The 142152-nt window shown below is 49.7% G+C and overlaps 3 protein-coding genes and 1 long non-coding RNA gene across 8 annotated transcripts; 1 reads left to right on the top strand and 3 right to left on the bottom strand.

Annotated features, from left to right (window-relative positions):
- Positions 1–9237: 9237 nt before the first annotated feature.
- On the bottom strand, positions 9238–16164 carry LOC131740361 (uncharacterized). The gene is made up of 3 exons (XR_010836424.1): positions 15711–16164; positions 10409–10533; positions 9238–9268 (listed from the first exon to the last, which is right to left on the bottom strand). It is a non-coding gene; the product is annotated as an uncharacterized lncRNA (long non-coding RNA).
- A 16677-nt stretch (positions 16165–32841) lies between these two features.
- UBE2V1 (ubiquitin conjugating enzyme E2 V1) lies at positions 32842–66002 on the bottom strand. 5 transcript variants are annotated; one of them, XM_059036089.2, is made up of 5 exons: positions 65897–65999; positions 63765–63941; positions 45847–45995; positions 35630–35755; positions 32842–34361 (listed from the first exon to the last, which is right to left on the bottom strand). In XM_059036089.2, the coding sequence occupies exons 1-5, from the start codon at positions 65985–65987 to the stop codon at positions 34215–34217; spliced, it is 690 nt and encodes a 229-aa protein (XP_058892072.2). In that variant the 5' UTR covers positions 65988–65999; the 3' UTR covers positions 32842–34214. The 5 variants fall into 5 exon arrangements, with proteins under 5 accessions (XP_058892072.2, XP_058892075.2, XP_066868698.1 ...); XM_059036092.2 differs by lacking the exon at positions 35630–35755 and having other exon boundaries at positions 65897–66002; XM_067012597.1 differs by lacking the exons at positions 63765–63941; positions 65897–65999 and adding an exon at positions 63464–63577.
- A 6271-nt stretch (positions 66003–72273) lies between these two features.
- Positions 72274–97058, bottom strand: PEDS1 (plasmanylethanolamine desaturase 1). The gene is made up of 6 exons (XM_059036085.2): positions 96808–97058; positions 88622–88741; positions 79266–79357; positions 77937–78081; positions 76179–76391; positions 72274–73751 (listed from the first exon to the last, which is right to left on the bottom strand). Exons 1-6 carry the CDS (start codon positions 96929–96931, stop codon positions 73630–73632), a joined length of 816 nt encoding a protein of 271 aa, XP_058892068.1. The 5' UTR covers positions 96932–97058; the 3' UTR covers positions 72274–73629.
- A 26283-nt stretch (positions 97059–123341) lies between these two features.
- On the top strand, positions 123342–125392 carry CEBPB (CCAAT enhancer binding protein beta). The gene has a single exon (XM_059036082.2). The coding sequence runs from the start codon at positions 123746–123748 to the stop codon at positions 124781–124783; it is 1038 nt and encodes a 345-aa protein (XP_058892065.1). The 5' UTR covers positions 123342–123745; the 3' UTR covers positions 124784–125392.
- Positions 125393–142152: the final 16760 nt, after the last annotated feature.

Genomic DNA, 142152 nt, shown 5'->3' with positions numbered 1-142152 from the left:
AAAAGTCATTTCTCACCACCACCTCCACCCCACCCATCTCCTGGCATCTGTCAGGCCCCTGATGGATAAAACACCCTGCCAGTGCTTAGGCCCTCCTCTCCATCCTGAGACAGGTGCCAGCTCTGGACGAGTGGCTCTGGGCACCGATGGGTGGCAGGGCCGGTGTCAGAGTTGGCCTACAGAATCCCAGAGCGAGGCAGCTCTCAGCAGGCCAGGGTCATTACGGAAGGCTTCCTGGAGGAGGCAGTGGGGCTGGAAGCTGCTGGCCTGGGAGTCAGACACCTGGGCTCAGACTAGACCCCTACCAGGCCAGTGAATATGTCATCTTGGTCACATCTGTGTTCTCAGCTCCCAGACCAGAGCCTGGTACATAGTAGGCACTCAATAAATTTCTGTAAAATGAAAGAACAGAAAACAATAGCTCGGGACTTCCCTGGCAGTCCAATGGTTAAGAGTCTGTGCTTCCAATGCAGGGGGTGCGGGTTTGATCCCCGGTCAGGGAACTAAGATCCTGCATGCTGCGCGGCGTGGCCAAAAGATTAAAAAAAAAAAAAAAGAAAACAATAGCTGTAGAGAACATTTTCCTTATGTAAGAACTGTGAACAACCCTATGAGGTGTGTGCTATTATAATCTCCCATTTTATATATGAGGAATCAGGCATAGAGCGGTTAAGTCATTTGCCAAAGGTCACACAGCTGTCAAGTGACAACTCAGGGTTCAAACCGAGGCATTTCTGCAAAGCATGGTGCATGTCACTCTTGAAGGGTTCAATGTCTATCTCTCCCATGGGGCTGTGAAGGCCACAAAAGTGAAGCTTGTCTGATCCCTGCTCATTTGTTTTGGCCTGGCACATAGTAGGAGCTCAATAATTATTTGTGGAATAAGTTACAAAAGCCCTGTCTCTTTGAGTCCTCAGACAAGTCACTTCTCTCTGAGCCCCAGTTTTCTCATCTGTGTGATGGGGCAGTTTGGATGCTGGGAATCTGAGTTCTCCCAGGCCCCTGTCTGGGTGGGCAGTGACTGGCCCTGGAGCCTCGCCAACCCTGGATCTCAGGGGTGACCACTCTGATGGTCCAAGACCTGGCAACCCACCCCAGCAGGCAGGTGGAGGAACTGGTTCTCTGGGCCTGAGCCAGGGCTAAGAACCTGCCAGCTCAAAGCAGGACAGGGCCTGAGCTCACAGGTCCAGCTGCCTAGCAGATTTGAGCTTCCACTGGGTTAAGCAATGCCCCACCTCACCCCCAAGGAAGGAGATCAGAGTCCTGTTAAACGGAGCACCTGCTGAGTGCCGAGCCCATCCTCTGAAGCCTGGCCACTGGCCTGGAGAAGTGGGGAGCAGGGCTGTGCCCATTTTACAGATGGGGAAACTGAGCTTCCCAGAGGGCTATCATTTCACCCAAGATCCTAGAACCCAGAACCTCCTGCTCCAGGCTCTTTCCTCTGCCTGACCCTTCTTTTTTTTTAAATTTAATTTAATTTTGGCTGCGTTGGCATGCGGGCTTTCTCTAGTTGCGGCGAGCAGGGGCTACTCTTTGTTGTGGTGCGCGGGCTTCTCATTGCGGTGGCTTCTCTTGTTGCGGAGCATGGGCCCTAGACCGCGCGGGCTTCAGTAGCTGTGGCTCGCAGGCTCCAGGGCGCAGGCTCATTAGTTGTGGCGCACGGGCTTAGTTGCTCCCCGGCATGTGGGATCTTCCCGGACCAGGGATCGAACCCGTGTCCCCTGCATTGGCAGGTGGATTCTTAACCACTGCGCCACCAGGGAAGTCCCCTGACACTTCTTAACTCAGGGAGGGAGGTACAAGAAGGGTCCCCCCAGAGCAGGAGGGGGTCTGATGACCCCACAGTCATCAGGAATGGCAGGCCCCACCCTCTTTAAAGGCCCGGGGTCTTTTTGTAACCACAGGAGCAGCTCAACCTAATTTTCAGATGAGAAAACTGAGGCCCATCTTGTTCTGGGTAGTGAGCGCCGCTTCTCCCCTCGTCTGTCTCCCAGGCCCTGAATGACCCATCTCTCAGACGTCCTCCCTCCTGGTTCCCTCCCCCTCACTCGGGCTCACTGTGCCTCAAACACACCAGTTCCCTCACCTCAGGGCCCTGGCGTTCGGGGGTCCAGCTGCCTGGGACCCACTTTCTCCTCTTCACTTGGCTGCTCTTCCTTTTCTAGGTTTCAGCCCAAAACTCTCCTCTTCAGATCGCCCTGCAGTCGACCTCGCTCTAAAGTCCCTTCCATTTGTCACCCTTATCATGTCTGAATCATCGGGTTGGTTTCTTCCCTTGCTTGTTAATTCTGTCTCCCCACTGGAAGGTCAGCCTCTGAGGGCCGTCCTGTCTGTCTCATTCTGCTCTATCCCCAGACCCAGCCCCGTGCCTGACAAATCCATATCTGCTGAATAAGTGTTTTTCAATGAATTTGGACCTGGCTAAATGCCTGATGCATAGTAGGTTTTCAGCCAAGTTTTTAGCCAAACTGAAAGCAAGTATAGTTTTCAGCTATAGTGACAATAACGGACCAAAGCGGGACAAGTTAGAACAGGAAAAACACACACAGTGGGGTTCTGGTCTTGCTTGCTGTGTGACCTTGGGCAAGTGCCTTGCCCTCTCTGAGTCTGGGCCTTTGTTGTCCCAGCTGGAATAAGGGATGATCACAGATTGTCTCCAGTTTTGCTGGGAAGCCTAGCAAACTCTGTGAAAACTGGAACCAGCCTGCCTTCAGCAGGTGCCCACACGCTCCCCACCCCTGCTCCCTGTGGTTCCCCAGCGGGGAGGGTGAGCGGGGAGGCGGCCTGCCAGAGTGTGTGTGTGCAGAAGGATGGAAAACTCCCACTTGGTGCTCTCTCCTTAGGCCATGGCAGGGGTCCACCTGCCCAAGGTCACAGAGCGCAGTCGGGGAGCCGAGCGGGTGGGGATTGGGCGTCCTGGGGTCTCTTGAGAACAAACCATCCATTGTAGCCTGGTGGGTGTTAGGGGACTTGAAGGGCCTGAATGAGGGTGAGGGGGCAGGGGCAGGTGTGGGGGCAGGTGTCCACTGTCATCTCTCGGCCTCACTCCAGGGGGGCGGGGAGTCTCCCCATGCCCGCCCCAGAACCGGCCTGGCTGGTTGGACATCTGTCCTCTGATGCTTCTGTCAGGAGCCGTCACAGACGTGAGCCAGGCCCAGGGTGAGGTGGGTAGAGGGGGATGGGAGGATGGGGAAGTAGCCCAGCCCTGCTCCTTCAGGCTGGGGACACTGGGCAAGTCACGTCACTTCTCTGAGCCTCTGTTTCCTCATCTGTAAAGCGGGGCTAAAACTCCCCTCTGTGTGCAGCATCTGTGCCTGTGAATCTTCCAGGCACATGTGAGGGGCAGGGGATGGGAGGCTCTGAGAAATGCTTTGGGGCCTCAGGCTGCCCACAGCTCAGCCCCCTAAAACAGTTTATCATTCTTTCACCCAAGAAAATGTTACTGGGCACCTACTGTGGGCCAGAACCATGCTGGGTGCTGGGGACATAGGAGTGAGTGGGACAGATGAGGTCCCTGTCCTGCGGGGGAAGGCAGAAAAGCCATAGGCAAAAGAACGAGCAAGAAAATTTCCAGGGAATTCCCTGGCCGTCCAGGAGTTAGGACTCCACGCTTCCAGTGCAGGGGCTATGGGTTCGATCCCTGGTCAGGGAACTGAGATCATGCAAGCCGCACAGCATGGCCAAAAAAAAAAAAAAAACAAAACAAAAAAACCCCAAACAAAAAACTCCAGACAGTGATACAGGCAATGAAGAATTAAATGAAGGCTGTGTTAGAGGGTGACGGCGTGGGAGCTGCTTTAGACAGGGGTCCGGGAGGCCTCTCTGAGGCAGTGACAGGGAGGGATGGCCTGGAGGAGGAGAAGCACGGGAAGAGCCGGTGGGCTCCAGGTGGCCGGCACCACTGCAAGGGCAAAGGCCCTGAGGTGGGACTGAGAGCTCGTTTTGCGTTTGCAGAGGAACTGCCAGCAGGCCCCTCCGTGAGGGGATCCGGCCTGAGGGGACCCTCCTGCCCTGTTCCCAGGGGCTGAGGCCAAGGGGCAGGGCAAGGGCCAGGCTGGAGGAAATGGGGCCAAGACCCCGGCTGGCAGACTCTCCTGGGACTCCTAATATCCCGAGTGCTGGTGACAAGACCCAGTCCCAGGTGGCAGGGGGTGGGGGCCTGGGCCTCCATAAACAGCCAGGGCTCGTAAAGCTGATCAAAGTAGCGGGCCTGTCCTAGCCCTGACCACTTCCTGCATGGCCCAGAGCAGCCCAGCTTGTGGGAAGCAGCCTCTCAGACTTGCTTTGGGGTCTCTGTGTGGCTAAGTAAGGGCAGGTCCCTGAGCTTGTCCAGGCCTCAGTTTCCCCACTTACCTCACAAGGAGGGGCTGAGTGGAATCTCTGGACAGCCTGTTTCATTCTACATCTTTGACAAGAGCTCAGCTTCTGGAACTGCAGACCTGGGCGTCTGAATCCCAATCCTGCCACTGTGTGACCTCAGGCAGTGACGGCCCCCCCCCCCCCACCTCTGTCCTCAGCTTTCAGCTGGGGTTCATGATAGTATCTACTTCAACATCCTAGAGCATGGAGTTTATCGATGTAATTTGTACTGATAGTTTCTTGCTTATCTAATGGTAATGGCAGCGAGCCTCAGGCATGCCAGTGGAGGAGCCATGTCCCAGGCGGTAGGTCTGACAGAGGTTTGTGGAGCAGAGGGTGAGGGTCTGCGCCCCTCAACTGTTCCTTCTGGGCAGGTCTGGGCAAGGGGTGGCCCCAGAGATAAGGATTTCCAGCTTTTCTGGGCCACAGCCCAAGGCCCTGGGCAGCGCTTCCCAGGCCTCGTGGCCTCCTGGAGCCTGGCCTGGCTCTGGAATCCCGGGGTTCTCACCAGTTCTCTCTGAGGCTGTTTCCTCAGCTGCCAAAGAGGGATGAAAATCCACCTGAGGAAGATTTGAGGTTGAAAACAGACCCAAGATTCTACCATGTCTCCACACCTCCTCTGCTGCCCTTCCGGTCCAGCCCCATCCTCTATTGCAGCGACCTCCTCCGGGCCTCCCTGCATCCCCCCCTCATCCCCCTGGATCCCCCCTTATCCCCCCTTATCCCCCCATCCCCCCTCATTCTCCCCTGCATCCTCCCTCATCCCAATGCCTCCCCCCATCTCCTGGCATCCCCCTTCATTCCCCTGCATATCCCCCCTTATCCACCTATTGTACACTTTCTGCTGGAGACCACATCCTTCCCCTGCTCAGAACCCTCCAGGGCTCCCACTCCACACAGAAAGCCCCCTCACCCCCCCACGCGGCCCACAGGCCCAGCGTGGCCTCCCCTCACCCTCTCCACCTCTCCCCATCGTTCTCATCCAGCCTCACCACATAAAACTACTAAAGCCTGTGTTCAGACTGCCTTTCCCTGCTCTTATCAGCTTCTAACACACTATATAAAATACCAATTTATGTTGTCTGTCTGCCCCAAGAGCATGTCAGCTCCATGAAGGCAGGTTTTTTTTTTTTTTTCTGTTTTGTTCCCAGCTATATCCCCAGTTCCTAAAAAAACGGTTAACAAGTGTTTGTGGAATGCAGGAATGCATCCTTGTCCAGCTCTGGGAGGCAGGCGCTATTGTATTTTGATTTTATGAAGGAGGAAAGTGAAGTTGAGCAAGGCAGGAAGTTGGTGGGTTGCCCAAGATCTCAGACAGCTGGAGTCAGGGTGATAATAATAATAACAGTAAATAATAATAATACAGCTAAGACATATTTGGCTCCTAGTATGTGTCAGGCACTGGGATGTTGGAATAGAAGTGGAAGAAAAGAGCCAGGCACACGGTAAGTGCTTTATATGGGATAACTCTTGGAATCCTCAGTGGGACTCTGTAGTAGGGACTATTAAACCCATTTTACAGATGAGGAAACTGAGGCTAAGAGGGATTAAGTAACAGATCTCTAACAATAATAGCTACCATAGCCCCAGTTTACTGAGCTATGCATCATATCTGGTATCTCTCATCTTTACCACACCTTCTACTGTACTTTACAACAAAGAAGCCAGCTTCTGAGAAGTGATGTAATTTGGCACTGGTTGTAAGATGGTATGAGAGAGTTTGAGCCCGTTTCCCAGGTTCTTCTGCCCCAGGACGTACCTGGTACTGGAAGGTGGAGAGGCCCAAATACAGAAGCCCACTGCGCATTTGGTACCTCAGAGCCAGAGGACCTCTCTGGTGCCTTAGTTTCCCTAAGTCTCTTCAGGGTCTGGGGCTCAGGCTGCCCCCCAGCATGGAACTGGCAGGGGTATTCATTCCTGTTCATAGTTGGGACTCCCGCTTTGCCTAGGGAGGGTCTGAAGAAGTAGTGGCAACTCTACTGTGTGACCTAGGATAAGTTGCTGTGCCTCTCTGAGCTGCCAGCCTCAACTGACTCCATGGAGTCATGGTTTGCTGAGAAGGAGGCTCTGGGAACTACAGATCCAAGGCCGGGCAGCTGGGAGCACCTGCTTCCTGCTTGGAAGGACCAGGAGGAGCAACAGAGCCACCTTCACCCCTGCCCCAGGCCTGTTTCCCTTCCCACCCTGCCCCCTATTAGAGCTCTGCAAGTCCCCAAGAAATGGGGTCCAGCCCTGTCCCCCATCCCATCCTCCACTATTCTGGCTGCCTTTTCTCACTGGGAAAGAGCAGTAAATAATCAGGAGGCCGCATTCTGCAGGCTTCCCAAAGCCGGCATCTGCACCTCTCCTGAATCTGTCTCATTCCACCTTCCCCTGTGGCCTGAAACCGCCCCCTCCCCCCCGCCCCCCCTTCCTGGCATTCAATCCCTGTGATTCAGCCCATGCCATGGCTCTGCCTCTTTTACAAACTGGCAAAGTGAGGTGCAGAGAGGTACCTGGTGTGGTCCTGAGTCCAAGGAAGCTCCTCGTCTTTCCCAGAGGGCCATAGGGATCTTTCCAAAGGCTTCCCCTGTCACACCCTTGCCTGGGGTGATAATGGCTCCGTAGGTGGAGCACACTCTGTGTGTACTGCCCCCTACTTTACAGAAGAGGGAGTTAAGCTTCGGAAGGGCACAGCCTGAGGTCATACAGCCGGGAGGTGGCAGAGTTCTGTGACTACAGAGCGGGAGACTGAGGCCCCGAGAGGGGAAGGACCTTGTCCAAGGTCACGCAGGCCCTGTTAGGGTCTAGATCCCCAGTGAGGCTGGGCCAGAGCTGGAAGGAAGCACTGGATCCCAGGCAAAGCTTTCCCACGGCCCTGGAGTGTGGGTGGGGGGACTGCCTGGCATTTCCTGTTTGGGCAGGACCTGAGTGGGGTGATGTGGGGAGACTTCCCGTGGCCCCTCCCCATTCTCAGGAAATAATCCGGACCCAGGGGCCAGGCCTCCGCCTTCCCCAGGATGCAGTGAGGGGCAGAGGCTGGGAGCTGGTGTCCTGGGTTCCAGGCCTGCTCTCCCTTATTGCCTGTGTGTCCTTGTTCCTGTCCCTCCACCCCATCCCAAAGTCTCTGCATCCTTGAGGGGTTCTCATTCTTATCATCCAATGAACAGACTCAGCAAAAGTCCCAGGCCCTCGGGAGTCCCAAGGCCGTGACCCTGCAGAATCACTTCCCCCTCTGAGCCTCAGTTTCCTCCTCTGTCAAATGGAGTCATTGTGGGGGTGGAATCAGAAGCGCCAGCTCAGCACATTGGAACTCCATGTCCCAGAGGGAGGGAGTCATCCAGGTCTCAACACTGACCTGGCGTGTGAGTTCCCAGATGGAGAATTGAAGTCATAGAGGTCAGGGGACCCATGTGAGGACACAGCCAGCTGAGACCTCTCCACTGCCATTTCCTGGGAGGCAGCTATGCAGTGCCAAGAAGGCACACCATAGTGTTGGATACTCCAAGTTCAAACTTCAGGCCTGTCATTGTCTGGCTGTGTGGCTTCAGGCAGGTCACTCTACCTCTCTGAGGCTTAGTTTTTTCTTCTGCAGAATGGGAGAAAACTAACCTGATGGCAGGACTTAATGAGCTAATTAAGCACGTAAACCACCCATGGCAGAGCCTGGCACCCAGTAGGCCTTCAATTCATGGTAAGTCTTCTTCCCTGGGAGGAGGCTTGGCGAGGTCATCTTGGCTGCATTTAGTGGGGGAAGGGTCAAGAGTTCCAGGTACCTTACCTAGGTAAGCAGGATCCAGCTCCTCTGCATCTCGGCCCCCCTTGGGGCTGCCTCTGCTCTCCAGACCTGACCTGGCAGTCCTTGCCTGCCTCACCCCCTGACGCTTGCTCACTAGTGCTCTTCTCCAACCACACCGGCCCCTTTTTGGCTCCTCCATCCTCCAACTCATTGCAGCCTCACAGTTTTTGCACCTTCAGATCTCTCTCCCTGGATCTCCTTTTCCCAGCGTTTTTCCTTCTTTAACAGACATTTTATTTTTACATTCTATCATTAGAATCTAAAACAGGACCTTGAATCTTTTAGGCATTTAATAAATATTTGGCCCATGAATAAATGAATAGATTTTGATTTTTGATCTAATATAAGTCTTTGTTTTTTAATAGATCCATTCAACCCATTTACATTTATTGTTTACAGGGACATATTTGATCTGTGTCATCCTGTATTTTGTTTTCTGTTGACTGAATGAATAAATGAATGAACGAAGCAGAGTAAATTCTAGGTTGCTGGGGTGGGCTAGAATTGGGGTTCTCCAAACTGCCCTGGGCCATCCAGGGTAGGAAGAACATGGAACTGACCCTGGGTCCCTCACTCTTGCAATTATTTATTCCACTGCCCTTAGCCCCCAGACAAGGGCTTATCATCTGTCTCTCCCAGGTGTCCCCCATCCCTTCCCGCCTACCCCCACCTCCCCTCAGGAAGTGCCAGGTTTATGATTCTGGGTTCTGAAGCCAGATCTGCATGCTCATCCCAGATCCTCCATTAACAGGAGGCATGGTCTTGACTTACCTCCTGAGTCTTCATTTCCACACTTGTAAAATAGGGGTCATGGTATTATCTTCCGACAGTGATAATCGTTGGGAGGATTAAATGAAAGAACCTGGGTCAAAGGGCTTAGCACTGTGCCTGGCTTGGAGTAAGAGCTCAGTAAGCATTAGATTTTATTATTTTGTTGTTGTACCTCAGTTTCCTTCAATTGTAAATGAGGCTGCTTGTCATTTCCTTCTGAGTACCTCAGGATCCTGCCTCAAAGTCTGGAGCTGGAGAGCTGTTCAGTCTACACTCTCATCTCCGTCTCCCCAAGCCCGCAGACACGGTCATCTTCCAGGACTTGAGGGGGTCCACAGAGGCCTGACCCACCACCAGGAACTGGGGAGACGAAAAAATACAAGCTGTAAAGAGAAGTTCATTCCTTCCCCCTGGCCACACCAGCATTACCCCATCACAAAGGTGAGGAATCTGAGACTCACTGGCTCATTTAATCCACAGACGCACCCTGAGCACCTACTGTGTGCAGGCTGTGCTGGGCCCTCTCCCACAGGGCTCACAGCTTAGCGGGGAAGACAGGGAGGAAACAACTCACCCTGTAGGATTTAGATCAAGTGCCTTGCCCAGCCCATAAAGGACTCCCAGAGAACCTACCAGTATCCCTGCTTGTGGGGGTGGGCGGGGGACTGTTCCCTCCCCACAAAAGGAGAAAGCCAGGCCAGAGCGGGGCATCCCGTGCAAAGCCTCCAGCTTCCTAGGGGTGTGGCAGGCTTCCTGCCTTTGCATGGCTGATGCCTCTGCCGGGAAGGGAAGATCCTTCGCGGTCGCCACGGATCCGGCTCTGTGTTCAGGGCGTCACTTCCTCAGAGACCCTTCCGGGATGGGAGGGCAGGGTCAGCGCCCCAGGGTTTCCTCTTGTATAAAGTGTATCTCTCTCACTCCCGAGGCTGTCCTCGCTGAGCCTCCTGAGGAGATGCAAACTTTGCGTTGCCCAATGAGCCGCTGCAAGGTCACACCTCCACCAGGAGACACTCCCACCCCCACAGAGGTCCAGCCACCTGATACAGGTGCCCACGGCACCCAGAGCCTCATCCCCCTGTGCCTTCTCCAGCTGCAGTTCTGCACTTTGTTTGCAGGATGCCTGCGTTGGGGACTCGCATCCTCTATATATTTTCAAAATTTTTTTCTTTTTTTGGCCATGCTGCCCAGCACGTGGGAGTTTAGTTCCCCAACCAGGGATCGAACCCGCGCCCCCTGCATTGGAAGTGCAGAGTCTTAACCACTGGTTACCGCCAGGGAAGTCCCAGCATCCTCTTTAGAACATCAGCTCCTCGAGGACAGAGATCTCTGCCTGTTCCATTCACCATTGTGTCTCCCAGTGCCTAGTACAGAGCCTGGCACATAGTAGGTGCTCAATAACTATCTGTGGAAAGAAGGCAGGAAGGAAGGAAAGAAGAAAGGGAGGGAGGGGTTGAAATTCATTTATCCAGTTTTGCATTTGTTTGTTCAGCAAGTACTTACTGAGTGCCAGCTGTACACTGGTTCTGGGGAGAGAGTGGTGACAGCACAGACAGGTGTCCTGCCCTCAAGGCACTCGCTGACTTTCTGGTCACTGTCAGCAATTGTGATATCAGCTGGTGAAGACTCTGAGGAAAGGTGGAGCCAGGAGAGGGACTGCTGGGAGGAGGGGTCAACCGAACTGGCAGAGGCAGGGGTAGGCTTGGGGCTCCCCCCACCCCGCCCCTGCTGGCAGATGCTGGGGCTGTCGTAACTGCGGGCAGCTCGGGTTGCCAAACGCCACCACAGCTGCGTCACTGAGAGCCTGGAAGGCCCAGAGGCTGAGGGGGGCCGGGAGGGGCCCCCTCACCCAGGCTGGTTTCAGCCCCGAGTCAGACAGAGCTGGGTCAAAGGTCAGCCCCGTGTCCACTGTTAGTCACTCTACGTAATGTGGCTGTGTGGCTACGTGCTATTGCGGATTGCTTGCAAAAAAAAGTCCAGAAATGATGCATGAGCAGCCACATTCCCACCTCCAAGAGAGAAATGAAACATGCAGAGACCGTGGGAGACCCCACCCTCCCTCCAAAGGTGACTTCATCCTGAATTTGACATCTGTGACCCCGTGTGTGACTTCACAATGTTACCTTCCTGGGCCTACCTCTGTGTGTCCCTGGGCAAGTCACTTAACCTCTCTGGGCCTTGCTTTCCTCACCACTAAGATGGGAATGCTAACAGTCCCTCCCTCGGAAGACTGGTGAGAATAAACAAGCCATCTGCGTAAAGCGCTCAGATGAGGGCCTGGCACGCGGTAAGCGCCACGTAAGTGCTGGCTATGATCATTATTGTCACTGAACACCCAGAAGAGGGGACAGAGAGCCGTCACTTGTGTCAAGGTCACTTCGGGTGGTGCCAGGGTTCACATCAGCGGCTGGCTCTGGAGTGGTGTCGCTCAGGTGCCCAGGCACTCATTCTGGTTCATTCTGTTCCACTTCCTGTTGGGTTTGCCTTTCCCACCAGCTTTGAAAAACCAGAGCCTGTGCCTGGCTTGTTCTCTGCTGTCACCCTGCAGACAGGGTCTCCAGCCCAGGGTCTGGAGACTGAAGGATGGGTTTGTGGAGCGAATGAAGGGGGCTGTCTCCTCATCTGTATGATGGGTCTTGCAGGCCCAAGGAATGAGAAAGGGCCTGAGTAGTGTAGGTGCTTTATAAACCCTTCTTTATTTCCTCCTCTCCCAGCTGTACTCCCCTCCCTCTCCCCTCAGGGCTAGGCCTGGACCCCACTCACTTCAGGACAGGCATTCTGCTGACAGATTGCTCCCCACTGACTCATTCATTCATTCATTCATACCTTCACACTTTCAACAAATTCTTTGAGCACCTACTGTGCTCCAGTCTCTGCTCTAGGCTCTGGGGATACCGAAACGAATAAAACACGTAAAACTTTCTGTCTTCCTGGAGCTGATATTCTGTCAGGAGAGACAGCCATCAGACAACAGTGTGATTCAAGCTAAGATTCACAGGGGCCCGGGCAGCAGGGATCAGGGGAGGCCCTGCCTACCTCAGTCTGGGGGTTTGGGGAAGGCTGTGAGCTCAGACCGGAAGGATGAGGAGAAAGTTAGCCAGATGAAGGGTGAGGAGGGTGTTCCAGGGGCAGGGACCGGCCTGTGCAAAAGCCTGCGGGTGAGTGGGCATGGCAATTTGGGGACCTACCTGTGGCTTGGCCTGGATGGAGTGGAGGGAAAGGGAGGGTGATGGGGGTTGCGCAGGAAGAGGCCTGACTTGATTTAGGTGTTACAAGGTTTGCTCCAGCTGCAGCATGGAGCTGGGACTGGAGGGGTGAGGCTGGAGGTGGGAAGACTGGAAGGGAGCATGGAGTCCTGTCCACCCATCAGAGGAGAACAGGAGGGCAGGCTTCATGCAGACCAAGTAACCCTCGATGTGCCGGGCGGGGCCTGGGTTTCCCCGGAAACAGGCCCAGGATGTGGCAGCTGAGGCTTCCTCCCTTCCAGGGAACTGGATCAGGTGTCAGCATCACCTCCGTCTGCCACAGGAGACAGTTGGGCAGTGGCCCTCCGCCCTTGCACTGCCCATCCCTGTGACTGGCCAGGCCCTTCTGAGAATGGACCTCCCCCCAGTTCCATGGGGCATGACCTCACACGAGGGTGTTCACGGCACATTTAACACCAGCCCAAGATGGAAACAACTCAATGGTGCATCACCCAAGGCCTCGTCAAAACCACCAGATCCATCCAGACAGCAAACTATTTTGGAGCCTCGGGAGAGGCTGGATGGTGAAGAGCTTCGGAGCACAGACCTGGGAGCCCGACTGCCTGGGCCTGAGCCCCAGCTCTGCCGGTCACTGCTGTGTGTCACTGGGCAGGTGCCCGGCCGTTCTGTGCCTCAGTTTCCCCATCTACAAAATGGGGATGAGGAGAGTGATAGAACTTCCCAATAGGAGCACTTCACTCTTATGATTCATTAATTAATCCATGTAAAGCACCTGGAACTGTGCCCAGCACATACTAAGTCCTCTAGAAACCTTTGCTGCCATTATTCTCTTTTTTTCTTTAATTTTTCTTTATTTATTTTTTGGCTGTGTTGGGTCTTCGTTGCTGCATGTAGGCTTTCTCTAGTTGTGGCGAACAGGGGCTACTCTTCGTTGCCGTACGTGGGCTTCGCATTGCGGTGGCTTCTCTCGTTGCAGAGCACGGGCTCCAGGCGCACAGGTTTCAGTAGTTGTGGCTCGCGGGCTCTAGAGCGCAGGCTCAGTAGTCGTGGCGCACGGGCTTAGTTGCTCCGCGGCATGTGGGATCTTCCCGAACCAGGGCTCGAACCCGTGTCCCCTGCACTGGCAGGCGGACTCTTAACCGCTGCGCCACCAGGGAAGCCCTGCTGCCATTATTAATCAGCAGTCATATTAACGTTATGATTATTAGCAGCAGTAGTGGTAGAAATATGGATTAATCCAAGGGAGAAGTGGCAGGACAGAACGTAAAGTGGGTTGCCAGTTGCAGCAAAAAGCAAGAAGAATAACTAGATGGATGTGTGTGTAGACGCTCACACCACCTCAGAAGGAGCTCCTAGACACTGAAAACATTCGATTTGTCTGGTTGGGGAGTGGGGACCTGCGGGGAGGAGGGGAGGGAAACTGACTTTTCACTCTATGCTTTTTACACCCTCTGTGCTGTTTGAGCTGTGTGTGTGTTTCCTCTGTGCACTTGTATATATATTCAAAACCAAACATGCCAGAAAGCAGTTCTGCGCGAGGTTTCCTCCAGGAAGGCCCCAGCTCTCCCCCACCCCCACGCTCTCCATCCACCCCCGCATCCTGGCCTGTGTGTGGCCCAGCCTCCCCGCTGCTGGTTTTCAGAGCTCTAGGCCCTGGAGCAGGTCCGAGCTGGAGCTGGAGTGCCCTGCAAGAAAGGGGGCTCCTCGGAGACCCCCAGAGTGGCCTTGGCTCCGGGTGGTGCAGGGTGTGGGGTTGGGGGGGCTCCCGACCCACTGACGGGAACTCCGAATACTCCCCAGCCTGGGCCGCTAATCGCTTCCAGATTGGCGGGGTCAGGGCCAGGGCCGCCGCCGCCTGGCTCCATAAACAGCCCGTCGCTCCAGATGGCGGCTGGCTCCAGCCTGGCGAGCAGGTTCACAGGGGACTGGGGGGTGGCAGCAGGTGGAGGACCCCCACCCTGCCTGGTCGGGGCAGGGAGGCCCCCGCCAGCCAGCCTCGGCTGCTGCTCATTCCCACTGCCCTGAGTCAGGACGCTGGGCCAAAAGGGGCTGTAGCAGTTGAACCCATTGCTCGGAGGAGAGAAACCGAGGCCCAGAAGGGGCAAAGGACGGTACCAGGTGGGTGGTTGACAGAGATGTGAGGCAGGGGCTCCTGAGGGTTGACCCTGGGTTTGCTTGTGTCTGTGAATCCAGCACACAGTTGGGGGCGCAGTAAAGACCCAAGGAAGGAAGGGAGAAAGAAGAGCAGGAGGGAGTGAGGCATTATGGCCTCTTGGGTTCAAATTCTACTCTGGCTTTTAGTCCCTGAGGGAATAAAGGTAGTTTTGCTTTCTGGGCCTTGGTTTCTTCATCTGTGAAATGAGGATGGCTAGAGCACAGACCTTGCCGATTGCTGAAACAGTGACCTGGCTCTCGTGAACTTCTGGGCAGTGCGGGCTGTGTACGTTGCAGGTGCTCAGTTCCGTCTTTCTCTCTCCCTGAGCCTCCTTTGATTCCTGCTTCTCCTCCCCCACCCCCACCCCCGACCCCCGGGGGGCACGACGGCCTCCTCTAGGAAGCCACCCTGGCTTCCACTCAGACCTCTTCCTTTGGGCCAGGCTTTGTGCTCTTCCCGTGGTCTCACTCACAGAGCCTCCCCAGCTCCACGCCATGACTGGTACCTGTGCTATTATTGCCCCTCTGGCAGATGAGGACATGGAGGGTCAGGAGGTACCCGTGCTGTTGTCCGTGCACCATCACGGAGGCAACAGGACACGGTGAGGGCCTCACGGCCAGGACAATGCAGAACTCGGTGTGACTGGAGAGGCTTCACCTGGTCTGAAGTCAGGTAATGTCAGGGAATGCCTCCACTCACCAACCTCTTGGCACATGAGGTGAGGACCCCGGCCTGCTGCCCCCAGGCAGGTAATGGGTTGTGATCACTAGGGAAAGGAGTGTGGAGCCCTGGCCTGGAGCCCAGGCTGGCCCTGGATGTCCCTTGGGTGGCTGGGCGGTAGCCTCGTCAGCTGAGCAGGGATGCAGCTCTTTGAGTGAGGGCTGAATCCCCCGTTTTTCACCATCTTAACCCTCGTACCCAGCACAGAACACCCTGAGGTCAGCTTTGTTGAATGAGTGGCTGAGAAGTCATAGTATCAAGCATTTATAAGCCAGGCACTCTTCTGAGCAATTGGCTGAGGGCAACTTCCCTTTTATAAAATTTAATTTAATTTTTTGGCCGTGCCATGAAGCATGCAGGATCTTAGTTCCCCGACCAGGGATCGAACCTGGGCCCCCTGCAATGGAAGCACAGAGTCCTAACCACTGGACCACTAGGGAATTCCCAGGATAACTTCTTTAATATTCACATAACCTGCTGAGGGAGGGACTATTATAATTTCCATTTTACAGAGGACAAAACAGAGGCTCAGAGAGGTCGAGTGCCTTGCCCAAGGTCACACAGCTGGAGCTGGGATTTGAACCCAGGTCTTTTAGCTCCAGCGCACACACTCTCAGCCACCTGTTTCCCCTCCCAGGGCAGCAGTGAGCCTGCAATGAGCTCAGTGCCCCACACATAGTAGGTGCTTTCCCACGGACCCCCGCCCGCCTCCATCGCCCAGTACCTGGATTCAGATTTCGGCCCAGCCTCGAGGTCAGCGGCCCGTTCTGCCCTGTGCCGGGAGGAATGTTCGTGGTGGCCTCGTCCTGGGTCCGAGAAGAAAGGCAGCCTTGTGGGCGAAAGGTGAGCTGCTGGGTGGGCGCGGGGCTGTTTACCCAGTGCCGGGCGTGTGGCTCGGGGTGGCGCCGCTGTCAGCCGCGCCGGCTGCCCCAGGCCTGTGCTGGCCTCCAGATGTGAGCTGGCTCCAGCCGGCCGGGCCCCCCCACCCTGTGCACAGAGGGGCTTTATCAAAAGCGGCTGTGAGGAGGCCCGGGAGGCCGCCTGGCTCCAGCCTGCTGGCTCCACGCCCCGGGCCTGCAGAAGCCCGGCGAGTGAGCTGGAGCTGCTGTGCCCAGGACTTGATCTGCTCCACCGCCAGCTCCTCTGCTCTGCTCGGGGCCTCTGGGGGCCCAGACGAGGGGTGCAGCCCTCTGTTCCAGGAAACTGAAGCTCCAGGAGCAACAATGCAAGAAAACTTCTTTGAAATTAATTTTCTACATCCCTGACGGGAAAGGTAGCCCACACAGAAAACAAAGTACAAAACTCAGTTAAAATTCAAGGGGTGCTAAATGCATAGCAAAGTGAAGACACTCGTGGGAAGGATAAATTGCAGGTTCAGAACAGCAGTTCCTGTGAGCCAGGAGGAAAGTAACTGGGAGGGGTCACGGGATGCAGTTCTCTCCATAGTGTCTTTCTTGGGTTGTACGGTGAGGATGTTAGTCTTTATGTTTTCTTTGTTGGCCTGAACTCCTTTGTATTAATAAATAATAATAACTGGAGGAAAAGAAAAAACCGAAACTTCTTCCTGCTTCTGACCCTTAGCCCTGCCCCTGTTAAGAGTGTCTTCCGGTACTTTCCAGGGATGGTCTGAGAATCCACAAACAAATCCACATCTCTTCTCGTTCCTATGTGGTTTTCCTATGTTGTTTTTGTTTTACAAATAGTATCAAGATATACATTGTACAGCACCAGGCTCTTCACGATATATCCTGGGCATTTCCCTGCAGCCTTGTTCTTTTTCACAGCTGCATAGTATTTCACCCTGGGAAGGCACCTCAGCTTATTCTCCAGGCTCCCCTTGATGAACATTTAGGTTGTTGCCTGTTTTTGCTACCACAGACCATGCTGAGGTGGACCCCACCCCCATCCATGTCTTTGGGGACTTAGGCACGTATTTCCTTTTTTTTTTTTTTTCAGGCAGGTATTTTCTAGATGATCAGCTCTTAGAAGAATCTCAGAGGAGTCCTATTTACTCTTCTGAGAGTCGCGCTAATTTGCCCTCCCTGAAGTTTTTTCCCTTGTGACAGCCCACCAGCGATGCTGCCGACAGGAAACTGAGACCCAGAGCCAGTCAGCTGTTCTGCGGGGTGAGCAGGGGAACAACCTCACAAGGAATCTCTCCTAAAAAAAGATGAGTCAAAACACCCCTTTCTTGGTTTTGTTTCCCTCTGAATGCAAAAGAGAAACACGTTCACTGTAGAAACTTTAGAAAATTAAGAAAACCGCAAAGTTAGAAAATAAAGCCTCCCTCCCCTCGACAGCCACCCCCGCCCCCACCCAGCCCGCCACCAGGGGCTGGATGCAGACCAGGGTTTGGGCCTCGGGGTGGGCTGGCTTCCTCTCCATCCCTATGCCTGACTTGCTGTGTAAACTCAGGCAAGTCAATCAGCCTCTCTGGGCTCCTGCGTTCTCATCTGTAACTGGGGCTACCAAGGGCTCCAGCCTTGAAAGGCTGCTGTGAGAATCAGATGAGATCACGTGGGTAAGGGGCGGCCCAGCATAACGTGCTTCGTAAGGGGAGGCCGTGACAAGTTCTTCCCGCACCAGTGCAGCCAAATCCAGGACATTCTTTATATTCAGATTTTTTTTTTTTTTTTTTTTTTTGGCTGCACCTCAAGGCACGCGGGATCTTAGTTCCCCGACCAGGGATTGAACCCGTGCCCCCTGCAGTGGAAGGACAAAGTCCTAACCACTGGACCACCAGGGAGCTCCCCAAATCCAGGACTTTCTCATTGACCCTCCCCCTCAGTGAGCTCTGGTATTTTATTCCTGCTCCATCAAGGCCCACAGCCCGATGACTCCCAGGACCCACACGTCCAGACCCAGCTCCATTCCCACCCGACACAGATCACACGGCTCCCGCCGCCTCCGGGCTTCCTGGACCCAGTGGCTCAGCCAGAAAACCCTCATCCAACCTGTCAGCACCTCCTGTCTGCTCCTGCTTCAAACTAGATCCAGAACCAATGGCTTCTCCCAAACACCCACCACCAGCTTCCCAGGCTGGACTGTTGCAGATCCTTCCTCACAGGTCTCCTCACTTCCCGCCTCGCTCCCTGATAATCTCTCCTCGCAGGCTAACAGGGCGATTTGACCCCCAACCCCGGGAGATGTGTGGTCATGTCTGGGGACATTTTGGTTGTCACAACCAGCAGAGGAGATGCTACTGGCATCTGGAGGGTGGAGGCCAGGGGGGCTGCCAAAACGTCCTCCAGTGCCTGGACAGTCCCACGACTGAGAACGTTCTGACCCCAACATTAATAGGGCTGAGGATGAGGACCCTGTGTGAGACCCAAATTAAGTCTGTTCTGTGCCCTTACCTTCCACGGCTCCCACCCACCTCATCCAGAGAACAGCCAGAGTCCCCTCAGCGGCCACAGGGCCCCATGGGACATGCTCCATCGCCTCCCTTCCCTCCCGCCCTCCTGCCCTTGGCTCCAGCCACATCAGCTCCTCCCTCTTCCTTGGAGCTGAAGGGAAACTCACACCACAGGCCTTTCCTCTGCTTTTCCCAAATGTTCTTTCCCAGACATCTAACCTTCCCTCCTCCCCTTCTGACTCTCTGTCGAATGTCACCTCCTCTAGGAGGCTGCCCTGATCTCCTTATTTAATATCCCTGAACCTTCTGCCTTCTTTCTCCCTGGCACTGGGTCCCGATATCTTAACTGATTTGTCTGTGTCTGTCCCCCCCCCAACCTAGAACACAAGCTCCATGAGGGAGAGACAGGGCTGGTCTTATTTACCACTGAGCAGGTAACATGACCTCTAGCTCACAGTAGGTACTCAATAAGTGCTCAATGATTGACCAGTGGACCCTACCTTGCAAGTTCCTGATGTCTGGGCAGCGGCTGTGGACAGAAGACCCGGATGCTGAAAGCTGGCCCCTGGAGGATTGGAGGCCCAGAAGGAAATTCCCTGAGGCCATGGGCTGGAATTTCCCACATCCCTGCAGCCACACCTCGCCCTCATTGCACTAAGGGGTCCCCTCACCAGGGACAGCAGCAAAGATGGAGGGGACCTCACAGGCAACTCCACCACCAGCATTCATGGAGCGCCAACTGTATGCCCCACTCTAGACCGGGCAGCATAGAGATTGTACCCCAGTGAATTCCTCGGGGCCAGGGGCGGTCACTTAATCATCTCACTGTCTCCAGGGCCTAGTATTGGCCATCCAATAGTCAAACATTATGGAGCACCTACTGTGTACCGTTGACTATGCTGAGTGCATCTACCAGATAATTTCCAGACAGTGGACTTATGGAGGGGAGAAAGTCACTGCATTTTTCTATCAATGCTTTTAATTATTATTATTATTTGTTTACAGAAAGCATTCTTTTTGTAAATAAATAGACTTGAAGAATCCCAAGTTAAAAAAATACAACCCTACCACCTACTGATGCTGGGCAGAAGTTTAGGGGGCCTTGGGCGCCCAGAGTGGGCCCCTGTGGGGTCGAGGAGGCTCCCAGGAGGTGAGTCCTGAGCTGAGGACCCAGTTCGAGTACGAGGGGACTAAGAGCGGGGAGGAAGGCCACTGCACAGACCTGGGGGATGCAGCCGGTCGGCTGGGGGGGTGCTGAAGGTCTGGCCCCAGCCCAGCCGCAGGCTCCACCTCTGGCCGTGCGTGTCCCGAGTCCAACATTTCCTGGTGGAGTTTACTGCACCATCATTTCTGTGATTATCTGTTTCTGTCTCTCCCCAGCCTACCTCTGAACTGGAACTCCATGAGGGCTGAGCCTACCCTGTCTGGTTCACTACTCTGTCCCCAGGGTCTGGAGCACATAGTAGGTGCTTGTAGTGAGTTGAATAATGTCCCCCCCCTGCCAAATTCACGTCCACCCGGAAGCTCAGTATGTGGCCATATTTGGAAACAGGATCTTTGCAGATATCATTACTCCAGGATCTTAAAAGGAGATCATACTGGACTGGGGTGCCCTTAAGCCAGCAACTTGTGTCCTTATGAGAAGAGGACACAGACACACAGAAGGCCACGTGAAGATGGAGGCCAAGACTGGTGGGCTGCATCTGCAGGCCAAGGAACGCTGGGAGCCCCCATGAGCTGGAACAGCAGGGGAAGATTCTTTCCTAGGTCCTTCAGAGTGGGCATGGCCCTGCTGACACGTTGATTTTGGAATTTTCCAGAACCATGGGAGAATAAATTTCTCTTGTTTCAAGCTACCAAGTTTGTAGCAATTTGTTACGGCAGCTGCAGGAAACACACACAGGTTCCTCGTACGGATGATCCAGTGAACAGATGAATGAGCCACGAGGAGCTCAGCTTTGGCGGGCGGTCCAGGGCCAGTCCGGTGTGGCCAGATGGCTCTCTGCCTTCATCCCTTATGACTGGGTTTGCAGCCTGAGATGCCTGTTTGGATTTCGGGGTGGAGGGAGCTAGAGGCCGTCCAGCCTGTGAGGGGGTGGGTGTGAGGAGATGTTGAAGTCATCCAGCTAAAGTGACAGGGAAATCAGGTTCTGCAGGTGCCACCCCCCGCCCCATCCCCAGAAACTCATGCCCACACCCAGCTTGGACAGCGGGGGCTGAGGTTCTGGGCACCTCACCACCCATGACGCTGATGCCTTTCAGATATGCTGCAGCCAGCGCTTGTCCCCACTTCCTGGATACCCGCAGACTGCCCACCCAAGGAACGCTCAGCACCGTCCCTTAGAGCCCAGAGCCTAGGACGTTGGGAGGGAATTTCTCCACCTGTCTGCCCTTAGTCCTTCTCACTGTGGCCTCTGGAATGAGGGAGGTGGCGGGATGCAAGGGAAAGAGCCTAGAACCTGGCTCTGTGCTGAGTGATGGTTGAGTGGCTGCTCTTCCCTGAGCCTCAGTTTCCCCATCTGTAATTGGGGGAACGTCACGGGCTTCATGGAAACTGCTATGGAGAGTGCATGAGATGAAGCCCGCCTCAGGCTGGCAGGGCACCTGGCCCATAGGTGCTTGCTAAGAGGAGTGCGCCTGTGGTCCTGGCTCTCCCAGAACATGGACCCAGATCCTAAAGGGGGGATTAGACTTTCCCTCAGATCCTTTCAAAGCCCAAGCCCTGCCCCATGGCCTGTCCAATGGCCCTACAAGACCACCCCACCCCCAAGGAACACCATATCTTCAGAAGGACCAAGGCTTGGATTTCATGCCCATAAAATGCCTGAAATCAAAGCAGGGCTCACAACAAGGAGGGTTTTGAAGTCGGCTCAGGACAGGAGGGGGCGTGAAATTCCCAGGGGTCTTGGCCCTTCTCTTGGGATCCACCATAAAGCAGGGTGTCTAGGGCCCAGGCAGGAGGGTAGTGGCCAGATACAAGGGGCACCTGTCATTTTAGCCGTGATCTGAATTCCAACGAAGACTTAATCATCCCAAGTTTTAGAGAAGACAATTGGGAAAACCCAACTGAAAAACCCCGTTTACTTGATGTTAGAGGCAGTGAGAGAGCCAGTGGTTGGCAGGTGGGGACTTGGGTCTTGAAGTGAGCATTCCAGTCCCTGCTCTGCCACTTACTGTGTGACATCAGGCAAATTGCCTAACCTCTCTGTACCTCAATTTCTTTTTATTTATTTATTTATTTATTTATTTATTTATTTATTTATTGTTTGGCTGCATCTGGTCTTTGTTGCTGCGTGCAGGCTTTCTCTAGTTGCGGCGAGTGGGGGCTACTCTTCGTTGCGGATCACGGGCTCTAGGCGCGCAGGCTTCAGTAGTTGTGGCTAGCGGGCTCAGTAGTTGTGGCACGTGGGCTCTAGAGCACAGGCTCAGTAGTTGTGGCGCACGGGCTTAGTTGCTCCGCGGCATGTGGGATCTTCCCGGACCAGGGATCGAACCCGTGTCCCCTGCATTGGCAGGCGGATTCTTAACCACTGCGCCACCAGGGAAGCCCCCTCAATTTCTTCATTTGCCAAATAAGTGATAAAAAACAATCCTTCCCTCAAAGCGTTGGGTCAGGGCGACCCGAGTGACTTTATATGACGTTCTGGCCCAGCCCCTGGGCATGTTATTATTATTTTTTCCTAACGACACAAACATAACTTCTCCAGAATTGAGGGTCTACTGAGCCAGCCCCTTCACAGACATATTCTCACTGAATCTTCCCACAGCCGCTGGAGGTGGGTGTGCTCCCACAGCACAGCTAGCGATCAAGGAGATAAGGACACTTGCCCAGGGGTACACAGCTGGGGAGATGCGATATAAACCCCAGTCCTGGCTGCACAGTCCATACTCTTAATCACTTCTCTTTAAGAAACAGGACAAGCTAAAGGGAAGAAATACACCCACCACCCCCAGTGTTCACACAGGCTGGAGCAGCATTCTCTGCCTTGGTACCACTGACATTGTGGACTGGCTGGCTGTCTGCTCTGGGGGTGCCCTGTGCCCTGTAGGATGGTTAGCACCGCTGGTCCCTACTCATCGGATGCCAGTAGCACTCCTACAGTTGTGACAACCAAAACGTGTCCAGACACTGCCAAGTGTCCCAGGGAGGGGGCAGCCCCTGGTCAAGAACTGGCTGGAGTGAGGGTATTAAAATACTGGAGTGTTTCCTTCTGGATTTTTTTCCTACATTCACACACACACACGCGCGGCATTCTTGGCTGCTCCTCAGATTCAAGGACCCCTGCACCCGTCTCTAGGGCCCCCCAGGGGTCAGGACTGCAGCAGCTGCAACTGACTTGCAGCCCGGCCATGGAGCAGATAATGCTGAGTTGCTCAGACGCCCATTCAAGCCCCCATCATCCACTTACCAGCTGTGTGTCTTGGGCCAATGGCATCCCTCTCTGAGCCTCAGGGTCCCTGCCCACCCCCCTCCTCCCGCACCAGGGCTGCGCTGGCCTCCAGGAACTTGGGTCAGGAAGGTGCTCGGCTGTACCAAGTGTCCAGACACGGGCGCCGCTTTTGTGATTAATCTGAACAGAGCTGTGGTGGGTGTGGAGAGCACCACACACAGCCCTTGCAGATCCAGCCCTGCCCGGCTGGTGTCTGCCTCCCTGGACCTGGCTCAGGGCCCCCCAGGGTCACTGCTCTGCCAGGTTTGAGGGTCACATGTCTATAGTTTCACAGGAAGCACTGGCCTTGGGTAAAAATGTCACAGGACGTCAGCCTAATGGATCCGGTCCTGGGCTGGGAGTGAGCAGGGGGGTTAAAACATTCCTCCTGGAGCTGGGCTTTTTGGGGGGGACTCAGGGCTCTGAGTCATGGCCTGTGGTCAGGCTGAGGGGACTGAGGGTCGGGGGCCAGCAAACAGCACAAGGCCACCCAGCATCGTTAGCCTCTCCCACCACCTCAGGGCCTTTGGGAAGGGTGGGGTCAGTGGAGACACCATGTGAAAAAAACACACATCCTCTAATCAATGACACACAGTGTCAGCATCTACCACTTCTTACTTGCGCTCCTGGAAATGCCCACGGTGGTCCCATTCTCTCCTCCCTACCTCCCTACCTGGGGTCTGTCTCCGTCTCTTCCCTGGTCCCCTGTGCCACCCTTGCTCCACGGCCTGCAGCATGAGGAGCTCCGTGAAAACCCGAGTCACATCTGTTTCTCCTCTACACAGCTCCCATCTCCCTCAGAGGAAAAGGTGAATCTTTACAATGCTCTGCATGATCTGTCCCTTGTCTCCTGGACCTCATCCTCTCCCTCCTCCCCCTCACTCACTCTGTTACAGCCACACTGGCCTCCTGGATGTTTCTCCAATAAATAAGGCATGCTTCTGCCTCAGGGCCTTTGCACTGGCTGTTTCCTCTGCCAGAAAGATCCCCCCACCCCCACCCCCAGTGTCCACATGATTCAATTCCCTACCTTTTTCAAGTCTGTATTCAAATATCACCTTCTCAAATATCAGGGCTTCCCTGCCCTACTATCAACAGCACTCCCCACCCTGCTTTAGTTTCCTCCATAGGATTGATCACCAACCAATATTCTACATAATTGAATTTTCACTTGTTTATTGTTTCTCCCTGCTCCGTACACCATTACCACACCCAGAATGTCAATTTCATGAGGGCAGGTGTTTCTGCCTGTTCTCCCCCCTGTATCCACTGGGCACACAGTAGGTGCTCATTAAATACTTGTTGAATGAATGAATGTGGAAGCGTGGATGCTGAAGTGTCCCTGGGTTAACTGGGAAGCTCCAGGGAGCTCTATGGTTTGGAATCACCCTGTAAACTGTAGAGTGCAATGCTCCCTGACATCCATGGCTGGGGAAGCATGTTCTCAGGTGGGGTTTGTGAGAAAGGGGCAGCTGAGGGTCCTGGGTATTTACAGTCAGATTCCCAGAGCTGGGTGCTGATCAGGGGCCCGGGCAAGAGGGGGAGGCATGGGGGCTCCTGGGTCTGGCTTTAGGCTTCTGACCACAGTGTCAAGTTTGTGGAGTGAGAAAGGTCAGGAAGGCAGTGAGAACAGTGTGGCCGGAAGTGGCCAGCCCCGTCTTCTGGCCTGAATTATCTGGGAAGAAAAATAATCACATTCCAAAGAACCCATGGCTTGGGCGCCGGAGCCACTGCGGGGGCTGAGGGTGGGGTGCAGGGCTGGCCTGGGCAGGTGGTGGCCCCACCTGAGGCTCAGAAAAGTCAAATCATCAGCTCGGGGTGACCCAGGGGTACTAGGATTTAGACCAGGCTGGGGGAGATGCCCCCAAATTGTGAATGGCTGGGGCATGGCAGCCAGGGTATGGCTCCTTGGGAGGGGAGACCACTGCTCTAGGCTGGGGTGCCCTTCAGGGACTCTTGGAGCTGGCTGAGCCATCACTTTGTGCCAGGCGGCAGTGTTCATTCCCATCCCCCAGGCCCTGGTGGGGGCAACTGGGCCAACAGGGGCGACCGCTATGCTACAAGCCACAGATAGAACCTGAAAGATTGGACAGCCCTTCTCAGGATGGTCCCAAGGCCCAGACCTGGGGAGGATGTTGGTGATTGATAATAATAGTAATAATAATTGCTCATATTGTGTTTTAGACACTTTCTTTTACTGTCTCGTTTAACCCTCACGTCACCCCAAGAGGAGGCCACTATCATTCTTCGCATCACAGCTGTCCTCGAGGGTCTGAGGGGTCTTCCTCCATCTCATCCTCCTCCCTCCTACCCCCGTCACACTCACATACTCTGCTCCAGCCACAGTGACCTCCCTGATGTTCCTTTCTCCCACCAAGCTCATGCCTGCCTCAGGACCTTTGCACCAGCTGCTCCCTCTGCCAATTCTTTCTCCAATGAGCACTCAGCTCAGATGTCACTCCTCAGATGTCACCTCTGACCACCCATGTAAAGCAGCTCCCACCCTTTCTCTGATCTACCACATCAGTTCACTGTATTGTTCTTTTCTTTTGGCCACGCCACTCGGCTTGTGGGATCTTAGTTCCCCAACCAGAGATCGAGCCTAGGCCCGGTGGTGAAAGTGCTGAGTCCTAACCACTGGACCCCCAGGGAATTCCATCACTGTACTGTTCTTATTGTCCTGATCCAGTTGTGAAATTATCTTGTTTATTCATTATTTCTTTACTCTCTGTCTCCCATGCCTGGAATTACGGCAGAGACTTTTCTGTCCTGTCCATTTCTGCATCCCCAGTGCCTGGCACAGAGGATGCCCTCACAATATTTGCTGGATGAGCAAGAGTCAGACAGACAAGACAGATGTGTCCTTGCTCTGTGTGCTGTTCATGACTGGATGTGCCAAACTTGCCACCCTTTAAGAAAGATCTCATTTCATCCAGGCTGGACCCCAGCCCAGGGCAAAAGTGGGGTGGGGGCTTCTGTAGCCCCTAGATCACTGCCTTCCTCTGAGGAAAGGCCTGATGTTCCTGGAACATCCTGCCCACCCTGGCCCAGGGAAGTCAGATATCAGCTCAGCTTCCCTCTCCACCCCACACCCCTGGATAAGCCACGTGGACTCTGGCCCAGTGTTTAGGCCACAAAAAAAGTGGGCTCAAGCCATATTTGGGGGTGATACCTGGGGCTGTGCAAGGGCTTTTCCAGCCAGAGATGGGGCTGGAAAATTTCCAGCCAGGCTGTGTATGAGGGCAGTGTATGGCGAGAGGCTTGTGACCAAGCTGCTGACACCAGAGCAGAGGCAGCCAGATTTGGGCAAGCCCTGGGTCTGTTCATTCATTCATCAGGTGTTGCCTCCCCAGTGCCTGGCACAGGGCCTGGCACAGCACATCCATGTGTCCACTGATCCATCCTGGGGTAACATGCATCTTCCCACCCCAGGGCCCTTGCTCTTGTGCTTCCCTTCACCGGGAACTGTCCACTCTGCCAGGTTCTGGGCACAGAAGCTCCTCTGCACATTTGGAGTTACCTCCTCAGAAAGGCCCTCCCTGCCCAGTGCTGCCTTCCCATCCCGTGCTCTTACTGGGGTATTTCAGGTACGTGCTTCATGCTTTGAAATGACATTGCAAATTCACTTTGTCTCTTCTATTCCAATGTCAGCTCAAAAGACAGGGGCTTTTGGTCTGTTTTGTTCTCTGCTGTGACTCCAGTACAGAGATCAGCACACAGAAAATGCTCAATAAATGTTTGTTGAATAAATGAATGAATGAATGAACGAACAAATCAGTGGATGAAAGTTCCACTGGGAAAGCTCGGGGATAGGGTTTGGCTCCTAACCCAGATGTAGGAGGTGACCTGTAAACTGAGGCCTGAAGGAGGAGGATAGGGTGGGCAGGCAAAGAAAGGAGGGGATGTGGTTTTGTCTCAAAATGCCTTTCTCCAAGGGAGAGTTAAAAGGTAGCTTGGAGGTAGTAACTGGTGATTAAAATTTAAAAAGCCTTTAATCCACTGACACCATAAATATTGAGATATTTTACTAAATCTTGATGTCTGGCTTTTCTCTCAAAAAACTGAAAGATGTGGCCATCCTGAGCCCTCCTTCCTGAGGCAAAAAGTTCAGTTTCCCAGTTTGTAGCAGCCCTCATCAGGCCCCTGAAGCATTTGTTGGCGACCCCTGAAGCATTTGTTGGCGACCCCTGAAGCATTTGTTGGCGACCCCTGAAGCCAGAGACCGCCTTGGCATCGCTGCAGGACCCCACCATGAACACCCAGGCTGGGCGACATTGGCGACGGCCTTCTGGACCGTAGCTCAACCTGGGTAAATTGTGGGCTGGTAACGCGGGTGCACTGGGTCCTCCAGGTAGGTATGGGGTTGGGCGGTGGTTATGCACCCCCTCCCCGGGTCTCCTGCAGGCTCCCCCTGCGCCAAATGCACACGACCAGACGCCTGAGAGCCAGCTCAGAAGTGGTGCCTCCTTGCCCAGAGGCCACATCTGTCCCCTCTTCCACTCCAGCCCTGTCCAACCCCTCCAAGCCGGCGCATCAGTCTGCAGCGCGCGAGCGCCCTCTGCTGGCGCAGGGCGGGCGCGCAGACCTGAGCCCGAACCGAGAACCCCGGCGCCGGGAGACCTGGGGAGTTTCTCTTCGGTGGAACGGGGTGATTCAACAGTAGCTTAAAGGGTTTTCTGTGTGCCAAGGACTGCGAGAATCTCTCTACACGTAAGACCTCACGTAATTATTAGAACAATCCTGCTGGGAGTTCCCTGGCGGTCCAGTGGTCGGGACTCCGTGAGGGGAATTAAGACCCCGCCTGCCGCGGGGTGCGGCCAAAAAAAATCCTATGAAGTGGATACAGAGAGGCTAAGGAACCTGCTCAGGGCCACACAGCCCGTAGGCGGAGCTGGGGTTGGCGCACTTGACTCCGGGTCATGCGCTGAGACCCCCTGAGTTAGAGAGATTCCGTGAAGATCTCACTTCCGTTCACTCACTCGTCTTCAAACTGCCACACTCCTTAGCCAGTCCACCTGTTTGTCTACCCCACAGCCCACTTAGTGAGTCCACGGTGGCCCGCCGGGACCCTTCCCTCATCACTGCCGATGGCCTGGAGAGGAAGGCCGAGGCCCCGCTCTGGAGACTAATTCACGTGCGCACTGAACACATTCCGACCTCGCCCCAGCCACTGCCCTCGGCACTGGAGACAGAGCCGTGGATGAGCCAGATGAGGCAGCCACCTGCGTGACGCCCATTCCAGTGAGGGAACGAGGAATAACTAACCCAATAAATCAGCTTGTTAGATATTAATAATTGCCAGGAACAAAACACAATCGGGCAGTGAGGACAGAGACTGGGCGTGGCTACTTTAGATGCGGCCCGCCCCTCTCAGGAGGATACGCTTGACCTGCATTCCGAGTGATGGGAGTCAGCCCCACAGAGCCGAGAGGGAAGCACATCCTAGGCGGAGGGAACAGGTGGGGGTGAGGTGGCCACGTTTCACTATGTGTGGGAAGTGGCCCGTGGGGGATGGGGACAGAGCTGAGAGCCCAGGGAGGTGAGGGGGACTTGGGCCAGGAAGATGGTGGTAGACATGGGAACTGGCTTTTGGAAGCAAGAGGTTTCTCAAGTATCAACTTAAGTGCACTGGCCAACTGAGTCAGCACATGGTCTGCACTTTTCAAAGCCCTGCTGGGGGCAGTACACATCAGAACACAGAACACACACCAATGTCACCCAGGCAGCTCTGGGTGGTGTCAGGAAGCCACTCTGCTGGCCAGGTGCCTATCTTCAACCCTACTCATCCATGGGATGCTGGAGTGGACAGGCCTCGAGGAGGGACTGAAAACGTCCCCAGCTGACCACAGGGAAGGGTTTCTGATCTGAGCTACTGTACCACAGGGTCCTCGGTGGCTGGTGAAGGTGGCCACCCATCGGCTGACCCTGCCAAGCCACACAAGAGCCATCTGTGTATGCTTCAAATGACTGTCTCGGACAGAGAGAACTCCTTTATGGAAGGCACTCTTACAAATCAGGAGGGAAAAGTAACAAAGATGAGAGGGAAAAAAGGACTTTTCAACTCAAGAAAAGACAGCCTCACACATAGGAAAATGCCCATGAAACTGAAATAGCATGTTCAGCTCAAAGATGGGCTGGCGAAGAAGAATGAGCATAGAGAAAGGGAGGAGAAGTAACCTGTCCTACAGTGTTGGTGGGAGGGTAAAGTGGTACTTCTTAGTTTGGAGGCAACTTGAAAATGAGAAAATTCAAATTGCCCACGTCCTTGGATGGAGAAGTCCACTTCTGGGACTCTGCTCCACTGATGTATGCACACACGTGCCCCGAGGCTGGTGAGCAGCAGCAAACCGTCAGATACGACCTCAGCGCCACCAGTGAGGCCCCGGTCACTGGGGGTGGCACGCTGTGTACTGGGTGCTCAGCAGCTGTTCAGAACTACAGGGCGGTTCCCTAGATGCTGCTCTGCAGGGGCCTTGAGAGGTTCTGTTAGGGAGAAAAAGGTCTGGAGGAAGAGCAAAGTGGAGGCCACATTCCCAGTTACATTAACAACAACAACAAAATACAGTGGGTGAGAAGAGTGGGAGGGGGGCATGGCTTGCACATGCGCGCTTGACCTCAGAGGGACCCAAACACTCAGGGCTTCTTCGCCTTGAGAGGATGGGTCAGAAGCGGCGGGAACTTCATCTTCCATTCTATTCCCTTGTGTTGTTTGAAGTACTGTCTAGGTTCATGTAGTCTCTCTTTAGAAAAAAATAAAAATGGGGTCTCCAGCTCAGATTTCTCATCATAGTGTAAGGGGCAGGTTAATTTTTTTAGCAGGGGATGTGATGTGGTCTCCGTCCTTCACTGCCAGGGTGGCTGCCACCTCTGTCCTTATCACAACTGACAAGACACCCTACTTCTCACCAAATCTACAATGGACACTTTTACATCTTAACGTTTCTGGAACTGGGACGTTCCTTAAGATCAGTAGCGTCTTACCCTTATGACTGGCAGCATTTTTTTTCTTGGTAGTACATAAAATAATGGTGCATCTCACAGCGGACGGCATCTCAATGAAATGTGGGTCTGTTTCCCGGGGATCCGGCGGCAGCCCAGCGTTACTCGGCACCTTCCACCTGGGCCACAGGCAGTGCTGCCCACGCTCTGGGGACCCACTGCACGTCCCTGGGCAAAGCTTCCAGGACTGCAGGCCTCCCAGAGGTCAAAGGCCACCAAGATGACAATCTTGGGAGGACAAGATACAGCTGGTGATGGAGCCTTATGTTTGGAGGCCTCAACTGTGGCCTGCAAGCTGCGATGTACTGTTCTACATGGGAATGAAAAAAGTGTATCAGTTTGACACACTAACGTTGGGAGGTTTCACATAAAAATCTGTATCAGAAAGATTACACCTAAAATTAATATATTAATAATACTGTAAATCAACTATACTCCAATTAAAAAAAAAAGATCTGGCATTCACTCAGCCCACATCCCCAGCACCAAGGAGCACCTTCATCAGACACGTGCCGGAACCCCAAGGATACGGCCAGTGCCTTCCTGTTCACGGTGCCAGGGCCAGCAGCAGCGAGGCAACCACTAAGTGCAAAGACGTCCCCTCTTCCAAGGCCACCTGCAGCCAACGTGCCAACAGCTCTAAAACACAGCAGCCAACTTTATGTAATCGCCATGAGAAAGCCTTTGAGGTACGTCCAGGTGTCACCCCTATAGCTCAGAGCCATGTGCTGCCCATAGAGCCCACCCCAGGATCTCATTTCTCTCCCATGGAAAGAAGAGATGCTTTCACACGCTGCCCTTCCTTAGAATGTTCTCCTCTGCTGAAATCCTTGACACCATGTCCCAAGTCCTTCACGGGCTTCTGCGGATCAGGCACAGGCAAGGAAAGGGAACGTGACTGAGTGTCCACTTGCCATGGAGGGGAAGGGCAAGAGGCCAGGCAGGACTGGCTGGCAGCCAGACAGAGGAGCAGACACTCCGCAGGGCCCATGCCGTTGACTCAACACAATCCACGTGGCTACACCACAACCGGAGGCAGCGGTGGTGCCTCCACTCGAAGGGCCTAAGAACTTTCTCAGCAGAGAAGCAGCTCAAGGGCACTGCCCTCACCACAAGGTCGTGGTCAGAGTTCACGTGGCAGTGGAGACCCCTTGCTGGTTTGCTGTAGGTCAATCAGAAGAGGGGTGCTTCCCCCCGGCATTCTCAGGTCACTATGAAGACCTCTGTGCTCTGTGCAGTTCTGCACAGTGAAAAGGAACAGTGGAAGTATTTTCCCTCAAGAGCAAAGACCTGGCAGGAGCTGGGGATCGGAGGCCACGTGGCAAAAGAAGTGCTCTCTCTGCACCTCAGACGAGCGCTTCTTCTCTGCCCTAAGTTTAGGCTGTAAACTTAAGACCACCTGTGAATGCACCAGCAAACATGAGGCGCAAATCACACAACTGTGGGACATAACCACAGACCAAAGGTTCAAACGGTTGTCACAGAAGGTTCTGGTTGAGTTCCTGAAGCTCTAGGCCCAGTTCCCTGTAGCTTGCTAAGAGGGTAACAGGTGCAGAGTCTCGGATTTCAGATGGGATTTGTTTCCTCTCTGGAAGTCACTGCACAGAAGAGCTGCCACTTTTAGATTCAGCCCTGACTCTGCTTTGGGGCTTTCCAGTAGAACTTTGAAATAATTTTAGAATCTCCCATCTTCTTTCTCCCTTGAGAGAACGGACTGAGGGTGAAGAGCCCACAAATGTCTCTGGCCCGATCCCCTTTCAGGGGAGCTTGAAAGGCAGCGATTCGCTCCAGAGGACAGATTCGTAAGGACCATTTGGCAGAAATTCTGGCAGTATTTTCTGGAGGGTGGCCTCTTAGGAACAACCTGGCGTCCTCCATGAAGTCAGGTCCAGCCCCAACGGCCACAAGGGATGACCCGGCTCCCGGCACAGGACCCCAAGGTGGTGCCTACTGGTGGCTGGGACCACAGCAGAAGTGCAAATCCTAAGTAAAAACAGCCACCAACATGTTTCCACTCCTCACACGGGAGAAGGTAGACAAACTGTCAAATCAGATCAAAACTCTTGTTTCAAAACACTAGAAACACATGGGAAAATGCTATTTTCTTTTCCAACCAGAAGACAACTACATCCAGCCAATAAGTAGGTACTAGTGGAGACTTGGCAGCTAGGGTCCCACAAAGCTACTTAAATCAAAGGAAAGTGGAGACCACAACCCTTTTTTTCACTCAATCTTTTATGGCAGGGGTTGGCAAACTATGGTCCATGGGCCAAATCTGGCCCACTGCCTGGTTTCGTGCGGCCCCTCAAATGTAGAAAGATTTTTATAGATGAACATTTGCAACTGATTTGATAATAGGGAATACTAACTTTGAATCCCAATTAAATGTTATCCCCTAAAAAAAGCATTTCCTTCTTCTTAGTATACCTGTAACATTATAAAAACTGTACTCAATTACGATGTTTTGAATTTCATCCAAAAAATTGTGGAAATTTGTTTTCTCTCTTGTTACATAAATACTCACGTAATTTCTTTGATTTTTGCCTCTTGGACGATAAAGCCTAACTAGTTGGGAATTCCCTGGCGGTCCAGTGGTTAGGACTCCGCGCTCTCACTGTCGAGGGCCTGGTCGGGGAACTAAGATCCCACAAGCCGTGCGGCATGGCCAAAAGAAAGAAAGAAAGAAAAAAAGCCTAAATATTTACTGACTTGGGCCCATCATAGGAAACGTTTGCCGACCCCTGCTTTAGGAGGTCAAATTGAATCCCAAAGACATTAAATTCTATTACTGAATAAATTATATGCCAAGAGGAAGAAGAGCACAGCTTCTTAAATATTAACGCACACTTTTTATTATATTAAAATCAGGCAATGGTCTGACAATAAAAAGTCTACCTATGGAATACTGTTATGTTAAACTTTACTTACAGGATGTTAAATCCTTAGAACTAAGGTTTCCCCAGAAAAAGATGAATGGAAACATCAATTGCTTTTCAGACTTGATAGTTGCTGCTTCAAAAGGTGGCTTTACACAAACACTAAGTTGAAAAAAAAAAAAAAAAAAAAAAACCTTAGAACACAATGAATTGCTTTTATTTCGGTATGCGTCCAACATCTCAGCATTTAGTGGTCCTGAACAGAAAAGTGGAAAAACGCAGCCATTGGCCAGGAATTCCGGGGATCTGCCGTGCACACCGAGTTCTTTCTTATCCCTGCTGAGGACTGAGAGAAGCAGCAGCACCGAAACCAAAGTGTGCACCGAGTTCATGGTTCTTTTTGTTCCAGTTGTCAGATTCCAAACTAGACTCAAATGGATTGAAAGGATGACCAAAGGAGAGCCCTGTTTAAAACTTCTTCAATTTTTAAAAGCAAAAGCAATTACAGGAAAAGAAAACAATTCATTCAGAGGGATCGTGTGTGCTTACAAGTGTCTTCTGTGGCCTTTCTCCAAGTTTAACCACCAAGGACTTTGAGAGCTGGCAGGTCTGTGACCCTGGTGACTGTTCTTTACACCTTATCAAAACCTGAGCTAAAAAAACGTATCAGCTGATGACAGCAGAGGGGGGCAGGGCTGAGAACCCAATATTCATTTCCCAGGCTGGTGGAGAGTAAGTAAGTGTGGTTCCAAACTACATGAGGGAGGTCAGATATGCTTTCCAACCTTACCTGATGGCTTCTGGCCAAAGCAAGGTGTCATGGAAAGTGTTGGGTGGTGATGGTGACTTGAGGAGGAGGAAGGACAAAGCAGCACCCCTCGATTAAGGTGGAGGGAGAAGATATGGGGAAAGCCCTGAATTCCTCACCAAAGGCCAATCTCAGAGGGGAGCCGAGGGGGTTACAATCTATGCTTCGGCCAAGGGTGGTAGTGGAGAGTGGGAAGAGGATGGTGGCTCAGAAGGGGGGCAGCGTTTAAGACTTAAAGAAAGAAACCAGGGGTGCAGACAAAGCATCCCCCACACCCAGCAGGAGTCCCACAGGCTGTGACCTGAAACCCTCACATCTACTCTAAGAAGCCACCCCAAGCTGGAGGGCTGTTGCAGGGAGGGAGGAGGCAGGGGGAGGGGAAGGGGAGAAGGCAGAGACCCCAGGCCATGTAATCAGCAGCAAGGTGATTGCGTGATGTGTCTTTTCACAGTTGAGTTAGATGTGCCCCACCGGTTATGATGGGAATCAATTTAAATACTTTCTTGATCCCAGAAGTTCAACTATGTGGACAGTGGTTACACTTGACAGGATGATTTGTTATAGCACAACTTATATATTTCAAATGGACAAAAAATTAGTATCATTTACAGTATCTTAAGATAAACTGCCTTTGAATGGGAGCTTCCTTTCCAGTACTTTGAGGTCTACAAGATGTATCTAGAAAATTTACTACTGTGGAAAATGAAGACTGCTTAAATCGAATGGGGGGTAGGGGAGGGCCTGTGGTTTTTCTTTTTGATTAATTGCTGTAACACTGTCCTTCAGGAGGCTGAGGGAGTTTCATATTTTCTTTAGACATCATTAGGCGCCGAAGCTCTTGCAGGACAACTTTGATGCTATATGAATTCTGCCATTTTGCTAGCACTGATATGGCTCTTGGGTCCACCTACAGAAAGGCAAACAAAGAACAAATTACTGTCAGGCTCTCAAACAAAAGAAAAGTTGTATGCTGGAGCTAAGCTACAGTAGAAACGTGAGTAAAATGCATTTTCCAAGTTGGACATGCTGATCACACAGTGGTATCTAACATGCAGAATACCCACAGGATTCCCTCCCTCCAGTTAGTCTGTTTTTCCCTTTTTGTGTCCCAAACCCTCACTGTGTGGGAGAAGGAAATTCTGAATAAGTAAAGCCACCTTTAGAGAAACGGCACTGACACTTGGTGAGACTCAACCCGACCGGCTCTGAAACAACGACCTGAGGTGCTCCGGGGCTGGCCGCTGCTACCGCTCAGGGCCTGTGCTCTCAACACTGCGCTCAGGTCGTGGGCGATGAAGAGGCACAGGTCAGTAGGGCGAGCACAAGCAACCTGGCGAGGAGCCAGGCTCTAACGACAAGGGCCTTCCTCAGAGTCACACCCTCTCAAGTTACTGTAGCATTCCCCAAGAAATTTCCCGAAGTGTGAGCTGAGTCCTGGGTTCAGGACTTCAGGTGGAACTCAAGGACAACACTAAACACTGAACACAGTAACAAGGCTCACCTCTTTTCAGTTTTCTTTCAAGTCTTCTGAATACCTCAAAACAGAAGGCTTACTAGCTCATGCAATGCTAATATGCAGCACCCTTTAATACTTGTTGATCTCCCCTCTGAACAAGAGAGCAGGCCTCAGAGGCTCAAAAACCTTTGGCAAGCAACAAATGGAGGAAGAATTTACCAACTTTGCTTTGTTTTTGTCATATTTACCATTGCCGTTACTGCCTTCTTATGACAAATGAGGCTGGTTTCCATTTATGGCAGTGCAAATGGTAAAAGTAAGTTTAAAAAGCAAGACCATTAGAGGAAAAAAATAGTATGTCGTCCCCAAATAAGGCCCATGAGGTAAAAGTGTGACCTTGGGCAAGATCTTCCACCTCGGTTTCCTCACCTCTCTAACTCTTGGGTGTATATCAGGAGGACTGAATGAGCTCTTATCTCAAAGTGACCGGCATAGTGCTGAGTAATACAGGCCAGAGTAAATGCCGTGTAAGTTGTGGTTAAACACAATTGGGAAACAGGCCCTCACCCCAAATCTGCACACGCTCATACTGTAATATATTTTATCATCAAATAACCAATTAACATATGGACTCCGGCCCCAAGTGCCCCTGATATTAAAGTACAAAGCATTTTTCAGAGAACCCCAGAGAACAAGTAGGGGCAGGAAAAACAACTTACCACTCCATTAGAACTATTAACTCCATTCATATTAATTTTTGTTACAAATCTTACAAAGGGGGGTGCTTCTGGGTATTTAGGTCCACATTCTATTTTAAGGCTGTATATTCGGTTTTCATAAATTGTCTGGAAAAAAAAAGGGTACAGCCATGTCAAGCAATTACAAAGAATTCAAAAAGGTAGAACTTCTGAAACCTCATTTATTCGTGACTGCAGAACTGGTGCATCTGCTTCCATTACACGAAGTCTACTTGTTATTTGATAAGTTAGCAGTAATTAGTCCTTACACTGGTGTATATGAATCCTGGCCTGGGGCGGGGGGAATATAAAGAAGGCAGAAAATTTAAGCTAGTTATCACTGAAGTTTCATGTTAGTATTATTAAGCCCAATCAGATGGACTTGTTTTTATGTTAATTTTTCTATGCTCTGGGAAATGATGTGTAAGAGGCACTCTTCATTCTGGGAAGTCACACCAGATGTCTACTCATGCGGGGACCATCGGCCAGTGCATTAAATACCACCATGTACAAAGCACAGAACAGGTAACTCTTGAACTTCAAAACGAAGCACAAGGTGGGGGTGGGGGAGAGACAGGAGAGTCGCTTCCCACTTCATCACCACTTTGGGGTTGTGCTCTGTGAAAGGGATCTCAGTTGTAGGTGCCATCATCTCTCCCTGCTGTTTTTATGATGACCTGAGAGATTACTGGCATTGAGTACGTGAGGTAGGGAGCCAAGGATGCCAAACTGCACTGGAAAAGAATAGTCCTTCTCCAAATGCCAACTGTGCCTCTGTTGAGAAACACTGGAAAGGTCCAACCCCCTAAGCCAATGCGCGTTTCCCTTTCACTCCCGCCCAGTGAACCGCAGAACGTGCTGATCTTCCCAGGCTGTTCCTTCTGCCTAGAGTGCCATGCCCCCCACCTGAACTACGTCACAACCTTCAAGACCCAGTTCAAACACTGTATGAAACAGAAGGCTACTTCACAAGTTTTCTGTCCTATATGAAGTTGCACTATCATCATTTGCGTGCCTGAAGATCACACCAAGGGGTGACAGCTCCCCATCAGACCGGCCCCCTTGAGGGCAAGGACCACCGTCCTCTGGGTCCCCCTCTCAGGCACCAGTGCTCCTTCCTCACTGCATGCTGCACAAGAAACGGCTCCTGTGTAAACTGACATCTAGCGGTCTTTGGGGGGAATAAATTAAGGAAATGTGATTTAAATGCTTGAAAACACTGTCTAAATAGTGGCCCATCCCTAAGTTTAAAACTGGGACATATATTAATATTTTAAAATTCAGAAGGCAGTCTTAATATATGCATAGAAACTTTTCACATCCACTTAACAGGGACCCCAAGCTATAACAAAATCAAAAATAAATTCTGGATTTCCACCCACCCTCAAGATGCTCCCCCACTTCTTCCCTCATAAGTAGCAGCACCATCAAGCAGTTAAAGCAAAAACCTAGCAGCCAGCCATGACTCCCCTTTTCCTCACCCCTTACCTCCCAATCATCAAAAAGTCTCAGCTTCTACCTCCAGAAGAGATCCCACCCCCACCCACTTTCCTCCAACACCACACCTCATCTGAATCACCCCAAGTCTCTGCCTTCTCTCTCGCTCCCCTAGCATCTATCTGCTCCCCACACAGCAGCCTGACTGACCTCTCAAAACCGGAAACCGTTCCTGTGGCTTAACCCCTCCAGTGGCTTCCTGGTGACCTCAGAAAGGAAGTCCCGGTTCCTGGATCGGACCCTGTGCATCCCTGCCTTTCTCTCCATTCCTTCTTCTCCCTCCTCATCCAGCCCCAAGTTCTCTCTCCTGGGGGCCCTGATGCCAGCTGCTGCGCTGCGCACTGCAGCTCACTCCTCTCAGAGTCCTCCTGACCCCTGGGCTGAAGACGGACCCCCAGTCTTGTGTCTGACGCCCCTCACTGAACTCATAACAAGGAGGGCAGGGGCCTCAACTGAACTGGTATTCAACTGTTTGTTGAATGAATGAATGTTGCTCTTTAAGCTTTTATAAAACGAACACCTTGTTGCAATTAAGGACTTTCCTCAGAGAAAGAAAAACTCACTCAGTAAACATAACAAGCAGGAAGCGAAGAGTGGCACGGTTTCCGTACAGATTTATGGAAAATACGGTGAAAGGTCCAGCCTCAGCGCCTAACAGCCTCACACTCGATAAATATCTATTGACCGCATGGCTCCCAAATGCATCTCTGGGTGGGTCCTGCATTCCTGCTCACTGGCTTTGTCACACAATTCAAAAAGTCCCTGGGGGCTCACAGTAATTACCAAAATCACAAAGTCTGTTAAAATATTTGACACTACATTTTAGAGGCTCTGATGAACCAATTTATTCACCTGCCAGCATGGTCTGTGGCTTATCAGTGCTGATAAGAGGTCACTGATTACTCTATTAACAACAGCATCAAAATGGTTAAGAAGGTAGGCAGTTGAGTAATAGGATTCTGATTATTACATAGATTAAATCTTAACGTTACTCTTGACACTATGAAAGTCTAATTTAAAAACATCCATCTATGACTAACTTAGAAAAGAGAAATATTGAATTTCTGACCACTTATGTTCAACGGGCAATTGCATTGGAACACAGTGGGAAGTGCCTCAAGTCAAGTGAGCAGAGACACTGAAGGGTCACTAAAAAGCCCAAAGCGAAACTGTTATAGAAAATGAGGTTCTGGTTTTCTTCTCTTTTATGAGGGCTCCAAGGACCTGCTAAAAAGGTTTCATTGAAGAAAGGAAATGTGCCTGAAGGAGAATTGCTAGAACATTGTCTCCGTGAGGAACACTGCTCTCTTTAAGATTCATTATTTGATCATGGAACAACTTTGTTGAAGCTCACGGCTTGAGCTTCATAGGGCAATTTGGCAGTGCCTATCAACATGTTGAAACAGGCGTGCTCAGACCAGCAAGACCATTTCTAGGAATTTCCTACAGACAGACTCATACAAAAAGGTGAAGCACTGTTTAATTATTTTTGATACTGCAGACAATCTAAATGTCCACCTGCAAGAGACTGACTAAACAAATAAGGCATACTCCTATAATTGGATACTCTGTAGCCTTTTCAAAGGCTGAGGCCCAGACACACACGCACGCACCCCTGCAAAGGATGCCAAGACATAGCTCTTGGTATAGCCAGCAAGTTGCAGATTATGTACAACCTACAGAAGCAGACAGACACCTCCCTCCAACTCTGGATAGATTTATGTGTGCATAGGCTGTTTCATCCATTGATCACTACATGCCCAGAGCCTAGAGATCACAAACTTTTCTTGAGCCTAAAATATATATGAGATAATCCTAGCCTGATCATGAGGAAAACATCAGACCAATTCAAACAGGGAGACACTCTACAAAATATTTGACCAGTACTCCTCCAGACTGTCAAGGACAACAAAGCCAAGAAACACCTGAAACTGTTACAGGCACAAGGAACCTAGGACATGACAACAAAACATAATGTGGTATATTGGATAGGATTCTAGAACAGAAAACAGACATAAGGTAAAAGCTAAGGACACCTGAATAAATTATGGACTTCAGTTAATAATGTATCTATTTTGGTTCATTGGTTGTAACAAATGTACTGTACTAATATGTTAACAAGGGAAACTGGGGTAGGGCGGTGTATACCAGAACTTTCTTTCTACACCACCTGTGCAACTTTTCTGTAAATCTGAAAGTATTATAAGATACAATGAATGTTTGCTTATTTATCTATTTATATTGCAGTATAGCTGACTGACAATATTAGTTTCAGGTGTACAACATAGTGATTCAATATTTTTATAGATTATACTCCATTTAAAGTTATTATAAAATATTGGCTACATTCCCTGTGCTATACATCCTTGTAGCTTTATTTCTTTTATACACAGTAGTTTGTATCTCTTAAGCCCCTACCCCTATTTTGCCCAGCCTCCCTTCTCTCTCCCTACTGGTAACCACCAGTTTGTTCTCTATATCTGTGAGTCTGTTTCTGTTTTGTTATATTCATTTGTTTATTTTTTAGATTCCACATAAAAGTGTTATTAACATACAGTAATTGTCTTTCTCTAACTTATTTCACTAAGCATAACCCCCCCTCCAGGTCCATCCATGTAGTTTCAAATGGCAAAATTTCATTCTTTTAAAATGTATTTCTAAGATGTATGAGATATGAGAAAAGGAAAAAAGTACTGGCTGCAAAAATAAGCAAAGCACAAAATCTAAATTAATATATAAAAGAAAGATGACACTAGGTGAACTAGTCAACCACTATTCAGTTCAAATCTGATACAGTTATATAAAAAGTATATTTAATGTATAATGTGGGCATATGCTATGTTAGAATAAAGGATGGGCCCTCTAAAAAAGGGAGACCAGGTAGAGCCTGAGAAGATCTCAACAACTCAGGACATGGACAGGTAGTAAATGTACAGGAAGAGGTGTGAGAGGAGACGCATCGAACTACTGTGCACAGTTAATCTGGGGAGGAAAGTGGGGTTTGAAAGTTCGGGAAAAGCTGGGAAAAAAAGACACCACACAGTATTTAATATAGGGAATCGGTTAAACAGGTATCACTGGACTGAAAAAAGCTTTAAAAGAGAAACCTGAACTAACACAGAGGTAATAACTGCAGGGAGCAGGTATCACCTGTGTTAGCTAAGGCTTATTACTCCCTTTGTTCCCCCTTAAGGCTGGGGGGGACAAAGGAACAAAGCTGGAGTTGATCAGATCTAGAGGCTCAGAGGAAGAGGGCTCCAGAGTTGAACCCAGATCTCTAAGGAGGGGGTGCTGCGAGGCTGATGCTGGGGGTACCCCCAAAAGCTGGAGGCTGGAACCCACTGCTGATGCCAGGATGAAGGGCAATTACCAAAGTGGCGCAGACAGAACAAGAGGCAAACAGAAAGGAACAAGTCTCTTCTCTCTGCCTTACAGGCTCTCTCCTGTGTCCTGATTGGTGGAGTCTAACAGGAAGCCAGCTGACAAAGGAAAAATGTAGTTTGCAGAGTGCCAGCCCCAGGATCCAAAGCAGAGCAGGGAAAGGTGGGCTTGGAGCTTACTAACCAGCACCTGCACACACCCCTCTTAACAGTGACAAGACACAATTTTCCTCTGTACAAAAACTCTCTTCCCATCAGTCAGGGTATCCTTCTGAGTGAGCCATAGGTCCCTCTGAAGGCAATATTAATTATTCATTTCTCTAATTCAATCATAGTACCACCTGAATATTCTACAGCCTAAAGACTAAACTGCTGAGTTGACCACACAATCCTAATAGAAAATAAAAAGGAGAAAGGAGGCATTCGCTTCTTCCCATTTGCTTTCTGTTCCCACCAATGTCAGTCTGGCACGAGGCCCTCATCCTGGTAGCAAGAGCTGTCTCTGGTCTCCAGCTTCTGGCCTTTCAGTGTTCCTCCAACCAGCTCTGGTGGGCCCCACAAGAACTAACAGCAGAGGGTATCTGTCCTCCAGGTGTTAGGTTTCGATGGCCCCAGCCTCCCCTGACCCATCCCCCCAGACCCAGGCTGTGTTGATTGCTTTGTGTTATCTTTGTGTTCCCCCAGTGTGCTTTTTTGGCTTTTTTCAGTCCAACACCTATTTGATCAACTTCCTATATTAAATTCTCTCTGTTGAAATACCTAGTATGGTTTCTCTTCCTGACTGACAAATAATTAAGGGGAACAAAGTGAATTGCTTACTCTGTACTGTTTGAAAAACTTTACCAGAATATATTCATTTATCAGACATGTAACTTAAAGCTTTTAAAAAAGAGACAGATCAAGATGCACTGATATGGAAAGATGTCCACCATCTGCTAAGGCGAAAAAATATAATAAAGCTGCAAAACATTAAGCATAGCAAGGTCTCATTTTTATTAAAAAGGGTTATGTATTTGTTTGTGTACCCACAGCAAATGCCAGTAGAAACACATCACACACCAAATGATAAGTTTTTATTCTGTGGGTAGTATAATGAAATGGGGAAAGGATCACTTTCCCTTTACTTCACACACTCCTGTAATTGTTTGTTCTTAAGCATGCATACAATACTTTTAGATAAGTATGTGTATAAATACACACCTATACTCTAACCCACACATAAAAACACTATCTTGGAGAACCCCAGAGGTATTAATAGTGCTTCTCAACCAGGGTAATTTCTGTCCCTGTCCCACTCCCGAAGTGGTGGTAATCAGGCAACACCTGGAGACATTTATGACTGTCACAACAGGGTTGGGGAGGTGCTTCTGACATCTAATGAGGAGACACCAGGGAATGCTGCTAAACATCCTCTAATGCAAAGGACAGCTCCAAAACAAAGAATGACCCAGCCCAATATGTCAATAGTGCCAAGGCTGAGAAACTTTGCTCTATAACCTGGCTAGGGTTACCACCTCATGGTCAGAGTAGAAAGACTCCACGTCTAATGCTGTGGACAGTCACATGTTTGCCAGAATTTTGCAAGGGGCACTTGGATGGGAAGCTTTACTTTTTAGGTTTGGAGGACTTGCTTTCAAAAAAAAAGATTTATATATATATATATATATATATTTTTTTTTTCAAATAGCTAACACACACATATGATTAAAGCATAAAGAGTACAACAATACCGTGAAAATTAAGCCTCCTTTCCACCCTGATCCCTTTTGAAGGCAACTACTGTCATCAGCTTCTTTTATGTTTTCCAAAAGTATTCTAAGCACACAGAAGCACAAGTATGTGTCTAGCTTCTTCCTCTTCCCTCATCCACCCCCACCCCAAGTGACAGCACAGTCTGTATACTGCTTTGTACCTTTTTTCACTTAAATATCATGGAGATCACTCCATTTCAACACATATAAATCTGTCTCATTCTTTTTTTTTTTGTTTTTTGCAGTACACGGGCCTCTCACTGCTGTGGCCTCTCCCGTTGTGGAGCACAGGCTCTGGACGTGCAGGCTCAGTGGCCATGGCTCACGGGCCCAGCCACTCCACGGCATGTGGGATCCTCCCAGACCGGGCCACGAACCCGTGTCCCTGCATCGGCTGGCGGACTGTCAACCATTGCGCCACCAGGGAAGCCCTGTCTCATTCTTTTGAAAAGCTTAACAGTATATAATATGGTACATTGAAAGATACTGAGGTGCTTTCCAATATTTTGCTACTATTGAAAACACTGCAGGAAATAATTTTGTACGTACAGGCTTTTGGGCAATACATTCTAGAAAAGCTGAGTAAATTCCTAGCAGAATTGCTGGATCATATGGTATACGCCTTTTAAATAGTGGTGGAGGATTTTGCGTAATACGATAACAAAAATACAATAGGGAGATGAGTTACTCAGAGCTCTATTTAGATGCTTTAATAATTAGCTTGATATTCCAGATGCACAGCATATACCCTGTATGTTAATCATAAAATAGATTGGTCACAGGAAGCACCTAGAAGCAGGTAGTTCCTTTTATCACTTTGCTTTTAACCTTGGGGAGCCAGAGCAATAGAAACTATAAGGGTAAAAAGACAGACAATAACAAGTATTGGTGAGGGAGCAGAGAAACTGATACACTCATGCATTGCTGGTGGGAATGTAAAGTGGTGCAGCCACTTTGGAAAACAGTTTGCCAGTTGTTTAAAATGTTAAACAGAGTTATCATATGATCCAACAATTCCACTCCTATGTATATACTTAAGAGAACTGAAAACATCTGTCCACATAAAAACCTGTACACAAATGTTCATAGCAGTATTATTCATAATATGCAAAAAGTTGAAAAAATCCAAGTGTCCATCAATTAATTAATGGATAAACAAAATACGGTATATCCATACAAAAAATATTATTCAGCCATAAAAAGGAATGAACTATTGATAAGTGCTATAACATGAAGGAACCCTGAAAACATTATGCTAAGTAAAAGCCAGTCACAAAAGACCACATATTGATTCCAATTACATGAAATGTCCAGAACAGGCAAATGCATAGATACAGAAATTAAACAGTGATTGTCAAGGGTGAGGAGTGAGCGGGTAGAGGGCAGAATGGGAGTCACTGCCAAAGGGTATGGGGTTTCTTTCTTGGGTAATGAAAGTGCTCTGAAATTAGTGACAGTTGCACAATTCCGAATATAATAAAAACCACTGAACTGTACACTTTAAACGTATATTCTATGGTAAGTGAATTCTATGGTTTGTGAATTATGTCTCAATTAAAAAAAAAAAAAGGATGTAAAGGATATATGGAAAGTATCTTGCATACTGTAGCTACTCATTAAAAGTTAGCCCCGGGCTTCCCTGGTGGCACAGTGGTTGAGAGTCCGCCTGCCGATGCAGGGGACACGGGTTCGTGGCCTGGTCTGGGAAGATCCCACATGCCGTGGAGCGGCTGGGCCCGTGAGCCATGGCCACTGAGCCTGCACGTCCGGAGCCTGTGCTCCGCAACGGGAGAGGCCACAACAGTGAGAGGCCTGCGTACCGCAAAAAAAAAAAAAAAGTTAGCTCCCTTTGGAAAGAGATAAACCGAAACTCAGAGTAATCTCATATGTTTTAGGTGGAACAGCATATTTTCAAGAGAACTTAGTGCTCATTTTATTTGTTCATTTGTTTGTTTAAGTATATAATTCAGTGGTATTTAGTGTATTCACAATGTTATATGCTGGTTCATTCTTAGTTTGTTAGAACGTAAAAATCAGTCTGTTAACAAATCTGTTGAACATCTACCCCATTCTGAGTCATTTCTAGGTGCTCTGAAGTGTAAAGAGAAGGGAAGACTAGTTCTCATCTTCAAAAAACCTAAACCATTCTTAGGAAGATAAGAATGCAGTGAAGGAAGCCATCACTATACAGTGGACTTTCAGAGACAGCCAGAAATGATCTATATGAAGAAACAAGCCTTCTGGATCAAGGTTTTTCCCAGTATTTAATAGATTCAGAAAACCCCGATTTTCAGATTAAAAAAAGATCAAGAAATGAGTAAAACCAGATTGAATATTTTTTTTAAAACCCCCCAAACAAAACTACAGGGTCACAAAAATGATTCAAAAATTAACATTAAATATCAAAGCCAGTCATTCACCAGGAGTGTTTATGACAGTCTAAGAGCCCTAACACTGAGCGAGCACCACACTCTTCCTTTTTCAGACAGGGCCACATCCCATGTGTCTTTCTATCTCCCAGAGGCTGGTGCAGAGCCTTGCACGAGGTGAAAAGAATGACCGAACATCATCCCCCTTAAGCACAAGCAGACACAGGAAAGGGCCTGCTACACTCAGGCAGAATCTCCTACCGCTTGTCTGAAACACGTGTCACATTATTGGAATCTATTTCTTCACTCCTACATCAAATTACTACTTAACACTAGATAATTCTATAATGGGAACAGATGAAAACTCAAAATATAAATAGGAAGGAGACAATATAGCACAGTGGTTAGGAGCACAGGCTCTGGAGTGAGAAGAGGTTTGGGAATTACCAGCTATGTGACTCTGTGCGAGTACCCTGACTTCTCCAAGTGGGCTCCCTCATCTGTAAGACGGAACGCAACTACGCAACAGGAGCACCTTACAACAGGCTCTTGTGAGAATTAAAGGGCATTTCTGGGGGGTTTACTATGTGCCACAAAAAAAGGTTAGCTGCTATTATAAGACTGGGAACGCTCGAAAATCACAGAGCTCTAAAAGAGAGGTCCTGTTCCCCTTCCCCATTGTCTTTGTCTTCTTTGCAAAGGTCTTTGGGCCCAACAGAGCCTGGAACAGACCAGAGCAGACCAGGCAGGCAATAACCCTTTGTTGAATGGCCCAATGAATTAGGATACAGACGCATGGCAGGGCTGGGAAACAATGAATAAAAATCACAACCATGAAGGTTTTCCAAAGTTCAGCTGGACACTGTCTTCAGGAATGCTGGCTGTACCTGGAGCCTTGTTATTTGATAAGCCCAGGAGTTTGTTCTAAACTACATGAGGGTACAATTACCTCAAACCTCATTGTCTACATTGTCATGTGAATTCACACTATGAGTCTAAACAGGTTTTTGCTTACCATTTAGAGGGATTAAACAGCATCAGAGGAGGTTCAAATATATAAACTGAAACTGGTCAAAAAAGAATAGCCACATTTCAGAAAATATACCATTGGTGAGCTTTTTCCGTGATAAGGCTAATATTTTTTAAAAGGAGGCACAGTGAATTTAAGACATTGACATTTATAGCGGTAGCTCGACGCTTACTCTTGGAGGCCCAATTATCATCCCTGTCCATCTTGTAAGTGTCATGTCTTCGTCATCTTCTAGACCCCAGCTAACTGTGCCATCTCCTACTCCTTTCTGGCCTTCTTCGAGTTCTTCCAACAGTCGGAAATTGCGAGGGACTTTTACTCCTAAAATAAATGGAAAGAAATTCAAGATACTAGCAACTCCAGGGGAACTTGTAAGCCTACAGCTAGCTGTTCATTATCACTAGCTCAGAATAAAGATGCTTATGTGCTAAATACTGCTGTAAGTTGACGTACCTCAAGCTTGCTGCTTACGAAGCTATCTGTATTGACCAGCACAACCACAAGGAAGGGGCACGAGGTTTGCTACAGGTGAACTGACGACTACACCAGGGCTGGATGACCGAACCAAGAAAGACACCCCACCCCCATCCCTGGAGCTTTGACGAACTTCATGAAGGGTTTACAAGCCGAAATGCTGATTAGTTTGGGCACACTAGTTTGAGATGAAAACTAGGGTGCTAACAAAAATGCCTTGGAAGAAAAGAGGCTATTTCTTTTGTTTTGTTCTTATCCTACATTTCTGAGTCTAAAGGGCATGCTCATTTGTTGGAACGACTCTCAAACTACCTTAGGAGAAACAGACGTCCTGGCCCTATCATGTAACAACAGTGTTCTCTTGACCAACTCAGAGTCAACAGAAGGCGGCAAGGATGAAAAATTGCAAATATTTAAGTCATAGTTTCTCTCTTGTGAAAAAGCTAGAGGGTAGCCAGTTCTCTGCTTTACCCATTTCCAAAAATCCCAAAGCCTGGAAAGTAGCTCATGGAAGCAAGCACACAAACACATCTCACAGGTTCATGCCACTGTACCTAAGTTCAGGCTGAGGCTTGCACCGCTTCTGGGTGTCTTCCAGAACACAGTCTAGGTACTGGGGCCCAGGTGGGGATGTTATTCTCCCAACCAGTCCTGCCTACCTCTCTCCCCACTCACCTCTTCCCCTGGCATTTAGACTATTCCTCAGGAAAAAACTCAGGATCCAGGCAAGTTATAAGCTTTCTTTACTGAGCCTCCAACTGGCCAGACTCTCAGAGCCAAGCAGCACTTAACATATGATTATGAAGGAAGACCCACTGGAGGGACTCAAGACTGTGGGAGGTGTTCTCTGTATATCTCAGTATTTCCCAAAGTGTGGAACACATGTTACTATTAATTCAACTGGAATAAATACCTGAGGAAATCAGGCACTTTTCTAGGCACCAGGAAATAAGCTGTGAACAAAACAAAAACGCCTGCCCTCATGGAGCTTACCGTCTAGAAGGAAACAAATACAAATTATGCAAGTTATGTAGTATGACAGATGGTGGTGTTCTGGAGCAGAGAGTACTGGTGGGGGGACTTACAATTTTAAATAGGGAACATGACTTATTGGCAGCTGAGGGGAGAGTCTTCCAGTCAGAGAAAATAGCAGGTGCAAAGGCCCTGAAGTACAACCTTGCCCAGAGTGTCAAAGAACAGCAAAGATGCCAAATGAGCTAAGATCAAGTCAGTGAGGTGCAAGAAAAGTAGGAAATTAGGGACTCCAACTGTTAAAAAGCCACTGGAGTTTTGAATAGAGGAATGACAAGATTTTGACTTGCTCTTAACAGGGTCCCTCTGGCCGCTGTATGAAGAGTACAGTGAAGGGAGCTAGGGCACAGCTAAGAAGGCTATTGCAATAATCCCAGCAAAAGATCACAGGTGTTAACAGTGAAGGAACAGGGTGATAGCAGTGAAGGTGGTGAGAAGTAGCACAGTTTTAGATATTTCAGAGGTCTGAGCTGCTGAGATTTGCTGTCAGATTGCCTATGAAGTGTGAGAGAAAGAGAAGCCAACTATGGCTCCCAGGCTTTTTTTCAGATGGTACATGAGTGAACACTTCATTTTACAGTCATGTATCTATTTTTAAGAATAACTTATTTAGGGAAAGTAATGTTAAACTAATTTCCCCTTTATGATTATGTTAAAATTTTCCTTTTAAGATAAACATAAGCAAAAGAGTCAGCTGACTGAAGAAAAATATTAAATAGCACAGATGGTACTTGAAAGGAAACAGGAAAAATCTGAAAGCATTCTTGAATGGTCTGTTTGGAAAACACTGGCATTTTTTATCCACAGAAGAGCCAACTGGATTATTCATTTATACTGGATTAAGTCTCCTCCAGCAAACACGAAACCGAAGGCTGTTTGTGACATTATAAGCAAAAAACCCAGACAATTCAATGCCTTTTGTTTAGAAAGAGTTAAATCTCTAATAATCCTAATTTGGCTTAGGAGAAAAAAAATCACTGTGCATTACTACTGCTGTTACTATTGGTTACTTTATAAGCCTGCACTAATAAAAATGAATAGCACAGAATTGTATGGATAGGAAGACTAGTAAATATCTGAGGTACTTGTTCACAGATGGTGTAATGGGCTGAACTGTGTCTCAAGTTCATATGTTGAAGACCCAAGTCCCAGCATCTCAGAATGTGACTATATTTGGAAACAGAGCCTTTAAAGAGGTGATTAAGTTAAAATGAGGCCATTAGGGTGGGCCCTAATCCAATATGACTGGTGTCCTTACTAGAAGAGGAAACTTAGTTGTACAAAGAAACAACAGGTATGCACATCTGTATGGAGTAAAGACCATGTGAGGACCCAGTGAGAAGGCAACCACCTGCAAGCCAAAAGAAATCAAACCTGCTGATACCCTGATCTTGGACTTCTAGCCTCCAGAATTCTGAATTTCCATTGTTTAAGCTACCCAGTCTGTGGTATTCTGTTATGGCAGCCCTAGTAAACTAATACAGATGCTAAGTGCCATCTTAAGAAACCTGGATAGATTATCTCTAGGTGCAACTTGGTTACCTCTAGGTGCAAGGATTATGGGTGGTTCCAACTCCCCCCTTTCCATATTTTCTGATTTTTTAAAAAACCACAATTTTGACTTACTTCACTCTGTATGACAGACTCTAGGTCCATCCATACCTCACTACAAATAACTCAATTTCATTTCTTTTTATGGCTGAGTAATATTCCATTGTATATATGTGCCACATCTTTATCCATTCACCTATTGATGGACACTTAGGTTGCTTCCATGTCCTGGCTATTGTAAACAGAGCTGCAATGAACATTTTGGTACATGACTCTTTTTGAATTATGGTTTTCTCAGGGTATATGCCCAGTAGTGGGATTGCTGGGTCGTATGGTAGTTCTATTTATAGTTTTTTAAGGAACCTCCATACTGTCCTCCATAGTGGCTGTATCAATTTACATTCCCACCAACAGTGCAAGAGGGTTCCCTTATCTCCACACCCTCTCCAGCATTTATTGTTTGTAGATTTTTTGATGATGGCCTTTCTGACCAGTGAGATGATATCTCATTGTAGTTTTGACTTGCATTTCTCTAATGATTAACGATGTTGAGCATTCTTTCATGTGTTTGTTGGCAATCTGTATATCTTCTTTGGCGAAATGTCTATTTAGGTCTTCTGCCCGTTTTTGGATTGGGTTGTTAGAGTCTGTCATACAGAGTGAAGTAAGTCAGAAAGAGAAAAACAAATACCGTATGCCAACACATATATATGGAATCTAAGAAAAAAAAAAAAGGTCATGAAGAACCTAGGGGCAAGATGGGAATAAAGAGCAGAACTACTAGAGCATGGACTTGAGGATATGGGGAGGGGGAGGGGGAAGGGTAAGCTGGGACAAAGTGAGAGAGTGGCATGGACGTATATACACTACCAAATGTAAAATAGATAGCTAGTGGGAAGCAGCAGCATAGCACAGGGAGATCAGCTGCATAGCACAGGGAGATCAGCTCTCGGTGCTTTGTGACCAATTATACTCCAATAAAGATGTTAAAAAAAACAAAACAAAACACCATGATTGTGTCATTTGATCAACAAAACACTTAGGAACCATGTCAACCAAACTGCACTTGCTATTTGCTTTGCCTGGAACACTCTTCCCCAGATAAGTTACATCAGTCATGCTTCCTCACCTTCTCTAGGGCTTCAGTTATACGACACCTGATTGAAATAAGGATCAAGGATTCTCTGAGAGTGGGAATCTCACTTCATAGTATTCCCTAAGTGACTAACTTTAAGTGGTCTGTGTTCTTTAGTGTTACCAAAACTTGTTCAAGTCAAATGATCAACAGCAAAGTACAATAGCTCCCATGGCTAAGCCCTTCACTCTTGAATGAAGTTACACATGTGACCTCTATTTCAAGTTGCTCTCTTTGGCAAGATAAAAAATGTGCTTTCTTTTCTTTTCTTTTCTTTTTTTGCTGCTCCTCGGTTTACAGGATCTTAGTTCCCCGACCAGGATTGAACCCAGGGTCCCAGCAGTGAAAGCGCCAAGTCCTAACCACTGAACCGCCAGGGAATTCCCCCAAATGTGCTATTTTTTGTGTCAGATCTTTAAATCAGGTTGGATTAATTATTTCAGGTAACTGTTCCTCTTGTAAACTTTAGCAAAGAACATTCTTATAGGTGGAAATGTTCCCTCTTTATCTAACAACCAGGTCTGATTAGGAAATTTTTTTTTTTTTTTTTTTAATTTTTTGGCCACGCTTCGCGGCAAGCGGGATCATAGTTTCCCGACCAGGCAACGAGCCCACGCCCCCTGCACTGGAAGCACAGTCTTAACTGCTGGCCTGCCAGGCAAGTCCCCCTGATTGGGAAATCTTCATCCAAATATCACAAGCTCATTGCTATTAATTTCAAAACAGGTAGTGAATTCAACTTATATCTTTCTGACGCTTGATTTTTTTACTTCCGAAGTAGGGGAAAATATTATATTAGTAATGAATCTTGCACTTCCAACAGGTATTTCCATTGGATTAGACATTTAATTACTTAAAAACAAAGCATGCAAAGCTCATATACACAACTGCACAACAACAAATGAGTCACTTAAACTTATTTTAGGTTAGTATTTGGAACAGTAAATGAGCACCACAGAGGACAAAGTCAGCTTTTCGTTGTTACTTCTGTACTGATGTTACAGGATGATTCAATTATAAAACAGGCATCAAAACAGCTTAATAAATGAAAAACTCTGGATTGGCCAGCATCTATTAGGCAGTCTAGAAATATTCCAAGCACAAGCAGGAGTTGGAATATACATATGAATATCAGAATTGTACTATATACTGATTTATTATGATAAGCATTTATTCCATTTGAATAGCAGTTCTCAGCTTTTTTGGTCTCAAGACCCTTTTACACTCTTAAAAATTATTGAAGACTTCAAAGAGCCTTTGTTTATGTGGGTTATAGCTATTGATATTGTCCAAATTAGAAAATTAAAACTGAGAAATTATAAAAATATTTAATTCATTTACAACTAACCACAACCAACCATTATGTGTTAAGATAAATAACATATAACTATATTTTCCAAAGAACAAAATTAAACTAGTGAGAAGAGTGGTATGGCTTTACAGATTTCTTTAATGTCTGGCTCAAAACAACAGGAAGTGTAAAGAACTGAGGTGAGCTGGAGAATACACATCCTGTCTAAAGGGGACAGTCACTCCTTTGCTCTGGCCAAATGTCTGTGGGTCAGATTCTGCTTATGGGACACCACTCTGCAACATCCAAGGTCACCTAATTGTTCTCAAATAACCCTTTGAGCCCTAATATCCTAGGTTTAGCTCAGAGGATATTTTAAACCCTCTGAGGGTAAGGGTAATAAGTAAAGGTTGATAAACGTTGTAATCTGGCATTGGGCAGTTTAGTACTCAGTTAACCTTTATTTAGCAAAATCTCGAAGAATTTAAGTCCACAAAGTGGATAGATTTTATTTTTTTCATTTTATTTTTAAAATTTATTTATTTATTTGTTTATTATTATGTTTGGCTGCATTGGGTCTTTGTTGCTGCATGCAGGCTTTCTCTAGCTGCAGTGAGTGGGGGCTACTCTCATTGCGGTGCGTGGGTTTCTCATTGCGGTGGCTTCTCTTGTTGCAGAGCACGGGCTCTAGGCACACAGGCTTCAGTAGCTGCAGCACACAGGTTCAGTAGTTGTGGCACACGGGCTTAGTTGCTCCATGGCATGTGGGATCTTCCTGGACTAGGGATCGAACCCAAGTCCCCTGCACTGGCAGGCAGATTCTTAACCACTGCGCCACCAGGGAAGCCCCTGGGTAGCTTTTAAAGAGGAATGTTACTTTTTAATTCATTCTTCCTAAGCCATAAACTTTTATTTTCACTCAAGAATTGATTAAAAGCGAAGTCTGGGGAATAACTACAGCTAGCAGAAATCAGGAACTGCAAAACCTTACAAATTATGAAGTGATTCATTTAGCTTTTTTTTTTTTTTGCGGTACGTGGGCCTCTCACCGTTGTGGCCTCTCCCGTAGTGGAGCACAGGCTCTGGACGCGCAGGCTCCGTGGCATGTGGGATCTTCCCGGACCGGGGCACGAACCCGTGTCCCCTGCATTGGCAGGCAGACTCTCAACCACTGCGCCACCAGGGAAGCCCCTAGCTTTTTTTGATATTTAAATAGAAGTGGCTGATTAGCACCTGGTTAGCTGGTATACTGAACTCTATCTAGTAAGGAACCATCTAGGGTTCACCATGTTTAATGTGTGTAAAACTTAGCTCATTCCACCTTTACAAGCAAAATCCATACATTTCAGGACTGCAATTTTTTAAAATGTTAGCTACGCTTGTTATCTGTTTGTCAAAATTTCCCTACCCATAAATTTGTTAGTAATATATATGTACATACACTTTCTTTCAGTACAATAAATACCAAACACTTATCCAACACCATGCTAGACCTTATTGGGGCTATGAAAGAAAGAAAAACAGGAGCTTTGCAATCAGAGTATAAAGTCTCACTATGGAAACAAGATACACATACAAAGTTCAATAAAACAAAACAGTATTAAAACGTATGAGAGAAATATAATCATAGGGCAACGTTTCTTAATCTTTGAGGGGGTCATAGACCCCTCTGAATGTGATGAAAGCTAAAGAGGTGGGGCCGTGTTTCTAAGAGGACTTTATCCTGAGGGTAATTAGTGGGGAGCTGCAAAAGGCTCTGAGCAGGGCAAGAGATAAGGCAAATCTCCCAGGTAATGTTCAGGATGGGCTGAAGGATTAGAGGCCAGGTTAGGGATGTGTTACTACTAACATCTCAGGATACAAAGCCAGAAGCATTTGCTTAGAGCAAATACTTGTGACAACGGAACAAGTTATCGAACTTCTTATAAGCTGAGGTAGGTGGGATGTTAAAGAGATTTAAGGCAGCACATATTAATTTGCATGACTGTGGTGATGGTTCCCATTTTTATTAAAAAAAACCATTAAAACAACTGGCCTTTACATGGTAGTCTTTAGATAAATATTCGTTGAAAAATAAAAAAACTGAGCAAAGGATAAAAAGGTATGCACACTCCATTTTATAAAAGATAAACACAAAGTCAACCCATGCTTCCCCGTATGTGTATACTCACATAAACAATCTTTAGATGCCACGGAAGTAGAATCACAAATGTAAGGATACCTGGTTGACCACTCTATTTTTATTATTATTATTTTGATGTGGACCATTTTAAAAGTCTTTATTGAATTTGTTACTATACTGCTTCTGTTTTATGTTTTGGTTTTTTTGGCCGCAAGGCATGTGGGATCTTAGCTCCCCGACCGGGGACCGAACCCGCACTCCCCGCACTGGAAGGCGAAGTCTTAACCACTGGACCGCCAGGGAAGTCCCGACCACTCTATTTTATAAAGGCTGGTCAGAGGAATGGAGAAGTTACCTCCCACAAATAAGAATCAGAATATAATTTAGAGAAAATTCTATAATCTCTCAGCAGAGGGTTAAGACCAGGAACCTAGGCTCAAATCCATGCTCTGCAACTTTCCAGCAATCTAGCTGGGTGACTATGCCAAGTTACCCTTGACCTTCAGTGTAACAGGGATCCCGATACTCCTTGCCTCTACAAGTGGTGAGGAAGAACCAATGAGGTAAAACCTATAAAAGCACTTTGTGTAATACCTGGGACAGGGATTTTTTTTTTTTTTTTTTTTTTTTTTTTGTGGTATGCGGGCCTCTCACTGTTGTGGCCTCTCCCGTTGCGGAGCACAGGCTCCGGACACGCAGGCTCAGTGGCCATGGCTCATGGGCCCAGCCGCTCTGCGGCATGTGGGATCTTCCCGGACCGGGGCACGAACCCGTGTCCCCTGCATCGGCAGGCGGATTCTCAATCACTGCGCCACCAGGGAAGCCCCTGGGACAGGGATTGAATCACCTTCATCGGCACTGTACTATCCATCGTAGTATAAGAAACAAAACCCCTCACTTGATCCCATATCCCCTTCTAGCTACCATCTCATTTCTTTGTTCATTTTTAGCAAAAAATCTCAAAAGGGCTGTCTAGACCCCTTGTTTGCAATTCTTCACTCTACCTGCACCTACTCCAATCAGGCTTTTCTAGCTAGTCACTCACCCAAACTGCTCTTGTCAGGGGCACCAAGCAGCACCCTCTAGCCAAATCCTGTGGTCAATTCTCAGTCCCCACCTCAAGTTCCTGGAGCTCTCAGCAGCACCCATAACTCCCTCCCGTAACTCTCTTCCCTTAGCCTCAGGCTCTCTTCCTACCTCACTACTTGATGGCCTCACCTCCTTGACCTCCAAACACTGGCTGCCAGGCCTCAGGGCACAGCCTACTGACCGCTGCTTTCCTGTCTACTCCCCAAGTGATTTTACCCAGACCAAGGAAGCTTAATAACTCTCCAATTTATATTTCCAACTAACTGCCTTCTACACATCTCCGTTTATATGCCTCATTGGCCTCTCCAACTTAAAACATTCCAAACAAAACTCCCTTGCACTCCTCAAAAAACAAAAAGTACGCACTCTTCGATCTCCGTATATAGCACAAACAGATTTCTACGGCTAGAAATCTTGTAGTTATGATAAGAAATCTTTCTCTTGCACCCCATATCTAACCCATTTCCAAATATATCCCAAATACAATCATCGTCACCATTCCCACTGCAACCACTGTTAAGTTAGATCCCATCACTCCCCTTCTCAAAGCCCTCCACTGGCTTTCCCTTACAACTAGCATCCAAACTCCTTATCTCCCCCACAGAGCCCTACCTGTTTCTCCAACATCATTTCCTACCACCCTTTCCCTTGCTCCTCACCCTCCTTGAGCCATACCATCCTTTTTGAAGTTCCTGAATAGGCAACCTGACTTTGCTTTTGCACTTGATGTTCCCTCACCCCAGAATTCTCTGTCCCCGAGCTGGGAATGGCTGGCTGGCTGGCTGGCTCCCTTATTCTTCATCTAAGCTCCAACTTCCCATTCCCTTATCTTGCTTTATTTTTCTTCACAGCATCATTACCACTTGACATTTTAAGTGTATTCTCTTCCACTTCATTAGTTGTTTACTGTCTGTCTCTCCCATCTGACCATACACTCCCTGAGAATAAAACTTCGTCTGTTTTGTTCACTGCTAAATTTCCAATACGTCAAAGAGTGCTTTGCCAAAGCATGTACTCAAATGCTCGCCGAATGAATGAATGGGTGGCCGGGTGTTAGCTAGCGATGTTATTTCAGAATGAATAATGCTCAACGTCACAAAATTCTAACTCTGGTTTATTTCTGGAAATATAGCAGGGAAACATTCGTAGCACTATTAAAAGGGAGTCTAATACTATAAAGATTATCAAAGGGGCTTAGTATGGATTTCAAGTAGTCCAAGAAAAGTTATAATACATTAAATTTTGAATATGATGATCTTAAGAAACACAAATCTTCAACTCGGAGCTGGACAGTCTGTGTAGGTCCTCTAAGAGCCCCCTTACCCCCAGCCCCATGCGCCTTTACCTTCACACAATGTCTGTGCTGTACCTTTTCTTTTTCTTTAAATTTCATTTTCTTTCTTTTTTTGTTGTCTGACTCACTCTTGGAGCTTCTCAAGTTAGAGTTGTGACTCATTCAATTCTACCTCCCCAGAATCAGGTATGCTACCTGGCATGTAATGGTACTCAATAAATGTTTCCTGATTGAAGAACAGGCAGTACCTCTTCCTTTCCTACTGTAACCTCTCATATGGTCTACTGTGGCCAAAATACTGGACACTGATACCATATAACTGAGATACCTCAGGTTCTTTGTTTTGAGATAATTAAAATTTGGTAAGTAGTTTTATTTTTTAATGAAGTGTGATCAAGACTTTTTTTTAATGAGGGAAAACTGTTTTTTTCCCCCAAACCACACAAGTCAAGGATTCTTCATTATAAATTGAACTTTGTTTCATAAAATATATATGAAAGCATGTTACTGATATTTCAAACCATTTAGAAACTGCATACAAAGTTAATACATCAATACTTTCTACAAAGCAAGAGCATTTAAACTCCAAATGACCCTTGTTCTAGAACCTCAGGGGCTACCCCAGGGACATAAATCCAAATATTGGTGGAGTTCAGAGCTCCTGCAGAACTTGTGAGTGTATCAGTCACAGGGAGGACTTCATTCCATCCCAAACGGAGAGAATAAGCTCAAAATCATGATATGTTAAACAAAAGACTTCAGTGAATATATTAAAAATTAAATCCATATATGTCAAAAACCAGAAGCATAACAGATCAGAAACACTCAGTGATACTCTAACATATTTTCTTCCTATGGCACTTTAATCCATTGAATCAAGCTAAATTTTAAGATTCCTAAAATATGTGTGTTAATCTGACACCTAAAAGGCAGCTGAAGGAACAGCTTCAGGAGGCAATATAGAGGATGTAAAAATGGACTCTTGTTAATCTTAATAAACTATAACTATTGAAAGGTTAACTATGAAAATGTTAAGATAACTCTACCAAGGTGCTAAAATAACGCAGTAACCCAAGATTTTTAAAAAGAAAACATTTGTTCCTGTTACTTCAGAATTCTTTTTTCCAGAAGGATTTTTCCTGGATTTGTGTCAGTATCAAAAGTCAGCCAGTTTTTCTCCTGGCTAAATATAAACTGCAAAGTCAGCAGCTGCAGGATATTACAAAGAAAATATGACAACCAGGTTAAAAGAGTATGAATATTTGATAGGGTTTTACACCATGTCCTAGTAAAACATTTAATGCAGTAATTTGAAACACAGCAACATATTAAAATATTTGTGGTACAAAAAGGATTTTGAAGCCCTTTAAAACATCTTTTTGGGAAAAGCATTGCCACAAAGCAGCGGCTATTACAGCACGCCAATCTTGGAAAACCCTGGCCTGGCCTGGGTCTTGATTTAAAATGGCAGAGCCTCACAGGTTTCTCCTGGAAAGAAAGCTGCTAGTTGAAACTGGTCTGGTTGCCCATTCAGGGAAGACACTGAACTGAGCTAGGAGTCTGGTGCTGCTACCATTCTGAAAATAAGAAGGCCTGGAAGGTGATGCACCTGGATTAAACGTTCTTGAAAAGTCAGGGGCAGGTAACTTTTGTTTCTGAGCAAATGGCAAGTGCAGTGCAGTCTGGGTGCCTGGTTAGGGCCTGTCTAGAGGAGCATATTTCTTCTCTCCTTCTATACAACAATGATTCTCCAAGTATGGTCCCCGGACCTGCAGCCTACACATCGCCTGGGAACTGGCTAGAAATGTAAATTCTCTGGCCACACACCAGAACACTACACTACATTACACCATAGAACTATCGAATCTGAAACTGAGGGTGGAGGCCAGCAATCCATCCAACAAGCCCCCCAGGTGATGCTAATGTATACTAGTTTGAGAATCACTGATCTGGGGGAAGAAAACAGCGGCAATCTATCATTCTTTACAGTCCAGACAATGTGACAACAAAGAGCTGGTGACAAGATGCAAGACCCTGGGTTTCTCTGCTGCTGGGGTGACCAAGGCCAAAGATCAAATTTTCTCTGAAAGGGGTGGAGACAAAGAATAAGGTGTGGTAAGTGTCTCAGAACAGTCAAGGAAGGAGAGAAAGAGTTACTTCTATGCTAAAGTCCCTCTATAAATGCAAACTAATCAGGACAAGAGCTTTCCTTTTTGAAAAGCTGAACAGGCACTTTTGCTTCTGCCTTATCAGATATAATGTTTCTCCAAATATGTCAAATTTATATATTTGGCTACAGCAAGATGAGACCCTGGATTAATTCACTGCAACATTCAATATTTATTGAGCACCTACTCTATGTCAGGGACCATGTGGGTGCTAGGGACACAGCAGAGAACAAGACATAATCCTGCCCTACTGGAAAGGCGCAGAAAATGTGGAAAAACAAACAAGAAACCTTCAGATAAGGTTAAGCACTTTAGAACAGAACAGAGATGTGATAATGAGTGAGAAGACTATATTGAAAGGGGTAGGCAGGGATGGACGTTCTGGAGAGCTGAGACCTGAAGAAGGAGAAGCAGGCAGTCACAGGCAGGCAGAGCATTCCTAAAAGGGGAAGAGCAAGAGTATAGGTGTGCACATCACGTGAGCTCAGGGGCAGGCAAGGCCAAGACCACGGAAGCCCTTGTGGGCCATGTTAAAGAGATGGATTTTATTCTAAGTGCAGCAGGAAGGGCCTTCTGCAGAGAGTAGCAGTTTCTGTTTTCTTCTCTGTAAAAAACCAGTCTGCCTCCTCTATAGAGAATGGATTAGAAACGGGCAAGACTGGAAGCAGGAGGCTTTTGCAGTCTTTTAGGCAAGAGAAAGGTGGTACTGGTAGGACAAGAACGACAATAATGCCGATGGAGAGAAGGAGGATTTGGCATCTATTTTGGGGTTACACCTACTGAACTTGTACTGGGTGAACGTGACAATGAAGAAAGAATCATACTTGGTGTCATTACTATCCACCCATGAAAGAACTAATCCGCCAAGGTAGGAATGTCAACAGACCTGCCAATGGCTGAAGGAACTTGAGATGCCTAGCTGGAGAACAGGCAACAGGGGCTGGAAAAATGGTAATATGGCCAAGGGCATATGTCCTGGAGCAGAGCTGTCCCAGTTCTGTACCCTGGTTTGCAAGTCACTGGCTCTGAGCTTCAGGCAAGTCATTTCTCCTCTCTGGGCCTCAGTTTCCTCACCTTCACAATAGATACCTGCTTCAAAGCGTTGCTGTCAGAAACGAGATGATGTATTTAATACAGTGTCTACCCATAGTTAGCCTTAGACGTGCAGCTTAAAAAGAAGTCTGAAGGGCTTGCATGTCAATGAAGACAAGGACTGACTTTGTACATGACATGAGGGGGACCTAAGCCCAACGAGTGTTGAGTTATTGATGTAAAGTATAAGCAAGAGCAAGAAGTGGCCTTCACTCTCATTAGACAGCACATTACCCAGAACGGGTAAAATGTGGCCAGGGATGCTATAAAAAGAGCTCCTGCTACAGGTGGCAGACGCTTCTCATTAAAGCCTGTTCTCTCATCAAGATGAAACACGCCAAGACTGAGGAAGAGCACATGCCTGAATCCATGCCTTTCCATTTCCTTCCTAAGGCACTGGAGCAGGTTGGGGAAGGAAGTGGAGTCAAAACCCCCTGGGCTCTAATCTGAGTGTCATCACTCCTCAGCCAGCCACCAATCTCCCTCAGGAATATTGGAGGGCAGGCCAATACTTCCCCTGGTGAGCTCACTAGGTTGTGGACAGTTGGATGAGATGACATAGCAGGTTAAGTCGAGGTACTAGGAAACCTCTAAACCACTATACATAATATAAAAGTAACAGTGTTAACACCTCTACTTCACCAAATGTGCTGCTCTATACTTCCCTGGGGCCTTTCAGAATTAAAGAGAGGATTCCTGGGACTTCCCTGGTGGCGCAGTGGTTAAGAATCTGCCTGCCAATGCAGCGGACACGGGTTCGAGCCCTGGTCCAGGAAGTTCCCAAATGCTGCGGAGTAACTAAGCCCCTGAGCCACAACTACTGAGCCTGCGCTCTAGAGCCCATGAGCTGCAACTACTGAACCCGCATGCTGCAACTACTGAAGCCCGTGAGCCTAGAGCCTGTGCTCTGCAACAAGAGAAGCCACTGCAACGAGAAGCCCACGCACTGCAACTAGAGAAAGCCCGTGAGCAGCAACAAAGACCCAACGCAGCCAAAAATAAATAAATAAAGGTGTCTACTCTTTAAAAAAAAATAGAGAAAGGATTCCTGACTTTACATTTTCTATTCTACATTTATCAAACTACTGTAGAGCTACACTTCAGGTGAGAGAGAGGGAGGGAGGAAGACAATATGGTGGGGGGAAGAGGGTGGTTTTAAAGTTATTGTGAAAGGGAAAATCATGATCATCAAATTGACCCTGGCAATCCGTAAGTGGAACAATAGATTGTAGTGGCCCAACAAAGCGTTTCCCCTCCATCACTAGAGCAGACTGCTGTTTCTTCAGCTGAGTACAACATGAAGAAGTTCTCTTGAAAGCAGGGCCCATGTTGTACAAAAGGCACTTAGCTACAACCGGCACAAGAAGATGCTCACACAGTGAGACACACGGGAACGAGACCAGCTAAGAGACTACAGGTTCTCATCTGCCAGCTCCAGCTCTTTGTAGGCAATTCCCTTGAATGGAATGGAAGACTACGTAACCTCCACTGCCCATAACCTCCACTGCCCATTTCGTTAAATGTTCATAAGAGGAGTGAGCGTATGCAGCCACTCCAACGTATGCGAATTTAAAATGTAAAGGGCTTACTTTGATGGCACTCCGTTTCTGGTTTACTGTCAGGGCAGCCTGTGGGATGCTGGGTGAGAGGAAAGATCTGGCAGCCAAGGGCTACTCTTTGAGGCCCTGCAATCCTGGCCAAGGCAGGAGGAAGTCACCTGTCACAACACGAGCATCCTGAGGATTCCAGTGGGTTTCCACAGTTCCACCCTCTAAGATCTATGAGGAAATCACACACTGCAGAAGCAAAGGAGGTGGGAAGCTGTTGTCACCAAGTGTTGAAAGCAGTGACCACAAAAAAATAAGTTCAGCCCTTACAGGAACTCAAAGGCTTCACAGCTGTTTCCTGGCAACCAGGGGCACAGATTAATCAAGAGGTTTGTTCTAAACCTGTCTAAGGGAGGCCTCAGGGCCCCTGACCACACCTGAAAGACTTCTCAGGGTTAGAAAGCAGAGAGGCCTGTACACTCATTTTAGTTTAACCCAAATATGATCTTCTGCTCTCTCCCTTAGCACTCTGCACTCCTCTCCTCTCACTGCCTGAGAGCACTGGTCAGATCTTGTCATTCCTCTCTTTTTAAGACTCTCATTCATTCATTCAACAAACATTTATGAACGTTTACTTCAGACCAGGTACTTGTTCAATGGCTTTCTTCCACACTGAATAAAATCCAAACTCATCTCTCTCCAACTCATCTCTTTAACAAGCCTCCCTTGCACACGGAGGCCTTTAGCTTGTTCTTTCAACATGCCAAGCTCAGTCCTGCCACAGGGTCTTTCCACTCAGTCTCCCTGTCCCCTGCCTGTGACACACACTGTTGGCTCCTTCCATCATCTGTCTCAGTTCAAATACCCCCTCTTGGAGAAGCCTTCCCTGACCACCTCTCCAGATACGACATCACACAATTTCCTTCATAGTGTTTACTGTTATCTGAAATCTTATGTACTCCTTTAATGGGCTTCTCCCTGACTTGAACAGAAGCTCCTCAAGGACAGGGCCTATGTCCATCTTGTTCACTATTCACAATGGGACACAGCAAATTCTTAATAAATACCTGCTGAACAAATAGACAAAGGAGTTCTGGGAAGCCCATTTTAATGCAGCTCAAAACCTCTTCCATGTTATCTAAACCGTGCCAAGTGCTCTTGTATGCCGCTAGACGGCAGCTGACGATGGTTTATCTGACCACCACAGCATTTATGAAGCACTCTTCATCTGGCAGGGCTGCAAGAAGTTAGAATAAAGGAGCTGTTAAACCGGATTATAGGTAGCCAATCTCAAGTGACTGCCAAGGGGCTGAGCTGCAAAGCCACCACAACACTGGCTGCTGCAGGCACAGTGTACCCCCAGTTCAGAGCAACCTGGCAGGGGTGTTATTCTAGTGAGCCGTTTCCCACAGCAGTCTGGCCTGACTCAGCCTCTCTCTTCTGAGAATGTCTGTGGCAGTCTCTTGGTAAATAAACTGACTCAGCACCGTTCCAACTGAAACCAAACCTAGGAAAAAGATGTGTGGTTTCCTCATCCTCCAGGAAGACCCCACTGCTTTAAGTGTAAAAGGCAGCTTGGGGTAGGTGACTTCAGTCAGATCCCCTACTTCCAATTCCTTCTATTCCCACCCTAACAATCAGACAAAGATGGCTCCTTGGGATACTAGAGGGCTAACATCCTGGAAAGACAGACTCCCCTCACCCTGCTCGCTTTGGGTCACCAACCTTCTCCTAACAGCGCTGCTGCGGCCTTAAACAGCTGGAGGATTTCAGTACCCAGGCAGGTGGTCCTGTTCCTTTCTTCCATCAGACGTCAACCACTGTCACCTCATCTGGGAGGACTTCACTGGCCAATTTCACTGCCAGGCACCTCAGGGGACACACCCTCCTCACCAAAAAGGGGGACACTCTGTTACTCCCAAATTCTGCACTTCCAGAATCTGCCTCTCCTGCCTCATCAGCCCCTCTGCGGGGCCCTCCCCAGACAGTCATCACCCTGCCTCTTCCAGAAGGCCTTGTGAGTCCATCCCCTGATGCCCAGCTGTGAGTGTTAGCTCTGAAACAGATCCTTCAGGATGTGATCCTCTGGTGCATCTTAGGAACGCACAGCAGTGAATCCAGTCTCAAAGTCAATGCTCCTTCCCTTTACCTACCAGGGCCTGGAAGGACTCCCGCTGGCCCACAGTGTAGCCCCCTCCTTCCCTCTTGCACCTCAGCTTTCTTCTCCAGTCACCCCAAGACTTCCCATTTTATTTGTTCCTCTCCCCATAACCCATCCGGCCACTGGGGAACTTCTGAGCTGAACTCCCATATGTTACCAACACCCCAAAGAATGGGAGAGAGACAGTCTCCATAAAACACACACTCCTAGGGTATGTTTCCCTCACCCAACAAAGGAGATTTTTCTTCTCTAAAAAGAACATCTCTGAAACCTGACCTTTTCCCACTCTCACCCACTGCATGGGGCTCCCAACTCATCTGTTCTTCACCCAATATCGCAAGCTTCCACTAACCGCCCTACTCGGAGCTAGGGGCCTGGCAACGATGGGGTCATTTCACTTTCAGCTGCTCCAACCAAATCCCTCTGGAATCTGAGAAATCCCTTTCCTCTTCTCACGTATCCTATGGAGATGCCCTTCATCCCCCCCGCAGAGCAGCCACCCCAAGACTCCCCCTTTCTAATCAACATACAGATTTCCTCAGCTAACCCAAGCCCCCAAACTAACACTGGAGCCCTGCCCTTTACCAATGGGGGATCCTCTCAGTCCCCCCTCACAATGCTGTTTTCTTCCCTCATCCATCCTGAGGGGCTTCTCCGAAGTCCCCGCCAAACGGACATCCCAAGGCTCCTCCCCCACCCAGACACCCAGCACCCCAATAAAGGACTTCCATCCATTTGGGGACGCCTCCTCGTTCTCTAGGGGACCCCTCGATCTCCCCTAAAGAGCCGCCAGCCCCGGTCTCCTCGGGAGTGCCTCTGGGCTCGCGCCTCACCCGCTCTGGCCGCTCCGCTGCGCCGCGGGACCCGGCCCTTCTTCTCAGCAGGGCCCTCACGCCGCCCGGGGGAGCCTCTGGGCCTCGCCGCGCCGCCCACAGGCCCCTCAGGCCCCCGCCCGTGCTTCCGGCCACCGCCTGCTCCTCCTCCCCACTCAGGCCGCCCGGGTCGCCGCCACGGGGCCCAGGGGACAGAGGCATCGCAGAGGCCCTGGCCCCGCAGCAAGGGCCTTCGCGGGTCCCTGGCCCCCGGCCCGAGCTCATGCCCCCTCGGCCGGCCGGGTCCGGCGCCCCCGCTCACCCGAGCCCGTGGTGGCTGCCATCTTGCGTCGCTGTCGCTCAAAGGCCGGCCCCTTCTTCACCCCCCACCCGTTCTCCGAGCTCTTCTGCACATGCGTGTGCGCACACGCAGACGCCTCCGCTGACGCCCGCTCCGCGGACTGCGCGACCCGTTGCCGGGAAGGTATTTTTTCCAGCCCTTTTAGAGAGAGAAAATGTTTGCGTGCGTGAGGGCCCAGCAACCTGCAAAGCCCTCCAGGCTCTGGTGCGATGGAGCTATTGAGGTACTTGGTGGGGAGGGCAACGGTGATCAAACTTGGAAGGGTGTGACTGTGAAAGAAAAAGAAAAGAAAGCTTTTAAAAAGCGCCTATTGTCACAACCTATAATGGAATATAATCTGCAAAAAAACCCCACCAAAAACCAAAAACCTGAATCACTATGCTGTACACCTGAAACTAACACAATATCGGAAGTCAACTATACTTCAATAAATATAAATAAATAAATAGATGCAAGTTTATTTTTTTAAAGCACCTATTTTTGCCTGGGGCATTTTCCTATCTAGTTGGATCCTCACAACAACATCTCTACCAGGTCGGAGTTAAAGTGAAAAATGAAGGCGTGAGGGATTAAGCCATTTATCTAAAGTCAGCTGTTAAATGACTGAGTCAGAATTTGAACCCAGGCCAGATGTCTTGCTTCCAAGACAGATGCTCCCAGGCCAGAAGGGGCTTGTAGAAGGGCAGCTAAATAATTTGGGGCATTAAGGTGGCAGGGAAAGCATTCACCCATTCATTCATTTGTTCACTCTTTCACTCAATCCATTCATTCCATCGAACAAATATTTACTAAGCATCTACTATGTGCCAGACGCTGTCATAGGTGCTGGGGATGGATATACATACCTGAAGAAGCAAGCTCCTGCTCTCATGGGCTTAGATTTTAGTCGGAGACAGGAAGCAAATAAACAGGGAAAAACATAACTATAATAGGATAGAGAGTAAACCAGAGAAGAAGTGGTCAGGGAGGGCCTCCTATGGAAGTCACATTTCAACAGTGACCTGAATGATGAGAAGGAGGTAGAGGGAATGGCATGTGCAAAGGCCCCGGAAACATATACTTGCAAATGTTAAATCCAAGAAGTGATTCCTCTATGACATATGGTCTGAGACGCTCTTATATGGATATGGAAACAGGCTGAGAGAGGTGAAAGGATTGCCTCAAGGCAATCACTAAACAAACACAGCTAAACACTGGCTGAGAAAGGACCAGGACTTTCAGTACAGAGGAACAAGGAAGCTGGAAGCCTTCACCCAGTGCATCCAATTCATCACCTTGTTCTGACAGAATGCCTCCTAAGCATCTCTCTACTCCATCCACTTGTCTTCCACTTGGATGATCCCAGCAGCCTCCATTCTTGCCCCCATGTTCCATTCACCTAAACCTTTCAGTAGCTCCCCATTCCCATGGGATAAAATACAGACTCTACAAATTGAGTGACCACAGAATTATCATCCAACAATAACAATCAGCAGATTGAAAGGGGGCCTAGTATGGCCTTGCTGGGACAACAACCAGGAATCTCCAGGGCAAACCAGGATGGTTAGCCACCCTACCCACAATGCCCTGCACCTAGGCCAGGACTAGGATGGGGCCAGTGAGGGGTCTAGGGGCGCCAAATTTAAGGAGGCTTTCATTCTCCGATCCAGGCTCTGTACTTGCACCACCCTTCAAATGCGTGCCTCCCTAAAATCTGCACCCTGGGTGCCTCACTTTCCCCCTTCCCTGGCACTGCCTGCACCTCTGAGACTTGCTGTACCTCTCTAGTTACACTGGCCCTTTTCAAGGCCTCTGGAACACATGTCCTCTCCCTCCTCACGGCCATTGCCTGTGCTGTTCCCAGTCATTGTCCGCTCAGGGAAACTTTCCTTGATTTCTCCCACCAGGTCAAATTCAGCCATAACTGACGCTCCAAGTGCCACGTGCGTCTTCTTCCCAGCACTGGCCACATGCAATCATCTTCACATTATTCCGTGTATCACGTGATTCGAGTTTACCTTGAAGAACACAGAAGATATTTGCCCTGGACTTCGGGTCACTGTAAAAAGTCATATAGCAAGTGGGAAGCATTTGGGCTTCTAAGGTGGACTCACCTCTGGCGTGAAATTTTCTGGGTTCGAGTCCTCCTTCACCACTCACTTTGATGTGTGACTTGAGGCAAGGGACTTGAACCTCTCCTGGCATCAATTTCCCCTTCTGAAACGGGGAATGACGGTTATCAACCTCATAGGGTTGCTGTGGGGATAAAATGCGTCGATAAACGCTTTGGCACCGAGAGAGAAGGGGACACTAGAAGAGCTGACATTTACCAAGCTGTCATATCCGCCTTTTAATCCTCACAACTCAGTGCCACAGCTCCTAGGGATATCCCCAATTTAGAGGTGAGAAAACAGACTCAGAGATAACAGGTGGAGAAGTGACGATTAAAACACAACAACCCTCTTATCCATGATGCTCATAAATGTTTACTCGCGTAGATTCCGTGGTTCCCGTGGGGAATTTCTGTCAAGCAAATTGACGATAAAACGAATTTCTACACAGAGCGCCTCGCAGGAGGACTAGATTAAGCACGGCAGCCCGAGGCATGCTGGTAATTATAGTCCAGCGGGGTCGCGGAGCCTGCTGGGAGTTGTAGTCCTCCCGGTACTAAAGCGCTCTCGGAGAGGCTCCGCCCTCTCCCCGGTGGTCACCACCAGTCCCGAGCGGGATTCCACCGGCCCCTGCGCCCCATTCCCTCTCTGCGCTTGAACTGGTAGCTTCAGCTGTCGCGGATGTGAGTCCTGTTTTATCCGTTTTGTGGGAAGATTAAAATGGCTAATAGAAATAAAGAATTTAGAAAACGGCTTGACACAGAGCGAGTGCTATATAAGTATTAGCTGCTGCCGTTATTACTACAATATTATTATTATTTCCTCAATGACCCTTGCAAAGTAGCTGTTGTTATCTCCACATTTGTCAGATGTGGAAACTGAGACTCGGTGGAGTAAGATGGCCTTCCTAGGGTCACACAAGAAAGGAGTAAATTCAGGTTTGGAATCCAGTTCTTTTAACTCTGGGGCACTTGATGTTTCCTGTGTGGTGAGGGAGCTGAAGCCTGGAAAGTTTTAAGCAAAACGTAGGCGGGTTTGCATTTTCACAAAGTGCAGCCTGGCTGCCTCAAGGAAATTGAATTGGGTGGCAGCAAGACTGGAGGTGAGGGGTCCAGAGAGGAGGTGTGTCGGACACTGTTGACTGCCAGTCCGGTCATGACCTTCCGTGCTCACAGAAGCCTGATTTTGCTTAGGAGGCCGAACGTCCAGGTGTGAATCCAAGCCAATCACAGGCACTGCCATTTCCTTTTGCCAATGGTTGGTCCAGGGGTGTGCCTGTGATCTAGTTCTTTCTGGCCAGTGGAGTTGTGGGGGGGAGGTGTTTGGAAAGTTTCCCTCTTCTGAAAATAGCTGGGGAGAAAGCCTTTTTTGTCCCCTTTCCTCCTTCCTATATATGAGGTTATGATGGTTGGAGCTGTGGCAATCATATAGATACCATGAGGCACAAGCCTGAGGCTGAAAAGCCAACACACCAAAGATGGCAGCACAGAAAGATGGCAAGAGCTAGATAGGACCTGGATGATGTAGTTGAGCAGCTGAACAAATCCCAGGGCTGCCCACCTATAAGCTTCTTAAGACGTGATAATAAATGTCATTACTGCTTAAACTGCTCTTAAAAGTTAATTTGTTATCTATAGCCAAGGAAGCTGGCACAGTGTTCCAGTTAGGAGATATATGGACTTGGACTGTTCCACAGCATTCACTCAAGAACACTGTTCTCAACAAGGCGGGAAAACATCTGGGGAGTTCTGGAATCTCTGAGCTGTGACAGGCATGAGTAGCTTGAAAAAGTATACTGAAAATGTAAAAAATGCAATATACTTTACAAGACCTACAATATCATTTTTTAGAGCAATACTTCTCAAACTCTAATGTGCAGGTAAATCACTAGCAGTCTTGTTTAAATGCAGATTCTGATTCTGTAGGGGTGAGGGGTGCTTGAGATCCTGCATTTCCCACAGCCTCCTAGGGGATGCCGACGCTGAGGCACAGACCACACTTTGAGTAGCGAGGTTGTGGATAACATTATATAAAGTTTTATGTTTATATTTCCAATTCATAGTTAAGAAAAAACCCCAAATTCATGCTATAGTTTTTACAATACAAACTACAGAAAGTAAAGCTGAGAAACTGTTGACGGGAAGGGTCATGGGCACCCAGAAGACAGAGGATCCCTGGGGAGGGGTCTGTGGTGGATGGGATGTGCGACACATTTGCTCGTGGCATTTCATGGCACATACATGGAGTTATGCCTCCCTGGGGTGTGTCTGAAGTGTAGCATTAAGATATTTAATGTTTGATGTAGTTGCTAAAATACACAACCAAAAAGGGATAGGAGTGGGTAGGTAGGGGGTAATGGTACAATTCATTTATTCCTATATTGATGGACATCTGGGTCATTTCCATTGGCTTCTTCCTATACAATTTATTTCTATAATGTCTGAATTTTGTATCATCTGTTACTTTTGTGGTCAAGGAAAAAGGAATAAAAACCAGGGGTCTGGGATGGGGGGACAACCAAAAGGATGTTTCCTTAATTTATAAAGAGCCCTTGCAACTCATTGAGAAAAAGAGATCCCAAAGGAAAGATGATAGTCATAGCAAACATGTATGGAGCATTTAGTATGTTCCAGGAACATAGTGTTTTGCATATATTAATTCGTTTAATCTTTACAATGCCCTATAAGTTAGGTTCCCATCTCACGGATGAGGAAACTGAGACACAGAAAGATTAAGTAACTTGCCCAAAGTCACGTGCTTGTAAGTGGCAGAGCTGGGATTTGAACCCTGAGTTCTTAACCATTACTGTCCTGCCTCCCCCTCAAAATCGGAAAAGAACATGTACAGAGAAAGGAAATGTGGTAAGATACCAATCTCACTCAACATATTGTATTTCAGTGATTCTAAGATGCAAATTTTTATATTCAAACATCTCTGAAATCAGGATGGATGGTACAATCAATGATATCTTAGATTCAATGAAATACAGTAAGAGAAATGCAAATTAAAACCACCTATCAGATTGGCAAAGAACAAAACACTCGATAACACTCTGTGTTGGCAAGGGTGTAAGGCAACTGGCACTCTCAAAAGTTCTGAGAGTTTAAATGGGCATGGCCTTGGTGGAAGGCAATTTTGGCATGAGCTATCAAAATGCAGCACACAGACATCCCTGACCCAGCAATTCGATCCCCAGGAATTGACCCCTCACATCTACTGGCCCTTATGAGCAAAGACTTAAGGTCTCTGATGCACACAACAGCAGTTTGTATTACTCCAAAATGAAAATTATCTCAAAATTCAATGAGCGATGAATTACAAAAGTAAAGGTCCATCCTGAAGTTGGAATGTTATGCAGCTGTATAAAGGAATAAGGAAGCATTGATATAATACTGTCCCCAAAACATATTAAATGAGAAAAGGCAAGGTGCAGAACTGGGTATATAATATTCTACCTATTGTGTGAAAAGAGGGGGACAGACGTGCCTCTGTGCCTATGTAAGCGACTTGCAAGGGTCTTATCAAAATGATGGGCTCTAGGGAAGAGAAATGAGGGCTTGGGGGAACATGAATGGGGAGCACTCTAGACCTGGAGTTGGTAAATTTTTTTCTGTAAAGGGCCAGATAGTAAATATTTTAGGTTTTGTGGGTCGTTTGGTCTCTTGACTCTGCGGCTGTATTGAAAAAGCAGCCATAGACAATATGCAAATGAATGGCTGTGTGTCAGTAAAACTTTACGATTGACACTGAATTTGAATGTCGTGTTAGGAAATATTCTTTATTCCCCCCACTATTAAAAAGAAAATGCTAATGGGGACAGTAGAAAAACAGGTGGGCCAGAGCTGGTCTACTGGCCAGTCAGCTGACCCGTTTTGTTGATTATTCCTTACTTTACGCATGCATTACCTATTAGAAAATCATGTTTAGGGCTTCCCTGGTGGCGCAGTGGTTGAGAATCCGCCTGCCGATGCAGGAGACACGGGTTCGTGCCCTGGTCCGGGAAGATCCCACATGCCGCGGAGCAACTAAGCCCGTGAGCCATGGCCGCTAGGCCTGCGCGTCCGGAGCCTGTGCTCCGCAACGGGAGAGGCCACAACAGTGAGAGGCCCGCGTACCGCAAAAAAAAAAAAAAAAAAAAAAAAAAAAAAAAAAAAAAAAAAAGAAAATCATGTTTAAAAGGTTAGCTTGAAATTTTTAGATTTATCAAAAGGGGGTGGGGTTAATGTTGGGAGCAGGTGCCCTGCCCAGACCCCCTCTAAGGACAAGGCAGCATGGGGGGGGGGGGTAGATGCATGACATTTCCCAGTGGAGCTGGAAACCCATGGTACTGCCACCTGCCCCACTCCGCCACCAGATAGCAGCACAAATCCACCTAAAATCAGGCCGTCCCTGCACCAGCTGGGAAATTATGGGCAGAAATTGGCCTATGTACCTGTTCTATTTTGCCCACAGTATGTTTAAAGAATGGAGCCAGCATTTTAAAAATCTGGATTTTCTGGCTCCTCTTTAATCAACTGATATGAGTAGCAGCTGCCCTCTGGGGCCTGAGGTCTCCAGGGCATCCCAGTCCTGTGTTAGCTGCTATTTCTCATCCTGATGTGTTGCTGCTTTCTCAGAGGAGACACGTTTCTCACTGGCCACCTGCCTCACCTCCCTCCCTCCACTGGGGCTGCAGGTGCGTGTGAAAGCTGCTAGAGCTCAGCGTTAGATCAGGGCTCAGATTCCAGCCCTGCTACCTACCATCTGTGTGACGTTTGGTATGTTATTTGACCTCTGTGCCTGTTTCCTCATTTGGAAAAAATTGGGCTAAGTGTACTCACCTCTCAGAGCTGCAGGGACTGCTTGAGGGGACCCATGCACGGAGCTCTCCACGTCTGGCCTGTAGTTAAGTGTTCAGTAGGTATTAGTATTTCCTGTTGCCTGGCCCTCAATAGGGACGGGACTTTTGGGAATATTCCCATCTCACAAATGACCCCAACTTTCCCAGACCTGACCCAAAACATATGTCCCTCTGGTTTTGAAAAGTATTTTTCCAGTCCCTGGGATTCAGGAGCAGCAAGATGGTCTGAGTGTGAGGCCTGGCTCTGCCTCACTAGCTGTGTGGTCTTGGGCAAGTCACTTCACCTCTCTGGACTCAGGCTGTTTGTTCTTGCTGGCTTCTGGGGGAACTAAAACATTGGTAGGGCCTAGAAATATACGCCCAGCAAAGCCTGGGAATAGGAAAGCAACCCCTGCAGCCCCAAGGCTGCTTACCTGGTGCTGATTTTGGCTGTCTGCCCCACCCACTGCACCTTAAGTTTTCTTTTGGGAACCATCGCCCCCCTCCTCTCATCCTGTGACTTGGAAAGTGTTGATCCCACTCCTGCAACTCCAGGTGGATATTTCAGCCCTGGCCAATCAGAACACTTCACTACCACCCCAAAGAGCTGGTTCAGGGACAGGCACATGACCCAATCCAGGCCAATAAGAGCCTGCCCTGGGGCTTTTGCTGCAGCTGCTGGGAAGGGAGACTTTTTCTATTGAGGTGCTGAGCTGGTCCAATGTCAAGTCTCAACTCAAGAGAAAAACAGAGTTAGACAGAGACCAAGTTCTGATGAATCATGTGAGCCCCTGGGGCCTGCCAAACCTTAAGTCAGAAACACCTCTGACCTTTTCAGTTATATGAGTTAATAAAATTACTTTAGCTATTAATTTTGGCTTAAGTTATGGTTTCTGTCATTTAGAGTTGAAGAATTCTAATACCCCTTCCTTTTGTGGTCCCCTCAGACAGTTAAAAATCAAGTCCAGTGGTGAGCAAACTTTAAAATGAAGTTATGGGTCACGTTAAAAAAAACTTCATCTGTGACTGCTCTGAAGAGTCTTTTATCATTTCTCTGTCCCCAACAAGTTTTTGTTTTTCCTGGTTAATATTATAGAAACTATCTAGCCCAGAGTAGATATTGATTGTAAATCTGTTGTGTTCACTACTGAATCCCAGTGCCTGGCACAAAGGAAATGCCTCATATTTGTTCAATGAATAAATGAACAAGATACTCGTTTAAAATGTCCAGTCTCCCCACTTGCCTGTCTGTGAGGTTCCATACAACTAGTTCCTATTTTTCAAACCTCATCTTCCCCTTGCTCACTCCCATCCAGCCACACTCTCTTAAAAACCCCAGGTTTGTTCCTGCCTCAGGGCCTTTGCACTTGTCCAGCCAGGAAGGCTTTCCCTCCAGTTCTTTCCCCAGCTGGTTCCATCTCCTCCTCCAGGTCTCAGTTCAGATGTCACCTCCTCAGAGAGGCCCTCCCTGACCACCCTGCCAAAGCAGCCTCAGCCTACCTTTCTGATGTAATCCCAAGATGTTTGATTTTCTTTACAAATCACCATCTGAATGTCCATGTGCATTTATTTAAGTTTATTGTCTCTCTCCCCAGGAGGTCAGCTCCATCAGGGTAAGTCCTTGTTTGTTTGTTCACTTCCATGCCCCAGTGTCCAGGCCAGAGCCTGGCACACATTAGGTGCCAATAAACATTTGCCAAAGGAATTCACCAATAGGGATCAGCCTTTGTTACTCTATCACCATGATTTCCTGCATGAAGACCATTCCTCACCAAATCACGGGTCCCTCCCAAAAGTGTTTGGAGCAGATGTCAACACTGATTCACTGTCTTAGATGACAAAAACCTCATCCTTAGCCCAGCATTGCGAGGGAAGCTGGGAATAGGGTAGGGGTGGGGCCTCACCCTCCAGGCTCCTTACTTCCCTTCCCCCAGCCAACTAGGAAATACCAGGCAGCCGAGGTTAAGCAGACTCTTGCTGCTTTGTTATAAATATATTATGTACATCCAAAACATGACATTAAAATATTACTCCGTGTTACAGAAAAGATATTAAGGCTTTCTATTATTTACATTAAACAAGCAAGCACCGTTAAAAAAAAAATAACCGAAACAAAAAAGCCCCACTCTTCCTTCTCTGACATACCCCCGGCCAGAGGGGACACTGTGTCCCCTTCCAAAGGACCAAGACCCTCTGCAGGGGCTGTGCCCTTCAAAGACATCCTCCGATTAGAAGCATCAGCTCTGGCTGGAATCACATGGGCAGATGGGGGAGGGATGGGGAAGAAGGGGGTCCAGACTTGATCAGGAAATTCCAGCCTCATCTGGCCAGCTGCCCCCAGACCCTTGCTGCACTTTGCCATCCTTGGGTGGACAAGCTAGGCTGAAGGTGGTGACTGGGGCTGTCTATCCACCCAGGCCTTGGGGGTCAGTCTGCAGGTCCGTGGCAGGGTAATGCTCCAGGGACAGTTAGGTGTGCCTGGGGGCTCCTAGACCACTGAGGGCAAAGAGGAACAGACGACTCAGTGCCCCAATACCAGCCACGCTGAAGGGCTGCCCAGTGGGGCAAGGGGTGGTGGGAATGTGGGGAGTTGGTGAACTTCTCCTCAACCCAAGGGGTGGCTGGCAGGGTGGGGCTCTTTTTTTTTTTTTTTTTTTTTGCAGAGTCAGGTTTGGCAGACAGAGCAGCTCAGGTGGCTGGGGAGGGGTCAAGGAAAGAAAATGGAAAAAAAGGAAATGAAAAAAATCAGTGGCTCAAGTATTCTGTGACACAAGGGGTGGGTTGGGGGTGCCCGGGCCCAGCCCAGGAGGTGTCCTCTCCACCTGGAGGGGCCAGCGCAAGGAGGCTGGAATTTGGCAGATGGCTTCGGCTTGGGGGAGCTGGGTAAGGTTGGCAACGAGGTGGTGGCCCGGAGAAGTTATTTGATCTTCTGTGCCCATTTCATGTCGTCTGCCCGAGGCTTCTCGCCTGTCAGGCCCTGGATAATGTCCTCTAGGCGTCTCCAGAAGCCCATCTTCTCGAGAGGGTAGTTGAGCCAGCCTGCAGTGGAAACAGGGCAGGAGGGTGTGTGGAGGGGTTGAATAGGAGAGCAGCAGTGAGAGGACGTAGAGAGAGAACTGGCCCTGCCTCGGGCAGGGGAGGAACTGAGAGTTAAGTCTGCAGGGGGCAGGGGACAAGGACTGACCGAGGAATCTTGGGACAGGGGCTTCCCACCAATGGGTTTAGGGGCTGCTCAGACATGCCTTCATCCCCTCATTCACCTTCTTATTGAGTGCTTACTATATGCCAGGCATGGAGGCAGTGTTTCTTATCATTTGGCTCTAATGCTGCCTCTTCCAGGAAGCCTTCCCTGACTACCGCTTAGCAGTGCTCCAGTCCTGTGACGTCACCCTTTCTTATTTCTTTACAGCTTTTATGATAACCTGTAACCATTCTCATTAATTCGTCACCTCCCTGTTTTGTGTTGGTTTTTAACCGCAACTCCCAACTAGAATGTCAGCTCCGAACAGTAGAACCTCATGTTGTGTCACTGTTGATCCTACTGCCTAGGATGATGCCTGGCATATGGTAGGTGCTCAATGAACAGTGCTCATAATCTTATTTAATCTGTATTACAGTCTACCACCTGACCCTTGAAGTAGATACTATTATTAGTCCCACTTTCCACATGAGAAGACTGAGTCTTGGGGACTTCCCTGGTGGCGCAGTGGTTAGGAATCCGCCTGCCAATGCAGGGGACACAGGTTCAAGCCCTGGTCCGGGAAGATGAACATGCCGTGGAGCAACTAAGCCCGTGCGCCACAACTACTGAGCCTGCACTCTAGAGCCCATGAGCCACAACTACTGAAGCCCGCGCACCTGCAGCCCGTGCTCCACAAGAGAAGCCTGCGCACCAAAATGAAGAGTAACACCCGCTTGCTCGCAACTAGAGAAAGCCTACACAAAGCAACGAAGACCCAACGTGGCCAAAAATAAAATTAATTAATTTAAAAACAAAAGACTGAGCCTTGGAGGGGAGTTTCCCAATTAGTATATGGCCAAGCCAAGATTGATCCCAGTTCTGGTTGAGCAGTTAAATGATCTCCACAACAGCCTAAATTCTAACCCCTCCAACTGCTCCTAGAAAGCATGACTTTAGGGTGTACAAAAAATGTTTTTTTGTGGCTCTCAGTTCTGCTTCCAGAAAGGCAAAAAACCCCAAGAAACAAAAACAAAACAACCCCCCAAAACCAAACCAAACACCCCAACCCCTGCCCCCAAACCAGTAGCTATAGCTTACTGAGTACCTACTATGTGCCAAGCACTTTGCATCTGCCGCCTTACCACTCACACCCCAGCCCTGGGAGGTGGTATGTGAAGGAGGTAGCTGTAGCCCTATCTTGTGAATGAGAAAAACGATAACCAGGGAGGCTTGTGAGCCTCCTCAAGTCACATATGGAGGAGCTGAAGGCTGAACCCACGTTGGTCTGACTTAACAGCATGTGTGGTGTACTTAACCTTAAAAAGATACCCAGCTGGCCCTGGAAAACCTGGTCGCCTCACCTCAACTCACGTCTTTGGCACTGGCCCATTAACTACCAACATCGTGTGGACCTCCTTACTACTCCTGGGTCACCTATTCCTGCCGCAGGGCCTTTGTGTACTTGCTGTTCCCTCTGCCTGGACTGATCTGTCCCTATTTATCTGCAGGGACCCCCCCCCCAACTTTTTCCAGATTTCTGATCTCCTTTATAAACAGCTACGCCCCCTTCAACCTGCTTTGTTCGCCCTCACAGCATTTCTCACACCTGGACTCTGCCATCTCTCCACCCCTTCTACCCCTCACGCCTCTCACTGTAGCCACGCTAGCCTCCTTGCTGCTCCTCAAACAAACCAGGCATGTGGATCCTGCCTCCAAGGCCCTTCACCTACTGCTCCTGCTGCCTGGAGAGCTCTTCCTCCAGATCTGCATGACTCTCTCCTCCCTCAGTTCAAATGTCACCTTCTCAGCAAGGCCTTCCATGACCACCCTATTTAAAGGGTGAGGCTCCCCATTTCCCTCTCCTACCCTCTGCATTATTTTCCTCCATAGCAGTTAGGACAATCAGATATAGTACTTGTTTTTTAGTGCTTGGAATGTCCCCTTTTAGAATATGAATGCTATAAAAGGTAGGGATTTTTGCCCGTTTTGTTCAGTGCTATGGCACATAGTAGGTGCTCAATAAATATCTGCTGGATGGATGGGTGGTTGGAATCACAACTCCATGAAGGGGGTATGTGTGTGTGTGTGTCTGTCTTGTTTACTGCTGTGTCCTTGGCACCTAGAAGAGTGCCTGGCACGTAGAAGATGCTCAAGAAATGTGTGTTCTGAGAGAATGTTCCTGCAGGACTGCACCACCTCCCACTGTGACCTGTGCCCCTTGATCCTAAGGATGGAGCTGCAGTCAGAGTGGGGGCAGCCCATTCCATGCTACCCTATAGCCGCACCTGTGGTGATGCAGAAGTAGGTCTCGTGGGGTGAGACGTGGTGGATGCGATGGTGTTTACGAGGCAAGATGACATGCCAGTCCTGCAGGAGGACGACCCAGCGCGGCAGCCCAAAGTACGTGTGTGACCACTTGTGGATCTGGTTGGTGAAGGTACCGAAGATGATCAGGCAGAAGACGAAGCATTCCCAGGGGTACAGCTGCTCCAGGACTTCTGCAGCGTGGGTAGAGGGGGGGGTGACCATAGGCCCCATACAGCTATCCACAGGGTGGGGGCCTACTGCCAGCCTGGCCCAGCTCCCGTCCCAGGATAGCACCCAGGCCTCTTTCCAACCTCCCAACTAGACTCGGGCAAGCTCAGACTCCCCTCTGGGCCTCAGTCTCCCCTTCTGCTCAGTGGGCCGAATGGAATAAGCATAGGTAATAGTTAAGAATGTGGGCTCTCGAATGAGGCAGAGCTGGGTGCAGATCCCTACTCTGACATTTCTTTTCTTTTTCGGCAACACTGTGCGGCTTGTGGGATCTTAGTTCCCCGACCAGGGATTGAACCTGGGCCCTTGGCAGTGAGAGCGCGGAGTCCTAACCCCTGGACCACCAGGGATATCCCCCCTGCTCTGACATTTCTTAACTGTATGAACTTGGGTCAACGACTCTACCTCTTTGAGTCTCAAGCTCCTCAACAACGAAATGAGAATAAGTCTTTGTCCAGGTTCCCCAGAAGCAGAGCCTGAGACAAGGATTCATGTACACATGAGTTATCTGACTGGGGGGGTGGGGGGAGAGGAAGATCCTCTCTTCTGGAAAAACATCTGAGGGAGTGAGGAAAGCAGGACAGGGCAGGGGAAGAGTTAAGCAAAGATGGGGTGGGGGGAGTCTTGTCTCAGCCTGATCCTGGTGGGGTGGGGGTAGGGTCTGAAATGTTAATGACTCCATAGAGTTGGTCCGGCTCAGGGGCCAGCGGGCTGGCTTTTGCAGGCTTTTTTTTTTGTCACTGGCTTCAGGCTTATCCCAAGGGAAGAGGCGGGACCTGCCCTGGCAGTTCTCAGAAGGGGCAGCTGGATGCTCATAGCAGCTGGGGGATGGGTGCCTCCACCGGGGAAGAGGAGGTGGGCGGGGCAGCAACCCCAACACCACTGACATTCATCACATCTCCCTGCAGTGGGGCTGCTCTAAAGATCAGCACCGTATCAAACTGTTAGAACAGGATCTGGCACAGGGGAAGGACTCATCCCCCACCTGACAGATGAGGTCGCTGAGGTTCAGAGAGGGGAAGTGACTTGCTTTGGCACAAGTTTCCTCCCCCAGATAGGCAGGGCAGAGGTCTGAGCTCAGGACTGGGTTGGCAGGCTACATATACTCTTTCCACTAAGCCCAGGCAGCAAAACCAGAAGCCCTCAGGGCCAGGGAGGTAATTCAAATGAGCAAGGCAGGCCAGGCATTGGACAGCAGGGAGTAGTGGGGACTGTGGCAAAGTGGAGAGAGTGCATCTCTGTCTAAGGGGGGGCCCCTGCAGCTCAGGTCTGGCCCAGTACAGCCAAGTGGGAACAAAGACCCAGGGTGGCCAGATCGGATTGTTCAAGAGAAGCTGGAAACACAGATCTTTAGGTCAAATATCCCAATTTTACATGAGGGAAACTAAAAATTTTTCTAACACTGTGAGGGGCCAAACACACACACAAGGTACAGGAGGCTCATGGGAGGGGTGCGTGTGTGCCTGTCCCCGATGGCTCCCTGAAGGCCCACCAGGGGGCACTCTTACCTGGGCTCTGGGTGCGGAACTTGTAGGCCATGTTTAACAGCGGTAGCAGCGTCACCAGGCAGTTGTCCCCGTTGGTCTCGATGAAGTCGTGCCGCGTAATGGCTGTTGGGTCGATGTGATGCTCCCGGAATGGCCGGATGAAAGCCTGGGTGGGGTAGTGGGGCGGGAGAGGGGATCCATCTGGCCAGTCAGCCTATGGTGGTAAGCCACTCTCCCCGACCTCCTGCACACACTCCGTGCGGGCTCACCTCCTTGGCTTTGAGATGCTGTCCCACCACGCCACTGCTACAGACCCACCCAGCCTTCAGGGTCTGGGTCTAACAGCTTTAGCGCGAGATGGGTCGAAATGACCTGGTGGGGACCTTGGGCTGGTACTGCCCCCCTGTGGGCCTCAGTCACCTGACCTGGGCTATGGGGGGGTTTGGGAGGCAATCTCCACCCTCCTTTCCTACCCTAAGACAGTTGAGGAGGCCCCTCCCAGTGACAGGCAGGACCCTTTCCTTCTTTCCAACGTCCAGGCCCCTCCTTCCGGTAAAAGCCTCCCCTTCTTCTTTTAGTACCAGCTGTTCCAATGGGCTGACTCCCCTGCCCCCTAGTTAAGAGTGAGCATGGGACCCCGGCCTGGCCAATCAGAGCACCCCATCCCTCTGGCCACCGTGACTGGATGAAGGATGGGAGTGTGATCCAAGCTGGGCCGATGGGAATGAGCCATGGGACTCTGGCCGAAACTATGGGAAAGGGGAGTTCTTCTACTGGGGGCACTGAGCTGGGAGGATGGAAGTCTAGGCAGCTGTGAGCCAACCTGGCCACCTTACAGGGGAAAGCCTACACGAGAGTGGAGCCAGCAGAGACAGACATGGAGAGGGACTGAGTGCAGAATACGGTCTGTCTGTCCCACTGGACCCAGCCATGCCCCAATTTGGCTCTACTCCTAAAATTTTCATTACAAGAATCAGTACCTTTCTTTGGTTAAGTTTGTACCAGATTTTCTACCACAATCAAAAAAGTCAGACTGACTCAAGATAAAGTTCAACGAAAACGGTGAGGTGTAGCAGGGCAGGCAAAGGAGAATAAGATGTGGTGTGGACCCCAAATTCAAGGGGTTCCGGTGAGGTGGACGTGTATCAAAGCTCTCTGTCCCACGCCTGATGCTTCCAGAAAATCCCAGGGGATTCTGGTTCTAGTCTTGGAGGAGGGGCACGGGGGTCAGGCTGGCACCACAGTTCCCATCTTTCAGACAGGGAAACAGGCTCAGAGAGGAAAGGGGACTCACCCAAGGTCAGACAGCCCAACCTCCTCCGGGAGGAGGAGCTGGGTCAACGTACGCACCTTCCCCACGATGGGCAGCTCCACGGAGCCCCAGGTGTCGGCTCCCCAGTGCACCAGGCCAGACAAGAAGTCAGCAATGAGAGCCCCTGCAACTGCAGACAAGGAGAGCATGAGCCGGGGGTGGTGGGGGGGCGGTGGACAAGAGGGATATCCCTGCCCACTCCCCACCCCAAATCAGGAAGTCACTCACTTGTTTGCTTGCTCACTCATTCACTCATTTGTTGGGGCAGAAGGTGTCCCTTCTCTACTTGGGACACTGTTGCCTGTGAATGGAGTCTCAGGAATAACATTCCTGGCCTCAATCTGTCCCTTTGCTTGCTCTTCCCCAGGGAGATGTGGGGCCTCATTTGCTCGGTGAGTCTGGAGAGAGTAAACCGGGCATGCTCAGATCAGCCCAACCTTTCCCCATTAGGAGCCAACTGTCCCTTTCTGACCCCCACTCGCCCCATGTAGGGAAGCCCACTCTGCCCCAGTGCTGCTGGTAACCAGATGAAAATGTCCTTCTGGGGTTTGGTGTCGGGAAGTACCTTAGGTCCACATGGAAGCCACATTCCCCGCAACCTAACTTTTATCAACGGTTAAGTGTGATAATTTGGCCTCCAGCAACCTTTTCCTTGTCTTCGTTCTGAATTTGTTCAGAACTGGAGTGGAGTCCCCTCAGAGACCCGCAAACCATTCGCTCACTTGAGGGTTCAGTATAATACAGAGGTTAAGTGCTGTTACATCTGGACTCACATTCCAGCTGTCACTCACTAGCTGTGTGACACTGGGCATTTTACTCAACCTCTCTGTGCCCCAGTTTCCTCTAGATGGATGTGGATGATGATGATTAAAAAAACCACAGCAGCTACCATTTGTCGAGCACTTTCTCAGTGCCAGACACAAGTGCTTTACATGCTTGATCTTAACGAATTCTCACAATCTGTTAGAAGTTTATACCATTTTTATTTTTACTTTATAGAGGCGGAAACTGAGGCTTGAAGAACAGAAATAACTAGACTGGGTTCGCATAGATGGCAAGTGGCAGAGGTGGGCTCTTAACTGCCTTGGGGTCCAAATATAACACAGCAGGATGCACCACGACACTGTCCACATGCGGAAACCGAGGTGGAGTGGCCAGCAAGCTGCCCAAGGTAACACACCAGTGCCACCCCCATCACGCTCCCCTCCGTGTCTCAGCCCTACTGGCATATTCCCCTTCCCTTACACCCCCCTACATGCCCCTGGGTCTCTGCATTTGCTCTTCACTCTGCTGGAACATTCCTTCGTAACACAGCTCACTCCCTCACTTCCTTCAGATCTTTGCCTCAAAGGTCCTCCGGGGACAGTTGATCTAAAATTGTAAGCATTCCCACCTTCCAGCATTTCCTAGCACCTATCTTCTTTTCCGAGCACCTATCACCTCGGGCATCATTTCTGTTTGTTTACTGTCTCCCCTACAAGAATATCAGCTCCACAAAAGTCAGGGATTTTAGTCTTGCGTTTATGGCTACATTCCAATTCCTCGCACATAATATGGTTCAGTAAACATTCGTTGAATGAATCAATGTATTAAGTACAGTGTGGGGCACATAGTGAGCCCTCAATATATGTTATTATTGTTGTTATTCAGTCATTTAGTCTATCAAGCGACATTCCGTGAGGACCTACTGTGTGCCAAGCTCTAGAGCCAGAGGTGCATCAGACATTGAGCTCACGTCGTTGGGACAGAGATATGGGGGGTGGGGGTGGGGGGAGGAAGCTGTAAACAAATACACAAAACAAATGCAGTTTTAAGTGCTGGTAAATGCAGCTCACTGGGTCACGTGACTTCAGGCAACTCCCTCCTCCCCTCCCAGACTCAGTTTCTCCGTGGGAACTGGTTGTCCAAGGGCCAGCTGGGCCATTTAAAGGTTATTCGAGTTCTGCTAGGTCCCATAGCCCCTTGGTGACAGGGGACCAGGGCCCTGAGGTACTGTGAAGGCTGAGAAAATCCCCTAGATGCCTCCCTGGAGAGCAGGACTCATGAGCGAGGGAGCAAGCGTGAGTGTGTGGGTCACCGTGGACGTGCAGCTCTGGTGTCTGGGCCCGAGTTAGGGGTGGCTGTGAATGAAGCCTTTCCAGAGGCCCTGGAGCATCCACCCCACATATGCCAAACATGGGAGGGATGGCGGGGGGGCAGGGGAGATACAGCTGCATACATCGCAAGTTCCTGGTGACAAGTGGGCCGCCAGGTGGAGACATACAGCACCTCCTGGCATGCAGAAGCCAAAGGACAGGGCGGGGAAGGGGGTGACACTGCATGGGTGGCTGGGTTGGGGAGAGGGGAGGGCTTGGCAGGGCTCGAAGGCCAGTGCACACAAGGCCCCGCCCAGGGCTGGGGAGTCATGCTCCTTAGTGACAGTGCTGGGAGGGTGGCCCTGGGCTGGGGAAGGGGTTGGGGAATCTGGGGAAGCCTAGGGCGTTTGCACTTGCTGTTCCTCTACCTGGCACCCCACCCTCTCCCTGAAGATCCCCGAGTGGCTGGCTCCTCTTCAGTCTTCTAGCTCAGAGCAAACATCACCAACCCCCTGGCGAAGCCCTCCTCCCAGGCAGGGGCTCTTGTCACATCTCCCTGCTTTATTTCTTTCACAGCACTTGTCACCATCTGAGGTGACAGCTTCATTTATTTTCCCCACTTCTCTGATGAGGAAAGGGGCTCAGGGAGGTTGCAGCATCACCCCTGGGCCCATGGCTTTTAAGTGGCAGCCATGGGATGGGAAGAGGTGAGTCTACCAGCCTCTAAAACCAGCATGCTTTCATGCCCTTCAACTGTACTTCAGTAGGTCCAGGGGCATTAATAGAGCTCCTACTGCAAACTACACAGGATGCTGTGTACACACTGCCTTGCGCCTACCAGGAGGGACTAGAGGCACTGTGGCCAAGAGCCAAGGGGGAGCTAGATCGAGGGTGGGGGGGCCTCATCTCTTGCTACCAAATTGCTGTGTGACCCTGGGCAAGCCCTGTGCCCCCTCTGGGCCTCAGCGTCTTCACTTGCACAGCGAAGGGTCAGCTGAGGTGCCTCTTGAGCCCCTGTCCCAACAGCTTGGACTAATCCTGCCCCTAAGTGCTGCCTTCAGGAGAACGCAGCCCCCCAAGTGCCTCCCCACCCCTGTTCCATGCAACCACTGATCTGCTTCCCCTAATTATACTTTGGTTTGGCCAATTCTAGAACTTTATACAAATTGATTCTTATGGTGTGTGCTTTTTTGGGTCTAGCTTCCTTCACTAGCATAATGCTTCTAGAGTCATCCATGTGGCCGTGTGTATCAGGAGTTCATCCTTTTTTATTGCTGAGTAGTATTCCACCATCTGGATGTACCACAGTGCATTTATCCGTTTTGCTCTTGGACGACTAGGTTGTTCCCAGGCTGGGGCTGGGATGACTCAGGCTCCTGTGAACATGCATTCACAGGCCTGTGTGAAGATCTATGTCCTCATCTTCTTAGGGTAAAGACGTCAGCTATCTATCTATCTATCCATCCATCCATTCCTTTATTTACTTATATATTTTTACGTGACATTTATTGAGCACTTACAGTTACCAGGCTCTGTGCCAGAACCTTAAACGTTTTATCTCTCTTAATCCCTAAACTGTACCAAGGCCAGTCCTAAGCTGGTTATACATCTTATCTCCTTAATCGTCCTAAGCATTTAATCCTTACAGATGATAACAGTGATAATAAAAACAATATTAGAAAAACGTTTTGTGATCACGGTTGACATTGGGGTGCTTCCTGTGTGCGGGGTGCTTTGTCAAAGGTGTTAAAAAGTGCATCATCAGGTGTGTAACTCCCCACAGGTTAAATATGGGTTGTACACAGTGACTTCTCTCCAAGGGGAATACAGTACAGAAGCGGGGCGGTGGGGAGAGAGTAACTTTACAGTGGAGAAACCTGACAAATACCACTTGGGCCAGGTGGTCACGGTCAACATCATGGTGATAAGTCATGCTGATAGTACATACCCTTGCTACGATGTGATGAAAATGGCACTTGACCTCTGAGCGCTTCCTCCCCAAGATACATAACTCACTAAGAAAAACACCAGACAAATTCCAGCAGATGGGCATCCTACAAAATACGAGCACTCCTCCAAACTGTTCAGATCCCTGAAAACAGGGAAAACCTGAGAAACTGTCACAGCTAAGGGACATGACAGCTAAATGTGATGTGGAATCCTGCATGGGATCCTGGAACAGAAAAAGGACATTAACTAAAAACTAAGGACATCTGAATAAACTACGGACTTTAGTTCATAATGATGTATCAATATTGGTGTATTAATTGTAACAAACATATGATACTAACATAAGATGTTAATAATAAGGGAAATCGGGGGCAGGGCGTATATGGGAACTCGCTGTACTATCTCCTCATCTTCTGTAAATCTAAAGCTGTCCTAAAAAATAGTCCATTTGAAAAAATGTGTATTGGGCTTCCCTGGTGGCGCAGTGGTTGAGAGTCCGCCTGCCAATGCAGGGGACACTGGTTCGTGCCCCGGTCCGGGAAGATCCCACGTGCCGCAGAGCAGCTGGGCCCGTGAGCCATGGCCGCTGAGCCTGCGCATCCGGAGCCTGTGCTCCGCAACAGGAGAGGCCACAACAGTGAGAGGCCCACGTAAGGCAAAAAAAAAAACCCCAAAAAACAAAAACAAAAACAAAAACGTGTATTATCTCACAGCACGTCCATTGTGATAGGTCCCACCACATCCCACGTGCCAGAGGAGGAAAGGAGACCTGAAGGGTGAGGGCTGCCCTGAGGCTGTCAGGGCTGCTGGCGAGTGGCCAGAGACCAAGGCGAGGGCCATTCATGATGCTGCTGAGCCTTCACGTTCACGTCTGGGAAATGGGGATATTAATGTTACTTACTTAACTACAGTCAGTTAATAACAGTGAGCTAATGCAGGTCGTTGGGACATAGTAAGTGCTCCCCAAATGTAGCTACAGTTAGTAGTTAAATATTACTCCTGTCTCTGAGCCTCAAGTCCCTGGCCTTGTCAGACTGCTGAGCAGGGAGGGATGTGGGCTTTAGGCAGACGTCAGGAATTATTTTTGGAGAGACAGAGCCCTCCCCCGGCCTAAGGGAGGAAACGGCTCTGTGATCTACGGGCGGTGGCTGTTTCTACAGCAGCAACTCCAGGCCTTCAGGCCTGCTGCCCAAGTCCTCTTTAATGGGGGCAGGGGTGGCGGAGGCGGGCGCACAGAAGCTTCTTTGTCCCAATGCTGGTGTCAGCGCCTGGTGGCTGGCTCACTCTGGGGGCAGCTTGGGCCTAGTTACCACCCTGCCTGCAGGACACTGTGACAGCACAGGAGATGATGATTCACTCCAGGCTACCCTGACTCACCAGGTGACCTTGAGACAGTCCCTGGGCCCCTCGGGGCCTCCATCTCCCCACAGGTCACCCGGCTGGGCTTCTTCGCACCCTGCCCACCTCAAGGCCTGGTGTGGAGACAGAGGGGCTGAGACAGAAGCAGACACGGCTGAAGGCTGGTCCCTACAGTCCCGAGGCCAAAGCCTGTCTTTACCACCTTTCGGCTCAGATCCCGTGGAGACTTCGCACCTGACCTATGAGGCTGGCCATGACCTGGGGCCCTGCGAGTGCTGACCTCACTGCTGACCTCTGCATTCACCGTGCCCCCCACCTGGAACCCCCTGCCCCCCCCACATTTGTCTGCTAGAAACTCCCACTCACTCCTTCAGGTACCGGCTCAGAGCCCTCACACTTTCCCTCCAGTTTCCCCAAGTGCGGCAAATAGCTCGGGGTCCCCGGAGCCACTCATTTATTACTCATTCACACTGTCCTTGTCAAGGTCACTAGTGACCTCCACGTGGCCAAATCCGGTGGTCCCCTCGCTGCCCCATCTTGCTGCTCTGCTTGGCTGGCTGCTCCCAGTGGATCCCCGAGTATTCTGGAAACACATTCTCCTCTCGGCCTGTGCAAGCCTGCCCAGTTCCCCTTCCTCCCCCTCGGCTGGCTCTTCCTCCTCGCCCCATCCCAAGCACTGGAGGCCTCGGGCCTCTTCTCTGCCTGCACACAATCCCTCCGCCCCAGCCCGCCCGGGGCCCTCTGCCAGCATCTGGGCTTCAAACACCATCTCTACTCTCGGTATACCCAGATTTCCAATTTCCTGCTCAACACCTTCCCTTGGCCCTCAGGCAGGCATCCCAAGCATCTCCCCTCACGCGGGTCCTCTAACCTCTTCCCGGCTGTTAACGGTCCCTTCCACAGTTCAGGCTACTGACCCCTCCCCGCTCACCTCCACGGCCAACCTGACAGCACATTCTGGAGCTCACCTTTCACAGCTCACCCAGTCTGACCACTTTTCACCACCTCCACTGCCCTACAGGGCTCAGGGCCACCACCTTCACCTCCTCTCTGGCCCTCCCTGCCCCCATCCATCCTCCCTGCAGCATGAGATGATGTCAGCTCCCTGTGGGAAAATCGCCAGTGGCTTCTCATGGCCTGTAGAATAAAACCCCCAGTCCAGACCATGGCCTTCAAGGCCCTACGCGACCTGCCCCCACTGCCCCCAGCTGTCCCTCAGCTGCCACCAACTACTTTTCCTTTGGTCAGTTCTCTAAGGCCACACAGGCCTCCTCTCTATCCTCCAAATGCTCAGGGCTCACCCCAGCCTCAAGGCCTTTGCAGCACTTGCTGTTCCCTCTGCCTGGAACACCCCCAGGGACAACTGTTTGCCTCCCCTCCCTCACCTCCTTCAGGTCTCTGTGCAAATGTCACTTTTCCAGAGAGCCTTCCCTGACCTCTTACCTCTCCTCTTCCCTGCCAGTTACCCTATCTGGACTTTGCTACCCAGGATTGCGTCATCTGTCTGTATTTATTAACTGGGCACCTTTTCAGGGCTTCTAGCTCCCTTGGTTTCTGGGGCCTGCCAGGGGCACCAGAACCTCTTGGGAGACAGCAGCAGGTGGGCTGTGTAGGCTGGCACGGTGCCCTTACTTCCGGCATGTCAACACACAAATCAGGGTGGCTACTTAAATCCATTAGGAACTGTGCAAACACCACTATCGGGGGACTGTCTGCCCTTATCAGCCCAGAGGCAAAGGTGCTGGGTGGAAGAGCTGCTGTCACAGGCAGGTGCGAAGTCTCCTGGGTCTGGTCCCAACGGACCAGGGAGGCAGCGACCTGCCTGGGATGCCCACCCTCCCGGTTCACACAACACACGCGTAGGGCTCTGGTGCTACTGATCCTCTGCCCAGACTGGGTCCACTGCCTAGAACACCCTCTCCTCCTAGTGCCAGCTGGAGGCTGCATAGTCCCTGGCCAGGTATGGATATGAAATCCCAGACTCCGCTGCTGCCCGGGTTAGGGGCGACGGGCAAGTCACCTGGCCTCTCAGAGCACGGTGATCAGACCCTCCTCACGCAGTTGCCACCAAGAGTTAAAAGAGCCCAGCATGGGGCTTGCACACGGTAGGCTTGGGAAATATCCACTGTTAAACTGACAGCTGAGGCGGAAGGTCTGAGCCCTGGGGAGTGAATGTTGGGCGGTGTCCCCTCCTCACCTCTACTCAGTTGCTGCCCTCTCAGCAGTTACGCACACCTGCATTTTGCCCTCACAATGGCCCTAGGAGGCAGGGGCTGTGAGCAGTCCCCCTTTCCAGACGTGGAAGACAAGGCTCAGAGGTGCACTGACACTTGCCCAAGGCCACACAGCCAGGAAGTGGCAGAGCTTGGACTTGAACCCAGGACTGTAGGGGCCTGCTCGTGACCACGCCCAGACGGGGCGTCGGGGCTCACACTGTCTACATCCCTGCCCTTGAATGTGCTGCTCCAAGGCAGAGAGGCTGGAGGTGCAGGTCCTTCTCACCCCTGGGCAGAGGGGACATGTCTGGCTCCTGTGGGCGGGGCCCAGGTTCCCTGGCACTAGATGGGTTAACCTCCTTCCCCTTCAGCTGGTCAGCCCCCAGCACATGCCTATGCCTACTCCAGACCCAGATGGCTCAATTAGCTGGCCTGAGCGCTACTGGCTTAGGTGACCAGAATGCTTTTAATGCGACTGTGGAAGCTGAACACTTGGGGCTGGCTAGGTGGACCAAGGGCACAGCCGCTGCCCCATCAGCCTGGGAGCCCAGGGTGGGGGAGGGGATGAGCACCTGAATTAGAAGGAAGAGGGGAGGGGCGGTGTGCGGAGAGGAAGGAACTGAGTCACTCCAGGACCTGGGAGTGGAGACACTGGATTAAGAACTATGTCGTGCTCCCCGTTTTGAAGTATGACTCTGGCCAGTCCCTTCTCTGAGGCTCGGTCTCCTCGTCTGGAAAATGATGACAACTGCAGCCTCCACCCCCGCAGCCTGTGGATGAGTGAGGACAGACCGATGGAAAACACTCAACAGGTACTAATACACTGCAGCTCATTCATTCACTGATTCAATAAATATTTACCGAGCACCTACTGTGTGAGGCTTTGTGCTTGGGGCTGGGGGCACAGTAGCAGACAACAATCCCTACTCTCAGGGAGCTGATATTTGAGTGGGGGAGATAGGTAATAAAGAAACAGACTGTATAACAGAGTGGGGTGAGGGATGGTGTATGGCAGGGCTGCTATAGCTGAGGGAGAGCCTCCCCGAGGAGGTGACCTAGACGAGGCAGGGAACCACGCAGGTACCTGCTGGAAGAGAGTTCCAGGCACAGGAACAGCATGTGCAAAGGCCCTGAGCTAGGGGTGTGCCTGACAGTACCCGGTGGAGGCACAGCGAGAGGCCAGTGTGGCGGCAGCAGGGTGAGCCAGAAGAGAGGAAGGAAATGATGTGAGGCGGGGCTGGGGCCAGGCTGTGCTGAGGAGTTGGTGTTTTATTCTAAGTATACAGGGGACAACAGGCCAGTGGCGTGACTTCACGGAGGATCCAACGGGACTCTCCCAGCTGCCTGTGGAGAATGCACAGTGGGGGGCAGAGGTGGAGGCAGGGAGACCAGGGAGGAGGCTTCCACCATAGCCCAGGCTGGAGGGTGGTGCTGGACCAGGGAGGGGATGGTAGAGGTGGACAGTAATGGATGCTGGATGCATCTCGAAAGGACAGCCAAGAGCATTTGCTGATGCTTTGGAGTGGAATGGGAGAGAAAGGAACTGAGGATGACACCCAGGTTTTTGGCCCAGGTCACAGGAAGGACACAGGTGCCACTGGCTGAGATGCAAGCCAGGGTTCCCACAACCTGTACCCCATTCGTGTGCACACAAGCACACACGCACACACACACACGCGCACACACACACACACACACACACGTGTGTAAGTCGCCATCAGAGTGGCGCAGACACTAGGTAGGTCCCTGGCCCCTGGGGAAACCGAGGCAGGCAGCAGGGCTGTGGGCACTCACCAACTCCCAGCATTACGAGAGGTGTGTCCTCCCAGTGAGCCAGCAGCAGGAGGTGCACCGTGTTGTGGGCGATGAGGCTGAAGCACAGCACCACACAGCACCACTCCTGGAAGCGCTTGCCTGCGGGGAGAGGAGGCGAGAGGTGAGTGCACGGCGGGTGGCAAAGGCTGAGGGATCAAGGATCAGAGCCAGGCAGAGCCGAGCCCATGGGGGCTCTTCGACTGTGTTCTGAGAGTCTGCAGTGCTGACTACAGGCTGAACGCAGGGACTGCCTGCCCATTTCACAGATGATGTCACTGAGGCCTGGAGAAGGGGAAGGGCCTGCCAAAGCTCAGACACCCAGGGCCGGGTGTGTTAAACCAAGCCTTTCTGGTGGGGCCCTTCTGAGCGCAGGCCCCTGTGCACAGGTCTGATGCCCATGAAGCTGGCCTTGCACATGCTGATTCTTTGGCAGACAGGACCAGAAGACTGCTCTCCCGGGCCCCTTTGGGCTCTCTTTGGAGACATGTGAAGGAATCCTAATGAGCTTCTTTTTTTAACTGTCATCATCCCATCACCTGTCCCCTTTTGTAGGTAATTGTTTGGAGGCAGAGGCTACAAACAGCTTTTAATCATGGAGGTTCAGACCCTGCCCAACCTCCATCAAGCAGGGCTCCAGGCAATGAATGAGTCAGGAATTCAGGAGAAATAAGGCCTTGGTTATCCTCTCCAGGGCTCCAGCCACAGGGAGAAGAGGCAGTGCGGATGAGGGGTCTCAAACTCCAGGGGCCAGGCAGCTGATTTGAAGGAGTGAGGTGGGCTGGGTGGGGACAGTGGGCAGCACATGTGCCCTTTCTAAAGCAGTAGCCACTAACTGGATGACCGCTGCCAAGGGGGAGTATGGGCCCAAGGAGGCCAGACCTTCTCATTCTCAAGAGAAGCCAGCAATCAGGATGTGGGTGTGAAATTGTCTCTTTAAATCTTGGCACCTGTTTTAATAGCACATGAGCTCAGACAAGCTGATTCACTCACTGCAGCTTTATTGAAGGTATAGAAACTTTGAAAATAACCTTTGTGTCCATTGCCGGGGGACTCAGACAAATTAATTTGGTTTATGGCATCTCTGTAGCCAGGAAAAAAGCCTGGGTGGCTGTTAATACATGGCTATGGAGGGACATCCAGGACAAACTGGTAAGTGCAAACAGCAAAGTGCTAAACAGCCATTTATGTGAAAAAAGGGACAAAAACCTATACAGTCGAGACTTTTTCACGTACTCCCTTGTGAACTTAAAATTTGCGAATGTAGGACTTCCCTGGTGGCGCGGTGGTTAAGAATCTGCCTGCCAATGCAGGGGACACAGGTTCAATCCCTGGTCCAGGGAGATCCCACATGCCGCAGAGCAACTAAGCCTGCGAGCCACAACTGCTGAGCCTGTGTGCCACAACTACTAAAGCCTGCGTGCCTAGAGCCCGTGCTCTGCAGCAAGAGAATCCACCGCAATAAGAAGCCCATGCATCGCAATGAAGAGTAGCCCTTGGGCTTCCCTGGTGGCGCAGTGGTTGAGAGTTCGCCTGCCGATGCAGGGGACACGGTTCGTGCCTCGGTCTGGGAAGATCCCACATGCCGCGGAGCGGCTAGGCCCGTGAGCCATGGCTGCTGAGCCTGCGCGTCTGGAGCCTGTGCTCTGCAACGGGAGAGGCCAACAACAGTGAGAGGCCCGCATACCACAAAAAAAAAAAAAAAAAAAAAAAAAGAGTAGCCCTCACTCGCCACAACTAGAGAAAGCCTGCGTGCAGCAACAAAGACCCAACGCAGCCAAAAATAAATAAATAAAACAAATACATTTATAAAAACAAAAAAGAGAAGCCACAGCAATGAGTAGCCCGTGAACTGCAATGAAGAGTAGCCCCTGCTCGCCGCAACTAGAGAAAGCCTGCGTGCAGCAACGAAGACTCAACACAGCCAAAAATAAATAAATAAATAAATAAATAAAAAGACTATTAAAGCAAAAGGAAATAAAAAGACCACGTGGGTGATACAGCATGTGACAGGGCCCCTGGGAATACTGTTTTCTCAGGCAGCTGGTCCCAAGGACAAATCTGCTCTTACATATCTCTACCTGGAACCTCCACCTCCAGGAAGCCATCCATGATGCCTCTTTTAACCCCCAGGCCTCCCCTACATGGGATCCATAACATGAGGGACTGTCACTGCCTGTCTAACATCCGTCTTCCCCTCCCAAAACGTGAACTCAGGAGGCCTAGGACCATGCCTGGCTTGCTCACCAGGGTCCTGGCACATAGTTGTTGCTTAATAAACGCTTGTGGAATGAACAAATTCCCAACCACAATCCTAGAGAAAGACTGCCAGGCTTTGTCTCTGGGCACCCCTCACTGAAGCACTGTGAGAAGGAAGTATGAGGCGTCCCACTGTTCCTGACAGGGAAACAGGCTGAGAGAGAGAAAGGGCCTTGTCCGGGCTGTACAGCAGCAGACTGCGCTCTGAGCCAGAATCCGAACAGCTGCCCTGTGAAAAGACCAAAGCTCAGAGTGGGAAAGGACATGCTCAGGGTCACGTCCCTCAGCCCCTCTCATACAGATGAGGAGCCCGAGGCCCAGAAAGGGCTAGGATCCCAACAGCATCACACAGCAGCAGATGCAGAAGCCCCTTGCTGCTTACTTCACAGTCAGGGGCTGTTTCCCTTGGGCCATGGGGCCCTGCCACCCCAGGGGCCCCCACCTGGAGTCACCATGACCAGCCCCAGAAGGGCCTTCCCTTTTGTGGCTCCTGTTTGTGGCCAGGACCTGGGGCTCAGAAGCAGGAAGCCGAGAGGGGTGGTGGTAAGGGACAGGTGATTCCTCAGTACCGATCTGCTGTGGCCCAGCCTGTAGGGACAACAACGTGATCAAGTAACAGTAAGAACAACAATGGCTAACACCCACTGAGGCCTATTATGGGCTGGGGTACAGGGTGCGGCCCACATCAGAGATGCTGCAGACCCACTCCCTCTGTCATATTTTGCTCTTAGTTTTGAAAAAATCAGCTACACTTGGAAAAAAAAAATCACACAAAATTCCTATTCTCCCACTTCCTTTGAGAACATAGGGCTCTGGCCAGCCCAAGCCTGCTTCCATCACATGAGGCAAGAGCTCCTGGTTGACCCCAGTCCTCTCCCCTCCCTGCAGCCTCATACTGGGTGGCTTCCCTCAGTGGTGGTCCTGGCCAGGCCCCTGCAGTCATCTGAGGTTTCAAGCCCAAGGCATAGTCTCTCAGTCTCTCATTCAAGCCTCAGTCCCTCCAGGGAGTTACTGTGTGATCCCAATTTCCTAGATGAGGAAACAGGCTCAGCGGGTAAAAATGAAAACTGGGTTTGGATCCTGAGCTTGTTAGCCTGGACGTTTGGGGCTGTCCTGATTCCAAAGACAGCCCAGCTCTCTCCCCTTGCCACGAAGAATGTTCCAAAATCTGAATATTTTCCCATCTAAACTCTCTCTCTGGCCCCTGGATCCTTCTGCAGAACAAGTGCCTCAACTATGACCCATAAAAAATACACCTATCATAACAAGCGGCCTTCACGGAGCACCTATTACATGCCAGGGACAGTGTCAGGGACGATCCCAACAAGCCCTTGCCTGCCGTACGCCATGGGCTGGGGGCTCTTTGCCCCATCCTTCGGAAGGAGAAACTAGGGCCTGGGGAGGTGAAGTGTGTTGTCCAAAGTCCCTCGAGAATCACCAGAGTCACAGCATGGACAGTCAGCTTGGCAGGGACTGCGTGGTCAGGTGGTCTAAACGGTGTCGCTTCACAAATGCGCAGACTGAGGCCCAGGGAGGGGAAGGACTTTCCTCAGGACAGAAGGGCTCAGGCCACCTCTGGCAGAGTGCTGAGCCTCGTTTCCCTGAGCCAGCCCCTAGCCTGGCCAGGGTCCACGATCAGGGCTGGGCTGAGTGACAGTAGTGACTGCCTGTTGGCCTGGGGAGGGGGCCTGGCTTGTGTGTGGAGGGCTGGGAGGTGCAGGGGAGGCCATCTCTGCTTGCCTGGGGACAGGCCACAGCCAAAGGCTTGGTATCAGGCCCGACTCTTCCGGTTTCAGTCAGACAAGCTCTGGAACCCGCACTTCTGATGGTCCTTGGCCACTAGGAGACACTCGGCCTCAGGGAGGTGGGGGGACAGGAGGTAGAGAGGCCAGAGAGACACAGAGGAAGAGAGACAGAGAGAGATGGGAGAGAACAGGAATCAGAGACACAGAAAGATGAGAAACAGCAGGATGGCGGTGGTGAGATGAACTGGGAGATTGGGATTGACATGTATACACTAATACATATAAAGTAGATCACTAAAAAGAACCTGCTGCACAAAAAATAAATAAATAAAATAAAATTCAAAAAAAAAAAAAAAAACCAAAAACCTATGAGAAACAGAGAGAAGAGGGAGACAGAGACAGGGAGTGATTATAAGGCGACAAAGAGAACATGAGTATGGCCAGAGAGGAGAGACAAAGAAATGGAAAAAGAACAAGTCTGATGGAGGGAGACAGAGGGAAAGCTGGGCCAGGAGCGTGACAGGGACCAGGCCCGGCCAGGGAAGGGGCCTCAGGGAGGCCTGTCTTGGGGGACAGAATCCAGGCTCAGCTCTGGGACTACAGGCCAGGACCCCCACCCAGCACTCCTGACACCCTCCACCTTCCCCCCACCCCACGCTAAGAGTCCCTGTGTCCCACAGGGCAGGGGCATCCGTAGTTAGCCAAGGTGGGTGAACAGGGGTTCTGGTGACCCCCCCAAGGTCCACCCCTGGAGCCTAGGTACCTGAGAAGTGGGACTCAGTTGGCACCTGCCGGGAAGCTGGACTCCTGCCTTGCCTCCAGGCTTGCCCGTGAGCCTGGGGTAGACCTGCCAAGCCCACTCACCCTTCATAAACGCCAGCACCTGGCAGAGGGTGGGGTGGTGCTGCAACCCCAAACCTGGACCTTCTGTGGCTCCCGGGACCCGGGGGAGTGCTTGGGTCAGACACTCCTTGGCCAGACACTCAGGGTCCCTGGGATCAGGCTGAGGCTGCCGTGATCACACGACTCACAGCTCTCGGCCGACGCGAGGCCCACTGTCTCTGCCGCCAGCCCTGCACACATGCTGCTCTGCTGACCTGGAACACTGGTGCCCCTCCCGCACACGCACTTGGGCTGGCTCACTTCCAGAGCAAAGATTCCGAACACAGAACCTAGAACCTAGAACGACCAGTTCTCGCTCTGGCCCTGCTAACTGTCTGTGGGCAGGGTCACCACTCTTTGCTAAGCCCCAGGGAAAGTCTTAAAGATGGACAGGGTGCAGGCACTTCAGGCAAACCAAACAGATGCTGCCCCTGGCCTTGCTGACCCTCCCCTCTGGTGGGGGCCGACGCAAGCCGAATCCCAGGCACGACAAGCGTTAGGAAGAACACGTGTCGGGGGTGGGCGACGAGGAGGCTACGGGGGTCTCGGTTCCCTCCCCTGTAAAATGGAGTTAATAGCAGGATGCCCCCGAGACAACTGCAGTGACGATGAAATGAGAGCACATAAGGGAAGTACCCAGCACACAGTCAGCGCTCAACAAACGTCCACTCTGTTAACTGCCTTATTATTGCTGCCAGTTGTCATGGTGCCAACCCATCACTGGCCCCAGAAATCTCAAGAATCCAGTCCTGGAACCCACAAACTTTCCCTACTCCCCCCCCCCCCCCCCCCCCCCCCCCCGCTCACTCTATTCCAGCCCACAGGCCTCTTTGGTGTCCTGCAAAGACTTCAGGCCTGCTCCCACCTTAGGGCCTTTGCACTTGCTGTGTCCCTGGTCTGGACACAATCCTTCCTCAAATATCTTCAGGAGTCCCTCTCTTCTGGTCTCTGTGCAAATGTCACCTGCTCGGTGAGGCCTTAACTGCCCCCTCTCTAAAATGTCACTGTCCCCAACATTTCACTTCTCCCTTTTCTGCTAGCTATATGTTTGTTCCACAGCACTTGCCACCAGTGGGCAAGTAAGGTATTTCCCTTATTTACTGGGTTTACTAAAGGCCAGCTCCATTTTTCCTGTTTTGTTCACTGCTTTGCCCCCAAAGCCTAGAACAGGGCCTGGGAAGAGGGTGCTCTATATGTATTCAGCCTGGCCCCTTATTTTATAGGTCAGGCCCAGAGACTGAGGGTCTTCTTCAAGGCCAAGGGACACAGGCAGGCAGAGGGAGGTCTATGGAATTTGGAGAAACTAGTCTCTTCCTCCTTCACTCCCCCTCTCCAGGCACTCCCCCTGCCCTGCCCCAACTCTAGGGTAAGAGGAGATAAGGCCTCTGATTGCAGGCTTGGGGCACCAGGAGACTGTCTGCAGCCTTAAATCCCTGCAGTGGCTGCTCTTCAGAGAGTGAGGGGCACTTGGGGATACCAGAATTGGGCAAAGATGCAATCATGGTGGAATGAGAAGATGGCAGTCCATTGAGGAGGCTCAGAATGCCCAGGTATGATTTGCTTGAAGGTGGGTAGGGTTTACTTGAGTGGGCAAAGCTGGACACCCCAGGAGGCAGGCTTTGAATCTTTACCCTTGATTCCCAGGTGGTGAGTCTGAGAAGCAGAGAGGTGAGGCAGCGTACTCCAAGACTCACAGGGAGGGTCAGACTATTGGATTAATATAGGGATTGCCTACTGTATGACAGGCACTGCACCAACGTAGACGATCTCATTTCCTCCTCCCAGTGGTACTAAGGAACTGATATACTTTATCTTGTATCCATTTTAGAGGTGAGGAAACTGAGGCTCAGAAAGGGAAAGTGCCTTGGCCCAGGTTACACAGCTAAGAAGAAGAGCCAGGATGCCTAGTCCAGCCTGCCCCAGGGATCACAGGAGGTTTTAGGTCCACAAGCTGGGTGTTGGGGGAACAGGCTGAAGAAACCATGGTATCCTGGGCCAGGTGCCCAAGTCAGGTATGAAAAAAGTCACACCCAGAACATGGAATTGCAAGTCCAGAAAGGCCTCGGTGATCTAGGACTCAACAAGAAAGCATATGGCCCAAGGTCACACAGGTAGTTATGGCAGAGATGGTACGCAAACCCAGGCCAGTTAGGGAAAAAAGCCAAAAGTGGTAGTGGACCCATGCCCCCCCCAGGCAAGGGCTGTGCATGGTGGTTGCCCCCTAGCAAAAGGAAAGAGGTCAGAATGTTTGACAAACAAAGCTTGATGTGATGGCAACACCCAGGCACAGGGGCCTCCCAGTCACTTGACTCTGGAGTTCTCAAAGGCACTTCCCTTAACCCCTGGGGACACTTTGCCCTGCTGGAGCCTGGCAATGAGATTCTTGAGGCTCAAGTGGAAGTCAGAGAAGGGGGTGGAGGCTGGTGCTTGCTGGAGCAGAAATGGTAGGCCCAGCAGGAAGAAACCAGAGACCTTGTCCTGGGGCAGAACCAGAGCAAGGGTCTCTGAGTTGTGGTCCGGTCTGGGGACCCCCAAGTCCCAATGGAGAGGGCTAATATATCTACATGGGGGAAGGAAACGGATGGAATTGGGGCTTGTAGATGAGAGGAGCTTAAACTGGAAGATTTGCAGTGCCCTCACCACCGGGGATCCCAAAATATAGGATGAGAGTTAATGCAGTGGGGGAATGGTGGTCTGTAGACTGAAACTATAAATCTAAGATGGGGCTTTGGAGGAAGTGCCTCTGGGGCACTCTAGCTGGGGGCCCCTGAGTTGGGGTTCCCAGAGCAGGGGGCCTGACATGCCCAGATTTGAGGTCACTACCTCAGGGTCCTGCCTGGGGCACCCAGGGTCTTGGCTGGGGTGCAGATGGGGCCCTAGCGTGTGAATTTTGGATCTGGGGAACCTGGGATAGGGTGTGACTTTTAGGGGGCAGTGCATGTGGCTGAGGGGCTGCCTTCGGCTTGGACAGGGTCCTGGGGTGGGGGGGGTCCCTAAGACTAGGGGCGCTCTTTGCAGCCGCAGGTACCCCGAGCTAGGATTCGGAACTAGCTGTGTGATGTGAGCTGCCCAGAAAGACCCGGGGCTGGGATTCTGCCTTGGGCTTGGAAGGGGCGCTGGGGTGGGGTCCCCGGACTTAGAGGAGCTATTTGCAAGTTAGAAGCCGCGGATGGAGTTCTGCATCGGGGCCGGAAGCTGGGGTTCCGATATAGGGGACCCGGGGTCGCTGTCCGCAGCCCAGGCTGATGACTGCAGGCCCGGAGGGGGGCCCGGAGGTCCTACCTGGTGAGTAGAGCGCGGCCAGCTCGCGGGCCCCGGCATGCTGCGCGCCCCAGCGCCGGCAATACGCCGCCTCGTCCTCGTCGACCTCCGGCTGCTGGCCCGGCCCGTCTTCTGCGCCCGCCATAGCCACTCGCCTGGCCAGCCCGGTGCGCTCTGCTGGCGGCGGCGGCGGCGGCGGCGGCGGCAGCTGTAGGTCCGCGGAACCGCGGCGATATCACGCCGCCCAATGACCGCCCAGCCCAGGCGCGGCTGCGGCGGCGGCGGGGGCCTCTCCCGGCCGCGCGTCACGGCCAATCGGGGCCCGCGCCGGGGACACGTCAGCCAATCAGGGACCTCCGGGCCGCAACCAACCGCGGCGCGCGGGGGTCAGGTCCGCAGCTGGAGCAGCTGGGTGCGGAAGTTGTGGGGTGGCGGCACCTCCCTGCCAGTCCCGCTCCGCCTCCGGCCTGGTCGCCAGCCTGACGGAAATTCGGGCAGCGTCGTCGCCCACCTCGGGCTCGGTTTACCCCCCGGTGCAAAGGGCCGAGGTCTTGCGCCGGCGAACCCAGAAGCGGGCGTCTCTTCAGCACGCACAGCCAAGCGCCTTTTGTGTGCAAGGGACTCGAGTGGAGGGCGCCTGGGCGGGGGAGCCAGGGCTTGGTGGGCACTTTGAACAGTGTCCCTAGCTGGGGCCGATTCACACTGGACCGACTTCTGAGCCCTACCGCGTGCAGAGGTTACGAGGACCGAGCGTACCCCTACTGTGTGACAGCTCGTGCTGTGTGCCCGGGAGAGCCTGTTCTCTTGAGGGAAAGGACAGTAGACTGATGAGAGTCACTGTAAGATTTGGTGAGCGCTTAATATCTGTTAGGCGCCGGGCCAAGCTAGACAGCAGCATATTTTTACTCATGATAACGAGTGGTGGTGCCTCCTCAGAGGCCCGCCCTCACCACGCCGCTGAGAGGTGCCCACTCCTCCAGTCACTGTGACATCACCCTGTCTTCTCAGTGAACTTATAGTCCGTGTCTCCGCCACCAGAAAACAAGCTCCTGAGGGCTGGGACTTGCTTAGTTCACAGCTGAAACCTCCATGTCTGGATCAGCGTAGGGCTCAGTAAATGCTTGATGAATGAATGAAGTCTCAGCCAAATGACTTTACTTCCTCAGCAGGTAAATGACTGGTCAAGCTGACTACAAAGTACACAGTAATTGCTCACATAAATTCCTTCTGGTGTCACCAAATGGGAGCTGTTCTAGAGGCCGTGAAAGGACCCAAGAGGTGCCCAGGGGGAGCAGGGTAGGGAGGTGAGAACCCTTCTAGTATGTCTTTTGGAGGCTCCACCCTTGTTCTGGTTCTCTGAGGGTTTAAGCCCTGGATTCTTCTGCTGTGAGGAAAAGTCGGTCATCCCAGGTGTGTTTCTTGGGTGTTCATGCCCTGGGAGGCCACCATCCCCAGCCAGGTCCATGCTCCTTCCCTGTTTCCTTCTATACCTTCAGGAAAGAAAAGTGTGTTTCCATGGCAGGGACAGGTTGCAGCCCAAATCCTGGTGAATTCTGGCAAAACTGGCTGGCCTTGCCTTATTTTTAGCTTAGTTCAATTTTTCAATCCAGGAGATTAAGGTGGCTTGCCTTGGTGATGGCTGGATTTCACATTTCAGGGCAACACCTTTCTAAGCTCTCTGCATGTGTCCCAGACCTCCAAGCAGGCTGAGATGGGCTGGTTACTGCTGGTGTCTGGAGATCACCTAGTGGCCAGCACGAGATGGGTGATGGACAAACAGGTCACTCGTTCATTCATTCATTGAACACATTTATTTAGCACCAATCTGGCCCAGGTTGTTCTAGGGAAACAACAGGGAACATGACAGAGTCTCCTGGGAGGTGGGGGTGTGAGTCAGGGGAGGCCTGTTCAAGAAAGTGACATTTGAGCCAAGACCTAAAGGAGATGGGAGCCAGCTATGCAAATATCTGGGGGCAAATTGTTCCAAGCCAAGGGAACAGCAAGGGCAAAGGTCCTGAGGCAGGAACATGCTTGCCATGTCCAGGAACAGCAAGTTGGCCAGTGAGACACGAAGTAGGTGAGAGAGGGGGAAGTGAGGTCAGAGAGGAAGGGAGAGGGGCAGATAGGGTAGGGTCTTGAAAGGATTTAGAGGGTTTTGGTTTTTATTTAAAACCACCTGAGAAATCTCTTCTCTCTAAGGTTTGTTTGTGGTTTTTTTCGGCCATGCTGCACAGCATGCGAGATCTTAGTTCCCTGACCAGGGATTGAACCTGTGCCCTTTGCAGTGGAAGTGCAGAGCCCTAACCACTGGACCGCCAGGGAATTCCCTTTTAATTTTTTTTGTTTTTTGGCCGCACTGAGGAGCTTGCAGGATCCTAGTTCCCCAACCAAGGATCAAACCTGTGCCCTCAGTAGTGAAAGTGTGGAGTCCTAACCACTGGACTGCTGGGGAATTCTAAGGTTTTGAATAGAGGAATCACATGACCTGATTTATATTTAAGAAAATAATTTTATTTTTAATATGTAGTACATTCACATGCTTTGAAAGTAAAAAAAATATATATTCATATAATATAATGGAATCATACAATATGTGGCCTTTTTTGGTCTTACTTCTTTCACTCTGCATAATTTTTTCAAGGTTCATTCATTTTGTAGGACTTCATTCCTTTTTATGGCCATCAACATTCCATTGGATGAATAGTCTTCATTTTGTTTACACATTCAGTTGATGAACATTTGGGTTGTTTCCACCTTTGGCTGTTATAAATAGTGCTGCCATGAACATTCATGTACAGATTTTTGTGTGGACATATGTTTTTATTTCTCTTGGGTATATACCTAGAAGTGGAATTGCTGGGTCAAATGGTAACTTTAACTTTTTGAGGAATGCCAAACTGTTCTCCATGGCAGGTGTACTAGTTTACATCCCCACCAGCAATGTGTGAGCGGTCCAGTTGTTCTACCTCCTCGCCAACATTTGTTATTTTCTGTTTTTGGTTGTAACCATCCTAATGGATGTGAACTGGTATCTCTCTGTGGTTTTGATCTACATTTCCCTAATGACTAGTGATGCTGAGCATCTTTTCATGTGCTTATTGGCCATTTGTATATATCTTTGGAGAAATAAATCCAAATTTATTCAAATCCTTTGCCCATTTAACAATTGGGTTGTCTTTTTATTGTTGAATTGTAAAAGTTCTTGATATATTCTGGACACTAGACCCTTATCAGAGACACAGTTTGCAAATATTTTCTCTCATTCTGTTGATTGTCTTCACTTTCTTGATAGTGTCCTTTGATGCACAAAAATGTTTTTACTTTTGATGAAGTCAGTTTATTTTTTTCTTTGTGCTTTAGGGGGTCATTATTTCCTCATTCATTTTTTATAACTTCATTGTACTCCACTGTGTGGCTGGACCATAGTTCATTTAACTAGCTGTTTATTGATGGACACTTGGGTCATTTCCTATCTTTGGATGTTATAGATGGTTTACTTAATGTCATTTTTGCATGTGAAGGTAGATCTGTTGGACTCCTGAAGTGGGGTTGTTTTGACACATGTAAACTGCTTTGTCATTTTGCTAGATATAGATAAACCTATCGGTCGGTAGGTAGCCATTAGAATCCTATTCTAATTTATACTCCCACCATTTGTGTTCAAGAGTGCCTGTTTCCCACAGTCTTGCCAACAGAGGGTAGCTAATAAAGTAAGTAAAATTAAAATTTCAGTCTTTCAGTTATGCTCTGCACATTTCAAGGGCTCAATAGTCACATGTGGCTGGTGGGTAATGAATTAGTGCAGATTTAGAACATTTCCACCATCGCAGAAAGTTCTATTGGGCAATTCTGGTAAAGAATTGTACAGTGACCTTGACTTTATATTTTAATAGGATCCTCGGCCTGCATGTGAGAGGTGGACTCAGACCGTGCAGAAGCAGGAGACCAGAGAGGAGGTGAACTGCAATAGTCCAGGTAGGAGGGAATGGAGGGTCACACCAGGGTGATTGTGGAGGTGGGAGAAGTGGTGGATTCTGGTTGCATTTTGAGGGTGGAGTGGCCAGGACTTGCTGGTTGATAGCATGTGGGGTGAGGGAGAGAGAAGTCGAGGATGACTCTCAGGTTTCTAGCCTGAACCACTGGAAGGATGGAAGCGCCATTGACTGAGCTGGTGAAGAACAGGTGGGAGCAGGTTTGGGGAGGGGGAGAACAGGAGTTCTGTTTTGGGCATGCTGCGTGTAAGGTGCAGGTTGGACGTCCCAAGCTGAGATGTGCAGTGGCTTCAAGTAGTTTTTCTGGCCTAGAGAATGACGTATAATTTTGGTCATCAAGTTAGAGCAAAGTCAGAAGGGAGGGAGGAGGCAGAATTACGTACCTAAGATGGGGACAAAGGCCAAGGGCAGCAATGGGCAGTGGAAGGAGCCTGGGCTTTGAAGCTTGGAGTCTCACAGCTGTGTTTCTGAGCCTCTGTGGGTCTGTTTTCCTTCCATAAAATGGAAGGAACAGCACTTCATAGGCTTGTTGTAAGGGTCACAGTGAGCACAGTGAGAGGTGAAGTACCTGCCAGGCAGGATACCCTGCAGAAACGTTTGTTACACTTGACTATGGGGGCGGTGGGGTGAGAGCCACACCCTCACCTGACAGTCGAGGCCTTGCTGACTCTCCAGCCTTGTCTCCTGACATCTCGCACTGTCATCCACTGCTGGGCCTTTGCCATCACTGTACCTGCTTCCTGGTGCATGAGCTCCCCAGAGAGTCAGGTGGCTGGCCCCTTCTCCTTCAGGTGTCTGTTCTCCAGCTCCTGCTAGCTCTGAGATGCAGGCTGCAAAGCCGCCCGACCTGGACACCCCAAGGTGTCACAGTGTTGGGGGATGGAGCCTCCCATGACTTGCCTCAAATCATGTTGATCTGGATTGCTCCATTCACTTATTCACCAAATCTTTACTGAGACCTGCGGTGGGCTGGATGCTATGTAAGATGCCATACAGCAGTGGTCCCTACACTCCCAGTTGCAGGAGAGACAGACAATAAACAGGTAAAAAGATAATCTAATGTCAGGTAGGGACAGGTGATGTGGAGAAATGAAGCAGGGTAAGAGATGGGTGGAGGATGATAGGGAGAGCTTCATTAGGTGGAGAAAAACAGAGGGGGTGATCGGCATGGGGATGAGAACAGTAATACGTGCTCAGCAATAATGACCAGCATCTATTTGAGCACTTTCTGTGTCATGTTATAACCTCACTGTATCTTCACATCATCCCCAAACAGTTGCTTAAAACAGCATTATTCCTCCTTACAACTCTGTGGATTGACTAGTGGTTCCACTGCTGGCTTCACCTGGTCTCACTCTTGCAGCTTCATTCAGCTTCCAGCTGTGCTCATTCATACATCCAGAAATGTGTGCTGGTTGTTGGCTGGGGCATCTCAGTTCTGTTTGTGGCCTCTCATCTTCCAGAAGGCTAGATGGGCTTCTTCACATGGTGTTATCAGGGCAGCATCCAAGAGTGCTAGGGTCAGATGTCTCATAAGTCACTTCTTTCATTTTATTCATCAAAACAAGTAAAAAACCAGCCTGGAGGCTCCCTTTTCCTCATTGGCTCCCTTGTATCACATGCCCGTTCCTGGACCAGTCACTAGCAGGGGGAAAAGATTCCCTTTAGATCCCTCAGGCCCTTCTAAGGATCTGGGGATGGGGTCACTTTCCTGAGCCAGCTGGGCTCCTGGGGGAGGCGTGGACATTTGAACAAAACTGGGGCTAGGTAGGGGCCATTACTAACCACTGTTAATGCTGGGTGGAGCTTCTTTCTGGGCATTTTACAGACCCAAATAAAAGCAAAGAGAAGCCTTTCTGGGAGATTCTTGGGCCTGTGACCTGAATGGGTTCCAGCTCCTGGGCACAATCATGCACCTTTTTCTTGGGGGCAGGGGGGATAACAGATTAAAACCATGTTTTAAAAACTAGATGGTGATTTCTGAAAACCCTTTGAAAATAATAATTTCTAAAAAATAATTTCAAATTTACAGAAAAGTTGCAAGAATAGTACAGCAACTTTCCATATATCTCCTTCACTCAGATCCCCCAATTGTCAACATTTTGCTATATTTGATTTATCATTCTTTTTCTCTGTGTGTGTAATTTTTCTGAACCATTTGAGAGTCAGTTACACAAAAAAAGATACAATGTCCTTTTACTCTAATTACTTTAGTGTGCATCTCCTAAGAACAAGGACATTCTCTTACATGACCACTGTATAGTTTTCAAAACCAGGAAATTCAATGCTGATACAATGTTATAATATCATTCTTATTCTCCATATTCAAATCCCACTAATTATCCCAATAATAACCTGAAATCCTTATTCTTTTTTAATAATCTTTTTAAAACTTAATTATTTTTGTTATTAATTAATTAATTAATTAATTTTTGGCTGCGTTGGGTTTTTGTTGCTGCGCGTGGGCTTTCTCTAGTTGCGGTGAGGGGGCTACTCTTCATTGTGGTGCGCAGGCTTCTCATTGCTGTGGCTTTTCTTGTTGCAGAGCATGGGCTCTAGGCATGCGGGCTCAGTAGTTGTGGCATGTGGGCTCAGTAGTTGTGGCTCGTGGGCTCTAGAGCACAGGCTAAGTAGTTGTGTCACACGGCTTAGTTGCTCCGCGGCATGTGGGATCTTACCGGACCAGAGCTTGAACCCATGTCCCCTGCATTGGCAGGTGGATTCTTAACCACTGTGCCACCAGGGAAGTCCCTGAAATCTTTATTCTTAAACCAGTGACTACCAAGGTCATGGACCCCTTCCAAAGAGATAAAACGCGTGCACCTGTCCAAAGAGAAGAAAATCAATAACATCTATAAATCTGCTTAAAGAAACTGTGCTTATAAACCCTGCTGCAGGCTCTGTGCATTGAGAGCAGTGATTCTCAACTGGGAATGATTTTGCCCCGCAGGGGACATTTGGCAATGTCTGGAGGCATTTGTGGTCATCACAACTAGGGGTGGTGATATGCTACTGGCATCTTGTGGGTAGACGCCAGGAATGCTGCCAAACATCCTACCAGGCACAGAACAGCCCCCCACCAGCAGAGAATTCTCTGCCCCAAAATGTCAGTAGTGCTGAGGTTGAAAAACTGTGACCTATAAGTAAATTGGGGAGAGATGCCTCCCTCTGTTGCAGTTGGAGCACCCCCTGGATCCACAACTCACCCCAGCAATTCTTTTTCCCCAGCTACCCTGGAAAAACCCTGCTCCTATAGGCATAGGGAGGCCCAGCCAAGTCTGTTTACGATGGCTTCAAAGTGGAACCAACCCCCATGCTCCATTAGGAGGAGACTGATAAAATAAAACAGTGTAGCCATGCTGTGCTCACAGCGCTTCCTTTGGCTCTGTTTGCTCCTCTGTTAAATGGGGTTGGGGAGATGGGCTTGGAAAGATGCCAAGAATCCTGGGCCCAGCTGCTGCTTTATGACTTATGGGCATAACTGCTCTGACTCATGCATGATTGATGCATTGGGATTATGCACCGACATGTCTCTGAGCTTTTATCGACAGGAGGCTGCCCTGGAATGTCTTTCCACTGGAATCAAGGGCAGGGCCTCTGCTGAGTCACCTCTGGCCCTTGGGAGTGTGGCTCAGGGTATGGCTCATTTTAAAAGCAGCTACCATTTCTTTTCTTTTTAAAAAATTATTTATTTGTTTATTTATTTATTTTTGGCTGCGTTGGGTCTTCATTGCTGCGCGCGGGCTTTCTCTATTCGCAGTGAGCGGGGGCTACTGTTCATTGTGGCATGCGGGTTTCTCATTGTGGTGGCTTCTCTTGTTGTGGAGCACGGGCTCTAGGCATGCGGGCTTCAGTAGTTGTGGCTCACAGGCTCTTAGAGCGCAGGCTCAGTAGTTGTGGCACACGGGCTTAGTTGCTCCGTGGCATGTGGGATCTTCCTGGACCAGAGATCAAACCCGTGTCCCCGCATTGGCAGGTGGATTCTTAACCACTGAGCCACCAGGGAAGTCCCTTTTGTCTCCGTTTTTTTTTTTTTTTTTTATAAATTTATTTATTTTATTTATTTATTTTTGGCTGTGTTGGGTCTTTGTTTCTGTGCGAGGGCTTTCTCCAGTTGCAGTGAGTGGGGGCCACTCTTCATTGCAGTGCGTGGGCCTTTCACTGTCACAGCCTCTCCCATTGTGGAGCACAGGCTCCAGGTGCACAGGCTCGCACAGGCTCAGTAGTTGTGGCTCACAGGCTTAGTTGCTCCGTGGCATGTGGGATCTTCCCAGACCAGGGCTCGAACCTGTGTCCCCTGCATTGGCAGGCAGATTCTTAACCACTGCGCCACCAGGGAAGCCCTGTCTCCGTTTTTTAAATGAGGAAACTGAGGCTCAGAGAGGTCATGTGACACACAGCTGGGAAAGGCAAAATTGGGATTCAAACCCAAGATGAGTCAAATTCCAAAGTTTGTGCTATTTCCAGTCTGCTGCACCTTCTCCCACACATAGTAGGTGCCCAGAAGATGTATGAGAGTCAGAGACTGGACAGTATATTCATTGGTAATAGATCACCGAGTTTTAGAAGAAAACATGATGGCTGCCCAGCTATGTTACCTAATGACTACTGTTCCCAGCCTCCCTTGCAGCAATATAGGACATATGACTAATTCCAGCCAATGGGATGAGAGTAGAAGTGGCAAAAAACATCTGGTTTGTGCCCTTAAAGAAGTTGACGTCTACTTCCTTTTCTCTACTACCCACTGGCAGGAATGTAGATGTGATGGCAATGCTAGAGCAGCCATCTTGGACCATGAGATGGAAACTGCTGGTTGAAGATGGAAGAGCTATAAGTTAGAAAAGAGTCTGGGTCCCTGATACCATAAAACCACCATCCAAGTCTGCTTTCATTCAAATTGATGTGAGAGAAGAAAGTAAACTATTTTCTTGTCTTGTAGACGTTTGTTATTTGAGCCATTCTTACAGCATTGAGCCTGTATCTCACCAATGCATTTGTTAAATGAACAAGTAGATGATTGAATGACAGAAGGAGTAGTCAGATCCAGCCCCACAAACATGTAAAAAATGCACAAAGACGGCATTTCAGCCTAGGTGGAAGTATCTTCCAAGTGCATGGAAAAATTCCTGGCCAGTGGAGCCAGTTTCAAACCTGGCCCTTGTACTAGCTTGCTGTGTGCCCCTGGGTAAGCCACGTGCCCTCTCTGGGCCCCACACTCCTGGGTTGTAAACCAGGCTAAGCAAGTTCATGGAATCTATGCAATTTAAAGATGTTCATTGCTCTCTGGAATTCCATTTCTAGGAATTCATTCCCAGAGAAATTCTCACCCCATAGCCCATGAACACAGGTGCAAGGATGTAGCTGCAGACTGGTTTGTGGAGCAAAAACTTGGAAATATCCTTAAAGGTGATTGAATAAACTGGCAGGTTCACGCTCTGGAGTGCTGGACAGCTGATTGTGGCCATGAGGAATTCTCTGGTGACACCTGCTGGCACAAAATGATACTGCAGCCCAGCTCAGTGAGGAATTGGAATTTCCAGAACAAGAGGTTCAGGGTAGCTGCGAGGGTAATTTGGGAAGCCACAGAGCAGGGAGAGATTTAGAAGGAAGGCCAAGGCAAGGAGATTGGCCTGGGTGTGGAGGTTGAGAATACAGACCTGGGTTCAAATTCCAGCTTCACTATCTACTAGCTGGGTGAGCTTGGGACTTTCTCTGAGGCTTAGTTTCTTCTTTAATAAAATGAGTATCCCAGCGGCCTCATCATACAGCTGTCTGGTGAGGATTTGACAAGAGCATTCATTCATTTGATTTTTTTTTCCATTTGATTATTTATTGAACTAACATTAAGCACCTATAATGAATCTCATCGCAGCACTAGGGATACACCAAGACCTGAGTCCTGACCTCATGGAGTCTCGTTGGGGGAAGACTATAAAAAAATAAACACACATATAAGATCTTTTCAGGTACTGATAACTCTGTAAAGGAAAATAAAGCAGGAGATGGATCTGTGTGGGTGGAGGCACTGTTACAAATAAGGGGCTCGGGGAGGGGGGGGCGTCCCTGAGGAGGTTTGAGCAGAGGCTTGAAGAAGAGGCATCTTGTGTATATAGAAAACATACAAAATGCCAATGGAAGAGCCTGGTCTATAATCCATGCTCGATACATGGTGGATCACTGTCTTATGACACAAAAGAAAAGAATTAAAGGGAAGACTGGAATCCATTTCCCAGGGTCTGAGGAAATCACAGAGAGTGAGAGAAGATTTTTTGGGGCCTGACAGGTGAAGAGCCTGGACCTGAGTTGACCCAGCTCTGGGTGGCCTTGGGCAAATCACTGTCTGGGCCTCCATTTCCTCATTTGGAAAACAGGGCTGATAATATCCACGTTGTGAGATTGGGGGTTATCATGGGCTTGAATTGTGCTCTGCCCCTCCAGTCATATGTTGAAGTCTTGGCCCCCAGCATCTCAAAGTGCGACTGTATTTGGAGACAAGTCTTCGAAGCGATGATTAAATTAAAACAAGGTCACTAAGGTGGGTCCTACTCCAGTATGACTGGTGTCCTTATAAGCAGAGGGGATTAGGACACACAGACGCACAGAGCGAAGAGGGTATGAGGACACAGGGAGAAGACGGCTGTCTCTGAGCTGAGAGAGAGGCCTCAGAAGAAAACAACCCTGTGGACACCTTGATCTCAGACTTCCAGCCTCCAGAACTGTGAGAAAGTAAATGTCTGTGGTTTAAGCCACCCAGCCTGTGGTACTTTGTTATGGCAGCCCTAGCAAACTAACACGGGGTGATATATGAATACAGACAGGCACACAGGAGGCCCTTAATAGAAGCTGGTTTCCTTGGCCAGAAGCACATGGAGCCTCTCAGCTGTGCCTGGGTCCTGATTTGGGAATCCCCAGCAGCTGTGTAGACCCAGAGTCAGCCTTGGGATTGCCGCGGTTCCTCCGCAGCTTGGTTCACACTGTGCCTGGGATCGGCCCTGCCTTGGGGACTCAGCACACCTAATTTCTGCCCTCCCCTCTGATTTTTTACTTAGTCAGTCCACAAACTTAGCATGTAGCACTGTGGCCATTCTCTGAATTATGGCATGGCTGTATTGGCGAGGATCCAGTCTGGAAAATGGAGACCACTCCAGGCATTTCAAACAGAAGATGAAATACAAGGCATTGCTTATACAGATGATGGAAGAGCTGAGATGCCAAAAGGGCAGGACGAGGCACCCCAGGATGAGCTACAGCGGGAGGTCAGAGCGACAGGAGGATGTGGTATCACTAGATCCAAGAAGCCAGGGCTGGAGCCATGGTGGGGACTTCCTGGCAGGAACTGGGACCAGGAAGGGAGGTCCTTTTGGGGAGGGACTGGTCCTCCTTGCCCTCAGATGCTTGTTCTGCCCTGCCCTGGTTCTGTTCTGAGTTGCAGAGGGGCTGGCCTCTGCAGGCTGCATTTCCCAGGCTCCAGGTCAGCTGACTTCCATTGGCCAGTGAGAGATCCTGGTGGCAGATTGGAGGTTTGAGGAAGGGAGAAGTATTTTTCCCTGTCTCCTTACACCTTGGGCTGCATCTCCATCAACAATTGAGTCTTCTCCACGTCTTCAACTCCCACAGGACAGTCCACTGTGTTTCCCGCTTTGCTGAGTGACTGCAGGCCCCGGCCTACTGTAGTGTTACTTCCTCCCTGGGGCCCTCCAGCTTAGAAGTGGCAGTGACTTTGCTGCTGCGGATTCTGAGATTCTTCACAATTTCTTGGTTGGCTTCTGGGCTCCTGCATCATCTTTGTAACCAATTCCCTGTTGGAAAGTCTCTCTGTTTAAATGCTCAGTGGTTTCCTTTCTTGATATGAGTGGTTTCCCTTCCTGATATGCAAGCAAACTGGCAGGTGGCCAGCCCAGCAGGCCTTTCCAGCCCTTTCCCCCTTCTTACAGATATGAACCTGGCAGACTACAAATGGGAGAGGCAGCTGGGTGCCGGGGACCAAAGGGCAGCCGTGGAGTCAGATACGCCTTGCTCTGTCCTCGGTCTGCCATTTGTCAGCTCTGTAAACTTCATCAAGTCACCTTCCCTCCCTGAGGCCTCAGTTTCCTCACCTGTTCTGTGAGGATAAGGATTGTACCCCTTGACACAGGGCTGTTTTGAGGATTTGATGAGATGTGTCATGGAAAGAACTTAGCCACAGCCTTAGAAAAGAAGAGTAAAGAGGGGGCTTCCCCATCAGCAGTTGAAAGACGTATGCCATTATAGTAGAAGCTGTGTGGGTACTGGTGCAAGGACAGACAGGGCAGCGAGACAGAGCAGCGATGGTGGAGCAGTCCGTGGACACCTGAGAAGTAACGACACGAGGACGGCAGCCCCGCCGCCCAGGAGAGACTGTTCAGAAGATGGTGTTGGGAAAATGGCCCAAATAAAACGGGATCTTTAATTCATCCTGAATTTGTTGGAGGGACTGGTCGTCTTTGCCCTCAGTTGCTTGTTCTGCCCTGCCCTGGTTCTGTTCTGAGTTACAGAGGGGCTGGCCTCTGCAGGCTGCATTTCCCAGGCTCCAGGTCAGCTGACTTCCATCGGCCAGTGAGAGATCCACAAAGGTGGATTCTAGATGGATTAAAGGCTTCACATGAGGTGCAAAATTATAAAAATTAGCAGAAGTTATATATACACGATGGAATGCTATTCAGCCATGAAAAGAAATTTTGGACTTCCCTGGTGGCGCAGTGGTTAAGAATCTGCCTGCCAATGCAGGGGACACGGGTTCGAGCCCTGGCCCAGGAAGATCCCACATGCCGTGGAGCCACTAAGCCCGTGCGCCACAGCTACTCAGCCCGCAAGCCGCAACTACTGAGGCTGCGCACTTAGAGCCAGTGCTCCACAACAAGAGAAGCCACTGCAGTGGGAAGCCCGCGCACCGCGATGAAGAGTAGCCCCCGCTCGCCGCAACTAGAGAAAGCCCGCGCGCAGCAATGAAGACCCGACGCAGCCCAAAATAAATAAATAAAATAAATAAATTTAGAAAAAAAGAAATGAAATTTTGACATGTGCTAATATGGATGGACCTTGAAAATATTATGCTAAGGGGAATAAGCCAGTCACAAAAGGAAAAGTATTCTGTGATTTCACTTATACCTGAGCAGTCAATTTCATAGAGATGGAAAGCAAATTAGAGGTTTCCAGAGGCTGTGGGGAAGAGGATGGAAGGCGGATTACTGTTTAATGGGAACAGAGTTTCTGTTTGGGATGATGAAAAATTTCTGGATGTGGACAGTGGTGATGGTTGCACAACATGGTGAATGTATTTAACGCCACTGAATTGTACCCTGAAAGTAACTAAAATGGTAAATTTTATGTTATCTATTTTTTATCACAATAAAAAAGCACAAATGTGTAAAAGGCAAAAAAAAAATACATTTTGATTATATCAAAATGAAGGAATTCTGACCAAAGGACCCTATAGAGAAAGTTAATAGGCAGATGTTAAGTGTGAAGACATTGCAGTGTCTAAGACTGCAGTACTTAGAATATGTGAGAAACTGCTGCAAACAACAACAGAAAAGACAGCAGCCCCAATGGGAAAAGGGCAATGGACGTGAAGAGCAATTTACAGAAGAGGAAAGCCACAAGCATGGGAGGAAGGCTCAAACTCAATAGTGATAGGAAATGCGAATGAAACCAACCAGGGGCTCTCACTTTACACCTATTAGATTGGCAAGGATTAATGTTGCACAGCACCCAGATTTTCGCCACCGAAAGGAACGAGGGTTGGGGTAAGAAAAGTAGAAGTTGAGCCTGGAACATCTTGTTGTGTCAGAAAATAAGGACATGCTCCAAGAATGATGGGGACGTGATAAAAGGACACAGGAGCCAGCTGAAAGGGGCTGACACTAGCCAAATCAGGGCCAGTTTGAGCATCAAAACAAATAATGGTAATGATGGATTTATAACCCCTGGAATAAAGTAAAATCCATGAGTCCATACTGATATAAGTGAATAAACAAATAAATGGTGTGGTGCTTTTAGGATACAGCTGCCAATTCTTTGACACTCTAAAGAAGGTGGAATTGAATTCACTTCTTCTTGAGTAGGGGCTGGACTCAGTGATTCGATTCTGGTAAATAGAATATGTCGGAACACCAGGTAATAAAAAGCGTTGTGCTTTCTCCTTGCTCTTTCCCTCCAATCACTCTTTCTGGGGAGGACAACTTCCACGTCATGAGGACCGTCAAGCAGCCCTAGGAAAAGGCCCATGTGGTGGGGAGCAGAGGCCGGCCGCCCACACGGCCACATAAGAGAGTCATCTTGGAAGCAGATCCCTCAGCACAGAGCCATCTGCTACAATGCCCACTGGCCACAATAGGGCCACAGATGTCAAATATCTCATTAATATTTTTTTATATGAAGAATATGTTGAAATGAGATTTTAGATATATTGGGCTCGATAAAACATATTGCTAAAACGAATTCCACCTGTATCCTCTTCTACTTTATAAACAGTGGCTACTAGAAAATTAAACATTGGGACTTCCCTGGCGGTCCAGTGGCTAAGACTCGATGCTTCCAGTGCAAGGGCCATGGGTTCGATTCCTGGTTGGGGATCTAGGATCCCACATGCTGCGTGGCACAGCCAAAAAAAAAAGGAAGAACATTAAACATGGGATTCCCATTGTGGCTCACATTCTACTTTTCCTACAGGACAGTGATGCTCCAGCCCCAGCTGAGCTTTCAGATAATTGCAGCCCCAGCCAACATCTTGACTGCAACCTTCTGAGAGACTCGAAGGCAGAACCTTCCAGGCAAACTGCTCCTGAATTCCTGACTCACAAACAAGTGACAAAATGAATGACTATTATTTTAAGCTGCTAAGTTTTGGGGTCATTTATTATATAGCAATAGATGGATTGAGGCAAACATCATAATGGATGCCAAAATTAGTGAAATTGTGAAAAATGAGTGAAAGTTGGAGGAATAACAGGATATTTGAATAGTTTAAAAATATCTCCCCACAAGATACTTACTCATTACAAAGAGAAAATACAGTACCTTGACAGTGGTGAAATCTGGCAGACATCACTCGACCAAGTGATCAATATTAACATTACCAGTGATGGGACAAGTGGCTCTCAGGTCCTCCTTGTGGAAAACACCGAGAAGGACACACCACCACTGTGTGGTTCCTGACAAAGGTACCCGAGTCCAACCATGAGGAAACTTAGACAGACTCACAGGAGGGACATTCTACAAAATAACTGGCCTCTTCAGAAGTTGTCAAGGTCATGAATATTCAGGAAAGGCAGACCGACCGAGGAACTATTCCCAAGTAGAGGAGACCAAAGAGATAGGGCAACGAAATGCAGAGAGTAAATTGCAGGCACCAGTACACCTCACCCCTAAACACTTCAGCGTGCACACCAGAAGCTAGAGTTCAGTATTTGTCTGTAAAACTGACATTGAGTGAAAAGTACAACTCTTAGGTGTACTTTGGATTATTTCTGAAATAGCGTCTTGCAGATGTAACCAAGTTAAAGATGGGCTCATACTGAATTAGGGTGGGCCCTAAATCCAATGACTGGTGTCTTTGTAAGAGAAAGAAGAAGGAGATTTGGACACAGACACGCCTAAGGGGAAGAAGGCCCTGTGAAGATGGAGGCGGAGAGTGGAGTGATGTAGCTCCAAGGCAAGGAATGCTAAAGATCGCCGGCAACTACCAGCAGCTGGGAGGAGCCTTCAGGGGGAGCACGGCTCTGATTTCAGACCTCTGGGTCCCAGAACGGTTGGAGAATAAATGTGTGTTGTTATAAGCGGCCTAGTTTATGGTGCTTTGTTATGATAGCCCAGGGAAGGTGATACAGAGCATTTACCATCACCCCAAAAAGTACCCTTGTACTTTCCCACTCAGTCTTGCCCACCCTAACCCTAACCCGAACCCCCCAGCTTGAGGCAAACACTCTTTTGAGATTTTCCATTATATATTAACGTTGCTTATTCTAGAGCTTCGTATAAGTGGGAGTCATGCAGGATGTATTCTTTTGTGTCTGGTGCTTTTCACTTGGCACAAGATTTTAGAGGTAACCAGGTCGCTGCACCTATGAATGGTTGGCACGCCTATGATTAAAGTCAATTGCTTGAGGGGGAAGCAAATTTTGAAGTTGAGCAGGAGAGGGGTGGGCAATAAGGATGAGAAATTTCTCTTCAAAGCTGGGCCTGGAGCTTCCTGCCCTGGAGTGTCTGACCTCTCATGTTCACCACCTACACCTGCTTTCTCTACTCATAGCAGCAGCAGAGGTTGGGCTCTGTCGTCACCTGTCGGTGACTCTAGACAAATGCAAACAGAGATGCCAGCCTTGCGCCCAGCCAGGTGGAGAGCTTGTGGGTCAGGCTAGTGTGTATTTTCCTGGGTTGTGCCCCCAAATCACTGAGCACCTACTCAGCACCTGCATGAGTCCTCTGTGTGTGTGTGTGTGTACAGAGATGACCCACATTGGGCTGACCTTGAGGGGCTCCAAGGAGAGGGAGATTACACAAAACTAACTCCAGCTGGGGCAGAATAAGATCCTAGGGTCACTGGGTGTAGGGAGCACAGAGGAAGTGGAGAGTAATTTGACTTGGGCATTCAGGGAAAGTTTCTCAGGGCATTTCTCAGCTGGAGGTGGAAGGGAAGGGTGTAGAGGCAGAGGGAACAGCAGCAGCAAAGGTGTGGAGGCAGGACCACGCCATGCATGGCTTTCTAAACTCAGACAAATAGGAAAAAGGTAACACATATCCACGGTGAACATTTTAAAGTTAGAAAAGGAGGCGGGGCTTCCACCTCCCACCTCAGGACCCTCGCCCTCCTCCTGCAGTGGACTTCCTCTAGGGGCTCCCAGTGAACCAGCCTCCCGGTAGGCACGCCCCTGTGCAGTCCCCAGCCCTTGCAGCTGGCCTGTCCAGTAGAACGTGACAGAAATGGTGGCGAGCCAGTTTGGGGCTTCAGCCGAAGAAGGCATAACAGCTTTCACTTCTGTGCCATGGGGGAAGCCGGCTGCTATGTAAGGAGTGCAGCTACCGCGACGGGGAGACCATGAGGAGAGGCCACCTGGAGGGGCCGCAGGAGAGAACTCCAGCAGAGACAGCTCGGACCACATGCAGGGGCCAGGGAGAAAGCCACACGACAATAACACACATGCAGAGGCCACATGTGGAGGGAGAAACTACGTAATGGGGGCACGGGGGAACGAAGAACTCACTGGCAGACATGCTCCAGCAACCATCAGCCATTCCAGGCCAGCCTAGCTGAGGTGCCACACGTGGGAATGAAGAAGTCACCTTGGATGTTCCAGCCTGCAGCCAGCCCCGGAGCAGAGACAAGCTGTCCCCTTGTGCCCTTGTCCCAATTCCTGACCCGCAGGACCGAGAGCAAACAAAATGGGGGTTGTTGGTAGTGCCTAAGTTTTGGGGCCTGTTATTACACGACACTCCGAGCACCCTGAACCCTACGCTTCCAGTGCTGCCAGTTTCTTATGGCTCTTGCAGTAGGAGACTGCATCCTCATAGAACACACGAGGACGTTTCCGTATCTCCCCTCATTTATGTGGGGTTTGCACACCACACATCCTGGCCTGCACTTGGCCTCTTTCTCTTAACGATAGACCTTGGAGACGGTCCCAGATGTGTGTGGTTCAATACAGTCATCACTAGTCACAGGAGGCTACTCAAATTTAATTGAAATTGAATGAAGTAAAAAATTCAGTTCCTCAGTCACACTAGCCACATCTCAAGTGCTCAGTGGCCTCATGTGGCTGGCAGCTCGCATGTGGTACAGCGCAGATGTGGAATATTCCATGGGAGAGTGCTGGTCCGGATGGGAGAAGTCCTATGGGAGAGTGCTGGTCCGGATCCTCTCCCGTAGAGCTGCCCCCATTCTTTTTATTTTTATTTTTTGCGCTACGCGGACCTCTCACCGCTGTGGCCTCTCCCGTCGCGGAGCACAGGCTCCGGACGCGCAGGCTCAGCGGCCACGGCTCACGGGCCCAGCCGCCCCGCGGCACGCGGGAACCTCCCGGACCGGGGCACGAACCCGCGTCCCCCGCCTCGGCGGGCGGACTCTCAACCACTGCGCCACCAGGGAACCCCCCATTCTTTTAAAATATTTATTTATTTATTTATTTATTTATTTGGCTGCCCTGGGTCTTAGTTGCAGCATGTGGGATCTTTAGTTGAGGCACGTGGGCTCTTAGTCGGGGCATGTGGGATCTAGCTCCCTGACCATGGATCGAACCCGGGTCCCCTGCATCGGGAGTGTGGAGTCTTAACTGCTGGACCACCAGGGAAGCCCCTACCCCCATTCTTTTTAGCAGCTGGAGAGTATTTCCTGGAAGCAACAGCCCCTGAGGTTATGTCACAAGATCTGCTATTGCAATGGTCATTGTCCTTGTACGGGTGTGAGTGGCTTTGTAGTGTAAGTGCCCAGCATTTCTGGCCTAATGCTGTTAACAATTTTGATAGCTATGGTCAAAGGACAACGAGGCGTTGAACCACTTTGCAAAGCCGCTAGAAGTGTGTAAGTGTGCTGGTTTTCCCGAACCTTCATCAGCGCTGTGTGAATTCACAATTAAAACTTTTTTTAGCTAATGGTGAAGGTTTTCAAGACAAGCATGATTCTATCAGGATACTGCTCTGCCATGCCTTTCTTTGACCTCACAATGCCACTGGCTTCTCTCCATGCTGACATATGAAGATCTACCTTGTCCTTTAAAAAAAATTGTGGTAAAATTCACATAGCATAAAATTTACCAATGAAAAAAATTGAAGTATATATATATATATATATTTTTTTAAGATGATGTTATCCTTTTTAAAAATTAATTAATTATTTATTTTGGGGGGCTGTGTTGGTCTTCGTTGCTGCATGCGGGCTTTCTCTAGTCGTGGCGAGCAGGGGCTACTCTTCTCATTGTGGTGGCTTGTTGCAGAGCATGGGCTCTAGGTGCACAGGCTTCAGTAGCTGTGGCGCGTGGGCTCAGTAGTTTTGGCTTGTGGGCTCTAGGGTGCGTGGGCTTCAGTAGTTGTGGCGCGTGGGCTCTAGAGCGCAGGCTCAGTAGTTGTGGTGCACCGGCTTAGTTGCTTAGTTGCGACACGTGGGATCTTCCTAGAGCAGGGATCGAACCTGTGTCCCCTGCATTGGCAGGCGGATTCTTAACCACTGCACTACCAGGGAAGTCCCTGAAGTATAGCTGATTTACTATATTGTGTTAGTTTCAGGTATACAGTGAAGAAAGTGATTCAGTTTTATATATACATATATATATTTTTTCAGGTTATTTTCCATTATAGGTTATTACAAGATGTTGAATATAGTTCCCTGGGCTATACAGTAGGTCCTGTTGCTTATCTATTTTATGTATAGTAGTTTGTATCTGTCAGTCCCATACTCCTGATTTATCCCTCTCCCCCTCTCTTTCCCGTTTGGTAACCATAAGTTTGTTTTCTATGTCTGTGAGTCTGTTTCTGTTTTGTATATAGATTTATTTATATTATGTTTTAGATTCCACATATAAGTGATATCATATAGTATTTGTCTTTCTCTGTCTGACTTAACTTCACTAAGTATAATATTCTCTAGGTCCATCCATGTTGCTGCAAATGGCATTATTTCATTCTTTTCTTTTCTGACTAATATTCATATATATATATATATATATATATATATGCCACATCTTCTTTACCATTCATCTATCGATAGATATTTAGGTTGCTTCCATATCTTGGCTATTGTAAATAGTGCTGCTGTGAACATTGGGGTGCATGTATCTTTTTGAATTGAGTTTTTGTCTCTTCCAGATACAAGTCCAGGAGTGAGACTGCTGGATCATATAGTAGCTCTGTAAAATTTACCATCTTATAATCCAATAGTTTTGATAAATGTATCATGTTTATGTAAGATGCTATTATTAGAGGAGGCTGCACAAAGACTTTATGGGAATGCTGTACTGTCTTTACAACTCTTCTGTAACCTAAAAATGTTACTAAGTAAATAGTTAAAATCAATCGGCAGTTTAAAAGAGTTCAAGAAAATTTACCATCTTAACTACAGTTGACTGACATTAACTATTATATATTCACACCGTTGTGCAACCATCACCACCATCCATCTCTAGGACTTTTCATCTTCCCAAATTGAAACTCTGTACCCATTAAACAACTCCCCTTTCCCCTCTCCCCAGCCCCTGGAAACCACCATTCTACTTTCCATCTCTGTGAGCTTAACTGCTCTAGGTACCTCATATAAGTAGCATCAGACAATATTTGTCCTTTTGTGTCTGGTTTATTTCACTCAGCATAATGTCCTCAAGGTTCATTCATGTTGTAGCTTGTGTCAGAACTTCTTTCCTTTTAAAGGCTGAATAACATTCCCTTGTATGTATAGACCACATTTTGTTTATCCATTCATACATCAGTGGACATGTGTTGTTTCCACCTTTTAGCTATTGTGAATAATTGCTGCTATGAACATAGTTGTACAAGTGTATTTTCAAAACCCTGCTTTCAGTTCTTTTGGGTATATGCCTAGAAGTGGAATTCCTGGATTGTATGGTAATTCTATTTTTAATTTTTTGAGGAACCACCTTACTGTTTCTCACAGTGGTTGTACCATTTGACATTCCCACCAACAATGCAAAAGGGTTCCAGTTTCTCCATGTCATCACCAACACTTGTTATTTTGTTTTTGTTTTTCTTTTTTTTTGATGGTAGCCATCCTTGTGGGTATGAGGTAGTCTATCATTGTGGTTTTGTGCATTTCCGTAATAATTAGTGATTGTGGACATCTTTTCGTGTGCTTATTGGCCATTCATGTATCTTCTTTGGAGAAATGTCTATTTCTAAACTAAGCCTTTGCCCATTTTTTTTTTTTTTTTGTGGTATGCGGGCTTCTCACTGTTGTGGCCTCTCCCGTTGAGGGGCACAGGCTCCAGAGGCGCAGGCTCAGCGGCCATGGCTCACGGGCCCAGCCGCTCTGCGGCATGTGGGATCTTCCCGGACCAGGGATCGAACCCATGTCCCCAACATTGGCAGGCAGATTCTTAACCACTGCGCCACCAGGGAAGCCCTTTCTGTTGTTGAGTTGTAGGAGTTCTTTATATTTTCTGGATATTAACCTCTTATCAGATATGTGACTTGCAAATATTTTCCCCTATCTTCTAGGCTGTCTTTCCACTCTGTTGATTTTGTCCTTTACTGCCCAGAAGTTTTTAATTTTGAATGTATCAAATATATCTCCTTTTTTTCTGTTGGTTGCTAGTACTTTTTGTGTCGTATACCTTGTCCCTTGAAACGGCTATAGAGTGGTCCATCGTGTGGTTGTTCTGTAACTGGATCTATCAGCAAATCCTGAAGGTTCTACTTTTAAAATTTTTAAATATTTATTTATTTATTTGGCCGTTGGCTGCGCCAGGTCTTAGTTGTGGTACGCGGGATCTTAGTTGTGACCTGCAGAATCCTTAGTTGTGGCATGCGGGATCTAGTTCCCTGATCAGGAATCAAACCCTGGCCCCCTGCATTGGGAGCGTGTAGTCTTAACCACTGGACCACCAGGAAAATCCCAGGTTCTACTTTTAAAATAGATTCAGACTATTTCTCGCCACCTCCATGGCTTAGTGGAGTCCCCTGTCATCTGCTTTCATGACTCCAGTTACCTCCTCACTGGGCTCGCTGCTTCTGCCCTTGCCTCCAGGACAGTCCATCCGTCATAGGCAGCCAGAGGGATTCCATTAGAACCGAAGTCAGATACTGTCCCTCCTCTGCTCAGAACTCTCCATGGCTCCTACTGACCCAGAGTAAAAGCCCAAGTCTTTACAGTGGCCCACAAACCCTTGTGTGATATGGCCTCCACTATTTCTGTGAGATAATTTCCCGCTACTTCCCCTGTACTCCACCCACAGTGACTACATGGGCCAGGCATGCTTCTCCCTCAGGGCTTCTGCACTTGCTCTTCTCGCTGCTGCTATCTGCATGGCCCTCTCCCTCACTGCATTCATGGTTTTGCTCGCCTGTCACTTCAATGAGGCCTCCCTGCACCAGTCTAAAGTTAAAATAAAATCCCCCAACCCTCCCCAGGCTCCTCCTCTGTTGTATTTTTCTCCGTGGTGCTTACTAGAATATAACACTTTGTAGAGTTGACTCATTTATCTTGGTTATTGTTTGTCTTCCCCAAGAGGAATATCAACTTCATGAGAATAGGAATCACTTCTGTCTTGTTCATGAATATGTGTCTAGGGCACGAGCCACAGTAAGTGCCAAAAATGTATTTTTACACACATTTATGAATGTTTATTTAGGCAAATTTTCCAGAAATGGAATTGTGAGTCAAAGAGAATGTATCTTTTAAATATTTTTAAGCAGGTTGCTCAGGTGCCACAAAAATATTTGATGAATGACTAAATGAAAGTGAGTACCTTTCGTTGTTTGTTGGACATTTTTATTTCTTTCAGTGATGGCTTGCTCTTATCCTGTGAGCATCTATTACATCCATAGTGCTGACCTCTATATCCCATGAGCAAAGTACCCAGTAGGTCCTCCATCAAAAAAATTCATTTAAATCACTCCTGCATTCCCAGAGCTTGCCACGTGGTGGCAGCATATGCTCAGGCAAGTTTCACTAGGCAGCGCCAAGGGTATCCCAGGATTCCAAAACTCAGGATCCCAGGACACTGGACCTGGCAGCCCTCGGGGATCGAATCTAGGTACCATTCGGCAGGCGGGGAAAGTGAAGTCTCAAAGAGAAGGAGGCATGGTGGGAAAAATCTCGGACACGGGAAATCAGGGGAAATCTGGCTTTTAAGTTTGGGCCTGTTGCCCACCTGCCTGATTTGTGAGGTTATCATGACTTGCGAGGTCAGGCCCTCTGTGGGGCTAAGGGGAGGTCATTCACTCTCGTGTGTCGAGGTGGGTCAGTGTGAGGGGAACAGTAGGCCCAGACGCCCAAGAGAGAGGGGATATAATTACCCGCCTGGGGATTGAGGTCTAGAGGCTGCCACAGCCAGGAGGGTACAAAGCAGAGACAAAAGTCCTTCCCTGCAACCCCCAGCTCCAAATCCACTAGAGACAATCTCCATGGACCATCTGTGATGGTTCCCCCTTCAGCCTTATTTTTCGACCTGCTGGCTGATTTCTAAGCCCTTTCACTTCTCTCTGTCAAGGAAGCAACAATGGCACTCCCTTTGGGCAAGGTGCCTTGGTTTCCTCCTGGAAATGGGGCTAAAGAAAAGCTGCAGAGACTGGGAGAAGGAATTCTGAAAGCAGTTTGGGGGCAGAGGAGGGCATGTATCTGGGTAGGAAGTGCCTGTTCCTCCACAGTCCCCGCCAGGCTCCTGCCCACCACTCCTAGCCATGTGGTCCCGGCCCACGGCTTCCGGTTTTACAAGAGAAGCTGGAAGTTTGAATTTTGATGTGAAGTGTCTTGCTTTTTCAATGTTGGCAATACATTCATTAAAGAACAAAACAAACACAAAATCTGGAGCAAAACACCGTGGGGTCAAGCTGAACACGTCTCTGGGTTGGATAGGGCTGCTGGCTGCCATTGTGAGACCCTTCCCCGCCCCAGGTTCCTACAAACACCTATGCCAGATGGTGACTGGGAGAAGTCACTGTGGGTGGTGTCCGGTGGATCCTGGTTTCTGGGCCCTTGCTGCCTGCAGGCCCGCTGGGGCGTGTTCCAGGCCTCTGGGCCATAGTGGTTCAGCTCACATCACCGCCCTCCTCGGGGAAAGGCTGGGCATTAATGGTGGGGCAGCAGGCAGGGCCTGTTGAGCAACGAGCCTTGTGAAAACAAGGGCTTACGTCACCTGTGCACGCAGCCTCCCTGCAGGACACCTAGGGTGGCACTGGGGTGGGAACTGCCACTGATTTCACTGTCAGGCCAGGGCAGGGTGGGAAGCAAAAGGCTCAGTATTTGTTAGGTGAGGTCAGAAGGGCAAGACCCCAATGGGACTGAGTCGGGTCCTTGGGGGCTGGTCCCCAGGGTCTGGGTTGCCCCTTGACTCGCTGTGTGACCCCAACTGCCCTTATCTGAGCCTCAGCTTTTCCATTTGGAGAATGGGGCTCCCATGGCCAGACCTGTTATGATTTGTTACAAACCCAAAGCGGGAGGTCGGGCTGGAAAGACTTTAATCCTTCCCACCTCTTGAATGTGACCTGGGACACACTTAGCTCTGCTGAGCCTCAGTTTCCTCATTTGTAAAGTGGAGATAATAATAGTACCTGCTTCCTACCAATTATCGGGAGGATTAAATGAGTTAATATATGTAAAGAGCTTAAAATATGGCTCAGAGAGGGTGCAAGATTGTGTGAGGACACACACAAATTAGCTGCAGACTCCCCAGGTCTCACTGCATCTCCCCAGAACCCTGAGAGGTGGGGGTGGGTGCTGAAGCTCAGAGAGGGGAGCCATCTTGTCTGAGGTCACACAGCCCAGCTAATGGTGGGGGGAACCTCACCTTCTTCTCAGCCTCCTCCATTTATTGAGCACCTCCTGTGTACCAGGCACTGTTCTAGGCACTGGCGGAACCGCAGTGAATAAAACAAACAAAAATCCTGGCCCTGGTGGAGCTGACAATGGGAGAGGGCAGTGGGGACAGAAATCAAGATGCGTAGGTGAGATGATGTTGATTGTAATTGAGAATGGTGAAGGAGATGAAGCAGGGGGATGCGAAAGGAGTGCTCAAGGGCCTAGGACTTTCGATGGGGAGGTCAGGGAGGCCTTCTCAGAGGAGGTAACCTTTGGGCTGAGCCCTGAGGAGCTGCCTTGGGCAGAGCTGGGGAAACAGCGGTCTTGGTCCAGACGTAACAGCACATGCATTCGTTCCCTGGTAAATTTTGAGCATGCCTGATCCAGGAGTTCCCATATTTGAGGGCTGGCGCTCACGGAGGGGTTAGTCTGGAGTGGGACTGAGGCAGACAAGACAACTAGGATAACGGTGGCTGGAGATAAGGGCTGGGAAGGAAGTTCACCAGCAGGTGGGGCAGGGAGGGCCTCTTGGAGGCAGTGGCCCTCAAGCTCAGCCCTGAGTGTCCCATTTTGCAGCTTGGGAGGCCTTGCTGGGTGGCCCTGGGGCCTTGGATCCCTCCCTAGCCCAGAGGCTGCTGGGAAGGCCTAGAAAGCCAGCAGGCTGGGCCAGTGTTTCATCCTGTTCCTCCCTGCCCCCCACCCCCCAAGGGCACTCAAGAGATGTCATTTCTCCAGCTCTCCAGGGCGGAGGTCACCCCAGCTCAGCAGATAACGCTGAAGGTTGAGCAATGTCCACCTGCCCGCCAGGGCCAGGGCTGGGGTCAGTGGGCTGGGGGTCAGCAACCAGGCAGGCTGGGAGCTCCTGCCCGGGCGGCTTGGGCCGGGAGTGGGTAGGCCCAAGGAGCTGCCCAGATGGCCTCGGAATGGCTCAGGAGAGGGTAAGGGGCCTCTGGAGCCCACTCTGCAGAGAGGGCCTCAGGCCTAAATTCAGATCCAGGTGGGCCATCTTGTTTCCCCATCTGTGAACCAGGGGCATGCTTCTGGCAGGGTGAAAAAGCAAACTCTGGGTCCAGGCCCACCCTCACCGCCCAGTAAGGACCTGGTGAAAATAGGGGAATTCCCTTTTCTCTCCTGCATGGCCCGTCCTGAGCCTGGCTGGTCCCCCACCCCACCAGCCTCAGAAACAGGTGTTTTGGCCTCGGGTGCAAATAGGTCTGAGGGTGCCTGGACAAGGGCTTTCCTTCCGAGAACAGTGGGGGACATGAGGCCATGTGATCTTGGGTATGCTGTGGGCCTCTGGGCCTCTTTGTACCCTGGGGAAAGGCCCTTCTTTATGATGTGCGTCCCAGAGCCGTAAGCCTTATGTTTGGGAGTCTGTGGTGGAGACAGTAATACAGCTAATAATAATAACAGTAACGACACCTTCACGGACTGAAGCTTGGAGAAGTGAAGTGACTTGCCCAAGGTCACACTGTGTTGGAGCCAAGAATCCCAGTCCCCTTCCACCCTTCCGGGGCCCATGTCGGGGTGTGGTGGGGCTGGAGAAGACCCGGGTGTGGTCTGAGGGGCGGCCAGGCGCGGTGGGCGGGGCTAGGGGAGGGGCGCGGTCGACCCTGGCACAGGCCCAAGTGGAGCTCGGCCCTGTCCTGCAGGCCCCCAAACCCAGGTCTTCGTATTTAAGACAGGAAGTCGCCACAGGTGTGAAATTCCCTCCTTCCAAGATCTGGGGATGGGGGCAAGTTTAGTGGCGAGGCTGGACCCAGGGAAGGGCCGTGGAGATGGGTCACCTCTCCGGGAGCCAAAGCTGGGGTCTCCAGCATCCCGCCTGGAGCGCGTCCCTTCGGTGGGGAGTCGGGACTGGTTGCAGCCGATCCTGAAGCCAGCGCCTCCTCCAGCAGGGGGCGGGCCGCGGCCGTGTTTGGGGTGGGAGAAGAAGATCACGTTGCCCCCTCCCCGGATTCTCCCCTCCCTTCTAGTATAGCCTCCAGCCCAGAGGGGGCGGTCCGGGGGCGGGTTAGCGCCTTCTCTCGCTCCCAATCCCGGGGCCGCCGGGTGGGAGTGGGCAGGGGGCGATGCCGCCCCCCACCGGGCCGAGGGACCCCCGAGGGCGCGCTCCGGGTCTCCAGTCTGGCCACTACGCCCCACCGCCTCCCTCCCGGGGGTCTCGGGCGGCCACAGCGTGTCCTCTGCGTGCCTGGGGAGGGGCTGGGGCGGCCTCCAGGCGTGACGCAGCCGTTGCCATGGCCCGCCTTATAAATAACCGGGCTCAGGAGAAACTTTAGCGAGTCAGAGCCGCGCACGGGACCGGGAAGGGGACCCACCCGAGGGTCCAGCCGCCAGCCGCCAGCCCCCGCACTAATAGCGGCCACGCCGGAGGGAGCGGCAACAGCATCAGGGACACAGCAGCGACAGTTCGGAGCTGGGAGGCCGCGCCACCTGCGGGCCGGCCGGAGCGGGCAGCCCCAGGCCCCCTCCCCGGGCACCCGCGTTCATGCAACGCCTGGTGGCCTGGGACCCAGCATGTCTCCCCCTGCCGCCGCCGCCTGCCTTTAAATCCATGGAAGTGGCCAACTTCTACTACGAGGCGGACTGCTTGGCTGCTGCGTACGGCGGCAAGGCGGCCCCCGCGGCGCCCCCCGCGGCCAGACCCGGGCCGCGCCCCCCCGCCGGCGAGCTGGGTAGCATCGGTGACCACGAGCGCGCCATCGACTTCAGTCCATACCTGGAGCCGCTGGGCGCGCCGCAGGCCCCGGCGCCGGCCACGGACACCTTCGAGGCAGCTCCGCCCGCGCCCGCCCCCGCTCCCGCCTCCTCCGGGCAGCACCACGACTTCCTCTCCGACCTCTTCTCTGACGACTACGGGGGCAAGAACTGCAAGAAGGCGGCCGAATACGGCTACGTGAGCCTGGGGCGTCTGGGGGCCGCCAAGGGCGCGCTGCACCCGGGCTGCTTCGCGCCCTTACACCCGCCGCCCCCGCCGCCGCCGCCACCGCAGCCCGCCGAGCTCAAGGCGGAGCCGGGCTTCGAGCCCGCGGACTGCAAGCGGAAGGAGGAGGCCGGAGCGCCGGGCGGCGGCGCCGCAGGCATGGCGGCTGGTTTCCCGTACGCGCTGCGCGCCTACCTCGGCTACCAGGCGGTGCCGAGCGGCAGCAGCGGGAGCCTCTCCACGTCCTCGTCGTCCAGCCCGCCCGGCACGCCGAGCCCAGCAGACGCCAAGGCGCCCCCGGCCGCCTGCTATGTGGGGGCGGCGCCGGCGCCCTCGCAGGTCAAGAGCAAGGCCAAGAAGACCGTGGACAAGCACAGCGACGAGTACAAGATCCGGCGTGAGCGCAACAACATCGCGGTGCGCAAGAGCCGCGACAAGGCCAAGATGCGCAACCTGGAGACGCAGCACAAGGTGCTGGAGCTCACGGCCGAGAACGAGCGGCTCCAGAAGAAGGTGGAGCAGCTGTCGCGCGAGCTCAGCACCCTGCGGAACTTGTTCAAGCAGCTGCCTGAACCCCTGCTCACCTCCTCCGGCCACTGCTAGCGCGGCCCCCGCGCGCGTCCCCCTGCCGGCCGGCCTCCGCGCTGCCGGGCGCGCTGCGGCCACCGAGACTCCGGGGAGCGTCCGCGCTCCCGCCCCCGCCCCTGGTGGCGCCGGCAAAACTTTGGCACTGGGGCACTTGGCAGCGCGGGGAGCTCGTCGGTAATTTTAATATTTTATTATATATATCTATATTTTTGTCCACACCAACCGCACATGCAGATGGGCCGCCCTCCCGTGGTGTTATTTAAAGAAGAGATGTCTATGTGTACAGATGAATGATAAACTCTGCCTCTCCTTCTGACCCCTCTCCAGGCGCCGGCGGGCGGGCCGGTTTCGAAGTTGATGCAATCGGTTTAAACATGGCTGAACGCGTGTGTACACGGGACTGACGCAACCCACGTGTAACTGTCAGCCGGGCCCTGAGTAATCGCTTAAAGATGTTCCTACGGGGTTGTTGCTGTTGTTTTTGTTGTTGTTTTTTTGGTCTTTTTTTTGTATTATAAAAAAAATAATCTATTTCTATGAGAAAAGAGGCATCTGTATATTTGGGAATCTTTTCCGTTCAAGCATTACGAACACTTTTAATAAACTTTTTTTTTTTTTTGAGAATGGTTAAAGAGCCTTTTGGGGGCAGTAGTTGGCTTTGATTTTTTTTTTTCCCCTTTATTTTGGATTTATGATTTTTTATTTGCTTTTCTGGTGTGTGTGGGGTTGTTGTGTGTGTGAGCTGCTATTATTTTTGGCTCTTTAGGTGGTTGGGTGGGGGGTGTTGCAGCTGCTTTTTCTCCTCTGCTACTCCCCCAGTGCCTGTGCTTGGAGATGGGGGGTACCAGGCCGGGGCGGGGGAGGGGCAGAGGAGTGCTGGGCCAGGCTTTCAGGGTGACTCAGTGCGGCTGGGTGCTGGGGAGGAGAGTGACTCGGAACCTTGCTTGGGGAGGGCCTTCAGGACCTTTGGCTGGTCCTGAGTGCTAGGCTTGGGTTTAGACGGGCCTGGAGGGCTCTGACGTCTGCACAGTGCTTGGGGACCCAGCCAGCAGAACTGTGACTCTGAAAGAGGAGGGGATACAGGTCTTGGTCCTGCTGAGCCCAAGTTGGGGCAGATTCTTTTGGAAAGTGAAGTGGGACCAGGTGTTTAGAAAATAGTATGTGTATTTTTAAGAGAGTGGCCTGGGTGGCAAGCTTGGGTTTGTGTCCCTGGCCAGCGGGAGGGGAGAATCCGGGCCAGGTAGGGGAAGTGGGGGGAAGGGTTCCTGTCCTTCCACTCCTTTTCCTAGGAGTGGGAGATGTGCCATTTGTCCTCTTTGCCCAGTTGTGGACACTGAGGCCCAACCTCACCTGCTCAAGGTGGCTGAGCCCAGGTGTGAACCCAGGGCTGCAGTCCCTGATTCCCTGGGACAGAAATGGCCCCAGGCAAGGCTTCTTCCCTACCCCCTGATACCCTCCCACCCGCCCCTTCGCACCGCACCTCCACCCCTATTCCAGCCCTGGACAGCATTCCTGAGAGTTGAGGATGTAGACGGAGGGGTTGGTGGATACACGTACAGTGTCCCACGGTGCTTGGCACGCAGGAGGTGTTATATAAGCATTTGCTCTTGTTATTATTTTTCTCTGGGAGGCTCCTGGCATTTGGCACTTGAGTCTAAAGCGCAGCGCGAGCATGGCCAGCGCTTGCCAGGGGCCAGCGTCCAGTAAACCCTGGACCTGCCCCATCTCATTTAAACCTCACAGCAACCTTTGGAGAGGTTGCTGCCATAACAAGGCCTGCTTTTAGAGCCGTGGAACAGCTTTTTGGCTGTCAAATCCCAAAGGGTGAGAAACTGGTTTGGGGGCCCCCTGTTTTAGGAATTCAGGGGTGGAGGGAGGGTGGAATGGGGGGCTTCATAGCTTAGTTTGCTGAGGGCCTGGGGCAGCCTGGGATCTTGGGAGCAGCTGCTGATTTTGTGGTTTGAGAAGGGGGAAATGCTTTCGCCCTCCCTTTCCCTTAGGAGGCCTGGATGTTCCTTCCCTGTGGGAGGCCAGGATATGGGAAACAGAGACACTCAGCCCCCACCATTATGGAGCTGAGGATCAAGGCAAACACCATCTCCCCAACCCTAGTATCTCCTGTTCATGGCCTGAGGGCTGTACAGAGCGCTGGGCACAAATAACCTCACTTTGGTCCTGGGCCTCCAGTGTGGCCCCGGACGGGTCTTATCCTGGGCGGCCTGATGACTGATGGGAACCTGGAACCTGCAAGTCAGTCCAGTATCAGCATGAGCACATCGGCTCAACTGCCTCTAGGATTTACCTGCTGAAGGGCAGAGGCTGGGGGCTGGACCTAGGGAAGGAGGTAGCTCAGTCTTTTGGTGGGGAGGGGAGTTGCCATTTAGGAACGAACCTCTCTAATCCCCACTCCTTTGGTCATGGTGCCTGCTGGTCACCCATTTTTGTCACCATAGGACACAGAGGTGGTGAGAGGGGAGCAACCTGGTTAAAGAGTGACCCCCAGGCTCCCCTTTCCCGAGTGCTGTCTGAGAACGAGTGTTGAGTGCAGCTCTTTACACGCTCACACCCTCCCTATAATCTGCATAAGCACCCAGGGAAGGTGCTACACTGGTTTTACAAAAGTAAACTGAGGTCCACAGTAGTGGGGTTAGTGCTCAGGTGGAGCAAGGGTGGAGCCAGTTAGGAAGCTAAGTCCGACTCCCAAGTCTCTGCGGAAAGCTTAGGGCTGAGAGCCTGGCTGGCCATCCCAGCCCCCACCCCAAATCCTGGGCCCTTCCTGGAGGGCTCCTTGCCCCACCCCCGGCTTAGGCACCCCAAGTGCTGGAGTTAAGTGACTTGCTTATGGTTTCACGGTTTGGAAGCAACATTAAGGGAGTTTGAACCCAATCCCGTCTGACTACCCCTGAGGAGGGCTTGGAGAAATAGTTAACAGGTTGAGGGCTCTGATGGTGGTCCTGGTGGCCTGTGGGAGCACTGTGGCCAGAGCTGTGCCCAAAGGACTTGAGGAAATGTCGTAAGTGGGCGGGCACCTACCCTATGGATCACTAGGCTAGGAGAGCTAAAGGCTTGCAGGGAGGAGGGGCCCGTCTGTTCAAAAGCTGGGAAACAAGAAAGAGAGCTGGATGGGATGAAGCGCGAGGAAGCCAGGGACGTGCCTTGAGGAACAGGAATAATAGTGGATGCAAGTTCAGTGTTTATGGTGTGCAAAATAGCACGCCAAGACCTTGGCATAGATGGATTTGCTGGTTTCTTCCAACTGCCCAGGAAGGCTGGTCGTGTTAACCACAGACCCATTTAGTGGGGTTGACCACTGAGGCTAGCTGGGAAGCCCAACCAATGTTTGCTCAGGACAGGAGAGTTGACAACACATTTACACCTCATAATCGTGTGTAGTTGCCCCACAGCCTGGCGATCTTACCAAGGATAGAAGTGGGTGTCAGAAATGAAAGCTGGAGACACTGCCGGGTGCCGGGCCGTGTGCTCTTGGAAGCCATGGCTTTTGTTGCTGGCATTTTCCTGCCAAGCCAGCAGGCTCAGAGAGGGGAAGTGACCTGTCTAAGGTTGCACAGCTAAGAATGGTGGAGTTTGTAGGTAGGAAAGAGAAGCGGGGCTTTCCCATCTAAATACCTAAAGAATGTATCCTCCTCCACCCAAACCATGTGTGGACCTCCCTGGGACTGTTTTGTCCTTGTTTCTGAGATATTTATTTGTCCAGTTATTATTTTTTTACTTATTCAGTAAACATTTATTGAGCACCTGCTCTATGTCAGGCCCTATGCTGGGTGCTAGGGACATGTGATGACCAAGATGGAGGTGACAATTTATGGGGAGAGACAGACAGTATCTAGTAACCAGAACAAGGTAATGACAGGTGGGGACAAGGGCTCTGAGGGAAGGAAAGTAGGGCAGGGAGGGGTGGGGAGGTCCAAGAAGGCCTCTCCTAGGGGGTGTCGTCTGAGCAGAGGCCTGAGCCAGGTGAGGTGTGAGGGGGGAAGAGCCTCGGTTTCCTGAGCACACACTACGCCAGGTGTCATCGTGTGTGCCTTACGTGCCTTTTATTCTTGCGATAATCCAGTGACTTGGTCGCTGTTTATCATCCCCCTTCCCTAGTTGGGGAAACTGAGGCACAGAGAGGTGAAGGCACCGGCCCAATGACTGGTGAGTAACTAGCACGAGGCCTTCTCCTCCTGCCTCCCCCTCTATGGCCCCAAACGTCTCATCTGCTCTGTTTTCCTCTCCTGCCCACCACCCCCTTAGTCCTTTCTCGGCCTGGCTGATCACCTGGGTGACTAGTGATAGAGCCCCAGTGGCCCCAGCTGGCTGGCCAGCTGGCCACCCCTCCTTGGGGGTTTTCAACCTTGTATTGGCCGTAGCCATGTGCAGGGGGTGAGGCAGGCCAGGGTGGGCTGGGGAATTGGGGGTTGGAGTTTGAGCCCCTCCCAGGTGCCCTCTGAGAACAAGAAGCAGGGGTCCCGTTTCAAAGAGTGGAGACCTGAGGCTCTGAGAAGGGACATCACTTGCCCAGAAAGCAGAAAAGTTGGGATTTGAATCCATGTCTGTCTGAGACCCAGGCGAAGCCACTTTCCTGTCGGCTAGTTACTGCATGTGGGGGAACAGGTGGGCAAACCTCAATTTTGCACTCTTTGGCCCGTCTCTGAGTAAGAGGGAGGGGGAAAAAAAAACCTCTGAGTTTTGCCCCTTATTTGCTGGGTGACCTCGAGCAAGATTCTTGACAAATTTGGGCCTGGGCTTCCTCACTCATGAACAAAGAGCAGTACCAGCTTCCATTCACATATTCAGCTAGCGTCAAGTGAGCCCAAGACAGTCCCTGTATCCCTCGGGCTGACATTCTGCTGGGGGACATGGGTGATGGATTAGCAGGCTAATTTCAGACTGTGTTAAAGCCTTGGAGAAAGTGGTAGAGGGTGACTGGGGAGAGTGTTTAGAGAGCATTCCAGGCAGAAGGAGCAGCAGGTGCAAAGGCCCTGAGACAGGACCAAGCTAAGTGTGTCAGGGAAAGAGTGAGGAGCCAGTATGGCTAGAGTAGAGGCAGCCAGGGGTCGAGTAGGGAGAGGAGGACAGAGGGGTGCAGGGTCTTTCTTGCAGGGCCATGGAGGCCAGGGTGAGGCTCAGAGAGGTGGTTATGATGGTGAATGAGCAGGTGTCCCTGCCAGGGCTTGGCACCCAGAAAGCCCTTGACAAGTTTGTCGATGGGATGCAACATGTCCCTCGTCCTCTGGATTAGGCAAAGTGCAGTGGGTGAAGAGCGGAAGGAGCCTGCCTGCCTGGGCCCAGGAGACCTTGTGGGTGAGGATCCTCTGACCCAGGGCCTGGAGCCATAGGGAGCTGTTCACCAGGCAGGAATGAGGGGAAGGGCATGCCAGGAGTCGGGTAAGGGAGGAGCAAAGGCTGGGAGCCAAGAGAGGGAGAGTTCTTTGGGAAGCAGGGACTGCAGGGGAGAGGGCACTGAGGAGGGGAGAGGGGAGGCTGGGAGGGAGGCGGGGCCAGGCCTCCCTGAGGCCTCTGGGTGGGGTAGTAGGTGGCTAGGGGGAAGGCAGGAGGCTGGACTCCAGGAGGGGTGTTTTCTTTTTATTTGATTTCCTAAGTAGTGTACGATCATGGTGGGAGGGTTAGAGAATACAGAGTGTCAATAAAAGAAGGGAATAAAAAGCACCCATAATTCTACTACGCAGAAATAAACCCTGTTAACACTTGCTGTGTGGCCTTGGGCAAGTCAGTTTACCTCTCTGTGCCTTAATGTCCTTGTTTCTAAAATGGAATAATGATCGTACCTGCCTCATAAAGTTGTGAGGATTAAACGAGTTAATTCATGCAACATGTTTCAAGCAGTGCCAGCACACAGTAAGAATTAGCCATCATCGTTATTAATAACATCATTAGCATCTTGGTGGGTTGAGAGCCCAGATGCTAGAATTTGGCTGCCTGTATTCTAGTTCTGAAGTTACCATTTCCTGGCTGTGTGGTTTGGGGCAAGTGACTATCTCACTGTGTCTCAGTTTCCCCATCTGTAAAAAGAAGAGAATAAAATTCTTTATAGTGTTTGGTAGAGTTTTGACAGGTTAATTCATGCAGGGTGATTGTAGAGAGAGAGAGAGAGAGACCTCTGTATGCAGCAGTTATTTCCTTCCAGAATTTTTGTTCTATGTGTATTTTTTCTTTAGGGTAGCTAACGTCTGTTTGATACTCACACACCATCCCCCTTTCCTCCTTAACAATGGAATCTCTCTATTGTTGGGGGCAAGTGCCCTACAAAGACTACATTTCCCAGCTTCCCTTGCAGCTAGGGGTGACCAAAAAGATATAAATAGAGGTTGTAGGTGAGGTTTCCAGGAACGTTCCTTAAAATGGGCTGACTCAGCTGTGAGATACATTCCCTTTTGCCTCCTTCCTCTGCAATCTGCCCAATCCCCACTCTTTCTGCTTCCTGCCTGGAATGTGATGGCTGGAGTTTCAAGGACCATTTTGAACCTGAGGCAGACATTGAAACATGGAGAGAGTGCTGCGAGTGGTGAAACCAAAAGATAAAAGGCATTTGGGTTCTTGATGGTGATGGAACAGCAATACCAGTCCTTGTCTTCCTTGCTCTGGACCTGTTTACATGATAGGAAAATAAATCTGTGCTTATTGAGGTCTCTGACATTTTGGCTTCCTGTTACTGGCAGCTGAATCTATTTCTCACTGATATATTTGCCAAAACAGAATCAACCTATGTGAGCTATTTTGTGACCTGCGTTTCTTAGTGATGCCCCAGTGCTTCCTTGTCTGAGAATGTTCTACTGATACTATTGCACATGAGCTCAAAACGAGGGGCTTGCTCTTTGCTTAGGAAGAATAATTCCCATCAGGTGTGGTGGAAGGATTTCTTTCAATTCATTTTAATTACAGAAGTAGTGCATGAAGATATCTGTCATGAAAGTTTTCTGCCTGTCCTCAGGTGTCTCCTCTGAGACTGAATCTCAGTGGCCATTAGGGCGAGCTTAAATTAGTCCCTTGGAATGGACAGAATCTCTTCTGCTAACCCCAGTGAGCTCAAATCCTGCTCCCCACTTTCCATATGTGATCCACCAAGGAGGCCCTCAGTATGAAAACAGAGAGGGTCAGCCCCTGCTGCAGCTCACAGAGCGTGTTGGCAGCTGCGCTGGGACCAGATACCCTGCACCACCCCAAATAACTCCTCTGCTCCACTGAGCCCTTGGCCTACAGGTGCTGGGAGACGCTTGCCCAGCCTGCCTGGGGCCTGCCCAGCTGGGATCTCTGCGAGGTGAGTCTAGGCCAGAGACTCCTACAGACTCCCACACACCTGTGGGCAGGTGAGTTTTTATTTTTACAGCTGTCACCAGGTTCCTGCCTCACAGGCTCCAGCCCTTGGAGCCCTGGAGGTTGGAGGTGGGCAGGGAGGAAGTTGGCTCCTCAGAGAAACTGGTGGGTGGGGGTCAGTAGGCTGTGGAGGAGAGAGAACTGGGGTAGGAGTTGGGGCTGCCTGGGCTGCTTTACCCAAGCCAGGCCTCAGGCCTCTCATGCCGAATGGGGCTGGTCATCAGGCTCACCTTGCTGAATCTCTTGTGGGTTGGTGAGGGACATACAGATGATGGGGACCCGTTTCTTCCTTGCGTCTTGAAACTCAGGTGTAGAACAGTAACTAATAACACTTCCCAGTTCTTAGGACGAGATTGCTGTCGGTCCTTTCAAGGTCTGCATTGCATTTTGTTTTATTTTCTGCATTCATCCTGGCTCCCCACATCCATTCCACCCACTTCTCATAGCCCTCACCCCAATGTGGTTCAGTGTCTATCCTTATTTATGCATCTCATCGTTTTATGTCTTTTCTTCCTCGTGAAATATTCACGTACGGGAAAGTGCACACAACATAGGTATACAGCTCAATGGATTTTCCCCGTGTGGACCCATGCGTGTAACCAGCATCCAGATCCCAAAACAGACCATTTCAGAACCCCAGAAGCCCCTTCTAGTCACCCCCACCACCTAAGCATAATCATTATCCTGATTTCTAACCGCAAACATTAATTTTGCGTATTTCTGCACTTCATACAAATGGAATCACACAATATGCATTCTTTTGTGTCTGACTTCTTTTATTCAATGTTGTAACTGCAGCATTGATCCAAGTTTCTGTGTGTATCAGCGTTGTTCCTTTTTGTTACTGAACAGAATTCCACTGTATGGACATACCACAATCCATTTACCCATTTTATTGCTGAGGGACATTTAGGTTGTTTCCAGCTTTTAGGTCTTAAAATTGGGGCTGCAATGAACATTCTAGAATACATGTCTTTGGTGAACATATGTACATATTTCAGTGGGTCATATACCTAGGAGTGCCTTACTGAGTCATAGGAAATGCTATGAGTATGTGTTTAATTCCTGTTAATCATATTCAGTCCTAGATCTTGTTCCATTTCTTACTTCTTTTCTGTTTGAAAAAAACTTTCTTTCTTGGTCAGTTTGGTTGCCATAACAGAATACCATAGACTGAGTGACTTATAAACAACAGAAATTTATCTGTCACAGCTCTGGATGCTGAGAAGTTCAAGATCAAATTGCCATCAGATTTGGTGTCTGGTGAGGTCCTGCTTCCTGATTCATCGATGCTGTGTCCTCACATGGCAGAAAGGGCAAGGGAGCTCTCTGGGGTCTCTTTATAAGGGAACTAATCCCATTCCTAATGGGACCTAATCACTTCCCAAAGACCCTGCCTCCAAATACCCTCACATTGAGTTATTTCCACACATGAATCTTGGAGGACATAAACATTCAGTCTTTAGCACCTTTTATTTTGAAAAAGATCTCAAATTTATAGAAAAGTTACAAATATGGTGCAAAGAACATTTTTTTCCTGAATTATTTGAGAATCAATTGTTGACCTGACCTGTTGCCTGATCACTCCCTGATACTTTGGTATATAAAACAGGATATTTTCTATATAACCACAATATAACCATCAAAATCAGGAAATTAACATTCTACATTACTGCCATGTACTCAGACCCATTCAAGTTTCACCAGTTGCCCTAATAATGTCCAGTGAAAGGATCCAGTTCAGAATCACATGCTGTAGTTAGTTGCCATGTCTCTTTAGTCTCCTTTAATCTAGAACAGCTCCTCAGTCTTTCCTTGATCTTCATGACCTTGACACTTCTGAGGATGACAGGCCAGCTATTTTGTAGCATGTCCCTCACCTGATTTGCCTATTGTTTCCTTGTGGTTAGATTCAGGTCATGCGTCTTCAGGTCAGGCATATAAATCACAGAAGTGATGCTGTGTTCTTCTCTTTGTCCTCTTGTTGATGGTGTTTACTCCCCCTTCCCCAGTTTTACTGAGAAATAATTGATGTATAACATTATATAAGTTTAAGATGTACAACAGAATGATTTGATACATGTATATATAATGAAATGATTACCACGATAAGTTTAGTGAACATCCATCACCTCACATGGTTACAAAATTTTTTTTCCTTGTGGTGAGGATGGCGATGTTCACTTTGATCACTTGATTGAAGAGATATCTGGGGGAATTCACATCTATAAAGTTACTTTTTTCTCCTTTGCAATTAATAACTGTTTGAGAGGAGGTACTTTGAAACCATGTAAATATCCCGTTCCTCATCAAACTTTCAATGATCAATTTATTTTTTTGAGCTTCTTTGCCCTTTTGACATGTCACCATCGTTCTTTGAGCACTTCTCTTACCTTCTGGCAGGAGGTTCATCTAGTGCTTTCCCTGCTCCAGCCCTGGAATTAGCCATTTCTCCTAGGAGCCTGAGCTCCTTTTAGTAGAGAACAGTATTTAGAAGCCAACATCTTGGCAGGAAGTATGCTCATTGCTGCTGAGGTTTCCCTACTCCCAGGCTCTCTTAGGGCTGTGCATGTGTGTGTGTGTGTGTGTGTGTGTGTGTGTGTATGTATATGGACGTATATTTACATCCATATTATTTCTGCATCTATCTATCTATCTATCTTCATCATTATCATCTATCATCTATTTAGAAGACTATGAGTTTACAGCTGATAACTCTAGTTCCAGTCCATCACCACAACATTTATTCTAATTTTCTCTCTTTCCATATTAGGAATTCTCTTTTCAACAGTGAGAAAATTGGCTCCCATTATCCTCAATATATTTACTTATTTGACAGTCCCCTGCGTGTAACCAATTTTCTGTCTCTGCACACACACCTTTGGCCCCCCTCCCCAGTTGGACACCCTCCTTACCCTCCTGTGATCCCCACACTATGTCACCTCTCTTGTGGATGATTTCAGTTGAACTCCCCCATGGCCTCTATTCATTTTTCTTTTACATTTATTTAATTCAAATATATAATATATGCTCATTGTTCAAAATTCCAAAAAGTATGGAAGGGTTTGCAGTGAAAAGTTGGTCTCCCTCTCTCTTCAGCCCTCGCACTCTCAGTTCCCTTCCCAGAGGTCACTGCAGTTCCCAGCAGTTTTTCTTGTTTCAGATGATCTGTGTGAGGTGCAGCACATGCACACGATATTTACACACATCACGTTGTGGCGCTTTCCATCGTGGTCTGTACTTTGCTTTCTTCATTGAACAGTGTATCGTGGAGGTTGTTCATATCAGTGCTAATGTAGAGCTGCCTCAGTCTTTTTTTTTTGCAGTACGCGGGCTTCTCACTGCTGTGGGCTCTCCCGTTGCGGAGCACAGGCTCCAGATGCGCAGGCTCAGCGGCCATGACTCACGGGCCCGGCCGCTCCGCTGCATGTGGGATCTTCCCAGACCGGGGCACGAACCCGCGTCGCCTGCATCGGCAGGAGGACTGTCAACCACTGCGCCACCAGGGAAGCCCTGCCTCAGTCTTTTTAATGATCATACAATATTCCATTGCACGGATGTACCATAATCATTGAACCAGTCCCCTTTTGATGGACATTTAAGTTGTTTCCGACCTTTTTCTAGCTCAGGCAATACTATAAGGGACAACTACATCAAATCTATTCCTGGAAGACTGTGTTTTAGAGATGTCTCCATGCTGCTCTTCATTGCCTTTTACTCTGATGCATAACATTCCTCTGATGTATCTGCCACATTTTAATGTACTTTTCCCCTTATGATGGACACTTATGTGGCCTCCAAGTCCTCACAGCCACAAACACTGTAATGATGTCATGGAATGTGTCTCTGTAGGTTGTCTGGATACTGAGATGGAGTTTGGGGGAGACTGTGATCGAGGGATGAGGTTGACTGTTCATGATCCCCCTGCCAATGTCAGTTTTTGCTCATCGCCCTTTGTTCCTTCTGTCTCCCTGTGGGGCTCACGAGTCAGATGGGTGTGGGTCACTAGGTGTTTGTCACTTAGATGTTTGACCTGGAATAAATGACCTCCCCTTCTAAGCCTCAGTTTCCTCGTCTGTGCAATGGGTCTCTCACATTCCTGACTGTTGTGTAGCATGGAGCTTGGTGGAAAATAAGCCCTTGATAAACAAAAGGGTCCCATTAACATAGCATCCGTAGGCCTTTGTGGCATAAGTCTCTACCTCAGGCTCAGGTTGGGGGCACAATCCCTTAAGGCAGTGAGAGGGAGAGGGGCTGACCTTTCCTTCTGGAGAGGACCAGGGAGTCGGGGGGTTGCACTGGGGTTGTTATGCCCCAGGAAGAGTTGTAACCAGACTTTTGATTCAGTAATGTTTGAAGGAAAAATGCTAATATAGATGGGGACTGGTATTCATTTCATTCATTCATTCATCCATTCATGTTCCTCTTAACAGCTTGTGACTTTGGGCAAGTGCCTTAACTTCTCTGTACCTCGGTTATTTCTTCTGCAAAATGGGGATGGCAGTAATAGTACCTACCTCATAGGTGTGATGAGATTAAGTAAGATGATACAAGTGAAATGCTTAGAGCAGTGCCTGGCACATAGTAAATATTCAGTAAATATCAATTATTATCACAATTCATTTTGCCTACAAATTGTTTACTGAGAATCTGCTACATGCCAGTGTTAGTTGTTTCTCTCTGCCAAGAACTAGAACCACCTGGAGCCTCAGATTCTATAAAATCGGAGCCCCGGGCTTCCCTGGCGGTGCAGTGGTTAAGAATCCACCTGCCAACGCAGAGGACACGGGTTCGAGCCCTGGTCCGGGAAGATCCCACATGCCGCGGAGCAACGAAGCCCGTGTGCCACAACTACTGAGCCTATGCTCTAGAGCCCGCAAGCCACAACTACTGAGCCCGCGTGCCTAGAGCCCATGCTCCACAGCAAGAGAAGCCACCCCGATGAGAAGCCCGTGCACCGCAACGAAGAGTAGCCCCCGCTTGCCACAACTAGAGATAGCCTGCACGCAGCAACAAAGACCCAACGCAGCCAAAAATAAAAAAAATTAAAAAAAAAAATCAGAGCCCAGAAATGAAGAAATAATCTCAGGGTATAACCACCCCTACCCAGCAATCTGGCTGCCACAGGTGGTTTAAGATTCCCCGCCCCCCCACAAAAACAGAAATATAGATCAATGGAACAGGATAGAAAGCCCAGAGATAAACCCACACACATATGGTCACCTTATCTTTGATAAAGGAGGGAAGGATATACAGTGGAGAAAAGACAGCCTCTTCAATAAGTGGTGCTGGGAAAACTGGACAGCTACATGTAAAAGTATGAAATTAGAACACTCCCTAACACCACACACAAAAATAAACTCAAAATGGGTTAAAGACCTAAATGTAAGGCCAGACACTATCAAACTCTTAGAGGAAAACATAGGCAGAACACTCTATGACATAAATCACAGCAAGATCCTTTTTGACCCATCTCCTAGAGAAATAGAAATAAAAACAAAAATAAACAAATGGGACCTAATGAAACTTAAAAGCTTTTGCACAGCAAAGGATACCATAAATAAGACCAAAAGACAGCCCTCAGAATGGGAGAAAATATTTGCAAATGAAGCAACTGACAGAGGATTAATCTCCAAAATTTATAACCAACTCATGCAGCTCAATAACAGAAAAACAAACAACCCAATCCAAAAATGGGCAGAAGAACTAAATAGACATTTCTCCAAAGAAGATATACAGATTGCTAACAAACACATGAAAGGATGCTCAACATCATTAATCATTAGAGAAATACAAATCAAAACTGCAATGAGATATCATCTCACACCGGTCAGATTGGCCATCATCAAAAACTCTAGAAACAATAAATGCTGGAGAGGGTGTGGAGAAAAGGGAACCCTCTTGCACTGCTGGTGGGAATGTAAATTGATACAGCCACTATGGAGAACAGTATGGAGGTTCCTTAAAAAACTACAAATAGAACTACCATACGACCCAGCAATCCCACTACTGGGCATATACCCTGAGAAAACCATAATTCAAAAAGAGTCATGTACCACAATGTTTATTGCAGCTCTATTTACGATAGCCAGGACATGGAAGCAACCTAAGTGTCCATCAACAGATGAATGGATAAAGAAGATGTGGCACATATATACAATGGAATATTACTCAGCCATAAAAAGAAATGAAACTGAGTTATTTGTAATGAGGTGGATAGACCTGGAGTCTGTCATACAGAGTGAAGTAAATCAGAAGGAGAAAAACAAATACCATATGCTAACACATATATATGGACTCTAAGGAAAAAAAAATGTCATGAAGAGATTAGTGGTAAGACGGGAATAAAACACAGATTTACTAGAGCATGGACTTGAGGATATGGGGAGGGGGAAGGGTAAGCTGTGACGAAGTGAGAGAGTGGCAGGGACATATACACACTACCAAATGTAAAGTAGATATCTAGTGGGAAGCAGCTGCATAGCACAGGGAGATCACCTCTGTGCTTTCTGACCACCTAGAGGGGTGGGATAGGGAGGGTGGGAGGGAGGGAGACGCAAGAGGGAAGAGATATGGGAACATAGTATATGTATAACTGATTCACTTTGCTGTAAAGCAGAAACTAACACACTATTGTAAAACAGTTATACTCCAATAAAGATGTTTAAAAAAAAAAATAGAGAGATTCCCCGCCCCCTGCATTTCCAGGCCAGGGCTCCTGACACCCCTGTAAGCTCCTACCACCCAGCTCCCCAGAGGTTGTACATCCTCAAACCCTCTCCAACAGCACTGAACTGAACCCTTGTGGACTCAGGAAAAAAGAGACTGAGGCAGCAAACCCCCATTTGTGCAATGAGGACTCCTCTTTTTAAGCCCTAGACGTTGCGGAAGGTCCAAACTGCCTTTTCTTTGTAGCCAGTTGGGTCCTGGGAGAAAGTAGGCAATGTAAGTTGGCCAGGGCTCATTTGGTGCCTGCTGTCATTAGTTCAGTGTGGACCAGGGTTTCTCAACCTTGGCACTATTGGCGTGTGAGGCAGGATCATTCTTTGTTGTGGGGCTCTTGGGCATTGCAGCATCCCTGGCGTCTACTCACTAGATGCCAGTAGCATCACTGCCCCCAGCTGTGACAACCAAAAGTGTCTCCAGACATTGCCAAGTGTCCTTTGGGGGGAAAAATCCCCCTGGGTTGAAAACCCCTGGTATGGAGGATGCAGCGGCTGGGCTGAGTCCTCACTGGCTCGCTGGGTCACACTGGGGACTGTACTCTGTGCTCTCAGGGCCTCGGGTCCCCATCCCTCATGGGATCAAGCTGAGACAGCACGAAGGGGCCTCCAGTCTGGTCTGACTAGAATTCGGGGCTTCTGCGTACCCCTGTCTCTCTGTGCATCTTGGTTGCAAGTTCTAGGAGGCAGGGTGAGGGTTAGGACCCAGGAGACAGGTCTGGGTGGGGACAGCTGTGTGTTTGTTCTTCGGCCCCATGCCTGGCCCTCCCTCCAAATGCAGGAGAGATAATAATTACAAAAGCAGGCCTTAGGTTTTGTCATTTAACCCTTGTAACAGCTCTAGGAGGTGGGAGCTTTTATTATCCCTATTTTCCAGCAATAGGACAAATCACAATTGTGTGCCACTTGACAAGACACGCAGGAAGAATACAGCATCACTTCTATTATATCCCTGCAAAGATGCATAACCTGAATCTAACTAGGAGGAATCATCAGACAAATCCAGAGTGAAGGACATATTGCAAAATAGCTAGCATGTCATCCTCAAAAGCAGGAGAAGAAAATCCAGGAGAGGCTGAGGAACTGTTGAAGGAGTCTGCATACAACTGAGGGAAGCTAAGAGTGATCCTGAACCAGAAAAAAATCATAAAGACCTTTATGGGGATGATTATGGAATATTGAATTGCTGTATGGATTCGATAGTAGTGCTGCATCGATGCTAAGTGTCCTGAATTTGATAATAGTACCGGGTGTGTAATGGGGAGTCAGGAGATACAGGATGGACGGTTTAGGAATAAAAGGACATCAGGTCTACAACTGACTCTCAAGTAATTCAGGATAAGAGAGAAATATAAATAGAGGGCAAGTGATGAAGTAAGTGGGAAAAAATACAAACAATCTGGGTGAAGGATATTCTGTATCCTGGGTGAAAAGTTCCTATAACTCTTGTAATTTTTTCTGTAAGTTCAAAAGTTACACCAAAGTAAATTTAAAGAACAAATAAAAAGTCTGACCTTCAATGTACCTAAGAGAAATGAAAATTGGTGTCCGCAGAAAGACCTGTAAGCATATTCTCAGCAGTTTTATTTACAATAGCCCCAAACTGGAAACAACTCAGATGTCTTTCAGCAAGTGAGAAGATCAACAAATTGTAGTCCATCTATAAATGGAATACTGTTCAGCAATAACGTGGAGTAAGCTATTGATTCAGGCATGTTGTGGATGAATCTTAAAAGCATTATGTGGAGGGAAAGAAGCTAGACCCAAAAGACCACGTACTGTGTGATTCCTCTGATAGGAAGTTTGAGAACAGGTCAGACAAATCTAGAAGTCACAGTAGCGGTTCCTTTTGGGTGTAGAGTTATTGCCTGGGAAGGGACATAGGGGAGCCTTATGGGCTGCTGCAAAAGTTCTATGTCTCGATCTGAGTGGTGGTCACATGGGTTTATACATAGATAAATAGGCATTGAGGTAAAAATTCATTGGGATAAAAATTTGTTGAGATAAGTTCCTTTCCTGAACTTTATCCTACATAAGTGAATGAAAGTAAAATAATTACAAAAAATTAAAGATACACATTGAACATATGAGAATGAGGTGGGCAGGGAGTGGAGAGTGGGGTTAAGGGGGATAAATAAAACCAGAGAGGAGCCTTGCGTGGGCAATGATGACAACGCTGTGAATTGAGGAATCAGCTTGGATAACTTGGCCTTTTGTACCTCAGGTTCAAAAGGAAAAACCAAAAAGACACAAGAGCTCAGAGAGGGGGATTACCTTGCCTGAGGTCCCACAGCTGGTGGGTGGCAGAGGCAGGATTTGAACCTGGGTCTGGGTGACCCTGGTGTGTGCTCCTTACCCAGTGCTCTGGCCTGGACTCAGTGGGCTGGACAGCCGTGCCAGGCTCCCAGAGGTTCCCCAGGGCCTGGCAGGGGATGATGAAACCACTGCCTGGCAAAGGCCATTCAGCCCAGAGCTCAGGGCTCCAAGTGGGGAGGGGAGGCAGTGGGACAGAGGGCAGCCCCGCCTGCAACTCCATCCCTGGAGCCTCGTTCCCTGGCCTGGGGCAGCTCTGCCAATCTCCGCCTGCCTCCCACCGGCCTTTGCCTTCCTTCCTGAGCCAGCATGTGAGCTCTGTAGCCCCACAGGCTTGGGTACGAATCCAGCACTGCCCCCTTCTGATTAGGTGACCTGGGATGAGCGGCTCCTCACTTTGTGCCTCAGGTTCCACTTCCAGAGCCCGTCCGTGAGAGCATCTAGCTAACAGCACTGTTGAGCCGACAGAGGAGTTAAATGTGTGCAGATCTCGACACAATGCCTGCACGTACTAAGTACCCAATAATAGTAGCTGCTCTTGTCGGTGGTGTTATTGCTATTTGTGGGAAAGGGGGAGCCCCTGTTGCCCTTAGGCCTTACGAATACCAGCATGTTAAGACGGCTGCCATGGAATGGAAAGCTCTGGAGAAAGGAGCTTTCAGACTGCCTGAAGGTTACTCAGAAAACTCGCTTAATTCCCACTCTGAGTTTAGAAAAATTTTTGGTAAGCTAAGGCAAGACCAGCGTGGGCTTCACGGGCCTGCAGCCTGGGCAGGTGCACAGGGCCCTGTGCTCAGAAGGGCCCCAGGCTGGGTTTAATGCTCTGCTGTTGCGTCTTGAGATTCCTAGTGATTTCAGAACGAGGGTCTCTGTATTTGCACGTAGCTGGTGCTGTGGCATCCAGCGAGGTCAGCAAGCACTGAGTTTCTCCCTAGACGTTCAGGAACATTCTTTGAGTATAGCTGTCCCCATCACTGACCTTGCTGACCCCGGTTTCCTCACCTGGAGAGT

The sequence above is a fragment of the Kogia breviceps genome, chromosome 14 (assembly GCF_026419965.1).
Source record: "Kogia breviceps isolate mKogBre1 chromosome 14, mKogBre1 haplotype 1, whole genome shotgun sequence".
In the NCBI taxonomy this organism is placed as follows: Eukaryota; Metazoa; Chordata; class Mammalia; order Artiodactyla; family Physeteridae; genus Kogia; species Kogia breviceps.
This window is presented reverse-complemented; position numbering and strand designations above follow the sequence as displayed.

Bases quoted from the DNA above. Each gene is read 5' to 3' on its own strand.
- CEBPB (XM_059036082.2), top strand. From the start codon at position 123,746: ATGCAACGCCTGGTGGCCTGGGACCCAGCATGTCTCCCCCTGCCGCCG.
- PEDS1 (XM_059036085.2), bottom strand. From the start codon at position 96,931: ATGGCGGGCGCAGAAGACGGGCCGGGCCAGCAGCCGGAGGTCGACGAG. The intron at 79,358-88,621 runs GTGAGTGCCCAC...CCTTGTCTGCAG, and splicing joins TCTCGTAATGCTGGGAGTTG to TTGCAGGGGCTCTCATTGCT. The intron at 76,392-77,936 runs GTAAGAGTGCCC...CCCACGCTGCAG, and splicing joins GTTCCGCACCCAGAGCCCAG to AAGTCCTGGAGCAGCTGTAC.
- UBE2V1 (XM_059036089.2), bottom strand. From the start codon at position 65,987: ATGCCAGGAGAGGTTCAAGTCCCTTGCCTCAAGTCACACATCAAAGTG. The intron at 35,756-45,846 runs GTAAGCGTCGAG...TTTTTTTTCCAG, and splicing joins TGATAATTGGGCCTCCAAGA to ACAATTTATGAAAACCGAAT. The intron at 34,362-35,629 runs GTAAGTTGTTTT...GCCTTTCTGTAG, and splicing joins TTAATAGTTCTAATGGAGTG to GTGGACCCAAGAGCCATATC.